The following is a 134,489-nucleotide window of genomic DNA, read 5'->3' as shown; positions in this document are numbered from 1 at the left end:
TACTGTCATGGATATTCATAGATCCTTCACCTAATGAAGAACTCGTGGGGCATCAACACCAGTAGTCACCAACTTTGAGCAGTAGACTTGCTACTTGTAAAGCCAGTGAGGAACTGGATAGACTGCTAATACAACTGACACTAATCAAAGGCCAAGCTGAGTGTTGATACGGCGCGGTCTCATATGATAGCTGACTCTCTTCAAGACTCTTCTCGGTCGCTATTATGTATCAGCTTCTGCTGTAGCATTGCCCATAGTGTCAACCTGACCGCAAAGTCTAAGCATAAACGCCATATTGCTTTCTGGACAAAACTTTCATTTTTGGGTCCGCCTCAGCTAAAACCTCGATTTCATATGATGTTAATAGGTTGATAGGCCAGTGCATCTCTCGGCAACGCCATCTCTTATCTGCGAAGTCCAACAGTTGCCTAGACCTTAGGGATGCTGGCTAAAATGTTCTTATGTTGAGCGATGTTCCCCGATCCGATACAGGTTGGGAATTGTTTGTGTTGGAACAGAGCTGATGCATAAAGAGTCTGAACAGCAGAACTCCATGCAGGCTGCTCGCCAATTCCCTCTTGCCAGTTAACCCCCCAAGGATACATTAGACTATTCTCGGGAAAGAAGAGAAAGAATGATGAGGGGCGTGTAGAGCGCGTCAATATAGTAGCCGGGCCAGCTTCGTCATGCAACAATGAGGTGGGCTTAGATTCAAGGATACAGACGGCTGACGAATGCTTGCTTTGGGCATTTGAATTCATTTCTAGGATTTCAATATTGACCCGTCTTAGCGATAGTGTTGGAGGACATAGAGTTGAAATGCCAAGCAAATCCTCTCACTTATTGGTCATCGCTCTCATTCAGGTCGCTAGCTTATCAGTCGCTTTGGTGTTAAAGAGCGCAAGTCCGCAAGTTCATATCATGGCTTGGACACATAAGCCGGAAATAGCAATAAGTTTAGATTCGCTGGGTAATTCCTCACACTGTTTCTTCTCGTTGTGGCCTTCAGCGAGGAAACAGGGGTGCAAACTGAGCTGATTTGTGCATATTCATTCGGTGAAGAAGACCGGGGATCTCGCGACAGCTCGTTTCTCATTCGCCGAGGTTGATGAACGCATCGGGGAGCCCGGAACGGCCCCACTACAGTCACATTGACGGACCGTTGATTAGCTCCCGACCCTAGGCAAGGACGTGGGTTGAATATCGAATGGGGAAACTGGGACGTCTTTGTGCATACCGAGCCTGCACAATCAACTTCTCTTGCACCAACAATGGGTCACCAGCTCGTGAAGATGTTGGCGCCGGCGGTACAAATGGCCCCCAAGTGTCTGGGTCCAACCGCCCACTCGCCGTACCCCTCTTCCTGGGCTTCTCTGCGTTCATCTCTCAGTCGTGCTGGAGAAAATTTCCGTCACATTCGATACCAGTGCCAAACTGTCGGCAATCTGAGTCTGCAATTGTTTCTTGGACCAAAGATCAACATGGCCGACTCGTCAAAGGCCCAACGTTCGCCAACGGGTTCACCTCCCGCGGAGAAGACGACGTCCCCTGAAAGATCCAAGACTGCATCCCCGAAGTCCAAGACTGCGTCTCCAGCGGCGCCCGGTTCACCCGAGGCTGTTGCTCCCCAAGTTGATAATAACATCGAAGTTGATAACACCACCGGTGTATGTTGAATACTTGGCGTCAATCCGTTCATTATCCATGTTCTAACATTGGCACCAGGATGCTGCCATTGTAACCGACGATCAATTGTAAGAAAGTTCAGTTTTACGCTGTGGTCCGAGGTTGATGTTTTAGATCGGCATACACTGCATCTGTTACTTCGAGTGTTCTTGACTATCCAACGGAGCATGGTCGACGATACCATGCGTTTCGCGCCGGAGGTAAGACTTCACAATCGAGACAGCTGACTTGGGATTACTGCTGACGCTAGAATAGCTTACTATGGCCCGAATGACGAGGTGGGAACCTTATTCTGGCCACTCACAATGTTCCCAATACATCAAAAATAGCTAACGAAATGCTAGAGAGAATTGGATCGCCTCGACTTTCTTTCTGCGCTTATTGTCAAGACCGTTGGAAAACTCTACTATGCACCTTTGGAGCCAGAAAAGACCAACCGAATTCTTGACATTGGCACCGGAACCGGGATCTGTCTGTAACTTTCCTGTCTCGGCTTTTTCAGATCTGAGACTGACATGATATGACACAGGGGCAATCGAAGTGGCGGAGTTCTTCCCTAACGCGGAGGTGAGCCATAACCAAGCCTACACGAGGGTCGAGTCTATGCTGACAGTGTGTGTGACAGATTATTGGAAACGACTTAAGTGCTACTCAGGAGACTTGGTATTTGAGTCCATCCCTTCAAGTCGCAATGAATCAGCCCACTGACCAATTATCAGGGTCCCGCCGAACGTCAAGTTCGAAGTCGACGATGTCGAGAGTCCGTGGGTTAGGAGATCATACGACTACATCTTCTGCCGCTCCATGGCAGGCGCTATTGCAGACTGGCCGAAATTAGTCAACAATATCTTTGCGTGAGTTTCTTCTGAGATAGCTATGGATGTAGTAGTCTCACACTTTCTGCAGAAATACCAACCCAGGAGGCTGGGCTGAATTTGAAGACTGGGACCTTCTGTACCGGTCGGATGACGGCTCATATAATGAGAAGCACCAGACGCATAAAATGCTGAACATGTTTTTTGACGCGTGTAAGATCATCGGTCGCGAGGCGCGGCCGGGTCCCCTGATTCCGCAATGGCTCGAGGACGCTGGCTTTGTCAACATCGTCCATCACAGATACCCGATACCCGTTGGACCGTGGGCTAGGGACCCCCACTACAAAGACATCGGGATGATGAACCTTCACCAAGTGCTCGATGGTCTCGAGGCCTTCAATCTGAGACTTTTCACCGGAGTTCTTGGCTGGACCGAGGCGGAGGTCCAGGTGCTTCTCGCACAGTGTCGCAAGGAATTGAAGACGGGGGCATTTCATGCATACATAAACTTGTGAGTCCTTCATCCAAACTGAACTAAGTGAACAATGCTGAAACAAGATATACCCAGCCACGTCGTGTATGCTCAGAAACCAAAGTCTGAAGCGGCAAAATAATGGACGCGCTACTTGCGGTCCGCATCTTTCCTTCGCATTGCGCTCTTCAATAGAAGTATTTAGCACCTTATAAGTTAAGCAAATGGTTAACATCTGATGGTTCAAACAATAGCACCTTTCCAGATACTTTCTCGTCAAGTTGCTAGTGTCCACCAGTGATGCGGGACACGGGCGCCGAATGGCTCTGCTTTCAGTCAACTCGCTGATATGCGCCGAATGAACGCACCAAATCTTCTCTTCCATTTAATGAGCTTCCGCGTCTGGCTTCAATGATCGTGGATGCCTTAGATGCCTGTATGACAACCACGTGATGTTCTTTATCCCATGTCAAGCAACATGTAGACTGTAGCCCTCGGACTGGAGAAATAGATCTGAAGAGGAAACAAGGCCCGCAGCCTGTGCTGATTTACGCAGTATGCATATGTCGAAGAATATTGGGGATGAATCGTCGGGCCAAATCCTATTGGAGGTTCGGTCCCACATTGGCAGACACTGATCACCTCCACACCCTGGACATTATGAGTACTGTGTGTTTAATTAGGAAAATGCTTCGTGCATCTGCATACTGGGCATGTACGCATCTTGCACCAACAGTAGGTCACCAGGCCTTGAGGAAATACTGGAAACCCACTGCAGGTCCTATTTATGTTGGCTGGATCCCTCTATTGATCCCCTCTTTCTAGCCTTTTCTTCCCACTTCTTGACGGGTTCTTCAAGTATTCACCGTTTTTCGAGACCTTTCCCACGACTATCGTTGTCGAGTCTTATCATTTAAGCAAAATATGGCTGACGCCCCCAAACCATCGCAATCGGTGGAGATAACTTCTCCATCGAAGGCTTCTCCTCCACAAGCAGAAGCAACCTTCTCTGCAGCGGAAGAAGCAGTCTCTTCGCCGAGAGCAGAACAGGCGACGGCAGACGCAGCATCCCCAAAGTCTTGGACCCTCCCTTCAAGGTCAAAGACCGCCTCACCCACTGTGCCAGGCTCTACCCCTGAAGGGCACGCGGCTCGCGATGAGGGTGGTGATACCGGGGCTCAGCAAACCCCGATTGAGGTCGATGAACAGGTTTGTCTCGCCCTTTCCCGAACGTTGATGCCTTTTCTCAAAGCACGTATAGGACAACGAAGACAATCCAATTCCAGATGATCAATTGTAAGGTTGTCCAGGAATTCTTGATTTCAACATGCGCTCATTGTGTAGATCTGTTTCCGCGTATACGAAATCGCTGAGCTCTAGCGTGGTCGATTACCCTACCGAGCATGGTCGCCGCTACCATGCCTTTCGCCACGGTGGTGAGTCGTACTGTTGTATGACTACTTCGTTGCTAATCACAACTCAGCATACTATGGTCCCAACGATGAGGTGATCCCATCTTTAGTCCTGTGCGCAGCATGTTAGCAGGCGAACTTTTCTAACACTAGCATTTACTGATAGGCCGAGCTCGACCGTCTTGACTTTCTGTCTGATTTCCTCATTAAAGTGATGGAGGGGAAGCTTTATCACGCTCCAATTGACTCCAATCGGGTCCATCGAATCCTGGATATTGGCACCGGAACCGGAATTTGTGGGTCAATCTCCCGCGTCCCTTCTAACCACCACTAACAACCCGAAGGGGCCGTTCAGATTGCCGATGAGTTTCCCAATGCTGAGGTACGCTGCACTCAAGAGCTTTTACTCTCCTGACACTAATACTTCTAGGTAATTGGAAACGATCTGAGCCCCGTTCAGATGGAATGGTGAGTTATCTTTGACGCCCATGTGTTTCTCAAGTCATGCTGAATGATTAGGGTTCCGCCTAATGTCAAATTCGAAGTTGATGACGTCGAGAGCCCTTGGATCGGGCCAAAGTATGACTTCATCTTCAGCCGTACTATGGCGGGAGCAATTGCAGACTGGCCTCAACTGGCGAAGAATGTCTTCGAGTAAGCAGCTAAATCAGCCGTCTTCTGAAGGCCGTTCTGCTAACCAACGAATTTTAGGAACACTAATCCAGGCGGTTGGGCTGAATTCCAAGACTGGGACATTGTCTATTATTGCGACGATGGCACTCTCACCGAAGATACTTACACTATGAAGATGGACAGAATGTTTCTTGAGGCTTGTCAGATGATAGGCCGGGACCCATGCCCTGGCCCTCAACTTGAGGGCTGGCTGAAAGACGCTGGATTCGTTAACATTCGCCACAAAATGTTCAAGATTCCGATAGGCACATGGCCGAAGGATGCGCGTCTGAAAGATCTTGGGCATATGAACGTGATCCAGATCATGGACGGGCTCGAAGCTTATAATATGAGGCTCTTTACCTCAGTCCTTGGGTGGACTCAAGTGGAGGCCCAGGTGCTCTTCGCCGAAGTGCGAAAAGAGATGATGTCTAACCGTTACCATGGCTATACGCAGTTGTAAGTACCCCTACACCTCGATCTATGCAGTAGGCTCCGGTGGGCTGATGTTGACTCGCTATAGCCATGTGGCTTATGGCCAAGTCCCCGAAGCCGAGGCGGAGTAAGAAGGCGTGAAGAGATAAAATGTCAGGACGGTTGCATGTATCTTGTCTTTCGAATTGAATCAATTCGCCATGCTGTGGAAGAAGACTGTCTGCGTACTTGTGTTGTTATTGATTAACAATTCAACCCCTTCATGCTCCACCGCAGGGTTGTGACGAGACTGAGAAAACTTTATTTATTTTAAGGGGCCCCCTGGGTCTCGAGAAGTAGTCTGGCTAACCCGCGCTCTCTGAACGGCTCAGATAATGACGTACGACTCAGGTTGCTCAGGTACACAACACAGATCAGCGCATTTCAGTTCCTGTCTTAGCACATCATCCCTGGCAAATACTTGAAAGCAGTATAATCCAAACCTTCGCTTTCGCAAAAGACCCAGCTACGCCGTGATGAGTAAACATAGCCTTTGAATGTTCAGTCACTGGCGTCGGCTACGCCGAAAGTGAGCATCAACATTTGGCCATACTAAAAAGCGTTCGAATTAAGTATAAAGTCACGTCGCCGAGATATCCCAGATTTGGAGAACGTCTTCTCAACTACCTCATCTCGAACTTAATCGCACCAAAACAAAAATGCAGCTGTCCAACCACATTATCGCCCTTGTTGCGGCTCTCTTTTGGGCGGCCACTGTCTCGGCTGACTGCAACTTCTACGACGGTGGTTGCCCCGCAAACACTTGTTTCCTGCGCGGAACGGACACGCAAGTTGTCTGCTGCGACAACGGAGATCCGGAGTGCTGAACGTTGTGTATGTCAAATCTCTGCATCTTCTAATGCCTCGTTGAGGGGGTATGATGCGAAGTCTTCAAGATGCTGACTTTGCCGAAGGCCCTATGAAGCCGAATGAGCTTAGTTGCAAGGAGTTGATTGAAGGGTTGCAGAATATCGACGGCGGAGACTCGATGGAGAATATATTTCAAGCCATCGCGATTGAGACTCTTCCTCAGTTTGGAGCAATTTATCTACGAATGATTTAACCCATTCCCTGTTGGTCTCGACAACGTCTTTGGTCGCGGGGATTTGTCCCGCCAGGTTTTGTTCATGGCCGGATTGTATCTACATAAGCGACGCGGCCATGTCGCCAAATTCATGCAAACATACAAGCAGCTTTCTCTCTTCGTCCCTTATTTTGTCTCCAGCCTTAAATCTCAGGGCACTTACTCGTATACGTGTCAACCTGGGCTTATTCGGACAATGCTTTCACTCAAGCTCTCCCTAAATCAGCCTTGTCTGGGCTAGTTGACCTGTAGAAATGCCAGAATTCACCTTCATTTTCTGGATAGATTTAATGACTTTGATAGATGTTTTAGTATACCAAAGATTGCCAAAATAATCGCAGTGCGTGGCTAAGAGCCTGTTATCAAATGCTGTTGATTTCTTTCAACGAGTCTAAGCAAATACTGTCTCATGTCTGCCTCCCGCGCCAGAGCACTACGCATGCAGTCACCACTAACCAGCATCCGGGGCATAACAGATCGACCGAAACTAAAATGCCGGACGAATGGAAAGTATGACACATGATATGAGCGAATCTTGACGGCGGTGAGATGAGTGTTCGCACTTGAGTTGACAGTGATGAAGGCGGAAGCTTCGATGTTGGAGTAATTATAATCAAGGCGGCAAGATTGCTGCGAAATTGTCCCAGAGTGTCCCCGAAATCTAAGCCAGCGCTCAAGGTGCAGGTGTGGCTGACACGGAGACAGGCAGGCTTGGCATGTGCCTTCAACTTGAAGTTCCAGTTTGGAGAACACGGCAAATCAAATAAACGGAGGACGCTTCCAATGCGATGGGTTAAGCAACTTATCTGCACTGAGAATCGAGACCACGCACGACCGGTTAGACATCAACAATCCCCAGTCGAAAGCTCCATGTTGAGCATTTTTTATCAGCTGATGTCGGGGTAGTTCGCCAGCATACACCAATAACGCCTTGAGAACCGGCAAGCCAGGGTTGCGGTTGCCTCACGATGCCTTGCCATTCAAGTCCGACGCCTCAAGCGTAAACGAAGGGGCTGTGTAATTTCCTTACGGGGAGAAATCTTCGAGTTGTCTCCTACTGGCTCGCTAATTCATCTTCAGCTTTTTGGTGTTTTCTACTGGTTGACAACGCGGGGCGCAGCTGAAATAAGTGCGCTGAGATTAGGCAAATAACCAGGGTCTACAGCAGGCTGCAGGACAGCGCGTCTTCGATGCAGCCCAGGTATCATGGTCTGCAACTAGCTTTTACCCCCTGCATATTGGCCTGAAAGGCACCGCGATGGGTGTTGCATGTCAAGCATATTAAATCCCCAGAAAAGGACATTCGGAGCGGGCTGGTAGATCTATTGTTAATTGACTGACTATACATTCAGGCACTTAAGTCCCCAAATGGCAGACCCTCTAAGCATTGCCGCCTCCATTGCAGGCCTACTGGCTGCAGCTGGAAAGGTCTACACCGTTGTATCCGGGTTCATCGACAGCACTGCAAATGCGCCACAGTCGGCAGCGGCAACACTGGAGGCCGTTGGGGAGATCAAGCTGGCATTGTCTTCCGTTCAGTCCATGATAGACTCGCTTCATCATCTTTCAGCATCTCGAAAAGGATTGATTCAACTAGAGCATCTCGCTATTATCATTACGAATGCAGTCTTTACCCTCTCAAAGCTTGAATCGCTCGTTTGCCAGAAGGATGGCTTCCGGTATCGGTTGCGATGGGTTTGGAACGAGAAGAGGGTCTTGAGTCTTTTACCTCGATTAGAGTCTCAAAAGGCGTCGCTAACGTTAATCGTCAGCGTTCTCCAAAGGCATCGTTCAATCAAATCTCTTTCCGTTTACATGACGAGGCTGACTATTTTGTAGCCACTCCAACGCTGAGGCGCTTCGCTGTTACGATGAGATGCTTGTCAAGATGGAGCAGGTCCTCGAGCAGAACAGAACTCTCGGCCAACATTTGCGGCTTATGGAAGACCGAGGTCCTTTAGATGTTCGATCCGTCAAGTTCATGGATGACGCAATGTCAATCATGTCCAGTCGCCGCTCACTACGCAGTATGACTTCGTTACCATTTTCAAGAGCCAGGCCATCGTCGTCCATGTCTTCGAGACAAGTTGATTTTGCAAGATGGGACTTTGAGATTGCTCTTCAAAGGTCGAGAGTGTACAGTCGTTCTCACTCGAATCAGTGCGACGTATCTTACACAACGTCAACTGCGCCCACAAATGCGTGGAGCATGCTCTCCGGTCTCAGTCTAAATGACATCTCAGTCGTTTCTGCCTTCCGCCTACCCATCACCCTTAATGACATACACTTGGTTGCCCCAGGGTCAACCTTCTCCGCCATGTTCATGGATCAAGCTCTTCCTGTACGCCCGCAGGGTAAGTTAAGGGGGGCTACAATCCAAAACACATCGTACCCGAGGCCTGCAATGGCTTGGAACCGACAGACTTCTATACGAAGTTTTATATCAACCTCCGTGGAGACTCCTGAGATCCCTGTAGTAAGAAGAGTGCCAAATATGGAGTCATCGAAAGTCTTGCCAAAAGTAAAGTGAGTTTAGATATCAACCTTGGGATGAGATTCGGCTCATTTTCATGCAGAGTGGTCGTGATAGGGGACTCGAACGCTTTGAAAAGCAAGATGATTCACACTTTCATGGGCGATGCCCCAGTTGCAGCACATGCAGACATCCCAAAGGGGTCTGATTGCTCGCGAAGCACTGTGAGGTATGTTTTTGGAATAATGAACTTTGCTTCCAGGAAGCAAGCTATTGCGACTTCAGCTGACGCTCATCAGATTGAATGACATTTATGTTGACCTCGAGCTTCACGATACGACTGGAGTGGAGGATTATTCTTCTCTCATGAATATGACATGTTCGGAAGCAGACGTCTTCCTATTTCTTTCGCGAAAATACTCCGATACCCAGTTTCAATCAGTCGGGGAACGTTGGGTACCGGAGATCTCTGGGATCTTTCCTGGTGTTCCATATATCATCGTCGGCACTCATGAAGGGCGTGATGAGAAAATTCGGGATGAAGATCTTGCCAAGTTTGCAGCATCCTCCGTTCGTGGAAGAAAATTGGCTGAAGCACTGGAGTCAGTCCGCTACGTGGATTGCGACGTGGGAGATGTACAAGCTGTTCAGGCCTTGATCGGTCAGGTGAGAATATCTCCCCTTTTTCGCATCGGTCAAATGATACCGGATTGCCAGATAACGCTAATCCACATGACAGACAGTGATAGCAGCAAAGAAGGTGAAGCTATCAGTACGCAAACCTGAAGTTCCAGTTCGGGCTGCTGAAGCCGTAGACGCCATAACTGAAGAAGATCCAACCATTGAGGAGACGCCACTAGATATCGAAGAGACTGGCCACCTGGTCTACGAATACGGAAGCCTTTTCCGGTTCCACAATGGTCGTTTGTTCCAACGAAACAACGAGCGGGGTTCTTGGGACGAAATCATTTGGACACAGCGGTGAAGAAAGGTTTATCAGGGCAAATTGATGAGAGATGAATCCGTCGAACGGATCATCTGTACTCTCAACTCGCCGTCAAACTCGAGTTATTTCACGAGACCTTCAAAACAACACGCTCTATCCCTTGATATCCAGGTCAACTTTCAGCAGCAGCATGACCGTTGATTGGCTTCTTCGATTTGTTTACTGGAGAGATATTTTTCAAGCAGGTATAATACGACAAGATTGCCCGCTAATCAGCAGAGAGTCGCGGTCGTCAAATGGGTGAAGTCAGATCTCCAGAACTCGATCACTGTCTATAACTACATTATCTGGACTCTGGAGTACTATATCTCAAAACATTAAGACAGAAACTGCGAGGATAAAAGTTCTATAGCAGTCTACAAACATTACAGCTGCTTCTTCAAAAGTGCTCTCCCATGCTTCTTAAAGGAACAGACCAGAAGATTACATCATGGTCTATCAGTCACCATGGTGCGGTTGCATTGCAGGACAAGAACTGCCTGATGGAACAAAACCTTTGGCTTGGGATGTGATTAGGACCGCGATGTGACAATCCCTCATTTCAGTTCCTGAACTTCCGCTCCTGCCGATAACTTATTTGGGGGGGTGCACAAGAGCCTTGGTTTCCACCGTCACCGGATTTCACCTGCCTCATTCCGCGAGAAAGTAGACGGAGAACGGCGGGCGCCGCAAGTGGACTAAGGCTTGCTCGTGAGACTTGACGGGCATCAATGAAGACCTGACATTCCAGCACTCTCTTATGCCAAGTTGATAGCCAACATGTCGAAACTGGGGGCATCTTTCCCTGCTCATCGATCCCCGAACAGGGGCTGAGGTCTTCGGCGACAGCCATAGGCCTCCTCGGACTTCAGCCGCTGCTACGAACTCAGGTACCCGGCACCAACGCCCGGAGCACCAGCCCGTCGTCATCGAGATCTCGATCGAGGGCTGCAAGAGTCCTGCGGGCTGCTCAGCTGGGAGGCGCTAATGCACCAATCGCAAATACCTCTGGCTGCCAAAGACAGAAACCACAAAAACCCAGGACAAGGCCGTTAGTCATTTGGGGACCCCTCGCAAGCATGGATCTCAGTTCAAGTGGGGGCCGGAAAGCAGCAAACCACCCATGAAAACCGACCTGTCGCAGAATCCAAGACCGAGGAAGGGGAACTGGAAAGTCTTTTCCCCCCCAGAACGCGACTCTCACGCACGCCCACCACGCCCACTCACACACCTGCAACATTCCCCGGATCCTATCTTCCTGCATACCCTAGTGGCGCTCCGTAGCCTCGTCCCTGGAGGCAGCGAGACTAACCTCCAAACGCAGTTGTAGTTTTCCCAATGTGTCGACCTGCAGATATCGGGGAGAGACATGCATGTACTGAGAATCCGGACAGCGCCCGTAAGCAAGCCCACATGCAAGACGGGGCATGAAGGGTTGTGCAGAGATATCACGCACGTCAAGGACGCCACAAGACACAGGTATCAAGCCTCATTTCCGTTTCCCCATCCGCACAGCCGTACGGCCTTATGAGATCGTCGTCTGAGATATCGAAGATCAACAAGGTATTCGGCGACACGTTTGAAAGTTCTCCATCCGCCTTCCGCCCTCCATCGTCACAAAGTCTTTCATGAAACTCCCCTTGAAGGCGTTTCTCAAACATTGCATTCTTCCCAGCATCAAGACGCGTGGTCAGCTCGCCCGAACCACGCCTAGCCCCCGTGGAAAACAATGGGAACAAGCCGGACAAGAGAACTAGTAGAACTTTGCAAGTGCCTCATCCGACACATGCCAGTCCATTTTGTCTCGACCCCGAATCTACTGAATCGTGGGTAGAGAATGTCAAGATAGACACACACATCAAACAGGCCAAGTCTAGCCCGTTATGAGAGCCAAGCCACCGAGAAACACACACACACACACACACACACACACACACACATTCAACGCTGGGCCTTTAGGCTCCCGCCCGCGCGATTTACCACGTCTCATTCCCCGATAGTGCCCGTTCCTCGGTCTGTCCAATCCGCGCCTGGCCCAGACAGGCCCGCAAAAGCCGTCCCGGCCGGCTCACCTCTAGTGTCTCAGTCCGTCTCCTTTCGACCCCTGCCACAGTGTGACTTCACCTGCACCACCCTTTCATCTCTGCCTTCTGGGCAATTTGAGCCTCCTCGACTTCACTGCACATGGTCCCAAGCACGTGGAACCTTTTCCGTCTAATCCTGCCTAAGGCTTCCCACCCATGGACAGCTCCGATCGGGAACGCACGCCAGATGAGACAGTGTGGTGTTGAGTTGCCCTCAGGGATTCACAACAACTCAAATCCCATTCCTCGGGGTTTCGTATCCTCGTCCCGGAAGCCTAGTGCCTACACAAACCCTCTCCTGTGCGTTTACGAAAGACACGAGTTCAGAGTCAACAATCTCACACGCCCCGGGCTCACGAAAAGCAATGTCTTCGGATTAGAGTTGCGTCCGTTCTCCCGGCCGCGCTACTCAGCTGAACCCGCCGCTAAGTACCAACACGCCCCCCCTTGTCCTCGCCCAACCATCACCACTATCGCTAACTTGTCATCGTGGACCCCGTCGCGACGCGTCGGGGACCGGCTCCACCAGATGCCAGGCACGACGCACGTCCGCGGGCCAGGGGCAAGGAAGGCCCAAGGACAAAGGCTAGACATGCATCCAAGACAATTGCCAGGTTCGGGGTCGATCGTCCCAAGATTGTGGGAAAAGGGTCACCAACAGACGCGTCCCCCGGGGGGTCGCTGGGCCCTGGCGCCCTCAAGCTCTTGGGAGGCGTTCAATGTTCACTGGCGTCTTCCCTCCAAATGGCGTAATCTACCCAGCCATGGTGGATGACCCTTCCCAGCTCACATCTCATATCCGTAAGAACCGCTGGCCACGCGAAGCGCAGATACGAAGACCAAGAAAAAAAAAAAACTGGCGATGTAAAACCATTCCTCTCAGAGGCTTCCACCCCGAGGCTAGCAGACAAGCGTGTGGAAAAACCAAACATGGGAGAGTTACTGAGTTCTCGACGCCGTCATGGCCATCGCCATGCTAACGAAGAACGCCTGGAGGGGTAAAAAAAAAACCCAATTATCGCAGCCTTTGTCAATTATCACAATCTCACAATTCAGTGAATATTTCCTCCGCGAGGGTTCTCCTTTGCATCTTCCCATTCGGAAGGTTTTGGGAAGAACTGGAGACTGAGTGGCGCTGTCAGCCAGGCCTTCTTCACCACGAGGGCTCACGGCGGGGAGCAGCTGAAGTGAGCCATGGCGCCAGCTCACTCACAATAGGCTGTTTGGAAATGTCTTTCTATCTCAATTGAGTCTTCATGGCTGGAATATGATGCCGTTGGTTGCCCGTATGTCGCTTGTTTCTCAGCCTAAGCTGACATGAAATGCCTTGATGAGCCCGGAGCCATCTTCGCTCTCTGGCTGGTTGCAAGTGACGTCAATCGGTAAATGAATTATGGAGTCGCGCGTGAGGAAGAGTTAGAATCCCATCTCGTTTGAATCTCCCTCTTGAAACAGAATATTGAGTCCTAACCAACACTAGGCAATGGCTAAGAGATGTTGCCGATGCCGATCGGGGACAAAATCGTCAATCAGGAGATCGCCTGGGAGACCCGATCGAGTGTACCATGTGCGTAATGTATTGCCTACCTTATGGGACCGGAGCGCGGAGCAGCCAGACTCCGGGACTAACCCCGAAGCCCATCCGCCTGGAGTAGCCGGCAACGGATGATCAATGTGTCTGTGAAATTCCATACCGTTGAGCTGTCAGGCGAAGAGCAACGCAGTCAAGTAAATGATCCATGTGAACAGAGGGCTCAATTCGCACAACTCTCCGCTGCGCTTCCCAAAACTGACGGTCTTCTTCATTCCCTCCAATCCCAGAGGTTTGATCCCGCCTGCTACCCCACCATCCAGGTCGGAGTCCGGGGTGCGGATGCGGCAGTCAACCCCGCATTCGCCGGCAGTCCCAGTTCCAGTACCAGGGCAAGGAAATATCCCGTGAATCCCGTCGACGCAGAGATTCATGAGAGTGGAATCAGTGGATGCGCCAAGCTATGTCGGCAGTACCAGGAAATTCAAGCCTTGGCTTTGGTGAAGATTCTGTCAATTATTCCGAACTTTGAATGACATCTAGACTGCAAAATGGGAACTTTGAGATATAGTCCACATAGATTCTTTAGCACAGCGTGAATGAGTGGTCGAATTTGAGTTGGATGATACGAGGAAGAGCTACCGAGCATATCGCGTCACTTGTGATTCTCCTGCCGTCTCCCCAACACCCGGGTTCCCCTGATTCGTGGTTTCGACAAATCCCCGCAACATGTGTGCCCCGTCTTCCGGTTCCCGACAGCACCCCCGGAGCCGCCAATCGCACACGAGAATTAGTGCTAGCTCAGATGTGACTGTGCTGTCGAATTGCCGCCGACAGGGACGTTAAATCAGGAGAGGGCATGATCATCGTTGCCCCAGGTAAATAAGCTGTCAGCCCCTGACATGTTAGATCTCTCGTGACCTCCCCTTCTGGGGTCTTTACGGAAGGTAGGTTACCTTTCTGAATGGGAGCTATGAAATCAGTGTAACCATTCGCGCGGATGAACGGGGTCTTCCACATGGATTGAATTGAAGCCGGCTGACGGGAAAATACATGAGTGATGGAGCTTGTTCTATTATCGTCAAGAAACTCAAAACAAATCATCGCACATCCGACCTTTGACATATGTATAAATATGATGGCCATCGATATCGTGTAATCGCCTACTCCAGCCCGAATCAGTTCATCTAATCTCTGCCCTAAGCCCGTCTCTGATCCCGCACCCGGCCCCACACTCCCAGTCCCGAGTCCCGTCACAATGAAGTTTTCCGCCATCCTCGCCCTCATGCCCCTTGCGGCCCTCGCCACGCCGACACCCACCGTCGAGAAGCGCGCGTCGACCTACTGCGGCCAGTGGGACTCCGCCGTTACCGGCACCTACACCGTCTACAACAACCTCTGGGGCATGTCCTCCGGCACCGGCAGCCAGTGCACCACCCTGACCGGCCTGTCCGGCAGCAACCTGGTCTGGTCTACCAAGTGGAGCTGGTCCGGCGGCCAGTACAACGTCAAGTCGTACGCCAACGCCGTCGTCAGCATCACCAAGAAGGCGTTGAGCTCCATCGGCAGCATCCCGTCGACCTGGAACTGGAGGTACGTGATCAAAATCCCCTTGCCATCCCCTAACCGTCGAAATGAGAGGAAAATGCTAACATGACAACACAAAGCTACTCCGGAAGCGGCCTCGTCGCCAACGTCGCCTACGACCTCTTCACCTCCTCCACGGCCTCCGGCTCCGCGCAGTACGAGATCATGATCTGGCTCGGCTCCCTCGGCGGCGCGGGCCCCATCTCCGCCACCGGCAGCACCATCGCCACCCCCACCGTCGCCGGCCGCACCTGGAACCTGTACAAGGGCACCAACGGCCAGATGACCGTCTTCAGCTTCGTCGCCCCCAGCAACGTCCAGAGCTTCAGCGGCGACCTCAAGGCCTTCGTCACCTACCTCATCAACAGCCAGGGCCTGCCCTCCTCCCAGATCCTGCAGAGCATCGGCGCCGGCACCGAGCCCTTCGTCGGCTCAAACGCCGTCTTCACCACCTCGGCGTACACTGCGGTCCTCAACTGAGTGAGTGTGAGTGTGGGCTTAGGTCAGCTCGCGAACGCTAGTGCGGATGAGCTGTCAGTTGGTTAGTTGTGGAGTTCTGCGCAAGCTGAGACAGACATGCGGATTTGGCATTAGTGTCTTTGAGAAGCTGGATCCCCTTCTTCTTTCCTGTTCATACTTATTCCAAAACAACGTATATATCACAAATGACCAAAATGCTTTGGGACTGAACCACCGTAAAGAGACGAGTCAGAAACAAAACGTTGCGAAAGAGACATTTGAACATTGAAAGCTGCTACCGCCAGTAATTTGGCGCTCGATAGTGTGCCACGCTCTGCTGAATAGAAACTTCGAGCTTTCCGGACCAAAAGGAATGCTGGAGAGGTCTGCTAACTCCAGCCATGCCTTCAACGGCCGCCTTCTTTGCTGCCTCGTATTCAGCCCTGCTCTCGAGCCGGAATTTCTTTATCGCCTCCAGAACATCCCGCATTCCGTGGAGTTCTGCGGGCTTCGGAGGCTTCAGCTCCGGTGGCATGACAATAGCGTCCCACGCGGCATGGAAGAGCAGTGCGCCCGGTGGAACCCCCGCCTTGATGTGGTCAGGTGTTGCGGGACCGACTCTGGTTCTGAGCACTGAGTGTTGTACTAACTTCATATACTCATTAACTGCGGCGGGAGCCGGCACACCGGGTCCAATCCAGACTTTTCGTTGGAAAGATTGCCCATGCCATGTATCGGGAAAGTCCATGTATTCACCCTCATACTCACTGAACGGAAAGAAAGTAAAGCGGCCCGTTGCCGGGTCAGCCAGGTGCATGGCAGTGGCCTCGACGTCTGCCGCTTGCTTTTTGGTGGCGTTTTGGGGGCGGGGCTGATGCAGCTCGTCGCTGAAAAAGCTGAAGCACTCGCCTCCGTCCAGAAGATCCCCGGCATCTAGGTCGTCTGATGTCGAGAACCCTGCGGAGTCCTCTGTTGATTCAGCCTCAAATTCGAGACGAAGATGGCGGACGCCGCGGAGCAGTGCAGGGCAACGCCGAGTGGAGGACATGGACACCGACAACGACGACGACGTCTCTTGTATTGCCCGCTCTTGTAAACCCAAAAGTTTTAGGAAATGCACCAAGATCTCAATTACAGGCCCATTTGACCGGCGGGGGATATTAGTCAAGGTAAGCGATGTCAGTCGGGGGTTCATATCTGGCTCAAACGCCTGAGAGAAGGCCATTTCGGACCTTTCCCGGACGGTGGTCTCCGCCAGCCAGTTGCACGCCATTTTTGAGAAGGCCTCTACCTCCAGTGTTGGTATCTGGGTAACAAGCGAATGGTGAACCCGAAGAGCCCTCAGATTGGACGAGAACACAGGTCGGAACACGTGCGAGCAACCCAAGACACCGGATAGCCGCACGTCCTTTGGCCATGGGAGCGACTGCCTCGCATCAGATCGCTGCACGGGTTGGAAGGCCAGGCCATCGCAAGACAGCTCTTCGAGCTGGCCTTGGGAGCTTCTGATCAACCTCTCAACGCCTGCAGAGGTGATATGCGTGTCTGAGATGTGCAGATGCGTGATCCCGGCGGGCGCAGTGCAGACGTCGAGATGCGGCACCTCGGCCCAAGCAGGTACCGGCCGATCCATACTTCCTGCGAGTGCGGCCTTAACGTGATCCGCGATGTCTCGCCTTAATGGCGCACTGCCATTGGGCCGGACTGCTTCGTCCTCCTGCAGGTCCCGAGTCGCATCGGCGGAGTACACTGGGGCATCGACGAAGTGTCGCTCCGGGTGTTTGAAGGTGCCGCTCCAGTCAGACTCATGGATAGAGACGAATCTGCCGTGGGAGTCATTACCGTGGCCGTCGGATGACAGTTTACCTTCCGCCATGAACCGGGACTGAGACCGTAACGAGGGACTATTGAAGCAAAATGCGACGAACTCGTCAATGATTGCATCGGTAATGTTGTTCTCACTGAGGTCTAAGCTCCACAGTCTGCCTTTGAAAGCTTGGAAAAGCTGCAAAGCAAGCCCGTCGTTGATCTCCCGACGTCTTGCTTTGAGGACCTTCAGATGGCACAGATGGCGACGTCCGTGAGCTGCCGCCAACAGCGGCTGCAGGGAGCCCGGAAGACCGGATGCATCAAGATAGACGAGGTGTTGGAGGACGTTGGAGGTGAAAAAAGCCGACGGCAGCTGTGCCTCGCAGTGCGCCATGCTCAGCACCAACAGCGGGGGCTTCGCCCCCGAATTTGGGGCCGCATTCAAAGTGGCCGGGTCGGCCTCGGTGTGACCGTCCAACAAAATACACCGAAGGTTTGGAAGTACTCTAGGTAATAAACGCAGGGTCTCTGGTATTGTCCTGTTGGTATTGTGGAAGTGGGCGGTGTCCTTGGCGAACACACGGAAGTCAAGGGTGGTGATGAGGGACAGGGTAGACTGTCTAATGTGCTGCACGCGATCGAAAGCAAAAGTGAGGTACCAGCTAAGGTCGTCGCTGGGATCCAGTCCCAATCGGCGGACGGCAACCAACGGGTCGTTCCAGAGGCGGGGAGCGAATATTGCATAAAAATGCCTGCTCACAGAGCAAAGGCTGGAGAAGTCCTTGTACTCAACGTATGGTGCGACAAGCTCAAGCCAGTCGAGCCTGCTGACAGCATCCTGGTACGATGGCAATTGGGTGTCTTGGGCCATTGTCGCCTGATGAAACAGCTTGTCGGCGGACGATGCGTTACAGCGGATGATCCTCCACTGGTTGATGATGGTGGGCGATGGCGGACGATGGCGGACGATGGCAAATGACGACGGACAGTGACGGATGGCGATAGAGACGACGATGGAGACGTCGACGAGGATGCGGCGACCTCGACTGCTGCTGCCATGCAGGAAATGCCCGCGAGCCGAACAGTACCTTACTGTGCAGCAAGAAAAAAAAGAAAGTGGCGCGAGAAACGCGGGTGGTGAAAGAAATGCGAATGATGCAGGTCTCGTTCCAGTGAGCGACGATGTGCCAGAATGACGACGAAATGGCGATTTAACCGAGGGGCCCCGCGTTTGTCGTTTGTCGTCTGTCGTCGGTGCTGTTGGGATGAGATGGTGGTGTTGGTGGTTCAAGTAAGCGCAGGCGATCGGACGATGAGACGAATTGACGAGGTGGTGGCACCGTCGCACGTGTCCAACGTGTGTTTGCCCAACGACAGTGACGGACGGACGCCGTTGCCAGTCGGATTGACAGATTGACAAGACAGACACAGTCCGGGCGCACCACACCTGTCTACGGACAGGTGAAGCAGGCAACGAGGCTTGCTGGGCCGCCCGATTGCTTCTGTCGCCTCATGTTGAGTGTTGGCTGCTGCTTGACGTCAGGCATCCCGGCCGAAGCTGAGGGCGTGAGGTGCATCTCCACGCGGTTCGTCCGTACGTATTGAATTGCTTTGCACACGAATAAACAATGTGACGGAAATGATGGGGAACAGGCTCCGTGGGGGCCAGGATGGGCTTGCCGCCGCTTCTGCTGGATTACATAATGACCGGAGGCTTGAACAGTTACGCCACATCCGCCAGCCTTCCCCGTTTGCTAGCAAGCCATTAGAGGTTGCCTAGACGCGATAATCAATAATCTCTTCCTTCAAATACAGTTGCCAGCTGAAACGGAATAAGAGAAGTGACACGAGCCGGGGTCGGGAGGCTGCTTCGGCGCTAATGGCGCCTCCGGGACCCACCGAGCCCCATATGACGGCTTCCCCGGACCAATCCACCCAAAGCTCCGCTACCCGTGTCGCCGGCCGAGCGCCGGCGCGTCCCACATCAGCGCACGGCGCACTCCTCGGCTTTGAAGCCTTGCTTTGGGGAAGGTTTGCGCTTCGGCCCCCCGTCAACTGTCAATCACATCAACACCGCACCTTAATTCATCCACTCATTCAGCTGGAACAAGCAATCGCCAAGCTTGTATACCCTGTTATGATGGCAATCATCACGACCGAGCGTAAGCAGATCATCGATGGCGGAATTCCGCTCACATCCATGCTCTCGATATTTTCCAAGACGATATCTTGCAGCCTAGTGTATAGCCACCATCTACGGATACAGCTAACATAAGCTGAATCTCGGTCTTGCCGTTCAACTCGTGCATTTGTTTGCTTTGCGGGTATGCAAAGTAAAGGCGACTGTTTTCTTTTCATATGGCGTGCCACCGTATGGCTCCGGCCGAGAACAACTGTTGTTTGAAGTAAATGAAAGACGCAGGAAACATCCGTAAAGAAACATCGAAACATGTTTGTTACGATCAGCAGCTCAATTAACAAATCCCCGACTGGTAGCATAACGTGATTGTCACCGTTGCAACCTAGGCCTCGGGAACGGTCACCCCTGCGTTCGAGGATGGGCAGCTGCAGCAGGCAAACCAGATGGCGCAGCTGCCCGCATTCGATCAGCTGCATCTCCTGCTGTGCGACGAAACGAACACAACAAAGCCATAACCTGAAACGTACACTCAATAGTTGCATCTCAGCAAAGAAAAAAATCCTCCGCCTGGTTGCATGCCGAGCTACCGGCCAAGATCGACGCCGTATGGGATCATCCATTCTTCAGAGTTCAATGAAGACTCAGATCCGAGCGTTGGTTAGATTGGAAGATGCTACATGATGGCCTGATTGTAAGTCGCCCAATCTTTCCATCATTTATGACTGATATTGACAGCTCAGATAAACAAGGAAACGAGATGCACACCAAACCTAATTTGGGGCTTACAAAGTGACAAGACCGAGATCGGCTATTACCAAGGACAGCGGTCACTTCGACGACCGATGTAGACAGACGACCAAAAAAGACTATGTAGAACTAGGCAGTGGTGAAATATCAGAAACAGAAAGACAAAAACTTCGCTCACAGCGCCAGAACCGCGACGACGTTTGGCGGTTACACGGCATCCACCCTCGGCCGCCGCCTTTCCCCCGATCACCAAACCCCTTCAAGACAAGCCAGACGGAGATTTTTCCAACTCTTCTCCGATATCCCATCTGTCCCCTAATTGCCGGCGTCTGCAGTCTGGCTTTTGCCCATCGCACCATCTCGCATTTTCGCCCCTGCCCCTGATGCACAACCCCCTGCCATGCCATCATCGTCGCCGTTCGGCCATCTCCCACCGAGCCCCTAGATTCCAGCGATATCGCCCCTGTCCCCTTCGCGCGCCCCTCTGGCTCCATCCGCCTCGTCCCGTGATCCAGCCCATCTTCCCCCATTCGTTGCTCACAGGGGGGCCCAAAAGGACCACGGAAGCTTTTCCCGAGCCCACATCGCTCACAAAAACGGCCCTGGACGGCCTGAACCGCGCCCGTTGAACGAACCCTTTCCGCCTCTGGATTAACATAATGGAGCACAGTCACAATCTGAGCGGAGATGAGATGAACGGCTCGGAACCTACCAGTACAGCTGTCCTCATATACAGGGACGTTCCATGGCAGTCGTCCCTCACGGCGTCTTCGCCGAATCTGAGACAGGCATGTCAACCGAACCAGCTTTTATTCCCATCCACCTTACGCGCGTGAGTGGAGCAGCCAGCACCCTAAACTCGCACGCTCGGTCGGGATCAGCACAGGGACCTGCCGAGATGAGCCTCGAGAGGAGGGTTCACCTCAGCTTAGTGCTCGTCGATAGGGCCCTCCAAGAATGCTACCGCGCAAGGCACGATGGGGAGGGGGGAGAGAGAATTAGTGATGCTACTTTGCAAAGGCAAAAGAAGGCCCAGATCGGGAACGCCTCGGTACTTGCGCCAATCATGGCCCCACTGCGATTTCCCAAACGGCCGAAGAGGGCATGCACGATGCAAGCTGAACCAAGATTGCGTCTGCGACCTGCGCGGCGTGCTGCGAACCTGCGTCGTTCTGCTTTTCCTCAACAAGCTGCAGACGGGACTAACGCACGAGAGAAATGACCAAACGTTTGATGTTTTTCGCTGTTTTGCTTCCAAATAATGTGCATTGAAATCTTTTGTGACTGCGATAGCGGAAGACCCGCTCATGCATGTGTCCTGTTTTGATTTCGGTTCTCAGCTATCTCTCTTCTTGCTGTCTCTTCATGGTGTAGCAATCTGTCTAATCTTCCACTCGTGCCTGCATCGCAAAAAAAGTGATCTTCGTATCCTCGCCAGTACAGAGTAGTACAGTGTATCAAGAGAGATCTCAGATGGGCAACATCATCATTCAGCTGTCATCTGCCGCCCCCTCCCGATCCATTTTTTCGCCGTTGACTTTCAGAATCCCGCCGCCACGGTAGACTAAGACAAACAAGTTGGCCTCTCCTCCCAGGAATTCGCGCCTTTGCACCACCCTAATCCGCAGTCCTCCTCTCCCACCTTCAATCTTTCTCACATCTTTTTTGTCTCCAATTCCGAACAAAGGTTTTTGTGTCTGATGATAAAAATATGTGTGTCTCGTCTTTTGTGTGTGTGGTTTTGTCGAGTAAATCGTAGAAAAGAATGCATGTAACGTCGTTGCGTAGTAGTAAAAAAGAACCGATGCCACCATAAAACCTCTGATAAAGCAAAAGCATCCTGCCTTCCAACTGACCCCCCCTTCCCAACTCTGAAACAATGTAAAATATGCAGACAATTTCCTTGACGAACGCCTCCCGCGGGAATCAAAAACTTGGTTTTGGTTGGTGCAACGGAACATGAAAAGTTATTACAGGTTAAGAATTTTTTGTGTGACTTTGTTGTTTAACAGTTTGTTGGTTGGTTGGTTGGTGCGGTCAAAGGCACCCGGGGCCCCCAACTCCCCCATGTCATGTCGTTGCAAGGATGGGGAGGAAGCACGCAGCGTGGCGTGCCAGGCGCAGCAGCCCTGTCTCGCAAAGGATAGCGAGGTTGAACGGCCGTAATTTTGCTGCCATCCCGCGTCTTGGCAGGTCCCCTCTCCTCTTTCTCGGCCGCAGCGCAAGCCCCCGGGCCTGCGTGTCTCACAGCCGCGCCAGGCGCACTCGACCTCAGTTCTTGCTGCTGGAGCTGGAGCTGGAGCTGGAGCTGCCGCTGCCGGTCTTGACGCGCTTGCGGCTCTTGCTCTGCAGGCACATCTCGTCGTAGAGCTTGGCGGCCTTCTCGTTGTACGGCGTCCTGCTGGACTTGCCCTGCTTGTGGAGGAGCAGGTGCGAGACGAAGTTGTCCCGGCGCTCCTTGAACACATGGTTGCAATTTGTTGCGGGACATGTGTAGAGCTCGACCTCCTTCTCGTGCGTACTGGTGAGATTGTTAGTTGGCTGTGTTTAAGGTCTCATGTGATGATGAACTCACGCCTTGAAGTGACGCTTGAGATGCTCCTTGCGCTTAAAGGTCTTGGTGCAGTCGGGGTAGGTGCAGCGTTCCCTCCTGGGCGCAACGTGGCGCACCTTCACCGAGCCGCAGTCGAGGACGGAGCCGTCCTGGTTGACCTGGATGGAACGCAGCTGCCTCAGCGCCTCCATGTCGTTCTGGTTCTTCTGCAGGGCCAGGGTCTTGCGCTGGACCTCGGCGAAGATCTGGCGGCGAGAGCCGTGGCTGTGGGCGCTGCGGTAGGCGGAGGCGGCGACGCTGGTGGGGGAGGAGCGGAGGGGTGACGGGGAGTGGGTGGTCTCGCGCTTGACGGCGCCCATGGCCTGGAGGGGGGAGGTGGAGGGCGTGGCATCGCTGCCGAACATCATGATGGGGCTCTCGCTGCTGCAGCTCCAGATGCTCTGGTGGACGTTGCTCGGCGTCGAGCTGGTGAGCTGGCGGTGCGGCGTGGGCATCACGAAGGGGGAGGAGTGGAGGTCTTGCGCGAGAGAGTATTGCGGCTCCTGGTGGTGGTGCTGCTGGTGGTTGTGGTGGTGCGGCGAGGACATGCCCGGTACGCAGTGGGAGTTGAGCGTGACGTGGAGCATGGTGTTGTAGTCGAGATGGTCCATGCTGCCGTAGCCGGCGCTCTGCCTCCTCGACGGCGTGAGGGGGATGGCGGACTGCGCATACTGCATGGGCATGCCCATCTCGACCTTGTCGGGCTTGGGGAAGTAGCTCTTGTCTGGTGTTGAGGCATGGTCGAAGCTGAAGGAGCTGTGGGCGGAGAAGGAGGAGTCGAAGTCGATGGTGGACTGCGATGATGAGCTCTGGTCGTGAGGTGTAGAGCGGCCGGAGCGGGGGGTGAAGGGCCCGTTGGGATCGTAGACGGACGAGGCGGCGGAGAAGCTTGGTGTTGTAGTGCCGACGGACATGGCACCGTCGAAGCCGAAGCTGGCCTCGGTGTGGAAGGAGTCCATGATACCATCCATGGAGTGGTCCTGCTCGTGCTGCCACATTTGCGACATCATTGTGCCTGTGATGTTGTAGAGTATGTGGTTGCTGGGCGGTTGTTGTTATTGCGCTCCGTTTGTGAAATTCGGTCGAGGGCGTGGTCGACTGAAGAGGGAGCGAGTTGGCGGGTGGAATAGATGATGAAGAATGATGGGATTATAGAAACGTTCCACAGACGAGCGGCTCGACCAAAGTTATATCGTGGAACGGAGGGCGACGGAGATGAAGATGACGCCCCTAAAGAGTGATGGGCAGGGCAATCCTCACAGAATGGGGAAATAGTGTCATCAATACACACCAGAGTTTAGAGACAGTGAGCCCCAGATAGGAATGTATCGAGGTCTGAGTACGTGATAGTGGGGATGGGAGGTGTGGAGTGTGAATTAAGGGCAGCAGCAGCAGCAGCAGCAGCAGCAGCAGCAGAGGCGTCGGCGGCGGCGTGGGAGGGGGGCGTGTAGACAGAAACGAAGATTGAGATGCAGGAGGGAGGCAAAAGAGGCTCCCCAAAGTCATGGAGAGGATCCACCGATCTAATGGGCGCAGATGGACGAGGGCCCAGAGCCTTAGCAGCGTGCGAGTGTTTCTTGAGCGGGATGGTCCAGTTCGGCCTGTCTGTTTCGTCGTCCCTGAGAAACAATGAGACGATCGCCCGGTCCATGAACGCGACCCAGTACATATATGTGTCAGTTTGAGAGGATAAGCTGAACCAGCACCAGGTACGGTGCCCCGGACGTTGGACGGGCTTTTTAGCTGGTGATCCAACACTCGGGCCAGCTTTGTTGGTCTTCTTCTCTTGTCCAGAAAACATGGCTATGCAGAGGAACCTGGGCAGCGATCAAGAGGCGAGAGAGAAAGTGAGAGAGACTCCGAATTAGGAGCCGACATGGGGACACAGCCAGGTCCCAAGTTTGGATGCTGGGAAAGGCTGGTGGTCCTTGTGTGGTGTACTGTATCCATTCGTCAAGGGCCCCCAAGCGGCCAGGCCAACCCGGTCTACTCTATCTTGGTTTGCATTTTGGGTGAGCAAACCCCTGGTCTGGGGGAGTAAGAGTGATCGAGTCGACATTGAGCCAGAGCAGGGGAGGGGGTTCGAACCCACGGCCGAGGGACTGCCAGGCAACTGGAGATTTTCTCACGGCCGCCCCCAGGGGAGAGGAGGTGAAAGAAGAAAGAGGACCTGCATGAACCGCTTTGGCTTGCACCTTGCTCGTGGATCTTGGATTGGTGAAGGGTGAGGGTGATGGGCGACAGGGGTCTGAACAATCCACTTCCTTGCGCTCGTCTTCTCCATCTCTCTTCCATCTCCAGATTTGGACGCCCGAACAGGCGAGACAGGCAGTAGACTCCTACTGGTGAGCACCCAACGAGCAGCAGGGAGGCAGGATGGCTCCATCGTCATATGTAAGAGTGAGAAGTGGGCACGAGAAACGCGTGCTCATAGTTCAAAACTACGTAGTGGATGACAGGTCGCGGTAAAACAGTCGCGTAGCGGGACAGACCAGCCAACTGCAGTGGCAGTGGTGGTGGTGGTGGTGGTGGGGTCGGAGACATTGGGCTTGACAGGCCAAAGGGGACCAGACGGCATGACAGCCGAGCGAGTGAGTGAGCAGGTGGGGAGACACATACACACACACACACACACACACACAGACGATAGAGAGAGAGAGAGAGAAAGAGAAAGGCGCCCGGGGATACGTACCGGGGCTCTTGCTGCCGTGCGTGCGTGTGTCTCGTCTGCCGCAGCGTCTGTCTCTGTCCTCTCTGCGTGTAAGAGTGCAGCTTGAATGTGTGTAACCTTGCGGAATGGAGACACGCCATGCCTGGAATGGAGGATTGATAACTTGATACGTACGGCGCTCAATGGGCCGACAGAGTCTTGTGCCAGCTGTGCTGTTGGTGTGAGACACGGGCACAGGCCGCGGTGCAAGCTTCGACACTTAGGCAGGCACAATCTGCCAGTGTGTGTGCCTCTTTTCTTTCCAGTTGCCTTCATTACCCAACGCGCGGATGAAATGTATGATGCATATGAGACACAGTGCAAAATGTGAGAAATGACGATGGCCATGAAGAGCTCGCCAAAAGCCTGGCAAGGGAAAAGCAAGAAACAGCAGGCCGGCGCTGGCACCCCGGTCGCTAGCTCTTCGCTAGCCAGGGAATAAGAGCCCACACAGTGAGAATGAGCAGCGAGCCAGCGACTGACGTAACTTAGGTATGCACATCTCGCTTGGATGGCATAGCCAAGTGGCTAATCCTCCCATCATAAAAAAGAGGCGCTGAGACAGGACGATGCAGACGAGAGATGTGCAAAAAGCAAATGTTGAGCAGTTCTGAAGAGACGGACGCGAAGCCAGAGGGGACTAGAACTGCGGGAAGACTGAACGAGTAAGAGCGTCCGGAATGTGTGAGCAGGCCAAGAGCCATTGGCAGTCATACAGAGGGAGGGGGAGGGGAATCAGGAGAGACGGATTGATAGTGTGGACTGTGGTGAGAGTTGGAAGTGACAGAGAGGCTGAGAAAAGCCCAGGGACTTGAGTCAGGGCCAACCGTTGCAACGCTCGTCCGAGTGAGTCTAGAGCGTTGCGTCGGGTTGGGTGAAGGAGCGGAAACTTTGTTGCGTGATTGAAAGAAAGAGTAGAGAGAGAGTGGGAACTCAATTGGGGGGAGGATTAAACGGCCAAACGGGCAAAACTGCAAGCGGACGAAACCCACACACCATCCAATTGGTAAGATCTGCGAATGATGCTTGCTGCTCATCACTCAATCTCATTGGCCTCGAACCCATGTGCAGCTCAGGCTTAGGTCATCGGGTCGCCCATTCAGAGCCTCGACAATGCGAGAGAGAGAGACTCGAGCTTGAGAGAGCAGATCCCGGCAGAGTGCGATGAACAAGGGTTGAAGGGCTCAAAAGGACGCTTGAAAGGAAAAGCGGGGACCGTTCGGGTCACCAAGTTTAGACACAGCTTCCCAGTCCCAATCCCAGTCCCGGTCCTGGTCCCGATCATGAATGATCACTGACAGGGGACCAGCCCACCACCACCACACCCTCTTCCGCACATCGCCCTCCTCGACCTCTGTCCTGCTCTCTTGCTCTTGCTCTCTCTCCTTCTCTGTGTTTCTGACGCAGACAGCCAAGGCCAACAGCATGGTGACCACACACACCACGCCCACGGATGTTGGCCCCCGGCCGAGACTGCTGCAGGTCGGATGCAGGTCAACAACCACTTGGGACGACCCATACATCGGCGGCCTTCGCCCTCAGCCTCCGATATGACGGGCTGCATCTCCGGGACCACTCCCAAAGACTAGACACGCAGGACACGATAACTCGTAGGAGCCAGGTCCGACACCAAGGGGCCGTGACGGTGGCTAGCGTCACCCCAAGCGTCCGCAATTCGCGTCTATCGGCGCGCTACTTGGCGCGCCCGCCCGGGGGGTCCGCTGCCAACTCTGTGTCTCTTTCTCTCTCTCACTTCTCTTTCGTCCGCTTGCTCCTCCTCTGCCTCTTGTCCCCTCCTCTCCACCACCATCACCACCCCAGGCCTGCAGTCAACTCACTCAGGCACACCAACATCCGTGCATTGCATCCAAGACTCGTCTAATCTTTCTGTATCACACCTGCAGCGTAGCATTCGGAGATTCACTTGAATCTCATCCCATGTCGATGCAGCCGTGGTTTTCCAAATAATTCTGGGCAAAATACTCAAACTGTGCAGCCTGCAGCGGCGTCATCGAGAAAGAGAGAAGGAAAGTGGTCGCTCGTTATCCACTCTTGTTCCTCGCTCCCCTGGTCGAGCTGCAGCATGTTCCCAGCCCATCCATGATCGACGACAAGCTGCCGAAGCCGAGACTCAGGCGGACAGGGGTCGACAAATCCCATCCCACTCCATCACCCCGTGAATGCATCGTCACGGCTCTCGAACAGGGCCGAGCTTCTTTCTCCCAGGCTGGCGAGAATGGCGGCATCCGGGATCCGCCTTCTCTCTAATCCATACCCTCGCTCGCTTGTGAGTGGCACGAGCCCGTGGAGAAAGGGACATAATCGCTCCCAGGAAACAGACGCCATTGTGAATAACCCCGGAATAGACTTCGCTCGTCGCCGGCTGAAGGGCGGGGCCACCACGGCTTTTCCCCTCCTCTCCCCACTGCCCCTCCTCCTCCATCAATGGGAGCCCGGGCCGGCCTTCGTGCCTGGTGCTGGCTTATGCTCCCTGACCTCTTGTCCAAGATTCCCCGGTCAGATGATAACCGGGCCTTTCGTGATAGATCCGATCAACGCCCGCAGTGGCATTTGACAGGATGTCCGTTTTGGGACGAACTCGCTCACGGCCTTTGTTCATCCCGCAACATCCCCGGAGAGAAACCCAACGGTCGACGATCATCGCCTCTTGCTTCATAGCCAAGGCTGTGGCACTGACAGAGCTCAGCCGTTGCTCCCGCGTCCTGGATTAGATTGTGCGGTAGCCCAGGCACGCCCATCAAAAGCGCGTGGCCCTGGGACCTGAACGTTGTCCAAACCCCGAACCAAGGTGCCACCACACGCATTTCTCAAATTCATGATTCAACCCCATCGCGCCCCAATCTTAGTGCCATTTCCCGCCCTGTCCCTGGGAAAGAGGCACGTCGAACGCCGTAGCAGCAGGCGGAAAAAGCAGGCCACACACAACCTTCGGCCGTTAGGCCACCACCGAGAACTGACACAGCACTACCTCCGCGACTCCATATTACCGTGAACACACTTGAAAGTGAGCCTGCGGCCTCGGCTTTCGCCGCCAATGGTGCCTCCCCGGGGCCAGACGCCAGTTCGCTCCACAGACCTCCGGGTGCCTGGGGGCGAACCGGCGCGGAAATGCTCCTTTTCTCGCGCACACCATCCATCCATCATCATATTCTTACTTTTTCCTGTAAACTTGGCGCACACGCGAGAGGAATGCTGGGCGTCGTCCACGTCTGTTGATCCAACACCCTCAAACACGCGCGTGGGAGAGCCTCTGTCTCTTGCTTTTCCCCTCCTCTCTCTCTGCACTTCCAGGTTTTTCGTGCTTCGCCACAACGGCCACGAGGAACGCACAACTCTCGCGCGAACGACTCACTTTCGCGGTCTCACCATCTGTGATCCCGCGTAACCGCGTTCCTTGAGGTACCTGGGAGGACGCCTGTCTCTTGTCCAGACGCCTGGCCTTTTTCATGTGGTGTACCTCTCTCTTTCTGGTCCTCTTTCTCCGCCGTACGACTGCTAGTCCGTCTCTTCCTTCGCTCGCCTGTCGAAAGCCTCCACCGGCCATTGTTGCTAGATTTGATTCAATCAGATCTCTGTACGACCGCGCATGCGATTCAGATTTAAAACTAGAGCTTATCATCGCCTCCTCTCTCGAGGCCCCTGCGAACATCCTCCCGAAAGGGGGAACAGCAAATCATCCGCCGTCTGTTCGCTAGCCCATACCTCACCAGCATCTGTCACGCACCCGCCAACCTGGGACGGTGAGAGGACAATGCGCACTTTCCTTTAGACCACAATGAAGGATTGTGATAGCTCACATCTGTCATGTAAGCAAATGCCCGATGTCGACTGCTCGGCACCGGCACCGCTTGGACCGTAGCCTCGATTCGGCTGGGATTGTCTCTAATCGGGCCTCTGAGTGGCCCAATATTGATTGCATCCTTGCAGCAGGCCAAATCTTGCCCCCTGGCAGGATGTGTGGGTGGAAGGGCTGTTTCTGCAGAGCGCCGCCGCCGCCCCGGCTGGTCTCTCCTAACCCTGGTCCAATGATGATGATGTACTGTAGATGTCGGAGACAGCAAATAGTTCGTCCACGATTCTCCGGGTCAGGCAGATCAAGGGGTTCTCTGGATTCTCATTCTGCAGTCTTGGAGAAACTCCGCATTCGCCGTGATGGGAAAGTCGCGATTGAGGGGTTTTCAGACCTCCCCTCGTCAGCGGTCTCTCAGCGCCATGTTCGGTGCAACGGCCCAGTAAAGTCGGATGATTTTGGGACCTCCTCCGTCTTGTGGCTTGGAAGCTTGCACCGGGAATAGATGCTCGAGATGTTGTCTTGCTGATGAAGCCACCACAAGTCCCTGAAAGAGGGGTTCAAGGGGTTCAAGGGGTTCTCGTCGAGCCAGCACGGCAAGAACGATCCCTTCGCTGGTACCTGGGCTCTGACGAACATCAGGAATGTTATCGGCCGCGTTTCTCCACTGACAGGAGGCCGTCGTTCGACTTCCGTTTATCCCGCGGACACCAGCCTGCCGCCGCGATTCTGGCACATGTCTACCGGTTCTCCACCCGTGGTCGGAAGGTCTGTTGAAGTCGTCTCGAGAAGCTAGGAGCAACTCAATTATCTCCAATGGGCCGAATGCCCTTTCTTGGCGCCTGAGTCGGTCCAAAGTTTCTATGTGTTTGTGTCTCCATGTCTTGCTGCCCCTTTGCACATGTTTACTCGCGAAAACTGGCCCCATAAGTTCGGTCTAGTGAACCTTGGTCCGTCCTCGCCGGTGGCTAGGTCGAGTGTGTCGTTCCATCTTCATTCAATATTGCTTTTGTCTGGGACTAGACCGCGCTCACGATATTCTAGAAGGGAACCACCAGGTTAGCACGAGAGAAGAGATCGCCGATGAAGGGCAACGCCGGCGAGGCCTGGCTGAGATGGAGAGTAAGGCTTTTTTTCTTTCTTGAATCGATGCTGCATCTTACTCGACTGCCTCCTCATTCTGAGCCATAACCTCATTGTCCATGTCGTCCAACACCTCCTGCATCTCCTCCTCCGTAGCATCAAGTCCGTCAGAGCTCATAAGCTTATTGTCCTTATCCTCGGCTGTAGTTGAGTTAGCAATCGGCGTCCTCTCTTCAGAGTCTGTGAACTTACTCTTAGCCTCCACAATGAGGTTCTCCTGAACCTCAACGTCTGTGAGGGTTGTTCCATCTCCGATGACACATCTCTTGCCCAAAATGCATCTTGTGAGCTTGCAGTTCTTGCCGACTTGGGCTCCTTCCATCAGCAGACACTGCAGGAGCTTCGCGCCCTCGTTCAACTGGCAGCCGGCGCCAATGACAGACTCCTTGATAGAGACCTTCTCCTCAACTGTGACGTTCTCGGCGATGAGACAGTCGGCTTTGGTGATAGTCGTGCGACCCTTGACTCCCTCTGGATAGGCCACCTTCTTGGCGTGAGCGAAAGGTGATGCGGCGTCAACACCAGTCTCTTCCACTGACGGCAGCTTTGCAAGATGCAGAGAGACGTTCAGGAGAAGCTTGGAGGTGTCGACACGTCGGACCAGCGGTGCATCCGCTTGAGAGGGGTGAATGTAGGCGAGGATCGGGGGCACTGTGAGGTCGCTGTGAGTGTTTCCAGAAGCGTGGTCATTGCCGTCCGTCTTCTTGCCGTCGTCGCCGCCGGGGATTGTGCGGAGCTCCTCCGGGTCGTCGCCCTGGGGTGATGTCGTACTCTCCTGGACGGAGTCCTCATCGTCGTCCTCTTCGTCTTTGCGAAGCACCTCGTCCAGTTGCAGCTTCTCAACGAGACCAGTCTGCCAACCAGCCTTTGCCCACCAGCCAATGACGTCCTCTCCAAAGTTCTCCAAGCGCTCATTCTTCTCCACGAAGTCCATCACCCATCTCGGGAGGATGTAAAGGTGAGCGTCCCTGTGCGTGGTGAGCATACGTATCCTGGGATGGCTTCTCATCAGGCCGTGACGAATAGGAAGTCCCTTCTTCTCCTCGGTCAAGTCCTTCAAGGTGTCTGTAGGCATAGAGTAGACAAGGTTCGACAGATGCGGCAGCAAAGATCCTTTTGGCGGTGCAACAGCGGAGGCAGCAGAAGGCGTAACGGCGACAAAGTCGGTCTCCTCCTTCTTGACAGCGAGGGCTGTCTTTGTCTCGTACCATACTCCGAGGCCGCCACTGAAGGTACTGGAGCTGTTACCAGAGAACTTGGGTGCGCCGAGGAGGTCGGACATGCTAGCTCCCTTGACCATCCATGCCTGCAGCAGCTTCTCACCGGCAACTTCGCAAATGAGATCGCATGGAAGAATGACAAAGTCAGAGGTAACAAGTTGCTTCACCTCGGGCAAACGGAGGATCTCGGCAGTACCGGTGGTCTGGTCGAGGTCCTTGGGCGCCAGGATGTCTGGCCTAGGGAGGGGCAGTGCCGTCAAGTGAGGGTTTGTGTTCAAGGCGGTAGTGATGGCCTTCTCTGCTGAGGCGGGGCAGATGAGTGTGATATCTGGAAAAGGTCAGCCTCGTGCGGGTAGGAGCGGATGGCGGGGTAAGGCTGAGATCACGCTCAGGCGATGACCAGCCGAGACAACTCACTTGTAATTCCCATGCGGTAGCAAAAGTCAATGGGATACCAGACCATGGGGCGGTTGGCAATGGGCAGCAGCGCCTTGGGGTTTTCATCGGGGTTGGAAGTGAACGTCGGGAACGAAGATCCGGGGCCGCAAAGCACCAAGGCTTGGAGCCCTGGTGAGGGCATCGACACAGCGTGGGGCATCTTGAGATGCAATGGTGGGGTGTTTGCGTCTGCTTCGAGGGGTCCTCGGAGATCCTTCCGAGCACTGAAGCGAATAAAAGAGGGATTGCCGAATGTGCGCTAGAAATAGCAGACTCGGATGGTGTTGTTATGGGTTGTATGCGCCGTGTTTGCGACGTCAATGCCAGGGCCGACTCAGTGACTATTTTTTGATAATCGGCCGCTGGAAGGCGTCATCGACCAAAACTCCGACTGTGACTGTGAGTGGGAGGCACGGGCTCTGCGGACCCACTTTCACGTCCTGATCCGGCGCGTCATGGTGGAGAAGCTGCACGTGACTAGCTTGAGGACGGAAAACGGCGCATCCTCGGCCCGGCAGGTGTCGCGCTGTCAGCTGCCCAGAGCCTGTCAGCTTGTTTTGGCCCGGCAACCAATGGCAGCCAGAATCAACCTCGGGATCCCCCTGGGGCCTTAGCTCCTCGTCATCCAGTGTGTCCCCATCCATATCCCCATTCATCCATCCCATGTTGATGCGCACCCCAAGCCCAGCCACCCAAGCTCGCGAACAAGTGGGCGATTTCCAGCCCACCTCCTCGTTGCGATTTTCTGTCGTTTGACACCATCCGTTTGCCATTACGATCACGGGCGGCTCATTGAAGCATTAATCTTTGGCGATTCACCTGCGGCAACCTCCAAATCCACACCGTCTGTTCGAAGCGCCCAATTGCCGCCAGTAGCTCCCGAAAGCTCGAAATCCACTACCGATCTCTAAAGAATATACGTCAACTTGGGCCCCGCGCCCTGGTGCAATGGTCACGCCAATCTAAATGTCGTGGAACGATCAACACTCTCGGCGTCGCGGGGTATGGAGCCATTGGGTGCCGCTCGCAGTCACTGTGACTGTCGCAACCGTTGGTCTCGCAGCCTGGGTCTGGAGCCAGCGCAAGGATGAGGACGAGAATCCCGAGACCGACCACGTCAGAGACCTCGACTACGATGCCGCCGACTTTGGCGGCAATACTGCCTACGATTCCTCCAGAGGACCGAAGCCGCCATCAAGCAATGTTGGGGCCGAGACCTACGGCACCACGGGCGATGCGTCCCGGGATGCCGATGTCAGCGCAGAGACGTGGGGGGCGCGCATGTCGGGCGCATTGAGACGCACTCCCAGCCCGCAGCAATTCTTCGAGTCCGCCGGCAAGACTGTGACGGCTGGTGTTGCTGCAGCAGGTGCTGTCGCTGGACGCGCGCTGGCAGCTATCCGCGAGGAAGATAAGAACGCCTACGCCGACCACGAGACGTGGTCTGAGGAAGCCGATGCCCGCAAGGAGCGATCCTCCGCTCCGAGGGAGCCTGGGAAGCGAAGGAGGACTGTTGCGATTGTGGTGTCTGCAGACAGCCATGGTGACGACTTTGATGACGATGGATTCCATGAGCATGCCGTAAGGGACTCCTTCTGAACCAAGCCATCATTCTTCATTGCTGACCTTGCTGTAGTCAATTCTGTCGCACATTCCACGCTACACTGACTTCTCTAGCATTAAGCTCTTCGTCTTGATCTACGCCCCTGGTCTCAAGGAGACCGCAGGTGAACCTTCGAGTAACCGCCCGCCACCTTCGCTGAGCTCGTCCTTCTCTAACATTTCCCACCACCAAGCCCAAACTCCTGGAGACGAGTCAGCAAAGAGCCCTCTGATGAACGCCTCTGCCACAAGCCCTGCATTCAATGCTGTCTACTCCCAGGCCTTGGCTCTGGTTGAGAAGGAGACCATGGTGCTGCCTTTTACCACGGCCAATGGACACACTCACATTTTACGCCACTTGCAGCCCGAGATCGTGTATCTCCAGGAGTCTTTGGCGGGCGAGAACGGCCAAATGGTGTCCAGCCTCCAGACTTGGCTGCGTCACGACATCGTTCTGGTTGTGGGTGCCGACAACGGGCACGGTGGTCTTGCCGACAGCGAGTCGGAAGCGGAGAGGCCAGAAGAAAAGTGGTGGCAGCGGCCGGACCGGGTCGGCCGGGGCCGAGGCGTCGTGGTCGTTGATGGGATGCGGGTCCACGATGACTGGGCACGCCGCGTCCAGGGACGGGAGTAAATATTGCCTCCGCTGTACAAAAAGCGCTTTCACGTGGAGCGAAAGCCGTATGATGGGAGGCTACAAAGGGCAGGAAGGGTTTGGAAATGTGTGTTTTTATTTGGATTGGTATATACCACGATATCATGTGACGTTTATCATGAGAGCAGATAGTCATCGTAATCGACCGTTGAGGTTGCGACTCGCCGGGGTTTCTTTTCTCAAGAGTGTTTGCGTGTGCATTGAAAGACCTCGGACTTAAGTTGAAATTAAATTCAAGTTTGTTCTTCTGGTTTCGAAAGTCTGGATTCTGCCCGTCAGTTCGTCTGCTTTACTTCTAGACATGGCTCTGCAGGTTCCACGTCCCCAGAAAGTCGGTTCAACCGTGCACGCACTGTACTCCTACGGTGGGTCTGCATCCGGGGTTTTGCCTGAGGCTTTGGCCTGCCTGCGGCCTGGGGCCTGCCTCCAGCATCCAGCAGCGTCCAGTCGAGTTCCACGTCCTGTCCTCCACGCTTTGCACCCCCCGTCTCGGAGATGCGGCGGTTCCTCCTTTGGCGATAGAGCCTCTTTCGCGGAAGCCTGACTACATCCCAACCCCACACGCATCGAACCCATCAACCTGAACAAGAGTGCATCTCTTTTTGGCCTCATTTCTCAATCCTTAACTTTTATTTTTCACATACGAGCAGGTTTGGCGACCCTTGCGACCCTCTCGCGACCCGGATCACCCTTCTCCACGCCGACGTCACCCGATTTGTCCAACGCGACCACGCACCACGATCGCCCATCCATCAACCTCCGACCCCCATCCATCGCGATCGACGAACCCCATCCCAGCTTCAAATGAGTACTTCTTGATACGACCTGTGCATCATACAATAGCAACATATCGACAGTCGCGACACTTCTCAGCCTCGTTGCGGTCCGGTAGCCGCCCCATCCGGCAATATGGCGCCGGTCGTGACGGCAATCCAGCCGCCGGCTGTCGCGTCCAAAATCAAACGTCCAGTACCCCCTGGCATCCAGACCAACGGAGCAAGCTCCATCAAGTCATCGCCCTCTCCATCGATGTCTACCAAGAAACCACCAAATTCCGCGAAGATGAATGGTGCGAATCCACAATCTGCGCGACCCGCCAACCGCGTGCGCCGCGAACAGTCGGCCCAGGGCGGTCGCAACTCTAGGAACAGTGCAGGGCTGCGCTCAGCCTCGCTCGCCGCCGACATGGCTGCGGCCCAAGCCGTTGAGCCGCCACCTTATGGTATGTACACTTGAGGTGGGCATCATGACGCGTTGCTCGTGCTAATGTCATCGACACAGTGGTCACGCCCGAGTACATCCTCAAGAAATACGCCGGCAATCCTCCATCCCTTGTCGTACACATGCATCAGAACCACTTCCGGTTCGACCAACAAGACGGAATTTTCCAGTATAAGTCGCCTATGCAGATTTTCCTACAACACCTGCGGTTGCGCACAGTTCCTCACGACCTCCTCGAATACTTCACACAGTGGGGTGTGCCCTTCTACGAGGGGTGCCTAATCGTCCAGGTACATGACCATAAGTCGGTAGCCCAGTCCAAGGATGTTGTGCGCCCGACTTCTGCCTCGAGCAATAAAGTAGTCCCCTCATCTATTCACAACCATAACCCATACATTGTACCATCGCCGTACGTCCCGTACCCCAAGGAGTCTCTCGGAGCTCAGCCTGAGCTCGCCCACCAAGAGCATGAGGATACGAAGCACAAGACAGCGGAGGAAAAAGACAAGGAGAGCATGCCAGCGCCCAGTCTGCCGGGGGAAGGTCAAAAGAGCAAAAGCCCTCCAAAGGCCAAGATCTTCACCGTTGTCCTGCATCCAACTGCGGAGAGTCTCCAGGCTGATCTCCTGATCAAGGCTGCGACTCCTCGCGGAGCGGCCGATGGACGTGGGAGTATAGATGCTAACGGCGCTCCCCCTGCAACACCCATCACCATGGTTCCTCCCACTCCTACGGCGGGAGCCATGCCGCCTCCGGCCAAGAAGCAGAAACGTGAGAGGATGGAGTTGGACGCCAGTAACATCTACCTAGCCGAATCTCAGATCCTGCTAGCGACCAATGCTCCTCTCTTTTTGGAGCCGACAAGGGATGTGGAAGAAACAATCGCTCTGCTCGATGCTCTAACCCACCCAAAGCACTCAGATTCTCCTCCCCAGCCAAAGACGAGGAAGCGGACCGTGGCCGAGATGGCTGCCGACGAGGCTGCCGCCGCGGATCAAGAGAAGTACATGCTTACTCTGGACGAGCGCACGTTTACTGCCGCCAACGGAGCACAGAGTGGGTCAAACGGCGCCGACAAAGAAGGCCCTGCTGTCGTCACCACCTTCGAGCCCAGATTCGAGCGGTTCAAGGTCATTGCTGAGATCAAGAGGGAGCACGATGAGAGGAAAGAACAAGAGAAGGCCAAGGCCGCAGAGAACGAGCGCAAGCTCGCTCAAGAGAAACAGAAGCAGATGCAGGAGCAACAGGCTGCTATCACTGCTCAACGCCAAGCTGAGGCCGAAAAGCTGCGGCGTGAGCACATCATGGCTCAGGAGCTCAAAGCTCGTCAAGAGCAGCAGCAAAGAGAACAGCAGCGACGAACCTTGGCGGCTCAGGCTGCTGCGCAGAGTCAGGCCCAGAGCCAGAATGCTGCACCGCCCCAACCCCAGCCAACACCAACAACCATGCCAAATGGCACTGCAGGAGCTGTGCCCAGCGGTATTCCAGCGCAGACCCAGGCCCGCTTTACTCAAGCATCTCAACCTCCCGTTTCTTCACCAGTCATCCGTCAAGGCACACCTCACAGCATGTCGTCGCCCATGCCTGGCGGTGTACCGATGCAGCAGTCCAATTCGAACATGGCCAACAGCCCTCCTCGGCCGCCTTCGGCAGTTCAAGGCCACCCCCCGAACGTCGGAGGTGTTCCTATGTCTCACAGCATGTCTGCCCGCGTCAGCCAGCAAAGCCATCCCAACGGTACGCCCCGCATGCCACAAGGAACCCCGAGTATGCAGGCAACGCCAGTGCCGCGACCTGCTGTTGCTGCCACGCCTCGCATGGGACAAGCCAGTCCTCCTCCGAACATGATGCAATCAAACTCTCAAATGGGCCAACCTATGATGAACGTGGGCACACCTGGATCCATGTCGAACCAGATGCATAACCCCAACCTGATCGCAGCTCAAGTAGCCCAACAGCAACGTGCTATTCAGCAACAGCAACTGCAAGCCGCTATGCAGAGTGGCATGGGCAACATGATGAATGGCATGAACCCGCAACAGATGACGCCCCAGCAGCAGCAATTCATGCAGCAGCAGATGCACCAGCGCATGCTTCTGCAGCAGCAACAGCAACAGCAGCAGCAACAGCAACAGCAACACCAGCAGCAGCAACATCAACAACGCGGTAACATGGGTAACATGATGACGCAGCAGCTAGCGGCCCAGTATGCTCAACAACTTAACCGCATGGGAGGCAACCACATGGGCGGCGGCCAAATGACGCCACAAATGCAGGCTCAGCTACAGGCTCAGCTCCAAGCGCAGATGGGCAATCCCATGCAGCGGCAGATGGGTGGCCAGGGTATGATGAACGTGAATGGGCAGAATATTAGCATGCAGCAAGCACAAGCGATGATGCAGTTGCAGCAGCAGCAGCAAGCGATGGGCGGCAATAGCGCTCTCACGAACCAAGTGAAGATGCAGGGAATGGCCATCTACAACAAGCAAATCGCCAACCTTGCTGCCAAGTATGGCGGGAGCGTGGAAAACATTCCGCCTGCCGAGATGGAGAACTTTAAGCGGCAATGCATGTTGGAGGCCAAGAACCAGATAAGTAACGTTCTTGCACAACGCAGGGCGCAGCAGGTGATGATGCAGCAACAGCAGCAACAACACCAGCAACAGCAACAGCACCAGCAAATGCAGCAGATGCAGGGGATGGGCGGGATGATGGGACCTCACGGAATGTAGATTCTGTGACAACAGCCATGAAGCAAGCGTCCTGATTACTCAGAGTCAAGGGCGGAGGGAGAGAACAGCGGAGAGCCATGTTAAGAGCGTCTTTTTATTTCGGCGTCTAAGGGACTAGGGGAGGGTTTGGCTGGTTTCGATCTTGCATGATCTTATATACCCCTACGAAGGCGCATCTACCTTATCCTTCAAGGTGCGGTCAGGGACGGACGTCTATTGAATTAGGGGGCTGACGCAAACAAACGGCATATGCATACGCCAGAGCGATTCGGGACTCTGAGAGCGAGTTAATATGTTACTGTGTATATCAGTTCAGTCATCAGTGAATTGGAGTCCAATTCAGAAACGAAAAATTCAGTCAACGACTTGAGATGAGCTTGGTGTGTGGAAACCATTCAATCCAACATTGCGTTCCATGTATGTGGTTGTGTCTTATGTTGATGGGTTTCTGGACCCAACTCCGGGCCAGGACTCTTCCACATAATGAACGTGAAGCCGCCCAGGATGGGAGGGTCAGTGCATGCACTCATCCACAGCATCACGTGCATTGCATCGCTTAATCTTCGGCATGACGTGGGAGAGACCCGATGATGCAACCCGCTAATGCCGCTAAGGTGCAGGAAACGGTCAGGTTCCACGGTCCACGGCCCAGGTCCAACAGCATCCAAAGTGGAAGGTGCCGCGCCGGGTCATTCATCCACTGTCACTGACTGACTGCTCTGGCCTTTAAGCCACATGAACCATTCCGTGACCTCGAGCTTCCACCACCACTGTGCTGCCTGTTAAGCTCAACACCACATTCATTAGTAGCAGTAACATCTTCTTGTTCTCTTTTTTGGGCCTGGCCGATACTTTCTGCAACCTTGTCGAGCTCCAGCTTTGCCTGCGCCCTTCCCCCTTCCATCCGCTGCCATCCCGATCCACCCGCACGCAACCCCCAGACCATTCCGCCGAACTTCATCGAAGCTCAGACATCGACAACAGCGACCCTTCGGCCGGTCCTCCCGTTATGCATTACCCTCGACCGCAAGCAGCTCTTCTGCTAGCCTGCCTCTTCTCCTCGCCGGCATTGGCGGCCACCATCGACTGCGAACACATCCGCGTAGACGATGTCTCCTTCAACCTGAAGGCCCTGGGAGGCCCGCACAGCGTCGTGACTAGTCGCTGGCACCCGCCAACATTCACGAACACGTCCTACACCGTCGACATCTGCAAGCCTCTGAAGCGGAAAGGGGACGTCAAGAAGGACGAGCAATGCCCCAACGGCACGCGAGGTACGCTGCCTGCCTGCTCCTTCACCTAGCCAGGAGATTTGATCGATTACTAACACCGCGGAAAAATAGTCTGTGCCATTGAGCGCACCGTCCACCCGGGCAACGACAAGGACAAGGACGAGGTCGAGAAGGTGATTCCGATCGCCGGCGAGCTGCAAGACGTGGGCGGCAAGCCCCTCGACGCCAAGGTCGAGCGTCTCAAGTCCAGCGACTCCAACTCGGACGCGAAGAAGGAAGGTCTCCGGCTCATCCTGAACGGCGGCTCCTACCCCTTGACCAGAAGCGGCAGGAAACAGAAGGCCATCATCGAGTTCATCTGCGATCGCGAGAAGACGGGTCTCGAGGGAGAAGTCACCTCGGAAGATCAGTACGATACTGCCACGAAACTGCGCGCACGTGACGACAATGACGACAAGGACAAGGACAAGGACGGCGATGGGCCATCGCCCGACGAGAAGCAGATTATGGGAAACGGCACTGCCTTAATCTGGGACAGCTACGGTCCTGCCGAGGGAGATTTTGACGTCTTGAGAATGACTTGGCATACGAAGTACGCCTGTGAAGACGCGCGCGACAAGCCTGATGAGAACGGTGACGCGAGCAGCCACTGGGGTTTCTTTACTTGGTTTGTCGTCTTGTGAGTCCATCCTTTTTTCCAAGTTTACCTTCACCAGCTAATATTTTCTGTGCAGGGCTTTCCTCGGTACCGCCGCATACCTCATCTTCGGCTCCTGGCTGAACTACAATCGATACGGTGCTAGAGGCTGGGATCTACTGCCTCACGGAGACACGATCAGGGACATCCCGTACTTGGTGAAGGACTGGACACGCAGTGTCCTCAACACGGTGAACGGCAGCGGCAGCCGTGGCGGTTACAGTGCCGTCTAAATGCGCTCTTTTCACGGGGAGTTGGCATGAGCATGGAAGTGTACATTTACAGTGTAAACGGGGTTAGTGACTGAGGTTTCCTAGGTGCATGGTTTCGCGGGTCTGGTTGCGACCTGGAGTTGGGCTGGTTTAGCCCCTGGGGCTCGTCGCATTAGCTGGTTCGTCCAAGAGAGTACTCTTTGATCCAATCCGTCATGTCCCAATCTCTGGTGCTTTTTGTGCCTATGGGCATTGCCAAATGCTTGCACAGCGGCTGAAAGCCCGGTAAGTGGTAGATCGACTTCTCGTACCAAGTACTTGTGGGGCGTGTCTTTTTGAATTTCTCCAGAAATCCCCCGCGCCTAGCCGTAATCTACCTTCCAAGTAACAAGTAAGCAATCAACGAACCCCTGGTCCCCGTCATCTCAGACTAACGATTCCTCAGAATGGATTCCTTGGGCAAATCCGGTGTTATACCGCTTCCGAGCGATGAAGAACTGACCTCGTCACCACCGCCATTCAGTCCACCTCCCCTCCCTCAACTCACGGACTTCCCGCAGACAATCCCAGACTCCTGCCTCTCGCTCTCCATCCCTCTCCTGAGCGCCCTACACGCGCTCCTCCCCCCAGCGCCGACCCTCACTCTCTCCATCGGCAGCGGCACAGGCCTCGTCGAGGCTCTTCTCCAGTCCCTCCCGGACGCCGCGCCTCTCAACCTCGTGAGCGTCGAGGTCGCGCCCAGCCCGAATAAGTACCACCACCCGCACCGCACCGTGCCCGGGACCTGGGCTGTGGAAGGCCTGGCGAGAGAGGCGGCGGCGTGGATGTTTGTGTATCCGAAGCAGGTGGCGCTGGTGAGGGAGTATATGCGGCTGTTTGTCGAGGGGCCTGGGCCGGAGGTTGTGGTTTATGTCGGGCCGCGGATGGACTGGGGAGATTTTGGGGGCGCGCTGGAGGGTGGTGAAAGACAGGTTGAGGTTTGGGGGGAGGAGGGGATGGAGGAGGTTGGGGGGCGCGGGTGGGAGGTTGTTGCGGTCGTGAGGAGGACGGGGAGGTGAGTTGCGTTATTTGGAGATGTCGATGTTGGCTGTGAGGGGCGATTCCGGAGGGGGTTGCGGTCAGCTTCCCATGAAGCCCTGGAGATGCTTGCGAAGGGCTCGCATGTCGGGCATAAGTCGGAAGGATCGCAAGTCACGGCAAGTCTTGCCGGCCTCTTTTGGGCGGGCTGCAACACTTGGCGAGAACACCTCAGACGATGGCTACGCCAGACTGTGCATGTCTCGCGGCAGGAAGTGGGTGCTGCCAGGCTTCGTCGTATTCGGGTTCTTCATTTACTAATCATCTCAATAGGGTCATCACCGCGAATGCCATGGGGGTGATAATCGACATGCCAGATGCCTTCCGCATTGTGGATCTGTTTGAATCCGAACGCCTGGAATTGAGCAACGGTGTATTCTGTCTGACGAAAACATCGCGAACTTGCACCACACTCCTGTCCGAAAACTTCGCATCAGGACTTTCAGGCCTCCAGACAAGACTCGTGATATCATGTGGTCTAGATTTTATATACTAGTATGGCTACACAAGTGCTAAGCTATGCCAATGTTTTAGAAACGCAGCCACCCCACTCAACACCCTGCCTCCCGTCCATCGCCATCGCCATCTTCACCAGCCAACTCAAGCGTCTCCATCCTTCACCCTGGCGAATCCTCGCCCAACGAACGGAGGGGGGACTTTTGCTGGATTCACCATCTCCATTACGAACACACTACTATGCAACCTCGGCACATATGCACAAAAGTCACGGCAGGTATTTATATATACATGGTCGAAACAGAAACGCAAGCCTCCGAGGTCAACTCTGAGAAGGCTCGTAGCCAGCTTACGCGCCGGCGGCCGGGGCGGCCATCATGGAGGCGGCGAACGTCGCGGCCTCGTCGGCGTCGTTGCCGTAGGTGAGATGAGCCCGGCGGATTTGGTTGCCGCCCTCGCAGATGTTGTCGCCATTGTGGCAGATGACCTTGGTCCTGGAAGCGTCGACGCCCTGCACGGCCTGGCCGTTGACTATTCGAACCATCAGTATTGAATTTTCTGAAGTTTTTTCACTCGAGAACTTACGTGGGTCGCCAAAAATGACCACGCCAGCAACCTTGGCCGTCATCTCCGCCGGCATCATCGCCGCGCCGTTGTGCACGAGCTGGCCGCCTTGCGAGTAGCCAGACATGATGACGGCCGAGTTGGGGCAGTTGGTGATCGCCTGCTGCGTCAGGGTGGCCATCTCCTGGGAGCCGTTGGCGTCGCCGCCGGCGAGGAAGCCGGGCACGTCGGCGGGGTACTCGATGCCCTGGACCTCGAGGTTGCCCCCGACCTGGGCGGAGAGCGCCTGGAAGAAGGGCGGGCCGGCGATGGTGCCCACGTTGCCGCGCTCCGTGGTGCCGCGGGCGAAGACGACGATCATGTTGGCGCATGCGCCGCCCTGCAGGCCGTTTTGCGTGTTGCCCGAGAAGTCGGCCTGGCGCTTGGTGATGGGGGTGGAGGTCGCCGTGCCCAGCAAGGCGAGAAGGGCTGCTGATGTCGTGAGATGCATCGTGAAGTGAGTGTGGTGGTGGGAGATGATGAAGGATTGACGATGGTTGCAGAGATTAAATTACTAGGCGATGGAAGGAAAGGCTTAACTTTGAGATATCACTGGTCAGGCACGGGAAGATGAGATGGGCGGCGGCGTTGGATTCTTATACCGGAGATGCGGAAGACAAGCTTGGCCTTGACATTTTCACTTTCCACGTTTGCACGCAAGCCGCACCGATATGGACCAGCCTCCGGATGGACAGGCCGCCGTGACGGGCAGCGAGGGAGGGAAGAATAAGCTTCTTTCGTTCGCTTATTGCGGTGTGTGTGATGTCGTCTGCTCCAGGGCAGCTTCAGGTACCGCAACCTCATCCCAATAGGGAAAGGAGGGCGGATCAGAGGCAGGGACCTCACGTGGGATCAGCCTGATGGCGACACTGGACGGGAACAGGGGAACAGGGTTGCCTCATGTTCAAGACGAAAGGACTCTCGGGGAGTGTTGGTCGAGTAGTTTGCTCTTCTCGCGCGCGAGTCCTCGTTGGTTGGAAGAAGATAGGGCCGGGACATGTGGACCCTTGGAAGCTTGATCTGCCCTGCTGGGCGGGCTCGAGGCTGATCGAGAGAGTGAGGATGAGCGGCATCGGGGCCGGAAGAACAGACGGGGCTGGATGCGATTGGGCGTGGCCGTTTCATGGGTGTGGCCGGTCTGGTGTGTGTGTAGCCATGGGGTTTGAGCAACTCGAAACATCGGGCGGGCTGTGCGTCGAGGGCCACCGGGGACGAGGGGCGGATGGGAGGCGCACCGAGTGCTTCCAAGCTTTTCAAGAGTGTACCAGCCTAGTTTTGGTGGGCTGAAGAGTTGGGGAGGTCTTGCTGCCCACAACATGGGACGGCGTGCAGATTTCGCGCTGGTGAACCAATGTGGAAGTCCTCCGCCGCAGCGGATTGGCAGGTTCTCTATTCCTCTGACAGCGCTTTGTTCCCTCGTCGGTCTGATGTTTTCCCACAATGTCGGCATGTCGTCTCGAGTCCGACCCAAGGTTGGTGTTAATTGCGCTCACTTCGCAACGTTCGGAATTCCCGACGGTGCGAAGGTTGACGTGCATCATGCCTCTTGGCTCTCGGCAGCTGGGCGCGGGAGGCCATGTACGTATGGCGTGCGCCGTCGGATTTTTGGAGGCCCGTCGAGTGTGCTTAACATCATCTCGAGTTTTCTTCAGGCGGTGTGACGGATGTTGTAGGGATGGACTTGTCCGGAGTCTGGTGAGGGGAAGATGCGTGCAACGATGACTAAAGGGGTAGATTGTGATCTCACTTCGGTACCGATACGCTGGCTCGGCATGTTGTCAGGGAGGAAGTGCGATTAGGTTGGAGGCGATTGGGAAGGGAGTTGACTCGCGGTGACAGCCAGATGACACCGGGGAGTCGCCGAGGGGGTTTGAGTTGGGAGAGTCATTGGCTTGCTTTCTGTGTGAACTAGTCGAGACAGAACGTTGAGGTTATCCCCAAGGAAGACAATGTGGTTCTTGTCACGCCTTGATGGCAGAGAAACCGTTGCACGACGATTCTGAGGTGCAGCCACTGTGGAATGTGTCGTCACCCCAATGACGGCTGCAAACGGGATTGCGTTGAAAGAAGCTTGCGGGATTCGCGCTGCCAAGGGAAACATCCGGAAGATCGGCCCCCGCATCGACGCCACGGGGCACGGGAGCTTAAGTTTGGCCCACCTTTCGGTTGATATCACGTTAACTTTTCTGCCCATGTTTCTAACGGTCCGTTTGTGCCTGGATCCTCTTTGACATGCGTTTTAGCCCTGAGCGTTGGACACCTGTTTTCCTAAGCCGAAAGACGCGGCTGACCGATGATTATCAAGAAACAATGCTCATATCAGAGATATCGCGGGCCTCGTAGTGGTCTAAGCTAGATCACGAGCTCGGGGACAGGGGAATTTGCCAGTTATTGCTGCCGTGAATGTGGATTATGAAATCTTCCATTGTGCCTGAAGCCATTGTTTGACCTCGGCTGGCAATACGTCCGCCGGGTGTCAAACATTTGAAAATTGATAGATAAAGAACAACAACCGAGAAAGCATCCTTAGCTAGCTCTCAACTCCAGATCCTCAAACGAAACCTTCGACACAACGATGCTCCACACTCTCGCCGTGTGGTTAAGCATCCAGGTTCTCAACGGTTCTCGATTGCCCTCTACGCTAGCTTTGAAGCCCTCAGACAGTCGTATTGGTTTCGCCGACAGTACCAACCAGTTCCCATGCCTCGGGGCCAATTTTGTCAGCGGTATGTTTGAGCTCAGCTCTGGTGATTATACCATTACGATTGAAGTCCAAAATCACAATGATCTTCTCAACGTGTCCGTGTGTCCATTCATGATGGATATCTGTGATATCCACGTTGCAAAACACGCGGTCCCGATCGTATGTGATGTTTGTGCACCGAGTTTTTTTCTGTATTCCGAGAAGAAGCCCGCAATCTCTAAGGGGGTGTGAAATTTTCGACTGGTGCCATCTAAATTGACGATGATCCACATTCTTTCGTGATCACAGAGGTGCAAAAAGTCCTCCGCGTCGTGGTCTTGAATGACACGAATCAGGAAGAGCCTGGCGAGAAGAGCATAGAGGGGGCCTGTGCGATGTCCAACGTAGTCTTGGGCTTCAGGATCATTGCTCCATGAGGGAACCAGGTTCTTCAACCTGATCATCTCCTGTATCTGCGTTGGAGAGGGATTTGGCGCGGATGTGGCTGATCCTCCAAAGATAAGGGCGAGTTGACGCATCTGTTCTGCTCCAGCACCATGACCTACCGGCCTTGGCGTTGACGAAGCAACAAAAAACCCATCAAGGATTTCGAAGTCCGTCGGCTCAGGGAAGGGATTGTCCCAAGTGGACTCAGGTGTTTCTGCTCGGGGGATTGGCGAGGGCATTGTGCGATTGTTGGTCCCTTAGTAGACTTGCGGCATTAAGTTGTGAGTCGAGCGAATGTAGCAACAGAAATCAGAACTTTTTGATCGAAATCTGGATGCTAGAAGGTATCAGATAAGCAGCTGAAATTTTGATATGCTGTTAAAAGTTGGAGGAGATTGGATCATTAGTTGGCGACAGCATGCTTTATTTCAAGTAGCAAGTGGATGGGACAACGTCAAATACCGCTATCAAGCTGGCTTTGACAAAAGTTTCGTTCTTTGACCAAAAGCCTGTCGATGAAGTTTCTCCTTGCATCCTGAATGAACAGCATCCTAAGATTACAGCACCACTGAATGGCAGATTCGGCTTGTGATGAACCAAGTGTAACATGAAGCCGTCCGCACTCAATCGCCTGGCGCACAATGTACACCTTCAAGGGACTTCTCCGGCGATTGTGCTTTGCTAAAAATCTTTTACTGCAGTAAATGCGCTATATGGCCAGGGGCTAAGATTTTTTTCTGATTTATGGCCGCCCATGGTGCCGTCAAGAGATGTTTTTGATGTCCGACACTCCCTTACCGCCCAACATCGTTAAGCTTGAATCGGTATCGGACTAAATGGAGACGATATCGTCAAATTTATCACGGCATCGGGTCTGTGTGGTGAAGATCTTGCGCTGTGCAGGCCAAAAATAGGATCCTTGAGCCTCCACTGATTGAGGTGCATCTCCTGACTTCGGCAAGGACCTGAACATCAACAACACATTCTGCACCAACATGCAAGCACACCCGGGTTCTGCGGTTGCTCTGTGGATACGAGAAATGTGAGCGTGCGAATGGGATCGACGGACTGGGGCTGTTGGGACGCCTGCATGTTCATCACATCCAGAATGATCCGCGACGGGTACTGGCCAAGACGAGGGGGCCGGACGAGGCAGCGGGCTCCAACACACAAGCGCGAGTGTGACAAAAACCTTCCCCCTCCCATGCCCTCAATCTATTTCTTTGGACTTCGGTTTTGTTTCGTTTTTCATCCTTCTTACCGGGTTTGGTTTACCTGCACGAAGAGCGCAATCCCATTGAAGTGCTGATTACTATGTCTCAGCCTCAAGACAAGCACGAAGCTCAGCTAGCTGCTGACGAGGGCGTACGGTTGAAACCTCGAATACTTTTTTTGAGTTGCTAATGAATTGCAGGATGATCCCCGCTCGGAAATCGGAAGCGTGAGGGTTTATTCTAGGGGTCAAGCGCATTTACCCATGACTTGCTAATTGCCAAACCACCAGAGTATTGCTTCCTCAAAAACAAGTCTTCGCGACTCTATAATCGATTATCGCATTGAAAACGGCCGAACATACCATCGTTACAAAGAGGGCAGTGAGTGGCTACTGATACATGAGTAATTAGTGTGTTTTTTGACAAGCTCCGTTAGAATACAATCTCCCGAATGACGACCAGGAAAACAGCAGGCTTGGTGAGCTTTAACGCCATGGCTCGCGACGTAGAACTGAGTTGATGCTTACTCCAGAACCACACCAGATTCAAATCATCAGCTGTGGTTGATCACTCTTGATAACAAACTCGGTGTTGCCCCGCCCTGCGAAAAAGACTCGACAGTCGGCCGAGTGCTTGATGTCGGCACTGGCACAGGCATCTGGGCCATTGACTTCGGAGACGAACATCCGGAAGCTGACGTGAGTAGTCAAATACTTGTTTCTTCTGCGTCTTTGAGAGCGATGAATGCATGATTGACTTTTCATTGCAGGTCTACGGAAACGACCTATCCGCCGTTCAGACTACTCTGTGAGGAAACATTTCATACCCAGGATCGTGAGAGTGCTAATAGCTCTGTACAGCGTACCGCCAAACGTCAAGTTTGAAGTTGATGACATCGAAGACGAGTGGACATACTCTCGTCCATTTGAGTACATCCATAGCCGGCTCATGACTTCCAGTCTCAGTGACTGGCCCGTGTTCCTGAGGCGTTGTTTTGAGTGAGTCATTCCACGTTTACCTTCATCAATGTGAGGGTGATATTTCCATTTTCTTATCATGCCCAAGCGCTAACAAAGAGGTGGCCTTGAAGTAATCTGGAGCCTGGCGGTTACCTCGAATTAAAAGAAACCGACATCATTCCACGATCTGACGATGACACCCTCAATCCCGCGCATGCGATCATGAAATGGGCTAATCTCCTTCTGCAGGCGTCAATCAAGCTTGGGCGGCCCTACATGGAGATCCCAACTTTGAAGCAGCTCATGATAGACGCAGGCTTCGAGGATGTCACAATGCACGTCTATAAGTGGCCTACTAATGGGTGGCCTAAGGACTCGAGACATAGGGAGATTGGCATATGGAACTACGAAAATACAATGATGGGCTTAGAAGGCTACACGATGGCCCCGTTAACGCGCGCTCTGGATTGGACGCCAGCAGAGGTTGACGTCTTCCTCACTGATGTGCGCAAGGACCTCAAGGATCGAAGCATTCATGCCTACTGGCCCCAGTAAGTCTTACATCTACATGTTACCAGAAGGGGCTGTCTTCTGATCATTTCACTAGGTACGCCATCATCGGTCGCAAGCCGCGAAAGATGGAGGCGTCAGCAATTGCCTGAGGGCCGTCATTACCACAACTTGTCTACACCCAGCCGCATTTTGATCAGGCCTCAATTGAAGTCCGTATCTCAAATTTCTTGGCAAAGGAATTGTGCCACTGGCATAATCAACTTAAATTTTGCAAAACTTCCTTCCGCGGATGCGGCGGAAACCAGTCGGGATCATGACCCCTGCGCTCGCTTGTGAAGCATTTGCCCTTCTCGGTGGACATGTCATTACTGACAAACATATCTTGATGGGCATTGGTTATGACGAATATGCAACGTCGCACCTGCTCCAATTCTCTCTTTTCTCATTCGTGCGCAGCTCTTCATGTCCACAAAACTGGCTGCATAACATGGGTGTTTATGCACGTTGGTGCAGAAGACCAGTCGGCCAAGAGGAGGGGCCCGGTCGTACAAAAACCGCAATGTTCTCCCCGCCCCTACCTACCGTTGCATTTTTCTTGCATACTTTCTCTTGTTTCCTCTAGAACTACTCCTTGCGCGTGGTTCGATTGAAACGTTGATCACCATGGCCCACCCCCAGAACGACTTTGAAGTCCAGGTTACTGCTGATGAGCCTGATGAGCAGGTAATGAGCGCATTTGCAGTTGCAACCCGTTGTAGGCCCTATTCTGACTTGGCATACAGCAGGATGACAGCCACTCAGATATCGAAAGTGTAAGCCTATATATCATTTGGCACTGGAACAAAAATTGGGCCCTGGAGCTTACTGAGACTACCAGGTCATTGCCTCATCCACAACCAGCCTTCGCGAATCCGTGCAGGACTACCTTGTGGAGAATGGGCGCACCTATCATCGGTACAAGGAAGGCAGTATGTTCATAATTCTGCGGTAACGATGTCTTCTAATATGGTCAGAATACAATTTGCCCAACGATGAGAGAGAGAATGACAGAACAGGTCAGACTATTCCATTCACCTCCGTTGGCGTAATTGACCGAAGCACAGACATGATCCATGCCCTGTGGCTTCTCACGCTTGAAGATAGGCTTGGGCTCGCTCCTCCATGTGATCTTGAGACCAAGGTCGGCCGAGTTCTCGACGTTGGCACAGGCACGGGAATATGGGCAATCAACTTCGCAGACGACCACCCAGAATCTGAGGTAGTCTCTGTCTTTTATACATCCGATGCCTTACATGAGACACATTTATCATGATATCTAACATTGAACAGGTTCTTGGAAACGATCTTTCGCCGATTCAGCCAGGCGAGTCAGTGATTTGGACCTGGGCACGCCTTACATTCGCTACTGGACTAACTTCGCATGCGCAGTGTGCCGCCCAATGTGCGGTTCGAGGTCGATGATATCGATGATGAATGGACATTTTCACAGCCATTCGATTACATCCACAGTCGAGTTATGACCTCAAGTATTGCCGACTGGCCTCAATACCTAAAGAAGTGCTTCGAGTAAGACAATGACTTTGTGTTTCAGAGTTTGGCTTCTGCGGGTATAAGTTGACTTGAGATAACGCAGCAATCTCAAACCCGGCGGTTATCTCGAGCTTCAGGAAGGCGATCTCTTCCCCACATCGGACGATGGGACTCTTTCAAAGGAAAGTTCATTGATGAAGTGGGCGGACCTCTTGTACGATGCTTCAGTCAAATTCGGCCGCCCATTTGTGCAAGTCCCTTCACTAAGGCAAGCTATGATTGACGCTGGCTTTGAGGACGTCACCATGAGCACTTATAAGTGGCCATCTAATAGCTGGCCGAGGGATGTTCATTTTAAGGAGCTCGGGATGTGGCAGAGGGAGCAAATGCTCAGCGGGCTAGAGGGGTTCAGCTTAGCTCCTTTGACACGTGCCCATGAATGGACACCCACGGAAGTAAGCGTCTTTCTCATCGACGTTCGAAAGGATATCAACGACAGAAATATTCACGCATACTGGCCGGTGTGAGTCACCCCATATCACCAAATGCAGAGGCTTCGGATGGTTTCAACTGACACACTTAGGTACTTCCTCGTTGGTCGGAAGCCGTTGAACAGCTAAAACGCTTCCAATACAGAGGTTCCATCCAGATCTTGCTCACCCGCGCAAGTTGGTGGACCACCGCATGTCGAAAGAAACCGACATCTTGAACAAAAACGCACGTGAGGACTGTCAATCGGAAGTCTTATTGCATGGTTTAGACGTTAAAGCAAGAGTCGGACAACGGATGAAACGTGCAACGAGGAGTCGAGAACTACATAGACCATCAGCCACCCAGGATTTGGGGGGCTCTGTGAATATTCACATGGATTTGTTGGCCCTCTCTATCCAGACACCCGGGAATAATCAGAAGTGCTCGGGAGCCCCATCCACAAGCGGCTCGTTATGTGTGGGCGGCGTGATAACGTGGGTCAAGAATCGACTGCATTCCAGCCGGGGCTTTGATCCCACATCCGCGCCGCTCGGCTTCTTATCCTAATGCAGGGAAACATGTCACCCAGAGGCAGGCTGGACCCAATTTTGGCGGTGATAGAGATATGAGATGTTTGTCTGCTTGTTTTCTCTCTTTCTATTCGTGAATAATGCAACCGATCCACAAAAGGTGGCCTTGTCACGAACATTTTATGCACGTCGGTGCAGGATACAGAACGCATGTGGTTGCCAGCCAAGGAGAGGGGGGAGGCGGGGGTGAAGGCCGGCTCCGTGAGACACCCGGGGTATTTGAATTGTGTCGTATCTCCCATCGACCCAGAACCCTGGGACTGTTTCCTCTTGCTCAGCATTTTCCCTCGGCAACCAACACGGTTTCAAAATTTTGTTGATAAATCGCGCGTCATGTATCAAGCTCCGGAGAGTAACGAAGTCCAGGTCGCGATCGACGACGTGGTATGCGCGCTTCATTCAGGATTTGAAGTTCAATCTAACATTGGCATAGCCTGGCGATGATGATTCCCGATCGGAAATTGGAAGTGTAAGCTCGGTCCTCTCGCCACCCTTCTCATCTCAGACTTCATGAATAGTCTGCAACGCTTGATGGGCATCGGACCTAACACACTGAATAACAGAGCGTGGCTTCTTCAACCACCAGTCTTCGGCCTTCACTTCGGGATTATCGTGAGGAAAATGGCCGGACGTACCACCAATACAAGGACGGCAGTGCGTGATCTGTGCCGCTTGAGACTATGGCTCTCTAACCACCACACTAGAATACAACCTTCCAAATGACGACAGAGAGCTGGATAGGCAGGGTGCGTGGCGGTGTCTGTGTTATTCACAATCCACTAATTGAGAACCAAGATCTGGAGCACCAGTTATGGCTTCTTACCCTGGACGACAGGCTCGGTCTTGCCCCGCCGTGCCAGCCGAACGCCAAGGTCGGTAGAGTACTCGATGTCGGAACAGGAACAGGAATCTGGGCTCTGAACTACGGTGACGAACACCCAGAGGCTGAGGTAATGTTGCTCAATATTCTTCCCACATCACGCCATGAGACTCTTACATTATTTCCGGCCTTAGGTCTATGGAAATGATCTTTCTCCGGTTCAGCCCGGCCAGTAAGTACCACCAGCACAGACTGCTAGGAGTGCCTACGTCCTGTTCAGAGCTAATGTTCCGGGTGTAGCGTGCCGCCTAATGTCAGATTCGAGGTTGACGATGTAGAAGACGAGTGGACCTTTTCTCGCCCATTCACGTACATCCATAGCAGAGTAATGACCTCCAGCATCAGCGATTGGCGCCTCTATCTGCGTCGCTGCTTTGAGTAAGTCTATTGCTGAAGTTCAAAATCCAAGTTTCGCAGCGATACTAAACACGTATAACCTAGCAACCTCGAGCCTGGTGGCTGGCTTGAACTTCAGGAGCTCGACTGCGTCCCGCGCTCCGATGACGGAACCCTCACTACGGAAAGCCCCCTGAATAAATGGGCTGATCTTCTTGTTGAGGCATCTGAAAAGCTCGGACGTCCTTACGTCCGAATTCCCCCGCTCAAGGATCTCATGGCTGAAATCGGGTTCGAGGAAGTGGTCATCTACATGAACAAGTGGCCCACGAATAGCTGGCCTAAGGATTTGAAGTTCAAAGAGCTGGGAATGTGGCAAAACCAGAGCATGATGGAAGGGCTCGAGGGATTTACCATGGCGCCTTTCACGCGCGCGCTGGAGTGGAAGAAGGACGAGGTCAACGTTTTCCTCATTGATGTCCGCAAGGAGATCAACAACAGGGAAGTTCACGCGTACTGGCCTATGTGAGTATTGAGGCGCTGTGATTAGCAGAGAAAGGCCCCTGCTAACAAGCATAATCTAGATACTTCATCATGGGTCGCAAGCCTTTGAAGGAGCAGACGCCGGCTCCGGCCTAAGGGGACATCGGAATATCTGGCAATAGAGGCCAGCAGGCAGCGTATATTGAGAAGCATCAAAAGCCGATACAGATTGAGCGAATTTGATAGGGTACATAGAGCTCAACATCAGGAGTTAGCCTCGAGGAAATCACTGAGATAGCCACAACTGCCGACTATTACTAAGGATAGTTCCGAGGTGCTCTTACTGTTTTTTCCCCTAAGCGAAAACCCCTACTGGGTGGGCTCGAAATTTCCTCAACATTACTTGGAAATAGTTATGTTCGCGTCATGTTTAACAGACGAGCTAATTACAGTAACAAAGCATCTAGAATGGAGACTAGATCAGGTGAATTGACATCAAACGGCTGTCACATCAAGTGTGTCGCTGCAGGAACCTGCCATCGCAGATTCTCTAGACGTCCTGGTCAACGTCGCTGAAAGCGCCCTCCTTACAGTCCCAGCTTTGTGTTTGATGTGCCTCATGCGCATCCGCTTGAACCTGAGTGTGGCGATCCAATTATTCATAAACAAATAACCGAACACCATGACGACACCTGCTGCAATAATCAGAGGTCCGAGGATTGAGAAGACAGTAAATCCGTATGATGCCCTTTGGAAAGCATCATTATTCTCAAGTATCTTTGTGCTAAGCCCGACCTGCATAGCAGCCAAAACGACAACTAGGTAAGTGGTCGAGCTGGCCATCCATGTTAAGTTGCCCTCGAAGAACGGGCCGTACTGGTTTCAGTAAGATCGGTAGGCGCGTAGTGGGGTCTTCCATAGGTAGTTAAGCTTGTTCAGACGGTTCAAGCGCAGCTCGCCGTAGTGGAAACGCGGATCAATATCGCAGTGGATGTTTTCCTTGTCTAGCAGCTCTTTGACGAACTTCCGCCATGGCGACCAGTTGACCTCTTGGGCGAGCAGGTGCTTCTCGTGAGCGCTGATGAAATCGTTCTCATGAGAAACGAGCGCTGCGTAAGAAAAGAGAAAGCCGAGAGCTCGCTGTCTTCAAAGCCTGCAGCTACATGACTCCTGATCGACGTAATGAATGCCTCTATGAGGGCCTGACTTGCTTGCAAGACAGGTGGTCCTGCCAGAACCGAGGCTCCATGAGGAATTGTGGTATAGGTTTGATCCAGATTCTTGACTTGCTCCAAACGAGATGCATATCCATCTGCTCAGTGGCTTGTATTTGGCATCCAACCAAGTTCTGGTAGTGCAATGGTCGCGGGGGCAACGGTCTGCGGGCAAGCCACAACCAATCATGAACATCAGGTAGACGCTTGAGGTTGAGCTATCTATTGATACACTCGAGCATAGTTGTTTCGGAAGCACTTAGATCGATTAGGTTCTCGTGTGCGTCCCGGTAAGCTGCAGGTAGCAATGAAGCATAGGTATCGTCAATGTCTAGTTTATCGATGCCTCTGTCTGTATCGCTCAGTATAGAGATGTGGAATGGGCTCGGCTGTTGATATTCAATCAGAGTTCGAGTTTCCACAGCATCTAAACGGTTCGTCTACCCGACCCCCGCGCGTCATCTCGACGTCTCCGTTTTGATCGCTCATAATGATAGGCTAAATCCCGTTGGGTTTCCAAACATTGGACTTATAACGGTGAAAATCGTAGAAACATGAAATAAGTTCTTCTAAAGCTTAAGGGGTGACGCGTTCTTTTTACTTGTCTTACTTGATCGATTTAGCGGCCAGTATGGATGTTATTGTTGCAATTGCTACGCAAATCAACTGGATCAGGTGGTCTGGAACACCCAACCAAAAAGATCAAGTATGTCACTTTCTGCATTTTGTAAAATGTCTGCCTGGGGAAGTCCTGCCTGATTGCGGCAAAGCCTTTTCTTCTGCACCTATTTTTGAACGCCTGGCCAAAGCCTTGCTTACTTCTCGGACTCGCGATCCTTGCAGCTGACCGACAGTTCACACTAGCATCACCCTCTGGCCTGTAGAAAAGAGGGAACAACACACCATCATTTCAAGTGACTTAACATGTCGTTTTTCCAGTTAAATCTCTGCTGAGGGGCTGTTTTCACGACATCAGAACCTCCCACATTTGACCTACTTAAGGAGGTTGGACTTCAAAAAAGCCACGGATGATTTGAAACAGCTTCCTTGTGACTGCTAGACATATTCGATTGTTGTTTCAATTAACAAATACTTCCGTCCTTTAGCTGAGCCTCGTCCAACCCGTTCCCCAAAGAGGGTGTCAATGCAGGATTGCAAGCCCAAGCACGATGACCCCAGCCGAGACGCAGAAACAGAAACAGAATGCGGAGATTCAGAATGCGGCTTTGGCCGTTAGCATCATCACTGGCTGGCTGGGTTTCTTTGCCTACCTATACAAAATTCATCGCTCGCGAAAATCCAGAAAAGTGGTCGAGGAACTCGACATGACCGACCTCACCCGATACGACATTCAGTCTGCCTTGGATCCTAAGAAGACCTTCAAGACAATCAACAAGACGTGGGAAGACCATCTCAAGAAGAAGGCAGCAGAGCGACTGGCGGAAGAGAACAGCACTGCCGATGGCGAACCTGTATGGCTGTCGCTATGGGCCTTCAAGGGCGAGCTACGACACTGGCTGCTTCTTGCGCACCGCTACAAGTATGAACTGAGGAGAGAGCGGCGGCCTAATCCGGCCTCTGAAGAAGAACTTGGTAACGGTCGACCTTCTGCCACGGAAGAGACACCAGAGACCGAAGGCCTCGTTGAACCTATCGAAGATGTCACCAATACATCCGGCTTCGGCAAGTTTTACGAAGCCGCTACCCGTCAGTACTCGAACTACGCATCAGATATAGAGCAGCGGGATAAATCGATTGGGACTCGGGCAAAACCTGAAGTCCAAACCAAAGGCGGCCTCGTCATCATGGTGCTCATTGGGTGGACGAACAAGACAAAGGACCAAGTTGACGAGGCATTCCGGCAGGTCGAGAGGGATTTTGGAGATTACCATCTAACACGCAACAACTGCCAGCACTTTGTGCGGAACCTAGCCGACCTCATCGTTACTAAGTCATCGCAGGATTGGGATTGGTTTCGAAAGATGTCCTTCAAACGTTACGAGGAGTACGTGGGCCCGCAGACTTTGGGGACCCCTGGAGGGCTTTCTCGGTTGTTGTTGGATAAGCTGGAAGCTTTGAGGGACAGCGGGACCATTACTGACCCTGTTGCCTTGAGGGTACTGGATGGTCACATAGAAGCACTCAAGCTGTACCTGATGACTCTGCGGCTGGAAGTCAGCAATATATGCATTGCCAATGCATGGAGAGGAGGACAGATTGTTGCTGCGGACCAAACTTTGCTCATGACTTAACTTGGATCGCTTTGAATTGGTACTATTCGCGCGGAGGAATTAGGGAAAGGGGGTCTACGTTAGCTTCTTTGTATTTCACATTCGTGGACGGAGGCTTGGTTCATGGACATTTCATCTATTGGGACCACAACACACTAACATGCTTTGTTGTGCTGCATAACTGCCAGCTCCCTCCTCATTCCCCTCTCTTGAAAACGAACGCTTCGCTGCTAGCGTACGTGGAATCTACGTCTAATGTTCATAAAGTTTTGAACGCCGGCATAAAAAGAATTTTAATTACATGGGAATCAAAGACTCATCGCATAAAAAGAGCCTCTTTCATGAGCGGGTAACAGCAATAGCCTCCTCCAAAATGTCAAGACCCTGCTGGATCTCCTTCTCGGTGATGGTCAAAGGGGGCACGAAACGGAGGGTGTTGGTGCCGGCGGTGATGATGAGCAGACCGCGCTCGCGGGCGGCCTTGACGATGGGCGTGGGGTCCTGGGTGAGCTGCAGGCCGAGGATGAGGCCGCGGCCGCGGACCTCCTGGATGAGCTCGGGGAAGCGCTCGCGGAGGGCGTCGAAGCGGGTCTTGAAGATGGCGGCCTTGGCGGTGACGCCCTTCTGCAGGGCGGGGTCGGCGAGGCGGGAGACGATGTTGTGGGCCAGGCGGCAGGCGAGGGGGTTGCCGCCGAAGGTGGTTCCGTGGTCGCCGACCTTGATCTTGTCGGCGACGTTCTTGTTAACGACGGTGGCGCCGATGGGGAAGCCGTTGCCGAGGGCCTTGGCGGTGGTGATGATGTCCGGGTGGGCCTCCTTGGGCAGGTGGGTGTGCGCCCAGAAGGTGCCGGTGCGGGAGAGGCCGCACTGGATCTCGTCGTAGATGAGGACGGCGCCGACCTCGCGGCAGCGCTTGGCGAGGGCGACGAGGAACTCGTCGGAGGCGGGGGTGACGCCGCCCTCGCCCTGGATCGGCTCGACGATAACTCCGCAGGTCTTCTCGGTGACGGTGGCGTTGATGGCCGAGACGTCGTTGAACTTGCCGAGCTTGAAGCCGGGCAGCATCGGGGCGAAGGGCTCCTGGTACTTGGGGTTGTGGGTGGCGGACAAGCTGCCCATGGTGCGGCCGTGGAAGGCGTTGTTGAAGGAGACGACATCGAACTTGTCGCTGCCGGGGTTGGAGACCTTGGCGGCCTTGCGGGCGAACTTGATGGCGGCCTCGTTGGCCTCGGAGCCGGAGTTGCAGACGAAGACGGAGTTAGCGTCGTGCATGGCGCCGGCCTCGAGGGTCTTCTCGACGAGAAGCTTGGAGAGGGCGCCGGTCCAGGGGTTATAGTAGAGGTTGGAGGCGTGCATGAGAGTGCTACCCTGGTACGTGACGGGCTGTGTCAGTGACTTGCGCAAAATGACTCAACCATGGCTCGGAGTTACCACCTACCTGCTCGGTCATGAGCTTCGTGATCTCGGGGTCGCAGTGGCCCAGGGCGTTGACGGCGATACCAGCGGTGAAGTCGAGGTATTGCCTGTTCTCGACGTCCCAGAGGACAGAGCCCTGGCCCTTCACGAACACCGGGGGCGGGCGGGCGTAGGTGGCCACCATGTAAGGCGCATGTTCGCGGACGAGAGCGGCGCTGGGGGAGTCTTCGGTGGGATCGGGGTTCGGGACGGAGGCTTCCTTCTGTGAAGTATTGTCAGTCCAAACCCCCCATGGAAAAACATCGTGACTCCGTCTCGGAGGAGGACGACTTACGCTGATGCTCTCGGGGATGCTGGAGGCGGCGGCGGTCGCAGAAGAGAGCGCACGGGCGTTGAACCGCGAAGAGACGGCCAGGAGCGGCTGGCACTTGGCCAATTGAAGTCGCAGAGGAGCACGGAACGCCATTATGGTGAGTTGGAGGGCAGACTCGACTCCGTGGGAAAACAGAGGTGTTGTTGGAGGAGGAGAGCAGTGATAAAATTTGGGCCGGTTCGCGCATGGATCGACGGGGTTAACAGAAAAGCAGCAGCGAGTGACTCGACAATCGGCTTATCGATAACGCCCTTGCGCCTCCGACGTTTGGCACGTTTTGGAGGGGCAGCGCTCCACTAGTGACTTCGGTCCGGCGGGTACTCCGTTTTTAGCGCTTCCCGGGGACGCCCGCTCCGATCTCGGGCCCAAGCGCTCAATCTTTCGGATGAACCCCACGTTCGTTTATCCATGCTATCACATAATAGACATGTGCTTACGGATACAAGTGTTTGAGAAGTTTCAGTTACGTCAGTTAAACGTAGGACTATTTACACAACTTCATAACTCCTGCTCAATTGGCCTCGAGCAGAGTCTCGTCAATGATGCGCTTGGCCAACCAGTCACATCTACCCCGAGCAATAGTCGGATCGATGCCCCTAGCAACATGCGTTGAGTTATTAGCTTCACCCAAAACAAGAAGGTTGCCCTTGGCACCGTATGGCTCGAAACCAATTACATTCGGTGCAGTCGGCACTCCGCTCGTGACAAAGCTAGCGATCCAAGACTGAAGAACCCTTGAAACCGCAACGTCAACGCCTGTAGTAGGTGGGAAGGGAGCTCCAGCTGGGTCAATCGCTTCACCACGATAGAAAGTGAAACCAAGATCTTGACCGTGGACACCGGGTGAGGCTGCAAACTGATAGTTGTACGTAGCATTCCCCAAGCCACGCGATGTGAAGGGCTGGTTGCAGGTGAAGCAAAACTCCCCAAAGCTCTGGTAGGCCCGCTCGAAGTTGTCGGTGTAGCCTTGAGACCCATCGAAAATGGGAGGATACACCTCTTCCTCCAGGGCGGTAGCGCTGTCGTTGCTGATGCCGGCAACAAGAGTGCGCACGTACTCGGAGTAGGCCTCGGTGGTGTTGATTCTAGGGTCGCCAAAGAGGATACCTTCGTTGGCGTTGGTGCCAATCAGTGCACGAACGTGGTCGAACTCGCCGCTAAGCAACATTCGCGCAGGCTCCTCGGGAACAAAGACACCATCGACGGCTGGGTGGAAAGCGCCTTGGTACAGCTGGCGGGTGACAATGTTGTTGACGGCGATGAGGACGTCCGACGGCAACTTGCGCAATGCTTCGAATGAAGAGACATTTGCAGCGCTCAGCACGGTCTGGACGACATCCTCGAGTGCTGCACTGGACCGCGCCGGAACGAAGCCGGTGGACTGAGTGATGATCTGCTGGAAAGGGGCCGGACCTTGCTCACCACCAAAGGCCGTCAACTGGTGAATGATGGACCCGCCGCCTGCACTCTCGCCCATTACCGTCACGCGGTCTGGAGACCCACCGAAGAGATGGATGTTCTCTTTGACGAATTCCAGGGCCAACCTTTGGTCGTATAAGCCCGCATTAGGGGTTCCCTCGGCCTCTACTGTAGGGCCACCCAAGAAACCAAAGGCTCCGAGCTGGTTATAAATGTCAGCATGAGGTGGATTTGCGAAACCGAAGTGGGCCGAGAAATATGCCAACAAGGGTATGGCCATGGCAAAGATAGCACGCCATGGCAATAGAACAAAAAGAGAACCCACTGACCCTGTAGTTCATAGCAACGAAGATGAAGCCATCATCGCCAAGGCCCTCACTGGCTTGCAGTAAGCCGCTTGGATTATGCAGCCCCAATCCGGTCTTTTCTCCAATCAGGTACCCTCCGCCATAGATCCAGACCAACACCGGTGCCCCGGCGCCAGATCCGCGATTGTCATAGATCTTCTTCGGCACGATAACATCAAGAAACAAGCAGTCCTCTGAGATGCGAGGGTCGGCGGGCGGTTCAGTCTGGTTGGCAGCCTACTGTTGCAACTCTGCGAGGTCAAGCACCGTACCGCTGATGTAGGAGAGGATCCACTGTGTCACCGCCGTATCGTTGAAAAGAGTGAAGGGCTGAGGGCAAACGGCGCCGACCGAGCCATTATTAACAACGTAACTGGTGTTAGAAACTTTGACGGGCACAGGAGCTCGGAATCGGAGGTCGCCTACGGGCGGTTCGGCGAAGCGGATGTTCGAGAAGTTGTAGGTGCCTGCGTCGGCCTATGAGGTTCACCGAGTTAGCATCATTGTAATGCAAAACCAAGTTTGAAAGGTGCAGGGAGGCTTACATCATAGCTGATAGCTTGGTGGCGTTCCTAGAACGAAAGGCTAACATCAGTAGCTGCGAGTTAAACAGCCCATCACCACATGCTCCAACTCACATGAGGCAAGTCGACAATCGGTAAGTCTGGTGTCTGAGTGCCGTTTCTGCCATCATTGCACACGGCTCTCGATTGAACTCCTCGAAGAAGAAGTGCGAGAGCTACTGGGGAGAACTTCATAATGAGTGAGCGTGTGATCAAATGAAAGTACGTTGGATGTGATCTGCTCGCAGGCTCTGCAGCGTCAACTAATACCGCCCATCGGCCAATATTTATAAGATATCCGCCTCCCTAAATTGATCGCCATCAAAACTCTCAACGGCTGCCTGCCAAGCAACTCTGACATCTTTCCCGAATTTTGCTGCCGATGTAGTCGTCTTGCCGAACCCTGCTGCCGACAGAGCGGGTCTGGCCAATCTGATGTCCCGGCGTGGCCGGCATCACGATTCACAAAAGCCTGCATGGGCCCGACGGGATGGTTCTTCACCCTCAAATGGCTTGGCAGGACCCATGACTCCGGGAATAAGAAGGAAATGAGAAATGCGACGCTTAGAAGCGTGGAACTGTAATATCGCCATATTAATGTTCTAGCATGATTTGGCTAGCGTTCCGTCCTCAAAGATGATTCCTAGTCATGACAGCTGCAGCTTGCTGACAAAAGCTCGAGCCAACCGCGGGGATTACCCATCGGCGCGGCCAAGGGACGGTCCGTGGAGGTGACTTTTCACAGAGGCCCATGAAGTTTTCTATTTCTAAGCTTGAGCATCATTTCGGGATCGGTGTTTTCTTGTGACGAATGTCGGACCCAATGAGCGATAGTTCCGTTTTCGCCAAGACGACAAGCCTTCGATATTGAGCTTTTGCCCCGGGCGTCGGAGATGCTCATGCCCAGTCAATTATCCACTTCGGCCGAATGACGGCCCAGCCCCCTTAGAATTCATTCGATATCTTGCTGCAAGGAGCGTACTCGCCACGATGTTTGCGCAGTGTCTGTAGGGTGTGTCTCATTCAAGCAGCCCTTATGAGCGATCTAGGTACGCGGCACAGTTGATCACCATATGCCCAGCCGAATTTTCCTTTCATCATTTCTTCGACTCAGGTACCTGCCCATAAACCACATGACTGTATGCGGAATTAGTTAACGTCTTCTACAATGAGAAAGCAAAACTCACTAAACCATGTAAGCATGGAAGGCGTTATTCCGAATCTCATTGCGCACGTGCGCGAACAAGACCTGCGCCTCCGCCACAGTCCATCCCAAGACGCCGGTATACAACCTTAGGTTATAGGCCTCCAGCCCATCGAGAGCCTGAATCATGTTCATATGCCCGAGGTCCCTGAGATACGGGTCCTTTGGCCACATACCGAGTGGACACTTGATCTGCTTGTGGTGGATGTTTACGAACCCAGCCTCTCGCATCAACGGTTCCAGCAGGGGCCCGGGCTGCGGCTCGCGGCCTACCTTCCTAGAGCCCTCCATGAACATCTTGATCATCTTCATGGAGTAATGGTCGTCGGTGATGGATCCATCGTCAGACTTGAAGAGAAGATCCCAGTCCTGGAACTCGACCCAGCCACCGGGGTGAGTATTTCTAGATCAAGAATCAAGGTTAGTGCTGTTCGTGCAGATTTCATGATGCGGTTATATACTTGAAGGTGTTCTTCACGAGCCTGGGCCAGTCTGCGATTGCCCCTGCCATGAATCGGCAGTAGATGAAGTCGTAGTTGGGCGCCACCCAGGGGCTCTCCACGTCATCGACCTCGAATTTGACGTTCGGCGGGACCCTGGCTCCCGTCAATACACGCACTGATGTCATGAGTCAATATCATGATAAGGACGCACCATTCACTTTGAACAGGACTCAGGTCGTTTCCAATGACCTGCAAGGTATTTAGATTCGTTCCACTTGCCGTTACAGACTTGTGCGCGGCTAACCTCGGCGTCCGGAAACAAATCCGCAATCTCTATAGCCCCTTCAGCAGGTTAGCCAATGACAAGGGCAACATGAGAAGATTTTCACTAACAGATACCAGTTCCAGTTCCAATGTCCAGAATTCGGTGCACCTTGCCTTGTTCCAGAGGAGCGTGGTGCAGCTGGTTCTGGGTCAACTTGGTCAGGAAGCTAGCATTAAAGTCTAAGCGGTCGAGTTCGTCCTGTTCGTTTTGTTAGTCTTCAACGCTTGAAATCTTGGAAAAACGTGAGTAAGTTGTTACCGCATCGTTGGGCCCATAGTATGCTTGATTTGTCTCAGCGTCAATCCTTTTCCAGCCAAAAATTGGACCTCGAATCATCACTTACTGCCATGGCGGAAAGCGTGATAGCGTCGCCCATTCTCGGTGGGGTAGTCGTAGACGCTTGACGTGACGGATGTGGTATATCCGGAAATTGACCTGCGGAGTCAGCAGAGTTAATGGTTGAAGACACTCTTCTTACAGCTGTTCATCCGTAACGGAATCACGGTCGGCGATCTAGATACGTAGTCAGAAAGATTGATCGACTCTCTAGACGAGCCAATACATCATCACTTACACCTTCGTCGACTTCAATCTCGGCTTGCTGGGTCGCAGTTTCGATCGTTTGCCCTCGGATTTCGGCCTCAGGTGAGCCTGCCGATCTTGGCGAAGCAGTCTTGGACTTTGGAGGAGTAGCTTCAGCCCTTGGCGAGGGGGCTTTCGCCGTTGAAGGTGCTTCTGGAGACCTTGGAGCCTGTGACGAGTCCACCATTCTGTATGCAATTAGTCCGCAACCTCGGTCGACAGAGACCCAGAACTGTAGGCGCGAAGTTTGGCGGGATAAAATGTAACCTGCGTCAGAATTATCAGGAGAAAAGAAAGAAGCCCAGATTTGAAAAGAGGGGAGTAACGGAGGGGCTGATGGGTTCAAATCAGGAAGGCCGTTACAAATGACAGACGACGGATACTGTGGGTTCAACGTGCTCTTTGCAGACCGGTGACCGGCTGTTGGTGCAAGATGCGCGTTGTGCATGCCCAGCACGCGGATATGCAAGTGCGTTTTCTCATGTCGACACAACGCCCTCGTATCATCCAGGATCAAGCACTAATCAGCAGTTGCCAGTCTTCCGATGGTGGGTCCGTTGCTGATGTTCAGCGGCCCGACGCCAATAGGGTTCGACCCGTGCCGCTACCCCAGCCTTCTTCGAAGAACACCACCTGCATACATCAGGCCAGTTTCCGGGCCTAGTGCCTCTTCAGATCCATTGGCAGCGGCGAAGGGGGCAACAGTGCGAGGACTTTCACAAAATGTCTGCATTAATGTGCATTTCTTGCAGTTCTTGGAAATATGACAAAATATAATGGGGCCAATCCGCATGAGCAAAAAAGAAAAATTCATGGCGTCTAGCGATAGACTCGGCCACAGGAACTAAGATGACCTAGCCAAATGTCAGTCGCAGTCGGGTTTCATTACAGCAAACTCCTCTTTCTATCGGTTTCAAAGTGCAGGAGTTACTTGCTATAATTCTTGACAGCACTGGGCCGTGTGTGTCAGCTTACCGCAGTCAATATTGACAGTTTACGCTTTTGATTGAACCCAGATAATCGTCATGCGGCACCTAGCAAACTCCATGTACGTCTGGTGAGTCTACCGTAAGCCTGTATGCTGCCGTCGACATTATAAAAGACACTCACGGCTTCACTAGGGCGTAGAACGGTCAAACTGACAAATCAGTAGAAAGTTACATCCTTTGATACTTAGCTGTGCACACATGCTCGTCGCACCAGACGAGTATGCACTTGGCTGCTACTGCATACAAATAGTTGCAGTTCCACTACTATATGTGTGCTGTCTCTTCTGTCAAGTCAAGCCTCAGCAGATGAATGCCTGCATGTGGCTCCCAGTGGAACTCTGAAAGAACGATAATCATCAATGCTATAGAATAGAGTTTATCGCGTAGTACTAGAAGAAATATCTGAACGATGTAAATCGAGGTTACTATCCCCTTAATCTTTTATTGGTCCGCCTGTCTCACTACCATTACTAAAAGACCTGTCCAGCCAGAATCGTAATATGCTGAGCTTATACAACGTGGATCCTATGCAAACCCAGCTAGCGAAGCCTTGAATGTTGTGTATTGAAATTGACATATAGAAAGGTCGAGTTTTAGACTAATCCTGCTCCCTTTCTCAGAGCCTGCAAGGTCAACGACTTGGCATTCGACATATAACCCACAGGTGCTGTGGAGGTCAGTTCATGTCTCCGTCCCGCGGCCATCACAAAGCAGGGCTTAGCAATGCACTTGATGTCCTCCAACGGATTCCCTACGAATGCGAAGCCTGGCTCAATCTTACCACATTCAGTATCTAAATTGCACTCTTTTGCCGCAACTGTTGTTGCTGCAGCGATGATCTCCCGCGGAGTATACCCTGCGTCTGCTAAGACGGTAAGCCCATCTGCGTAACGCTCAAAAGGACAAAATCCGATACCAGCATCCGTCCCAACTATGATCCTAACGCCCGATTCCCGCAGCAACGAAAGATTTGAGACAACGTCATGTCGACTGTCCCAAGGGCAGAAATAGTCCGACTCGACACATGCAGTGTTCATCTATAGCAAAGTCAGTCCTATCGCCGTGCGTCTAGTACAAGAGAGATTATGATTTACCATAGGGTAAACAGCAATGTCGTACTCCACTAGAATTTCGAGCGACCGCCCTGTCGAAAACAGCCTTGTCGTCTGATGATATCCATGCGCAATGCTCTATTGAATTGAAGCAAGCGTTGACAGCTCTCTCGATACCCTCTGTACCAGTCGCATGCGTTGTCACAGGCAGTCCGGCCTTTTTGGCTTCATCGGCAATAGCATCCATCTCAGCCTGGGAGAAACGAGCCGTCGACGGATGTGAACCTGCCGTCATGAACCCACCAGTCGCCATGACCTTTATCACGTCTGCCCCTTCAGCGACTCGCTTGCGGACCTCTGCGCGGACGCCTTCTACATCCTCGCAAACACCTCCCATGATGTGAGCATGGCCTCCCGCCACTGCCAAGGGAGCGTTGGCGCACTGTGGTCTTGGACCTAGTATTGTGCCATCCTTGATCATCTCGCGGATTGCGATTGCCGTCATTCCTCGGGCCCCCAAGTCGCGAGCCGTCGTCACTCCAGCATCAAGGAATTTCGCAGCGTTTCTCTGCATCAAAGGCAAAAGCTCCTCGTCAGGCAGATTGACATCGGTACCTCACTGATATTAGTCCCACTAGGATCCATTTGAAGATGTACCTTGGCCATTTACTTAGTCAAACTGCAAACCTGGATGTGACAGGTACATGCATGACAGTCGAAAAGACCAGGCATCAATGTGACATCGCCCAGGTTGGTGACTGGCAGATCTTGCCATTTTGCCTTGATGCTATCCCATGGACCGACATCTTCGATTCGGTTACCATTGATGACGACGGCCCCATCGTCTATCAGCTCTGCGAAGCTTTGACGGAGAAGACGAGAAAACCGTATGATTGAAGGCATGACTGCGCTGATCGGGCGCGATAAGCGATGTCAACAGTACCAGTCTTCCACAACTTCCTAACATAACTTTAACCTTCTTGTACACCCAATAATGACTCGACTTCTTGTCCTCGGCGCTTGGAATTTCCGACTCGGACTTGTGCAAATCTACGTCATGCGAACTAGTCAGCGCTCCTGCGGCACAATATGCCAAGGTCGGGGCGGATCTCATCCGTTAGCGTTGCACTTTTTTCAATTATCCGGCACGACACAAATTGCCGATCTCTATGATAGTGAAGAGCTAAGTCTCGGCCGGGTCTCCTCCGACATCGTTGCTTACTACGTGCGTCACGCCAGCTGGAACGGCACATGAACAGACTGGCTTTTACATTTGGGTGTTAAAGCTTTCCATCACTCGTCAGCGGAAATCTTGAGATCTATTCTGGGTGGTTTTAACAAATATCGGGATGGCACGTTGTACAAGCGGGCCGAGATCCGAGCCGTTATTAACTTGTTTGTCGGACGGCTAGGATAGATGGCTGCGGCCAATATCATAGCAGTCCTAACAAGGCTCATCAGATACTGGTATGGAGTCTATGGACATCACCACCCAGCTTGTTATGTACGGCATTGGAAGTCATGCGCAATCGAACCCCAACAGTTTCGGTCCTTGGAGATGTATTAGAGTTGTCCTTGGATCCTGGATAATATTCATGTCCGTCTTCTCTCTGTGTGTCTTAGGAGCCCCAAATGAAGTCCGTTGATTCACAAATGAGGCAAAACGCATGGCCCCTGCTCGAGTCCTCAGCAACCAAACGAGTTCGGAAAGAAGGCACCAAAATTGGCGATGGGACCAACTTTGCACTACTTTGATTGACCCTCTGACGTACTTCTTCTTCTTTATAGTTATCGTAAATCTTTTTCACAACGGAGACACCCCGTCTTTTTGGTAACGTGGTTTTTGTTTCCGTTGGATTCACTCCTTTGGAGACGTATGTTGTCCAATCCCAATCTGCCTGAGCAAGTGTCATGACTTGTGCCCTTACGCTATCAAACAGTCATGCTTATGGTTGTATCAATGATTCCTGCCTTCGTGGGTATGTTGGCTCTAGGCCTATTGCCTAACGATGGACTGCTTTGGACACGATAGGGTCTCTATCTTATGACTGGAACCGGGCGTCTACCGGGACTTTTGATCTGGACTCTTTTTCCATCCAGCTTCGCTGACAGAGCTAAGAAGTGGGTCACCGGGACCGTCACGTCCATCGCCTCCTGGATCGGAAACGCCATAGGGTCACACACAAATCAAGCTCCATGGGCACCCGCATACGTCCCAGCTATGATTGTTTGTGGCGTAATGTATGATTTGAGGTGTGTCTTGTTTATCGCTTGGGGGTTTTACTGCAAGTCGATCATGTCTGAGAATTCTGGTAACTACCTTACTTGAATTCGTTTAGATGTATTCGAGAATCAGCGCAGGGATGCTGTTGTTCCGGAAATGGAGCTATCACTGCAGGAGTCTTCTCGACAAGGTCAAATTCAAGACGAATCAGATGTCACTGACCGGGAGAATGTGTCTTCCAGATATAGCATGTAGCCTGACATGGCGCACTTGCTCAGACACAAGAACTCCCGTGAGAGCAATGTTGGCTGTCTTAGATTAGGATCTGACGACCGCAAGCCTTCTCCGAGGGCGCACAACATTTCCATGACGATTCCATTCTTAATGTCTCAAGAACCTCAATCTTCGTTTCTTACTCAAATGCCATCATTTGGCATGGGGCCTAAAACCTGTATTAGACGATATCATCTACGTTGTCTCGCTCTGCAATAGAAGACCAGCATCTGCGGTTGTGACGTTGGGCCTAGAACGTTTCTTAATCGTCGCGTTGAAGGAGGATCTTATCATTTCATTATCAGGAGTTCAAGACATCGGCCGTTTCAACCTTAAGAAAGGCAGATGGGGCCCAATGTGACGTGGAGCCGGCGCAGCTCATGTCATCGTGCCCACTACCCCCTCGCCAAGCCAACCGGCTTGCGCTCTTCCATAGAACATCAGACCATCTGCAGACTTGAATTGGAGCCGTTGCCACAAGTCTTTGTCTGGAAACTTTCACCTGATGTTTTCATTTCTCCATGACGCTGGCAAATCCTGGGCTCTTTACTCGATATCCCGTTTGCGCTTAATACCGCATATTTCAAACGATCCATCCTCAGGAAATTGTCACTGGGTCCGCTGGTGTTGTGCTCGCCGCACAGATGCTCGGAATGTGGGAGCGTGGTATCCCACTCAACATCTAGCGTACCAAAGTCGATTTCCGCCCGATGTTGAACTAAAAGCGGGCAACAGCGGAAGGAGGCAGGATCATCAAGGGTCTTTGCCGATGGTAATGTGACGTGGACACGCGGCTGTTGACGGCGGCAGAATTACATGAGTGCGCGTCTGTTCAGTGTGATTTCTCCGACTCGGGGGATTTTTAACATCCCTGTATCCGAACCCCATTTGCACCCTGTGGCTCTTCACTGTCGGATAGGACCTCACTGCCTTTCAGGGGTAATTGTGGACGCAAGTGCCCATTGACGTGGTTGAACAGTTTGCGCCAACAATGCAATCAACGGGCAGTCTTTTCGACAGAATGAATTGGTATCATATAGCTATTTAATGCGTGATTTTCTGAGCCAGGTCCCTACCAAGCCTCGCGGGGATGTTGCGGGCGTTGCTCAACAAATTGACTAGTCCTATCATCGATGGTGACCTGGATCTCGTTCGAAACCACAATGCCATTCGGCGGCTTGCTTCCAGGTATTGGCGAGACTGAGCTGGTCGACGTCTTGATGTCCTGCATTTTGACATCATTCATGATTCGTTCCTCGCTTTCGGTAAATGAAATGTTGGCGGTGATGGGGTTCGCACTTGATTGACCAGTGCGGCGATCGCGACTCCGTTGAGAGTTGCCGTATTGTCCATTCCCGCCACCAATGGTTTGGAATCCGCTCGGTGTCTTATAGGCCTTCTTGGATGAGCGCAGCATGCTGGGCCAGAGGGGCTTGAGCCAGGTCCGGATAAGAGGGAAGATCATTGGGAGGTTAGTCGTGACGACGGCCACGAATGTTTCTCGGGTTCCCCATGTTCCTGCAAGTTGGGCTCCATTGACGGGATCCTGCCCAAATATGTCAGTCGCTATTAGATAGAGGCGTATGTTAACAACTCACAACCAGGACAAAGATGCTCTTCAATGTCGCACAGACCAAGACGAAGATACCGGCGCCAAGGACGATTGTCGAAGCAATCTTCTTGATAAGTCTGAGGGTAGACTCCCAAAGTAGCGGGATTGGAATAAGAATAAGGTATATGTCAGTCGAAACGTTTGCCGCGAACGATGTCCAGATGATCGGCAAGGAAATGGCAGCCTGGCAAGAGTCTAGGGATACCGTTAGCATAAAATGCACCAGCAAAGCTGGGATATAGGCGACTTACTGCCGGGATCCGGGCTGATCTGCCAGTACTTGTCGAACGGTATGCATGCGAGAAAGACGGCAAGTATGGATGCCATAAAGGTTCCGATGACCAGTCCAAAGCCTATCCAGATGCGCAGCCGATAGCGGCGACCAAGACCTTCCTAAGCTATGGTTAACTAACCGTTCGCCAGGCTTGAATGTCATCAAACATGGGGGGATTGACGACTTACAGTAAGTCTCAGATAAAAGAACAGCATCGACAGCTTCAATAGCAGAAGCAGGGCGGAGTAGGTTGTCCATCCCGCGACCTGGATCTTGGACCCGATGACCCTGTATCACACGAGGTTAGCGCCTGCCATCATGTTCCAGTCAGACGAGACAAACCTAAGCGTAAACTCGGGATCACTGGTAGACAATGCCGTTCGTTCATCATCCGTCATGCCATTGTTGGCCAGACCATGCGCGATGTTGCCCACCTCGTACGCCAAGGTCGACTGGATGGTGTAGAAGATCTGGATAGATTGGGATCAGCGATAAGCTTTTCGCGTAGTGGGATCGTCGAGGACCACGTTGTTGACATACAGCGGCACCGAATGCAAGGTAGTCATCGGCTCGGAAATTTCGGAAGCCAACGGCCTTTGCTCGGGCGAACATTCGGAGAAACGTCACAACCATACCAACGCCGTAGAGCGTCCAAGCCTCGATCGTCATCCGGCGAGCTGCTTCGGCAGCAGCCTGTGCGGCGGCCAGCGCCGCCGGGTCGAGGGTAGCATCACTCGATGACATTTCGGCTTGAGGGTTGGTGTCAATGTCCGTCGAGCGAGCAAACGGGGTGGGGAAGTCGGCGAAGATTGCGGAAACAGTCAGGACGGACTGCACGAGGTCCTTGGGAAACCCATTGTACAAATATATAAGGCGGTTCACACCGGGTGAGGGCAGAAACAGGACAAAACATCTCAATGTTTGACTCAAGGCCCTTGATCCCGCACTACTGCACCGGATGTGCGAGAGGATCGATCATTGGAAACCGAGAAACAGGCTTCAACGCGGAACTTGGGAATGCAGAGTTACAGCAGCTGCGACGTTCCACGATAGAGGTAAACTTCTTCACTATGTGCAAGGCGACCTGTGGTATGGGCTCAGTTTTCGCCAGGGCCCTGATAGCCTTGGTTTCCTGCATGGTCCCATCTCCGAGCTACGACCCTGTGAACCAGAATTTGTGTCAGGGGTATTGGAACACTAGCAGAACAAACGCAAGTGACAGACGTGATGGATTATGCAGCTAAGCTAGAAGGGTCCTTGAAGCCCATGAACATGTTCGTCCCCATCGGACAATGGCCGATTCCGGTGAGCAGTGCGTGCTTTGCTACCTGAACGGTGAGTGCGTACAAGGACGTTGCACTGCTTCCTCTAGCTTCGTTCGGCGACGAGCCGATAAACCTCGGAACATCATCTCCATCTGATATCCTCGTTGTGACAACCATATGACCGGCCAAGCAACGAAAAATAACTTGAAGGGCCCAGCACTTGAGAAATGGATGTTACTCCACTTCTTCCAACATCTCTCTCTGGTAACAAGCTCTTCAGTGGGGATGTGATCACATATCTAACCTGCATATCACATTCAAGTCTGAGGCCTCACCTTAACTCCACTACGTTCACCATAGGGCACGCTGGACAAGCCAATTTCGAGGGTTGAAGGAGGAATATCTCCACCATGCCAAGCTGCTAGATCAGGATGATGAGAACTGAGCCCTGTTGACCCCTGACTCGCCTGGCGTACGACGCGCACAAATCCCCTGACCCCTGGTGGGGGTCCGAGCGGCAACGGCTGTGCTTCCCCGGCGTCGAGCATCTCCACTACAATACTTTTCTTTACGATAAGGTAATACGGATACTTCGGGGGATGTGCTGAGGGGGCGGAGACAAAAGGGGGTCTTCGCCAGTCGTGAGAGTGATCAGGGTCGGCAACTCGAGCGAACCGATGTTCGGCTCCCCTAAGACTCACCATTCAAATCCTCTCGGCGAAATGACCTGATAAAAGCACTATATCGGAGGTTTTGGTTGAAATAGTTCCACGGAACACAAGAGTTACACGGAAGACAAGAATGCGCAAGGGTTCGAGGCTATGTTTGACAGGTCTATGCGGCCCGAAAGGTAAAAAATGGTCCGGCACTTGGGCGGCGCAGACTGTAAAGCAGCGTCGTCTGGTCTGGTGTGTTTCCCTTCACTCCGCGTCTAGACCGGACGTCTAAAGCTTTTCTCATCGATCCCCTGCCTTACGAATCGTTAGCTTCCAACGTCGAGTCCAACATGAGACCACGAGACCATGCGCCCAAAACATTCCACAACTGAAGAAACCCTTTGTCCTTTGATACCGAGAAGCGCCGCGGCTGTGGCGTTCGTCATTCGCCTGGTGCCGCATTGCCGAGACTTTTAGCAGCCGTTGAGGCGTCGGAAGTCGGACTTTGAGAGGGAGGAAGAAGAGGAGGGGCAAGAAGTGGAGCACGCGGTCTTCATCTCTCCGGGTTGCGTAGCATTGCATAGTGGCACAATCGCCCTGGGTAGCATCCGGAAGTTTTGGTCATGGCCGAAGAACTTGGCATCAGCACTCTGCAAGCTTTTGGGTTTTGTGAACCACCCCAACTGCACAGGTCTCCCATGGTACGGGCCGCAGGATTTGCGAGGAGGCATCCGAGGCTTTTACAACACTGGGAGTTGATGGAACGATGTCCCGCTTCTCGAGGTAACGTCAGCGTTGGGGTCCGCCGCGGTGCTGGTGCTGATTGGAAGGGTTCTAAATGAATGCAACCGACTTACAAATTGATGCAAGGGAGGGACACGTGGACCAGGACTAGGACAATCGAGGCCTTTCAGGTTGCCAGTGTCTCGCAACTTTCAACAAGTCAAAACGACGAGCCTGACCAGCTGGTGTTTAACGCCGACGGATTATCGCTTCATCAGGATCGCGCATAAACTTGGGTTCTAAGCCCCAGGATCGACCGACTAAACCTGCAGATATCGACGTGGGTTCACAGGGCCTTTTGCCTCTTTTGCCCCGAAATCTGTGCTGACCGGGCGGCGCAGAAGCAAGGCCGCATGCATGCCAATGCAGGGTAGGGGAGCCACTTTGTACATGGGACCGAAATTAAGAATGCAAGCAGCGTTGCGACGGAGGAACTTGGCTTACCCGCGACTGCTACCACATCATGACATGGATGGCGAAATAAATACTAATCGCGGCGCTGTGTCTTCACAGGTTCTTGCTTGCGCGGTACGCTCAACCACCGGAAGGGCCTGTCACTGTCAGTCGCTACAGATACCACCACACTCTCTTTGTCTCAAATCCTGCGATCGGGTTACACTTGAGCCGACACCTCGGGACCAGTTGCATCCTTGGTGAACAAGATTTTTTTATCTTGGACCAATATCCGTCGTTTCTGACCTCTCTCTCCCCCTGCCGTCATTATGTATCGATTCAAGATGGAGGTGCTCACAGCCGTGGCTGCATGGGCGATCGCCTCATCCTGCGCGAATATCCCCGTCGCCCGTCAGTTTCTCGGAGGCATCTGCGCGAGAGACACCGTGGAGCTGGGTAACAAGCTCTCGGACACCGCCAAGATCTATGAGCCGGGCTCGGCCGACTTCACCAACGCGACCATCCGGTGGTCTAACCTCAACGCGCCGACCGTTAGCTTGGTCGTCGTCCCCGGAACGGAGAACGATGTTGCTGAGACAGTATGTTCCGGTCTTCCACATTGCTTGATGCAATCGACGAACTTTGAGCGAATGGCTAATGATTCCATCTAGATCAAATTTGCCAATGAGAAGAGCTTGCCCTTCCTTGCATACAACGGCGTGCATGGTGCTATCACCACTCTCGGCAAGATGCAGAATGGTATCGAGATTTATCTCAACCAGCTGAGCGGCGTTGAGGTCTCTGAGGATGGCCAGTCCGCAAAGATTGCCGGTGGAACCCGCTCCAAGCTTGTCACTGACACTCTCTGGGAGGCCGGAAAGCAGACTGGTAAGTAAAATACCGAAGATTAACTCTATCTCTATCTTACTGACATGCTTCTCAGTCACTGGTACTTGCGAGTGTGTCAGTACGCTCGGACCTGCCCTTGGAGGTGGTCATGGCTGGCTGCAGGGTCACCACGGTCTTGTTGCCGATCAGTTCCTCTCCATGAACATCGTTCTGGCTAACGGAACCCTGGTCACCATCGATGAGAGCTCTGACCTCTGGTGGGCTGTCAAGGGTGCCGGCCACAACTTTGGCATCGTCACCTCAGTCAACGTTAAGGTCTATGACATTGAACACAGCAACTGGGCCGTTGAGACTCTCATCTTCAGTGGAGACAAGGTTGAGCAGGTCTACCAGGCTGCCAACGACCACCTCTTGAAGAACGGAACCCAGTCTGCTGATGTCGTCAACTGGTCCTACTGGCTGAACAACCCCGACGCCGATGCTGAGAACGTGAGTTACATCCATTTCACGTACATGGATAACACAGACTGACTGATATGATAGCCCATCATCTTGTTCTGGATTATCCAGGAGGGTGTCGATGTTGTCGACTCCACCTACACCCAGCCCTTCCTCGATATCGGCCCCATCTCTGCCACGCCCACCGCCGGAACCTACCTCGACCTCGCTACCTGGACCGGAATCGACCTTGATGCCATCCCTTGCCAGAAGGCCGGCCTCAACAACCCCCGTTTCCCCATCTACGTTGAGTCCTACAACGTCACCGCTCAGCGCCAGGCCTACGACCTGTTCGCGGCTAACGTCAAGAGCGACTCTCCCTTCTACAACTCCCTCTTCATGTTCGAGGGGTACTCTAACGAGGGTGTCAAGGCCGTCGACAGCGACTCAACTGCCTTTGCCTTTCGTGAGGACAACCTTCTCTTCGCCCCTCTCATCACCTACACCCCTAACGGCACTGCCCTGGACCAGCAGGCTGCTGACCTTGGCAACCAGCTGCGTCAGATCATCCACGAGGGTAGCGGCCGCGAGCAGATTCACGTCTACCTCAACTATGCTTTCGGTGATGAGACGACCTCTGAATGGTACGGTGCCGACCAGTGGCGCCAGGATCGTCTCAAGTCTCTCAAGTCCAAGTATGACCCTGAGGGCAAGTTTAGCTTCTATGGCCCTATTGCCTAAGTGCAATAGGCCTTGAAGTTAGTCGTAAGGGAAGATAGGAAAAGAAAGATAGCGTTGTAGAATGATGCACATTGAATATGAATAGACAGCATGTGTTCATGACAATCCGTTTTCCCAATGTAATGCGTGTCTTCACATGACTGCACCTCTGAGATAATGGCTAGGGGTACGAGGTGGCTTCGCGCCCACGGCTCTTTTGAGTCACTATTATTTTCAATCTGAAGACTTTTAAAGGCATTGAATTACTAGCTGGGCTAGTCCCTAAGTCTGGGCGTTATTTGTGCTTGTGGCCCCGGCAGGTTCCAGGATCCGGATCCTTCGGGCAGAACGCCAGTCAGCATGTCGGCGCCGGCGTCTGACAAATGTGCCCGCTTGTTAATTGACTCGGCGCCGAACCCTATGATCTTTGTAACGTCGGTCTCTCCTCGATCCGAAAAAAAGAAGAAAAAAAAAAGAAGAAAAGCAGATATAAAAGCTAGGTTAGATATGGTGGTGCCTATTGACCTGAATCGTCTCTGAGCATTTTCTAACCATTATTTACCATACCGGAAGTTTATTTTTTCTGAATAAATCAAAGCCAAGTTCTACTCACAAAGTCTCATCTCACAATGGCTGATCATCCCCCCCGCCGACGCATCGTCCTGTCCAACCTGCCACTCGAGCCTAGTGGATCAGCCACCCAGGCCGAACCTGCAATTGAAGTTTTGACAGAGCAGTTGCAGACTGAGGAGATGTTTGGAGGCCTACTTCGCAGAACACCTGTGGGAACTGTCTCTGCTGTTCCCACTAATTTTGATGGATCGTAAGCTAGACGAAGCTTAAAGGAGCTGTATTGAGCTATGCTGATTTGGAGAAGGGGGCTTCCCAAGATTGAAGCTGCTCCTGGAAGTGGAGTGGTCTTTCCCGGTGGTCTTAACGTTTACTTCTTTGATCTCGCGCCTGGAGGCACAACTCCCATGGTGAGTTACTAGGGGTTAGGCTGAGAGACCATGGGTCCATGACCTAACGAATCGGTAGCATCGCACTCCCTCGGTTGACTACGTCGTTGTTAACGAAGGAACACCAACTCTTATTACTCCAAAGACGGCGTTCAGCGTGGAGAATGGCAGGGGGACCTGGGAAGAAGTTGTTGAGACTACCCTCCGCCCTGGAGATGTTGCCGTTCAGCGAGGAGCGATGCATGTGTAAGCTGGCCAGCCCCTTTTCGCAGACCATTGTGCAGCGAACGCTGAGATAGGCTCTAACAAATGCATCGTCTAGTTGGGCCAATCGTTCGGACACCTGGGTTCGTATGGTTGGTGTTGTTGTCGACGCAAAACCATCTCAGATTGAGGTTGGCGGAAATGTGATGCAGTTGGGTGAGAGATGGCTTCAATGAGTCTTGAGTACCTAAGTGTGCAAGGGTGTAGTGTGATCAACGTTGATTGAACCCGAAGAATGACCTCCGTTTTAACCAGCCGTATAGGTGGCACAGGGACTGGTAGTAATAGCCTGTAGTGCTGGTTTTAAAGTCTTTGTCTATAAACGTACTGTCTGTAGAAGTCATGGTCATTATTGCACGTAGTGAATAATTCCCTGTGGGTGTCTTATGCACTAAGATGTTTGCTGCAATAAAAGCTGAAGTAACGTTGTTACGCCGAGGGTTGCATTGGTTTATCATGTCTACCGCAGGTATATTGAGAGTGAGCAATCAGTTAATTTAAACATTTATGAAGTGCTATGTTATGACCTAAGTGCTATTACTAACGAGTAGCCATTGGTGCCACGGAATCTCGACCTGTACTATTTCACATGAACTATCCTGCGTTGAGAACGTAGGAACCTGTTAGTGACAGCTTTCCGTATCTTTTCAAATACTCAGATCTCTATACCATAAAATGAGATCTTTATTTCAGTATCAATCGTAACCTATAATCTAATGGAATGATATACTATACAAATGCAAATGACAGTTGTAAAAATAGACGGGTATAGAAACAAATGGAAAGTTTCTGGCAAAATTGCGCATCTTAGAACCTGGGAAATACCCAGCCCAGCATGGCCTGTTCTTTGATTGTCTCCAGAAGCTATTTATTCTTCCCCTTTGTTCTTTGAGTTTTTAATTCTATTTTAATGCTTTTAGGAACGCGCGGACCCCAGGGGCTGCCTCTCAGCCCGTCATTATTGGCTGAGCTCGTTTGCATCCTACCGACGTCCTTTCAACGGGCTCTTCACGCAACGCATGCCCGGCTAAATGCATTTGTTTGCAACTCCGAAACAGGATTACGTGATTGCTAGACAGTGTGATGTTGTACGTATAAATAGAAGACGTGTGGTGTCTCCTTGGGACTCACTCTCCTGCGGAGCACCACCAACAACCATTATCCAGGCCATTTACTGCGCCATACGAAAGGTTCTGGCTGGTGACAAGGAACTCACCATTAGCAGATATCTTCCTTCTAAGGGCTCTAGCAAGAATCATACCGTTTTGACGACCACAAGTAGCGGCACGCTGCGTTTGCTACTCTGCATGGACTTTTGAACAACCCCTCATCTCAGCCCGCAACGAAATCCAACATGGCTAGATGGAGCAAAGCCCCCGACGATGCGTTAGTACCCTGATCTTCAACATGAAATCAGAGACTTTGTGTGCTCATAACGGACATACCCAAGTGATTGCTGACTGACTGTATCACTAGTAAGGCTGCCTTCGACATAGGAAGCACCAGTACGCGAGCTTGCGTTGAGTGTCCAGCGAGAGGATGTTGCATCGAGGTCGAAAACAAGGACATATCCAAGGCATCATCCCATAAACACGACCCGGGAGACTACGCGTCGACAGGATACCCGTTTGATGACGATAACGAGGAAGTCTACTTGGGCGAAAAGACTGACCCCGACCGATTGGCGATATCTCTCAAGTATGCCTTCTACATCTTGGCGGATGCCTCCGATGAGCTTGTGGGCCAATATGCTCTTGTCAAACCACTGCTAAAGCGCATGAATGAGGAGGGCTTTCGCAAGAAACTCCGCCGAGGTCTGATTGCCCTATTCTCAAAGATCTGGAAGCAGATTGAGAAGCATTGTAAAGTAGAGCGGCTCAGGATCACTACCATTGTTCTTTCCATTCCGGCACAATGGACGGATAGCAGCTGCAAGTTCACCGAAGTCTACGAGGATATCATGCGCGAAGTTATTGGGGCGGGCTCCAGTGACATGGAGTTCTGTTTCGTTACCGAGACAGAGGCGTTGGCCCATTACCTGCTTAAGGATCACATCGAAGAGCTTCGCCGCCATGGACACCGCGGTGAACATAGCGCCTTTTTGTTCCTTGACTTTGGCGGTCACAATATGGTGAGCTGCATGCTTTATCCCGCATGCAACACAGCTGTTCAAAATGAGACTGACTTCGAGTTTGAAGAACGGTTGCATATTCAATGTTGTCTATGGTGATGACCATGACGCAAGCTTCTACAGGGTTGGAGAGGCTTTTGGTGAGCTCCCCGCACCCAATAAAGCGAGTTATACCAGGAATTAACCACATAGACTTAGGCGCGGGAGGTGGAAGCGAGCAATGGTCTTACGACGTCAGCGAGTTGTGCATCGAGCGGACTGAACGCCGAACGGGTCGGCGCATGACAGCCGAGAAGAAGCAAGAGCTTATCGACAAGTTCGACAGGTTCAAGGATAGGCTAGGCCCCGGTTGTGACGACGAAAAGCCTTTCGAATTCGAGGGAACGATCGTTTCGCCCGAGGAGATAAGACGCCTTTTCGAGAAGGCGCACGAAAAGATCCTCGAGCTGGCAAAACGTCACATCGCAGCTCTCTCCAAGTTCAAGATAACCGACAACACCGTGGTCGTTGCTGGTGGAACAGCAAAGCATGCCGGCATCAAGCAGCGTCTCCGAGACATGTGTCTGAAGAAAGGTGTGGCAGAGCCGGTATTTGTCAACGTTGACCTCTGCGTGCGTTACGAGTAAGTATCTCATGAGCTCCTAAACTCCATGGACTTGTTCAGCGCTGATGTGGTTCAAAGCTCAGTCAAAATCGCTAAAGGGGCTGCCTATTCGGCCTCGACAAAGATCAGCATTGACGACTTCTTGCGACAGGGCGCTGCGTTTGGCATACAGCGGAAGGCTGTAGGGACCGGACCAGGCTCTGGCAAGAAAAATTACTGGGAAGACACTGCAGAGGTGCTCTTCAGCAAGGTATGCAGAACTATCTTTACCCTCTATTCTGTATTGTCTAACCCTCTTCAAGGACAAGAAAGACGCTCTCGACCTTAACTTTGCGACTGGCTGTGACGAGTTCAAGATCATCTGCGACCCCTTCTTTGGGCGCACTGGCTCATCTCGACTGTTTTATGACAGATGCTACGATGTTATGTACATTGGCAAGCTGAAGAGAGGTGGCTCTAGGATTACGATGTTCTTGGAGAAGCGAGATGGCAAAGATTTCGCTGTACTCAAATCTGAGTGGGCGCACGTCAGAACTAAGGGTATGAAGGAGTGGGTTAGCCCAGGCTTTACATCCCGCCCACTACCGCTGAGCTTTGACTTTGGGCCCAGCTGCTTCTTTCTGGATGATGAGGAGCTCGACTTCGAACGACTCTTGGCGGGAGGCACCAAGATCGGCATAGCCGCCAGAACGCGTGCCAGCTTGACGCGGCAAGATGGCAGCATAAAGACTTCACCTCGTTCAACCCCAAATGTGGAGGGTTCTCACCATATGGCACCTATCGACGATGAAGTCTTGAGTTCAGCAGAAATACGTAACGTGGACGATGATTCTGCGGCACCCAACCTGTCGCAACAAAATGCTCGACCGGAGTACTCAGCTGCCTCTTTCGAGTTACATCCTGCCCGGCAGTCTCCCACTGATTTGGCGACCCCGCAGCCAGCACCAGTGGCTGAAATGGTGATTGATATTCAGAACGAGAATCCGTATCAACAGGAAGTGACGACCTTACAATCGGCACCGGTGGCTCAAATGATGATCGATGCCCAGGGCAACACTCCCTGTGTCAGCAGGAGCACAGAGCATCAAGCCCAGTTGTCACAGCCTTCCCTGAGCCCACCGGCGAAGCGACCCTCTTCGGAGCCAGGCGTGACCCTCCGTTCTGGTCGACAGTTTACGAGTGCAAGAGATGCTAAGAGGCAGAGAAGGTATGAACAACACAAGCAGAGAGGCGTCTCTGACACGGAATCCTCTGATGCAGAATCCTCCGGGGCAGAATCTTCCGACTATTACTCTGCAACTTCGGACGAGGAGTAAAATGTTTGAGCTCAATGATGTGTAGAGAGGATAGGATGTAAAGTGGAATCATTTGGTCATCTATAGAATTAGGGCCGTCCATAGAACGTGAAGCAGACTGAATGCATCTTGTACTTCATCAGGTAGTGGTATTTGATCTCCGCTGTGGATGAAACCTATGCAAGGCAGTATGACGTGAAAATGTTTGCTCCAACTGTCAGTGGCAGTTGGGTCTTGACCTACTATAGTCTGAACCAACCTACACGCATGATTAGCAGCATGTTTGCTGAAACCACAGCCTGCGGTGTCGCTATCGCCTGAGTACAAGAAGATTTTGGCCCTTGATGATTGGAAGTATCAAAGAAAATCACATGACATATATCCCCAAATTAAGCGTGAGAAAAAAGGACGTCTCAGCGTAAGGGAAAGCTGAAGGAGATGGCTGGGATGGCTGAGCTGGGCTGAACGGGGTGGCTGCGCCAGCTGACCTGCCTAAGCTTTGATGTTAAGGACAAACTTCGCGACTGCTCGGGAATGAGTGAAATATTCGCAGCGATTCACGGCGACTTCATGTCGCATGCCATAGTATCAATTACTGTACATTGAGAGATTGTGTTTCCATGTCATTAAGTGGATACGCATTTGCTCTTATACGTCCTCTATCTGAAGTTTTCCTGGTATGCATCTTCCTCGAGCTCCTCGAAGAGGTCCTGGTTGTGCTTTCTTGCCCATTCCAGTCTAACGTATCTGCCTTTTCGATCCCTCACAACTGTTTCCATTTCCAACACGACGCAGTCAGATATGATAATAAACCAAAACGCTAGACTGACGTACCTTGTTGAGCGTATCTGCGAACCATGTCTTCCTCGTCATTGAAGGGAACTTGGCACTCTCTCAGATGTTCGACAGCCCGCGATTGACCCAAGGGGTGCCGGACAAAGACCGGGCTTGGGCAGTTGCCGGGGCATCGGATGATGTAGAGAGCTGTCCTTTTATTCAACGTGTAAGAGAAAACCCACCCCCTCTTGTCTTTCATAACATTCTCCCTTTTGATATGTGGCTGCGACGTCAGGTGTAGGGGTTTGGACCATTTCAGCTCTATATCCGGCACAAGTAGCCGAACGTTGGTGTCCTTGCAGCCTGTGGTATCGAAATGCGATATTCTGTGAGTTGCTAAAGAAGGTTCCACTGGCTCTGGGGTTGATAAGAGCGTCGGTACGCGTTTGGAGTATGTTCGGATTATTATTCTCTTTCTCGGTTGGGATTCCGGTGGGTTCGACTCCGTCTCTGTTTCCGTTTCCTGTTAATGATGTCAGTTATCACTGCAAGAAGTAGCAAGAGTCGAACAGAGCCGTCCATACCACTTCTGACGCTTGTCTTATGAGTAGTGTATCTGGTGTACCCTCCATGATATCCATTTCATCATGTTTTGCAGGAGGAGAATCTTCCAGCGTGCCTATGTCGAGTGCTTGAGGCGGTAGATCGTCAGCCAAATTTGATTTCGGAATATAAGAGACAACCATATCCCCAATAGGAGCCATGAAAGTACTGCCATCTGAGATTTCGTATTGCGTCAGAGGCCCGAGTATGTTGCATGTTGGGCTTCCCTTTTGGTAAGCTTGGTCCAAAAGTTTGGACTGTGCAGCCTCTAGCTCAACGCAAGCTTCCTTGAAGGTATCAATTAGATTGCGGATGTTGCTTTTGAATTTTTCGTGCGCATCGTTGAAGCTGTTGACGTTATGCGTAAGCTGGTCTTTGATCCTTTCGAGGATACGTCTGTCTACCTCTGTGCATGGAGTAAGTGCTTCGTTGGGACCGACGGGATGCATCGCGACGAGGTTATTGAAAATGAAAGTGATTTGGACGAAAGATTTGCGGCCCGACACGTGCGGGAAAGCTGAAGGCTAGGTACACGTGTGGGAGGGCTTGACGGTGGGCGATGCCACCTTCTTTTGATGGTTTCAAGGGAGTGGCGGCTTTGACTTGGGTAGGTGAACCGATGCATATCGCCTTAAACGGGAAGAAGGTCCTGTTCTGACCGCCAGTTTGCTGGCTAGGGTCATCGATCCTGGCGATTGACTGGTTAGGCTGGTTGCTGCAGGTGACGAGTGTGATCTGTCGCCTCGGATCAAGCAGAAGCTCACAGCCTCATTGGTAGGTCCTGGACAAAGCGCCTTTCGGGAGCCATAGACAGGGGTTCATGTGGAAGACATGATGATGAATTATGGTATATGTTCCTGGTCTCCAAGCCTACGCCTCCATGATCCTTGTCTTGCAGCGCCTTGGTCACACGTCTTGTTGGTGCTGGGTCTGTTGGCGGTGTTTTCTCCCCTGCAGACGAATCAGCGCTTCTGCCATCCAATCATTTCACAGAAAAGTTTTACACTGTGCTCAAAGGTGATGCGATGTACTCGAGACTCCGGACATGGTCTTCATCTAGATTTGCCTCAAGCTGGTTTTAGTTACTCTTCACTTGGACAGTGGAGGCACCACATCACAGGAACCCGTCTCCAGACCCTCCCCATCTACATTCCTGCTGCCTTAAATGTTGCCCACTGCCACTCGCAATTTTTCCGTGTGTAATACGCTCTGATCATGCTTCATTAAACGATATCATCCTTTCCGGCTTCAACTATTTCATCCCCAAGCTCATCTAACAAGAGCACACGATATCATTTTGTGTGCAAACCTGCCAGTTAACGAAGGTCTTCAGCAACATGAACGAACTTCCTGAGCTGGACGACGCGTAAGTCAAGTCCTGAGACTGTATTTGATTCCTAGTGTTTCCACTAACACTGCCTATGTGAAGCGTTCTCGGCCTGGACTTGGGTAGCACAAGCACGCGAGCTACCGTGCGATGCCCGAAGAGAAACCTCGAATTTGACGTGCGAAACAAAAGATCAAGAATCAAGTGGTGTTACAAATATACAAAAGGCGAATTTTCTTCCTCTGGATACCCCTTTGAACCGGGCAAAGCGGTGTATTTGGGCGAAAAAGGTGATCCCGACCGTCACGAGATCTCCCTGAAATACGCCTTTTACATTCTGGTAGACGAGGCAGATCACGGAAAAGACAGGCTTTTCGAGCAGTACGCGGTGGCCAACCCCCTGAGGCAGTGCAGGGATGATGTCGGCTTTCGTCAAAGACTTCGGAGAGGCCTTGTCGAACTATTCTCAGCTGTTCGAGATATGGCTCGGGAACAATGCAGGTCCCAAGGTCTGAGGATTACCTCGATCGGCCTGTCCGTTCCTTCACAGTGGACTATCGAGTTTGAGGACGTCTATCGAGATATTATTGCCGAGGTCTTTGACGAGTTTACCAGACCCAATGAGCAAATATGGTTTCACACGGAAACCGAAGCCCTTGCCCACTACCTCCTTCGAAATCACCTCAGACAACTTTTAGGTGAACAGACGTTTCTTGAACTGGAACAAAATAGATCGGCTCACAAGCCGCTCCTGTTCCTTGATTTTGGGGGGCACAATATGGTGAGTGCCTTCCTCCCCGGAATATCTGTAACATATAAGTTGAGACTAACTATAAGCGTGTAGAATGGATGTATGTTCAATGTTGTATGCGCTGGAGAAGACACTGCCAGCTTCTACAGCATGACCGAACCATTCGGTGAGAAAGTCGCCTCATATAGTGCTAATGACACGGTGGGGATTGCCCAGTGACTAATGCAAGCCAGGTGCTGGAGGTGGAAGCGAGCATTGGGCATACTACATGTGTGAGTTGTTTGTGCGCAATTTGCGCCGCATTCATGGGCAACGCCTAAAGCGGTCCGCGATCGCAAAATATCTTGACTGTTTCCATTCGAACAAAGATGACTTGGGCCCTCTTGAACCAGACGAGACCCAAGATCTTCCCGGAGACCTTCGTTCCATTCAGCTTCTGCCTGAAGATATCAATAGGTCCTTCGAAATGGGAACCAAAAGGGTGTTCGAAGAAGCCGAGATACAGATCAAGAGCCTTGCACTGATCAAAAACGCATCGCCCCAAGTCATTGTGTCAGGCGGGACTTCTATGCACAGAGCTGTGGTAAAGGAGCTCAACGGAATTTGCGCGAGAAATGGCGTCCAACAGCCCACATACGTCTGGGACTCAGAAGGACCGATGTCCAATTACGTGTGAGGGAACCAGAACCCAAATGCCGAAGCTTTCGCGCTGACAGCCCCCAGCTCCGGTAATATCGCAAAGGGAGTTGCATACGCAACTTGCAATCTTTCAACCATTCATGAATTCATTCAACAAGGCGCAGGATTCGGTTTACAAAGGAAGCAAGTTCCAACTCGGGGGGAGCCAGAGTCGGCTGAGGGGTGGGAAGATGACGCCCCGCCTATCTTCAGCCTCGTAAGAATTTGCGCCTAGGGAATTGCGATTTAGTTGATATCGACTGACCATTGCCCAAGACCAGCCCAGAACCTCTCGAAATCCGTGCTACCGGCAACGACAAGTTCCGAATCATCTGTGATCCCCATTTCGACATGAAAGGAGTGGAAAAGCAGGAAAGAATGCAATTCGACCGATGCTACGACATCAAGGATTTGGGAAAGCTAATGAATGGCATATGGTGGTTCGAGATGTTCCTCACAACGAACCGCAAACAACCAGCTATCGCCCTCAAAATAAGACGAGAGAAGTATTCCGGCCAGAGATACCCGGGCGGGGGTCAATTCCGAAAGGGGCCCAAGGATCTGAACGCACCTGGGGGAGACAAGAAGAAGGAAATCATTCTCCCACTATACTTTGATGGTGGCAAGAATTGTTTCCTTTTGGAAGAGACCTTCGACGTTTCCTCTTTAAATTTGGGTTCTAATCTTAAGCCCGCAAGAAATCCAAGAAAAGACTTGCAACGGCTGGCTGGCGACAAAGATTTCATGGGAACGCGGCGTTCGGCGAGACAGGCTGAGAAAGTCGAACATGCAGCCACATCACAATCGAGCAGTGCAAGCGACCAGATCACTTCGACGAAAATCAACGATATTCCAAACCCTACCTTTGCGGACTTATCAGTTACGGATGCAGGTTGGTCCCTGCCAACTTCTAGCTCGCGATTTGCTCCACTGGAGGGGCCAGTGGCCCCAGAAGCTGTGATGGCACCCGCAGCTGCACCAACATCCATCCCAACGCCACCATTAGCCCAAGGCGACTTCACTTGCAAGCAACTTCATGTCCAGGACACTATACCCTATAGACACGGAACACCCAAACATTGTCGAGCGGTATCAAATGACGCATCTGAATCGTCCAGGAGGGTCTACAATCCGACGTCCAAAGATGTTCAGTCGAAAAGGTTCAAGCCGACCATTGAGCCAGCTCGTCGAAAGGAGATTATTGTCGATGATTCCAGCAGCATGGAATCTGACACAGAGGATGATTGCAGCCCTTGACATTTTGCATGTGGTTATTGTGTATCCGTAGTTTTGCCCCTCAATAAGGTTGGGCACTTCGAACTCAATTTGATACACTCTGATGCGAAGCTACATATTTAAGGCTTGATAAATTGCCCTTGTTCGTGAAGCAGGCGACAAAGAATCCTAACGCCCTCAGCCACGCTATCAGCTTGGGGGATTGGGAGTCTCTCAAGTTCCGAAACCTAAGGTAGGTACCTTGTCGCTGAAATGAAGCTAGACATACATACGAACATGGCTCTCATCTCCGGGGTCGCATCCAAAAACATCTGGGGGGTTAAAAAATGATATAATAAAAAAAAGGAAAAAAAAAGGACTTGTAGTTAGTACGTTGAAGATGCTGTACAGTGCAGAAATTGGCATTTGACACGGGGTAGCAAGGCAGCCTTCACAAGATGGTTCGCCTACGCGCCGCCTTGCCAACGGAGTTCATAACCAATTTGGTTGCGGCCAAAAATGCGACCCGTCCAACAGCTCAGCTCAGCTCATCCAACCCCGGCAAGATGTCGTTATGTCCCTCTCATCATTGGCCATCAGCCGTCGCGAATGCACGGTACGTTTGAGACCAGGGAGATGTACACAGCCAACAGCTATTATTGCATGGTCCATGACTCGAGCTGGCAGTGCTCCAGGGATCACAAGTTGACACCATCATCAAACCGTTCCCACTGCGGTCTTTGGCGTGACGTGAACAAGTAGATATACTTTGGTAGGTCGATAGACTTGAGATCCGAAGTTAATATCTGTACCGTGATGATCTCCATGAATGTATCGATGACTTCGGCCTGAACAACCTTCCTTGGAATCATCACCCTCGATGTTCTCGTGATCCTTCAAGCGAGAGTTGATGGGACAAATACACCTCATCATTTGGACATGATTTACCAGACCGGACCACATCCGCGAATGCAACTATGCCTACCTGGAAGGCCGCCCCTGGAAAATTCCAGCCGTAAAGCATTGAGTTATCGTCTTGCAAGATCATGTATCTGTGTGCAGCTATCTTGTGCCCATGCTTAGTGTGCTCAGCTTGATCTCCTCCCTCCTCCCGCTTCTGGAGGTAGGCGCCAGAGGACTCTGCTCGCGCCTTTTCACAATGGTACAAGACACGACAGACGCTATGAAATGTAATCAGTTTTGTGACTCATTTCTGCAAAGTGACTGTTTTAAAAGTGGCAAATTAGAAAGTCGAAAGATTCAGTAGGGCCATAGTCCGACTCGTGAAGGGTGCGGTGACTGCTTGGGCGGGGAAAATCAATTCGCATGTTGAAGGGCTCCTCAGTGTAATTCTGCTGGTGATTATTTTCTGTGACGATGATGTGGGGCGCGCTCGAGGTGCGATACAATGGCTGCTTCCCATGCTGTGGGGTGATTGAGCGCGGCAGATAGGTCGTGGAAGACCTCTGCACCTTGTATTCTAATAAGAAACGAATGACATCTGGATCTCAACGCCATGAAAAGACTCTGGTGGCTTCTGATGTTCACCCTGAAGGATTGGGTAGTCACAAAGATGCCACCTCCGGCAGCTGACTGTCCTGTTGACGAGAGCTTTCTTACTCGCCAACGAGGTAGTTTCGTTCAACTGAAAAAATACTTGCAAAGGAAGAAAGTGTAGCTCTGGGAGCCACTAAAGTTTGATGCATTTCTCTGGAAGTCGGGGTCTTTCTCCACCTTGTACCAAGTGAAAGCTTGGCATTTGCATATCAGCGAATCTCATCGATATTTATCGAGGCGCGCATCCGATTTCCTTTATAAAGTCTTAAACAGCCAGGCTGCATAATGGGCGTAGATCAGGGCCGACGGCTGACCACCAGCCTCCATGATCAGGGCTAGACTCATTCCACGTGTGACACCTAATAGGTCACGCTCTGATATCACTGGGAACATCGATGGACTTAATTTCGATTATATGTATGAAATCCTTTCGACCCTGCGGACAAAATGAGAAGTTTCGCATCCTTGGCTGCGGCAGATTATTGATCAAAGCCTGAGCCAGGGCGGGCATGGTTTAAGTGAACTGGAGATGTAATAATGACCTCCCATGAGGATCCTCTGGCGTATACATAAATGAAGTGACGATTTGGAAAGCAGTTTTGAAGCGAAATATCACGATATTGCACTCGACTGGTGTTGTAAAGCTGTTTCCTACGGTACTTGGTTGGCTGAGAGGGCTTTCGGAGTTGGCCCGCGAGAACATCTGGCCACCGAGGCCGACCGAGAGGAGCCTCGGTGTGGAGTCAGCAGACCGAAGGCTTCGGTCTAAGACGGTGTTGTGGTCTGAGACGGTCTAGACCTACCAAAGCGCCCGGCTACTGCCGCGTTATCAAGCTATCTGCGGCATGACGTCAATGTTCCCTGTCAACCTACCAAATTCAAGGCATCAGAAAGGCTGGATTGCGCGCTGTTTCGGCGCCAGTCCCAACAGATTGGAGGTTGCTGGTTGGCACGGCACGGAATCCTGTTGGCGTCGCGCCATTTCCATGTTCCAGGAGCTTTCTGCGGTTTCTGTGTCGCAGATACGCATGTGCTTCTCACCTGAGCCGCCATCGCGCGAGCGCCGGAATGCCAGCCCGGGGCGATTTGATTTGCTCGTTCTTTGCTTGTCACCACGTCAACCTGCAGTGTGGAAGAACATGGGGAAACAGCCACGACGCGACGCCTCGTAAGATTTCGTAGCTCACTAGGAGGAAAGGACGTGCGTTTTGTTTCTAGCGGTCGTCAATGCCCTTTCCCTGCAGCGGTGAAGGAAGCTTTATGTAGAGGAAAGCGCCTCCTTCTCGCAAGCGCCATGTTCCAACCTGCTCTCCCCTCCTTCAACCCCTCTGGACCTCCTATGTGATCGACACGGTTTACCCCTCACCACCTCGCCGACCCCTCACCAGCTCTCAACACCGTCGCCCACGACGCCGAACATCGCCAAGATGGGAGAACAAGAACCGACCCCCGAGAACCACACGATGATGCAGGGCTTTGAGTGGTATGTCCCTGCTGATCAGAAGCACTGGGTGCGACTGGAGAAGCACGTACCGCAGCTCAAAGCCTGGGGCGTCGACAACATTTGGATCCCGCCAGCGTAAGCCTCCGATTGAGTGCGCGATTGAGCGATCATCAGCTTACGTTAAACACAGGTGCAAGGGCTCATCGAAGACCGGAAATGGTTACGATATCTACGATCTGTATGTCGCGCTCAATTGGAGCAATTGGGCTACAACGCTGACCAGAAAAGGTACGACCTGGGCGAGTTCGACCAGAAGGGATCCGTCGCAACGAAATGGGGAACCAAGGAGGAGCTCCTGAAGCTCGCGCACACAGCCAAGGACAATGGTGTCGGTATCTACTGGGATGCTGTCCTGAACCACAAGTTCGCAGCCGATCGCAAGGAGAAGTGCCTCGCCCAGGAGGTGGACCAGGAAGACCGCACCAAGTTCGTCAGTGACAAGTATGAGATCGACGCCTGGGTTGGCTACGACTTCCCCGGTCGCAAGGGCAAGTACAGTGACATGAAGTATCACTGGTACCACTTCAGCGGTGTCGACTACAACGCGAGGAACGAGAAGACGGCCATCTACAAGATTATGGGTGACAAGGGTGACCAGCAGTGGGCCGAGTCCGTCGACGATGAGAAGGGCAACTAGTAAGGGCAAACGTCGCTGCCATCAATTACCCCCGAAGCTGACTGAATATTTCTAGCGATTTCCTCATGGGTTCAGATCTCGACTACGACCACCCCGAGGTCGTCAAAGACGTCCTCAACTGGGGCAAATGGTTGGCAAAGGAGGTGCCTCTCAAAGGCATCAGGTTCGACGCAATCAAGCACTATAGTGAGGACTTCTTGCGCCAATTCATCACCGAGCTGGACAAGGAGTACGGTGAGGGATGGTTCTTTGTCGGCGAGTTCTGGAAAGATAGCCTTGACGACATGAGTGAGTATCTGGCTCGTATGGGCCGCCGGTTCACCCTTTTCGACGCGCCCTTGGTATACAACTTCAGCGAGATCAGCAAGGGCAACGGAGCGGATATGAGGAAGGTGTTTGACGATACGTTGGTGCAGAAGGAACCCATCAACGCCGTGGTAAGTTCATCTTCAGCCGATTCTGGTGGCATCATCTGACAGAAGTAGACCCTCGTCATGAACCACGACACCCAACCTTACCAAGCCCTCGAAGCACCCATCGAGGGCTGGTTCAAGCCGATTGCGTACGCCCTTATTCTCCTCCGCACCTCCGGCTACCCTTGCGTCTGGTACGGTGACCTCTACGGCATCAAGGGAGAGCACCCCTTCCCGCCATCATGCGGCGGCGCTCTGTCGAAGCTTATCCTTGCCAGAAAGCTCTATGCCTACGGTGAGCAGGCCGACTACTTTGACTATGCCACGTGTCTCGGCTGGGTCAAGTACGGAACCTGGGACCGTCCCTACGGCTGCGCGGTCGTTGTCAGCAATGCCGGGCCCGGCTCCAAGCGGATGCACGTCGGCGAGATGCACGCTGGAGAGGTTTGGACCGATGTCCTCGGATGGAACGACCGTGAGGTCACCATTGGCGATGATGGCTTCGGCGAGTTCGTATGCTCTGGCACTTCAGTGAGCATCTTCGTCAACAAGGATGCAGATGGCAGAGACAAGTTTACGAAGGAATTGTGAGTACCGTCACCCCTTCCCTTGGCCTATGGATACCTAACTAACGTCTGATAGCGACTCCAACATTTACGAGGAATGAGTTGTTAGTAGATGATGAAGAGGCTTGTAAATCCCCAATGGTTCATGATTTCCCTTTGGCTAGGTCCTGCTGGATAAGACCTGCATCGTGTGGTTTGATGACCTGGTACCTAATGGTGACATGGTCGGCAGTCATAGAGCTTCCTAGAATTCCGTATTTTTATGGAACAAGTCTAATGCTAAAATTTGGTTCGATGGGACTTTCAAAATCGCCTTTAAATCGACGCGTGTCCACTTGGGTGATTATCAATCGGAACACTGAAGCATGAGCTCGGCAGAGATCATGCCCCGCCATTTTCCACATGAGGGGCTGGAATGGGACGGACCAGGGCGCCATCGCCGGTCTCGCCCGTGCGATTGAGCATCTCAAGAGCTCCACTTTGGTCACCTTGGTGTATTTTCTCCACTTGGAGAAGCGAAGCGGATTGACGGCTAAGTAGCTGTATGCGGCTAGAATCCAGCATGCTCTGCAGCACCTCTACCGCCTAGCCGTTTCTAGTCTGACAATTGGAGCTGCATGTCAACCTGCCTAAACTTGCCGGGCCGGGCATGTGTATCCTTGAAGTGACATTCGCATTCACATTCTGGAAGTGGATAACTGCATACGCATTGTCCTTCTGGATATGGGGAATTATGCTCAGGTCTCTCTCGTTAAGATACGTGAAAAGCACGAGTCGTGTCAACGACTCAGCCGTGATTAAGGCAAGCTTCCCTCTGCCCAGGTGGGGTTTATCCTTCTTCTTAACACCGATATCATTTAGCCCGTTCGCCGATGAATCACAGACTTCCATCAGTCCGAGGGTTGATTGTTCACTTGCTAGATATGGCCAGTGTGCGAGATATCCATACCTTGACCCGATTCCACCCGGGCCGGTGGACAAAACCTCAGACAAGAAGGGTGCACCCAGCGATCCCCGCATCGTGACGCTTAGCTTATCGCCGATTTGTGCTCCGGGCCCCCACGTCATTAACCCCGCCGGCGGCCGTGGGCCGCAGCTATCAGGTGCGGAGAAGCCATCCGGCCGGTATGCCCACCCGGTGTGTGGTGTTTCATAGGCTTCCTGAATTTCCTCTTTGTCATCGCAACCGAGCAGACTGGATTATTCATTGATCATTGAGCCTTCATAAACCCCTCACTGCGCACTCGAGTTTCCATCCATTTTTGGGAATTATTAATCATCTTCTCTTTTCTTCACTTCAAAACCGTGATACCCTTTTCTCAGCACTACGACCTCTTATCAAACTACCCCGCAGAGCCGCGAAACCCATCCCTCACTAGGAACGCAGCTGAACACAACCGTCAACATGGCCGACCTCTCCGTTCAGCTTCAGGCCCCGAACGGCGTCAAGTGGACGCAGCCCACCGGTCTCTTCATCAACAACGAATTTGTCAAGTCCTCTACCGGCGAGACAATCGACACGATAGACCCCGCGTAAGCTTCACCCCTCATCTCTCGAGATACGAAAACAAAATATCTGACACATGCTGCAGGACCGAAGAGAAGATTGCCGCCGTCCAGGCCGCATCAGCTGATGATGTCGACAAGGCCGTGAAGGCTGCCTACGCCGCGCTGAGGCACGAGTCCTGGAAGGGCATCTCGGCGACGGACCGCGGAGCTTTGATGTACAAGTTCGCCGATCTCATCGAGCAGAACAAGGAGGTTCTCGCCGCCATTGACGCGTGGGACAACGGTAAGCTCAAGACATCGACAACCTGTGTCCGATGGACGAAGAAACTGAGTACCTCGCAGGCAAGACGTACGCAGATGCCCTCGACGGCGATCTGTCAGAGTGCGTCACCGTCATCCGCTACTACGCCGGCTGGGCCGACAAGACCTTCGGCCAGACCATCAACACGACCCCGGCCAAGTTCGCCTACACAATCCGCCAGCCCATCGGCGTCGTCGCCCAGGTCATCCCGTGGAACTACCCCCTCGCCATGGCTACTTGGAAGCTCGGCCCCGCCCTCGCCTGCGGAAACACCGTGGTCCTCAAAGCCGCCGAGCAAACCCCCCTCAGCATCCTGTTCCTCGGCACCCTGATCAAGGAGGCCGGCTTCCCTCCCGGCGTCGTCAACTTCGTCAACGGCCTCGGCCGCGTAGCTGGCAGCGCGCTGGTGGGCCACCCGCTCGTCGACAAGGTCGCCTTCACCGGCAGCACGGCGACCGCGCGCGCCATCATGGGCGAGGCCGCCAAGACGCTGAAGAACATCACCCTCGAAACCGGCGGCAAGTCGCCGCTGCTGGTCTTCGACGACGCGGACATCGAGCAGGCCGTGCGGTGGTCGCACATGGGCATCATGTCGAACCAGGGCCAGATCTGCACGGCGACGTCGCGCATCATCGTGCAGGCGTCCATCTACGACGATTTCATCAAGCGCTTCGTCGAGACGCTCAAGGCCGTCAGCAAGGTCGGCAGCCAGTGGGACAAGGACACCTACCAGGGCCCGCAGGTGAGCAAGGTGCAGTACGAGAAGGTGCTCGAGTACATCGACATCGGCAAGGCGGAGGGCGCGAACCTCGCGGCGGGCGGCACGCCGCTGAGCATCGGGGGCAAGGGCAAGGGCTTCTTCGTGGCGCCGACGGTGTTTACGAACGTGACGACCAAGATGCGTGTGTGGGGCGAGGAGATCTTCGGCCCTGTGGTGGTGATTGCGAGCTTCAAGGACGAGGAGGATGCGGTGGGCCTGGCGAACAGCACGCAGTACGGCCTGGGCGCGGCGGTGTTCACGCAGAATGTTGAGCGCGCGCACCGCGTGGCGTCGGAGATTGAGGCCGGCATGGTGTGGATTAACAGCACGCAGGACAGCGATCCCCGCGTGCCGTTTGGTGGTGTGAAGCAGAGCGGTATCGGAAGGGAACTGGGCGAGGCGGGATTGGAGGCGTACTCCCAGATCAAGTCTGTTCACGTCAACATGGGTACTAAGCTGTAAAGGGGTTTGAAGTGAGTGCTTGATCAACGATTTTGATACTTAATGAAGAAAATTGAAAGTTATGTGAACCGGATTGAGTGACAAAGTTGCGGGTGTTGATGAGTGTAAGGAGGCGGTCATGTGTCAACGCTTTAGGTACGCATAAGGCTCACTTCTGTGACACATGGTCTCATCATCCATACGATAAGTGACCAAGGTGACGATGAGGGTTTGAATTCTCACTGATCTCGTCGTCTATGGAAATAGCACCAGGTCGTAATGCCCGGGAAGCAGTTGCACCCTCTTTCCAGCCGCCTTTCTCGGCCCTTCGGTCCCCTGCCTAGTAATCTCGACTGCACTCTCATCTCTCGGCAGCAGCAGTGTAGCCTTCGTACTCGTCGGAACAGTAACCTTCATCCGCACATCGTCGCCCTCACGCTTGAACGTGACCTCAATCATGCCATAGGGACACTCAAACGTGCCTTCTACCAGGTTGAACTCCGACCTGAGCGGCGGCTTCACAGTCCACGTCCTGTACGCGTCGTCCTCGACCTTGACTCCCAGCACGGCCTCGTAGAACCACTCGTAGATCGTCCCCAGCATGTCGTGGCACTTGCTGCGGCATGCGTCTTGCCAGAACTCGTTGAGCGTGGTCTCGCCGCGCCGCAGGAAGCGCATGTATGAAGGGTGCTTCTCCTGGCGGGCCATCGCCATGACGATGTCGGGTCTGTCGACGTCCGTGAAGGTGTTCCAGAGCCACTTGAGGCCGATCTCGCCGGCGCGGATTCTGCAGTCCGAGACGTCGTCTACGAAGGCCTTCTGGACGTCTGAGATGTGCTCCTCGGGGACGAGACCGAACTGCAGCGCCATTGCTTGGGCAATCATGGTGCGGTCGTGAGTGTCTGGTTTGTCGAGGGAGGTGTAGAAGGCGTAAGGATGCTCCTTCTTGTCGGCGATGAGTAGGTGCTGGTTGTACACGTTGTAGATCCTATCGGCCCACTCCTTATACCGCCTCTCATCTTCGACGTAGCCCAGTTCTCGGGCCATCAACTCAACGTTGCGAAGGCACCGGTAGTAAATCGCAGTCTCGATGTTAGCTTGGTGGTTTCCGAACGCAATGTCCCGGCCCCAATCTCCGAGACCGTGCTCAATGAGCCCTCCATGTCGCTCCTTCGTGTGCAGATACTCCATGTACCGAACACAAGGTTGATACATCTTCTGGAACATGTGCGTGGACCCGTAGTACTTCTTCAGAATCTCGGGAATCAGCGCGATAGCTCCGCCCCAGGTGATGGTGTCGTGCAGCGGGCCGCACATGTACCTAATTTCAGGGGCCATCGTGGGCACCAAGCCGTTATACTCCTGCGTGTCGAAGATGTCGTCGAGAATCTTGGAGTGGAGGGCTTCAATGTCGCGGATGTACTGCGTGGCCGGCGCGAGGAGATGCGTCACCTCAAGCCATCCAAACTTCTCAATCTGCGGGCAGTCGGTGTGGTAGCTAAAGAGGTTGCTGACGAAGGACCAATAGCACATGTTGATGAGCGCGTTGGCGTCGTCGACGTCCGTCTTCATGGTACCGAGACGACGGGCTGCGGAGGAGACATGCCGGCCGACGACGGAATGGATGACGGGAAGCCCCTCGCCCTCGTTCAGTGACACGCCCTCGACCTGGATGTATCGGGCACTCGTGAAGCTGAAGTCGGGCTCCCAGACCTCAATGCTTCCGATACCAGCCAGAGTGACCTTGGAGTAGACCTTGGTCTCAAACTCCTTGAACAGAGGGTCGGGCATCAATACTCTGCCCGTCTCATCAACGCTCTCGGAGTACCGCACGATCACCTCAGCCCCTGCTGGTCCGCTGACTTCGATGCGGACCATGGTCGAGGCATTCTGGCCCAGGTCAAAGGCCACAACACCAGGCTCCAAACTCTTCTTCGAGACCGGTTCAAATGTCTCGTGCAGCGTGACCGGCGGCTGGCTCTGGTATTTGAGCTTTCCTCGCGGCCCAGTCACGGGCGTCGCTGCCTTCCACTCCGCGTCATCGAAGCCAGGCGCATCCCAACCGGCCGGGTAACTCCGGAAATCCTTGTTCTCCGAGGCGTAGATGTTCGCCAGTGTGGTCGCGCTCTTTCTCGTCTTCCAGTCCGGGCCGGTGATGATCGTCTCCCTACTACCGTCCTCGTAGAAGAGATGCAGCTCCGCAAAGAAGCAGAGCTCGTTGCCGTACCGGACGTACGTGTTGTCCTCGTACATTGGCCAGAAGAAGCGGTCGCCCTGGTCGCCTGCGTAAAACCCGTTACCAACATGAGCGCCGAGCACGTTTTCTCCCTGGTTCAGGAAGCTGCTCAAGTCGTAGGCGACGAATTGGACTGTGCGGTGGTAGTTCGTCCAGCCCGGGTCCAGGACGTGGTTTGAGGCCGGGTTGCCGTTGCAGGAGAGGTTGAAGTGGCCCAGGCCCGAGGCGAAGGCGACGGCTCGTGAAGGTTTGCGTTCGAGACGGAGCGACTTGCGGAGGTAGAAGGGCTTGTCGCTGCTGTCGCCGATCCAGACGCCCTTCCAACGGTTGGGCTCGTCTTCGAACCATGCGCGGAAGATCAGGCTCGTGTGGGGCATCTGCAAACGAGCTGATGTTAGTATACAAGTTCATTGTAGTCGTTGCTGGGCTGGGCTTACGTAGGTCTGGTTCATGCTGTAGGGAGGCAGAAGCCTGCTCGATCTGGGGTACGCTGTGAAGAACTCATTCACGCCACTGGATGAAGGCTGGCCATCCTGATCCCAAACGGTAACCTTCCAGTAGTGGAAGCTAGCCGACTTGAAGCCGCCATCTGGCTTGCAGAGAATGTTTCGCTGAGCATTGCTCTCAACCTTGTCAGAATCCCACAGAATGTCTGAATGCGAGGATTGATCAAGCGCTTGTTGGCTCAGGGCTACCACCACCCGGTACGCGGTCTGTGAAGCATGCTCGAAGTCGGAGTGAAGAGTCCAGTAGAATCGGATCTCGTCTGTGTCAATGCCCAGGGTCTCATGAAAGGCATGGATCCCGCAACGCGTTACTTCCATGGTGAATGACCAGGGGTGTTGGAGGCCAGGGCGATATGTTACCGTCAATAACGACCTGGGCAAGCGAGACAATTCACAGCCGTCCAAGCGGCTCAAGTATTGGTGCTCGGCCTAGTGCGTATACGGTTTGTACGGAAGTCTCGCAATGTTTCGGACAAGTTCCGCAGACAGACAGTTCACGATGTGTAAAAAGAGCAAGGCCAGGCGAGGGCTTCAAGTCATCAATGTCCCGAGAGGACCGAGTTTCGGTGCTTTGTTATCTCGAAAAGGTGGCTCTGGCGGGGGCTGAAACATACCACTACCGTTGTTGGTTCCCCATTCACCTGGGTCGCATTGCGCCGAGAGTGGACAAGGTCTTGGAGAGCCGGTGGGTTGGATTATCGCAATTCGGTACTCGGAGGCTTGACTTTGAGTCCGCTATCTGGCCGAGCACAGGTGACGGGTGGGGTTTGTGAGTGTGTCATCGAATGGGAGGCGGGATTCTCGCCGCGTTGTTGACAAGTTTGGTCCTAGCGTGATGTTTGGCGGAGATCCCGGGGTGAGACCGGGTTATCCGGGGCAGTCACCACCATATATTCAATCTACTCAGCTCACCGGCTCTTCACGATTGAATCGTCCCTCTTTCGGGCTTGCAAAGAGTACCGAATAGCGAGTTGAGCCAAACCAACAAGACTCTTCCGCATATTTTAAAAATGTACTCTGCCCGTTCTAGAAACCCCACCGTCCCGGACTCGGCCCCTCGTAAACTCCACATACCGCTGCACAGGACCGGAAGAGCTTACAGAATGAGTACAATACGAAATCTTCTAGTACCGTAATCACGGTAGGCATTGGCAGTAGCATAGCATCCAGTTCGGTAATGTCGGGGTAAAGATACAGCTTAGTATGGGGTGGTTGTGGGGGAGGTTTGCCCCCAGATTCTGGAGGTTGTAAGATCAGGGGAGGATCGGCCGAGTACAAGAAGAGAGCCCCACCTGATGGGATGACACCTTGATCTGGGCTTGTACGCGGGCGAAGAGTCTATTTGTCTCTACAGCTAGTGCAATTTCCTGAAATCTCTTCATCCTTAGAAGTTGTATTTGAACCTTCGTCTGATCGCGAGACTTTTTGGGCTTCTGCACTTCATCTTATCCCAACATTGTCGAGCCGACTCCAGGTATCCCTACTGCGAACACCATGGGGCGTCTCACCACTGTATTTTCGGCCGTCTTCTTGGCTATAGGAGGTTTCCTATTTGGCTATGATTCCGGTATCATCACGTCCACGATCGCGCTTGACACGTTCAAAGAGTACTTCAGCGACCCGTCAGACACCGTCACTGGCGGCATCGTGTCGGCCTTCCAAGGAGGCGCGATTCTCGGCACCATCATAAACATGATGTTCGCGAACTGGATGGGCCGCCGAAACACCATCTTCGTCGGTTCCGTGGTGTCGTGCATCGGCTCCGCGCTGCAGGCAGGCTCCGTGAACATGACTATGCTCATCATCGGCCGCTTCCTGGGAGGCGCAGCCGTGGGACAGCTCACCTCGACGATTCCGATGTACGCCTCTGAGTTGTCCGAGGCGAGGTACCGTGGTGTTCTCTCCGGACTGTTGCAGTGGATGTTGAGTTGGGGTTTCTTTGTCGCCCAGTGGCTGGGATACGGCTGCTCCTTCAACCACACCGCGTTCTCTTGTCAGTGCCTGGTCAGACCCCAACACGTTTTGAAAACACTGCTAACCTTCTGACAGGGAGATTCCCCCTTGCTTTCCAATGCGTCCCCGGAATCATTCTCATTTCCGGCGTGTACTTCTTGCAAGAATCCCCTCGATGGCTCATGGAGAGAGATCGTCATGAAGAAGCCCGCGCGTCCCTGAACAAACTCCGAAGCGGCCTCGACGAAGAAACAATTGACCTTGAGTTCCGGGAGATCCGCGACGTCATTCTTGCTGACAGAGCTGTCGGCGATGTCTCGTGGAAGTCCATCATCACCAAGCCGTCATGGCGCAAGCGTCTTCTCTTGGGCTGTGGAATTCAAGCTTTTGGTCCCCTCAGGTAAGAAAATCCTTTTGAGGAGCTCAGCTCAATAGGTAGACGCATGCTGACACGGATCTTAGTGGAATTAACGTTATCAATTATTACGGCCCCCGCATCTATGAGATCCTCGGCATCGAAACTCAAGAATCCTTGATGATCATCGGCATCAGCGGTGCCCTTTCGATCGTTTACTGCACCATCGGCCTGTGGCTCCTCGACCGCGTCGGCAGAGTCAAGCCACTGATCGTTTCCGCCGCCGGCCTTGGTGCATCTCTGCTAGTTAACGCAGTCCAAGCCCAATACATCAACGAGAACAACGCGAACCAGCTCCGCAGCATGGTCGCCATGAACTTCGTCTTCAACATGTTCTATACTCCGCTCGGCATCATCAGCTGGGTCTACCCGGCCGAAATCTTCCCCGTCGAGGTCAGAGCCCTCGGAAACGCCATCACGACCTTCACCAACTGGACCGTCAACCTTGTCTTTGCCCAGTTCTCGCCGCAGGCCCTGACAACCATCGGCTTCAGGTACTTTTACGTGTTCTTCGTCTTCAACCTGATTGCCATGCTGTGCTACATCTTCTTCTTCCCCGAGACGAAGGGTAGGACCCTGGAGCAAATGGATGAGCTGTTCGGTGACCAGCTTGTGCCCCACGCCATGCAGGATTCGGAGGGAGCTGCTGCGGCTGTCTCCAAGGACGAGAAGTTGGTGGAGCAGCTTGATCGTGTTTGAGCTGCATCTTGGCATGTTCACAACGGAAAGATACAAAGAATTATGTGTACTCGTTATTAGTCGGAGGAACAACACGATTTCAATAATAATAACTCCGTCATTGCGCCGATCGCGGCGTATCCCAATACTGCATGTCCCCAAATGAGATGTCGGAATTTTTCATCATCATCCCGAGCCTCCATCTCCCGAGGCCCGGCCAGAAGTTCGCCTCCTTTGCATCCTCTTCTTGTCTCATGTCAAACCAGCCAACCTCCGTCTTTGAGCTTGAAATTGTTGGAAAGAACTTGCACCATCGGTCGGTACCGACGAGCTCCCCCTGGCTGCCATTGCCCTCTGGCAAAGGAGGCTGTACGAGGGTCAAGTCAACTCCGAGGTACTTGACCAGCGACGTCGTCAGTGGAAAGCTCGGTAAGTAGTTGACCGGCTTGTACACAGTACGGAAAAAAGGCTTCTTGTCGGCCACTGCCTCCGCAACGTCGCCCGTGGTATCGTGTGGGAAGATCTTGATCTCTGTACCACCACCAGCCACTTCGTTGAACTCAAAACGAGCAAGATGCTTTGGGATGCTCCAATCTATATCGGCTTAGTATCCACACTCTGTTAGCTAGCAAAAGAAAGATCCCACCTTTGCGACCATTCCAGCATGTCGTCTTCTGTGACACGTAGATACGAGTGATTCGCGTGTTCCGCTTCTCCTTCCGCTTATTATTTTCCTCTACCTGATAAGAGTACTCTCCAGTTGATAAGATGAACTCATCGTAAGGACCCACGGGGCTAAAAGCGTATCTATGGATCTGGATGGTGCCGATCCCTCCCTGTGGCGATCCTGAGTCCGAGGCGCGCGCGAAAGATGACTGGGCCTCAAGTGGGGAAAATGCAATGTCTGTTGGAAGCTCCTTCGCCTGCGATGATGGAATCCAGAACATGAAGAAGTAGGACGTCCCTTTCAAGTCCCAGGGGGGAGGAACGTGCTGGATGGGCTCTTTCATCCCGTCCATGCTAGGGGAAGTGTCCGAAGTAGATCGAAGGTGAGGTGGAAAGAACGTCCGCCAAACTGCGAAATGAGCATTAAGTAAAGGCGGTTTCGCCGAGGTTCGACGGAGAGGCACTTCTCAGCCGTAGCGTTCTTTGATTTGTGGCGTCCAGTGACATTGAAAGAATTCAAGACATTGGCTTGGCCCAGTAGGCTAACACACACACCTTGTGATGTTCTTAGCACCTAGGCGTACAGATCCTTGGCGGGGCTGACCACCACAACAATCACCGCACTGCGTGAACCAACGGAAATTGAAGTTCTTCAAATTTTCCAGCCTCATTAGCTTGCATTGGGCCTGAACTTTGTCAACCCAAAGTCTCCCGTTCCACCTGTTCCGGTTCGCTCGATTAATCCATTACTGGGAAGTCGCCAAAATGATGACCATAGGCAGGCTAGGACCACTGGAGACATGACATTGATATATATTTGGCTGCTTTGAAGGTGAAAAATGATTGTTGGTAGTCCCTAGAAGTTACATGCAATCCTTGCGTAAGGTAATCTAGGAACGAATTCCCACCAGGCGAAAGCTACTTCAAGATGTGACCATAGACACTTTTACCACATCCTCTAGCTTCAGTTTCCCAAACGCAGGCCCAAGATAGAGACAAAAGGCAACATTGGATATGGCTCTCAGAAACAGTGATTTCGATATGAAGACAGATCGTTTCATCCAAGCATCCTCATCGCCCGATTCAACGGATGAAGAGTCCGGAAGTCGAAGCAGGCCGTGGCTCAAGTACGTAGCGGCTTCCTTGACAGCTTTTGACTTGGCTGAGATAGGATTCAGGTTCAGCTCCAGAGTGTCATCGTCCACCTCCTTCACCGTTCGTTGCCGTATCCATTTCGCGACATCGTTGGCATTGCATACCGGTTGCTCCTCGTCTTCATTGGGGTTTCCATTGCCTCTTGATTCCCCCTCGGTTTGTTCATCTGCAATGTAGTTTCGTAGTATGTGCTTCTCGAATTGGGAAGCCGAACGATCGTTGAATGAAACTAAAGCCACTTGATCAATCTCACCGATCCCCGGTCCGAGATACCATCGAAGATTGAAGAGTATTTCCTCCCGAGTACGGAACTGTAACACGTGTCCAAACGTTTGCTGAATTGCCGCCTGAGATATATCTTTAGTCTCAAGAAGGGCGTCGTATCCAGCTCTCAAAGCTGTAAGCGCAACCTGCAGGCTAAAAGGGCTGTCGAGGGCCTTTCGTTGGGAAAATTCATGGCTTGAAATATTCGCCATCGGCGGCAAAAGCATCATCCAGCCGTTACCGAATATGTTCCCTCCGATGTCTGCATGGGCAGGCTGCTCGTCAGGATGGTTCAAGTGATGATTCGCAATGAAGTGCGCGTGGTTCATATGGAAGCCATCTTCTGCAACTTTTGGTGCCTCCGCGTACTTCCTCCCCTGCCACTTAGTTGGTGCATCAGCCTCGAGGCCTCTCAGATCATGCTGCATCATTTCGTCGTTCAAGTCGCCCGACGGCATTTCTTTCTGTGGAGCACTGATAAAGTCTCCCGATGCATCTCGTCGCGGTATATCAGGCGGTGGCACTCCACCATCATAGCTGAGGATAGTGCGAATGCTCTGCATTGAGTGCCGCAGTTTATCAATCAACTCTGTGTCCCTTCGAGCCCATGATGACTCTACCACACTTTCGGCGAAGCTAGAGAATGTTGACACAACATGGTCGATCATTCCCTCGAGCTGCTCAACCTCTTTTTGTCTTTCCTTTTCTGTAGCCTTTTGTCGAAGGCGAAAGGTATTCTGGGCAATGCGGTTCCTTTCACGGCGACTCTATCCAGACTAGTCTCGGAAGGCTTTCTTTCAGGTGGAGGCCGATGTAGCAAACTTACATTCAGCTGCATGCTCTTCGATGGCTCTTTCCGTGGGCGGCCTCGCCTTCCTGTTTGAGAGTGGTGTGCAGAGATAGTGTTCTTTTCGCTGTCCATCTCACTCATTGAGCGCATTGAACTACAAAGGTACTATGTCAGATTGTGCTCAGCATGGTCCTTGGACAGGCTAATCGGAGTCTGGGATTCCACAGTCAACGTGCCAACGTATCATGGTTGGTTTATGTAAGATACGTGTACTCTGATTGCGGAAATGACAAGTTTAGGGCGTGAGCTGATGACAAATGCCTCTTACCAAAGCCGCACAGGACCGTCATATCGAAGTCGATTTTGCGATTAGTAAACAAACGTTTGCAAAGTCAGACCTGGGGCACAAACGGTAAAATTATATAATGAGAGCCGAGGCTTATTTGAACGCAAAAATGCACAGAAATTTGTATTGCTTTCTTGAGTGGGGCTGTTCACAAATCAAGATATCATCCATGGGTGTAGACGTCGATGTCTCCTTGGCGGCCTGCTACTCTACACATCTACCCTTTTCAAGGTAATTCGAGCTTTCATTCACTGTGGTGCGATTCCTCTTGACTTCAACCACTCTATCATGGTCTCTGCGATCTCCTTGGGCTTTTCGGACGGGAGGAAGTGACCGCATTCAAAGACTTCAGTGGTGAAGTCCGAGAAATAAGCGCGCAATTCTGGGTTGTCAAAGATTGCCGGAGGACAAACGGGATCCCTCGAGCCGCCCATATGCAAGAAAGGTACGCGGATATTGTCGGCATCGGCCGCGAGGCTCTTCTCCACCTCCATATGTACGTTCTCCACTAGGGCGCGGTACCACATCAAGGGCGATGTAAATCCGGCGCCCTGAAAGTTATCCCTGGCGGCATTCATAGCTGCGGGGTCATTGGCATACGACTGCAGCTTTCTCCGTTTGTCAGCAGAGAGCCAGTTGACAAGACCATTTCGTCGGCCAAAGGTCTCATTCATGGCGTTGTTCTCTCCGTGCCCAGCAGCATAGAAACTCTCGGGACGGCCGGACAACAGACTCGGTGCGTCGGAACTGGCGAAAAACTTGTAATAGTATTTGACTGGCCATCCCAGTTGTTGTTCAAATCTTTCGGCCTCCACGTCGATGTTGATTGGCGTTCTTGCCACGTGTTCGTAATTGTATGCCCCCACGACGAGAGCATTGACGCGCTCAGGGTGCCACAAGTACATCCGGTGTGCCATGAAAGCACCCCAGTCATGCCCAACGGAAACGAAGTTCACGACACCCTCGTCATCAAGTATCTCTATGATGTCGTTCGCCATAGCGCTGGAATTGAAGAATGAGACGTCCCACGGCTTGGACGTGCCAGCATACCCGAGCAAATCTGGTATCATGAGCCGGAAGCCAGCTGCAACGAGAATTGTAACAACTGGCGCCCATACAGCGGCTGAATCGGGGAACCCATGGAAGAGAACGAGAACGGGGTCTGTAGTGGATTCGTTCAGGCTAGGTGATATGTAGTAATTGTACTGCAAAGAGCGCGAGTTGATCAATTGCTTCTGAATGAGAGTGTCCATGTTGACTTGAAGTCCTAATAACGTCGGATAGGTAGTTGAAGTGAGAGATTGAGATGTTTCACTAGCTGGCACGCCGCCTTTTGTATGAAGCTAGCATGCTGAATAACATTTTGTTCGGGTATTGAGTGAATTGTCAACGTCCCCGTGTGGTGATGGAACACTTGTCCGCGCTTCGTCATTTTCTCGGCACGACCCGACAGTTTCACGCTCCTCATCAACGATTTGATCTTGAAATAGAATAACTATGCTCCATGATGATTAGTAAATGTTAAAGCAATTATGCCGAATTATATAATTCAGCCATATGTACTCCTTTGCTTACCCAACCACCGGGTCGACCGCCAAGTGATCGTACTGAAATATGGAGCGCGGTAGTTGTCCACATTCAGCCTTTCCGGTAAATTTGAATTGCCTACCATATGAGAGAAGTTAGATTGCCAGACAGCATAAGCTGGCTTGAGACTTGCAGAGATGGCAGACAACAATGAGCGCAAGAGTGCGACAACGAGGCCTCATGAAAATCATAGTGAATCAGTCAATAAAGCTGATGGAAAATGGCGCAAAGCTGCTGCTTCGGCCTGCATCATTCTATGCCAATTCATTCAGGTATGAGCATTACCTACTGACAGCTCTCTCGTGGGCATTAGAGCTGAATTTCAACAGACGATTCCCCTGGGCGCAGGCATCAACGGCGGTCTCAACATGGCTAAGGAGCTCGGCGTGTCACCCGCTTTTGCCATATGGATCATAGCATCTTATCCGTACGTGTTTACATGACCGGCCACCCAAACAAATAATTGAGAGCTGACCTATAGGCACAGCCTTACTCAAGGAACGTTTGTTCTCATGGGAGGGCGTGTTGGTGCAGTCTACGGTCACAAGAAGACTGCTGCCGCTGGTGGCGTACTCTGGGTAATTTTCCATCTCATATCCGGCTTCATGCGCAGCATCATATCGTTGTGTATCATGCGTGCACTAAGCGGCATAGGGGCTGCGTTCGTTTTTCCAAATGCCGTTGCACTCCTCACAATAACAAATCCGCCAGGAAAGGCTCGCAACATCGCGGTTGGGCTGTTCGGAGCCATGGCACCGATTGGTGCTGCGGGTGGGAGTGTGTTCCCCGGTTTGTTTGGCCAACTGACCCAATGGTGGTGGCTGTTTTTCTTTTTGTGAGTTTGGATCTTCACGACGTGAAGTGAAATGCGGATCTCTAATCAAGGGTAAAATAGGGCTATCCTGGGATGTGTTATCTTTGGTCTCTTTATCATAATTGTACCTGCTGAGCCCTCATTGATGGATCCTCTGGGAAGAGTCGACTACATTGGAGCATACCTAGGCGTATCCGGCCTGATCCTCTTCAACTTCGTGTGGACGTAAGTCAACTCTCTCTCCCCAAGTCCGTATTGAGATCTCACACTCGAGAACAGTCAATCGGCTCTTGTCGGCTGGTCCGTCCCATACGTCTATGCACTTCTCATTGCGTCGATTCTCCATGTGGCTGGCTTTGTTATCTGGGAGATTAGATTCGCAGCCGAGCCCATCATGCCAATGAATATTTGGAGGTCGCCATCGTTTAGCATGATGATTGTGTCATCTTTTGTGTCTTTCATGGGATTTGGCATGCTCATTTGGTATTTGACTGCATGGCAGGCCGAATTGCGAGGCTACACAATGCTTCTTAACGCCGCCACGTATACTCCCTTGGCAGTAGGTGGTGCAGGGGCGGCACTCTTGAGCGCAAAAGTAGTGCGACACTTGGCTGCCCAATATATTTTGGCCATCGGTTCCACGGCGACACTCGTGTCCCTTCTCCTCGTGGCAACAATGCCAGTACAGCAAACCTACTGGGCTCAGGCATTTCCTGCAATTCTTCTCGGGTCGCTGGGGCCAGATTTCGTCTTCACAGCGTCTCAACTCATCGCCAGTGGGACAGTCCGGCGGGATCAACAGGGGCTTGCAGGATCTCTCATTGGGACCATTCTATCGTACGGGTTAGCAACTGGGTTGGGCTTTGCTGGCACGGTGGAACATTATACAAACAACAGTGGCAAAGACCTGGCTCGAGGGTATAGAAATGGCCTCTACCTTGGCATCGGGATGGCTGGGGTTGCCATAGTACTGTCTCTGGCGTTTGTCAGAATACCAAGAGATCGTCGGGAGGGCTGGGGTGAAGAACAGATGGGAGCTGAGATCGACTTACCCAGGGCTGAACCTTGACCTGTGCGACCAAAGCATACAAAGGAAGTGGCAATCAAGGAGCCTTTTCGACTCAAGAATTGGTTGTCTTTACATAGTAACCCGATCACAATGCAACAACTCACATTTGGGCCACTCTCTGCATGATCCAAGTTTGACAGTGATGCGAAGTGTTATAAAACTGAGTAGGATGCCTCCTTTCTAGCATAATCGTACAACAACGGTGCTTTACGCAGTGATTAACACTTCCCTTCCAAGTTTCGGGCATTACAAGAACAGAATGCAAGCCTCATACGAGCCTAGATAGAGTCCACAACCCAATGCTGATGCCAAGAAACTCAGTGTGCCGCCTCTAAACAAGCCGTGAATGCCCTCCTTCCGAAAAATGCCATTCGCCACATCCAGAGGACCGAGGCGCGGCCGAGACCGGATCGTATTTGGCAATCTCGCTCTCTGGTCTGCCGTCGGGCTTTGATGGATTTGCTGGTGACTGGGCACTGTGTTCCCAGCAGCAAGCCTCATTCGAGTCTTCACAACGTCAACGGGCACGAAGAGCGTGCATGCAAAGCCGCCGGCAAGAGCTCCACTGAATGTGCTCACGGCTACTTGGCGAGATGCGCTGGCTTCAAGTCGCTGGCGCGGAACCTCTCCAAGAAACCTTTCTCTTAGCAACTCATAGAGACAGAAGCTTAGGCTAGTTGCGGGCAGGTGACTTGCCGCCAAAGCAGTATACCCGGCCCATAGCCTCCCCGGATTTCTAGCGAAATGTTTTACAGCGAGAAGCGTTGGGGACTGCCGTGAGTTGACAGGCTTAAGGGCATCGCCTCCATGCATCTGCGCATTCTGCTTTAACACCTCGGCAGGGTTGATGATGGCACAGCTCACGAGGTCTGCTACCGCGCTACTAAGTCCATGGAGGATGGGAAGAGGAATGCCGGAAAGATACCCTGCCGACTTCGCGTCTTGAGTAACTGTCTTTAGTCTTTCATATATCGTGAAAAACGCCGCTGATGAAGGTATCCCAGTGATTATCGTAGGTCCGAACCCCTGGTAGAGTCCGCGAAAAAATGTCCGATTAAACGAGCCATTGACTGTCTTGTACTGCGTCTTGTAGACTGGGGATTGCATGCGGGTAATAAGGGTATCCAGTGGATGCAACAAGACGTCAACGCTTATTGCGGCGCATGCCGCTGCCTGGGCTAGAGTTAACCCACTATTCGTAAAGTAGCAATGTTGGATAGGGATGTTGGATACTTGCGAAACTTTCAGGTCATGACTAGACGACATACCGACTCCATGAAAAAAGGCAACGTGATTTGGCCATGTCCAGCGGCTAAATCATTGAGTTATATGTGCGGCAATTGAGAAGGCAGTGCCTGACGTGTTTGATAACAGTGCCCGAGTGCACCCGAGCACTCTTTTAGTTAAGCGATGTCGGCCCCCGAGAGTTCCGCCATCCGCATCGAGCTTGTACAAACATTAAATCTCTTGAAAATGCTCATATTGCTTTCTACAGTAAGTAGTTGACTATAATCGCAAAATGCGACTACAATCGAAATAAGTATATACAACCGGAATAAGTAGATACAGTCGAAAGAAGTAGATACAATGGAGATAAGTAGATACAGTGGAAGCAAGTAGATACAATCGAAATAAATGTCTGAAACCAGTGCAAACACGAGGAAAACTGTGTTTCGCGCGCGTGAACAGGTCTCGGCTGCACGTCAGCCCATCATCTGCAATGTCGTTTCTGCGCAATTCCTGAATTGGCTGAGCGAAAAGGGGATTCGTCTTAGTACACGACCGGCCAGCCGCTGCTGTAGCGGATGAGGTTGAGGCCGAGCTGCGCAGTGCCAGCATCGTTGTAGTAGTGGTAGACCAGGACATCGGCGTCGTTGTCGGTGAACACGGCGTTGTGGCCGGGTCCGTGAACGGAGCCGTGGCTGGACATGACGCGAGTGCCTCCGCCCTGCATCATCTGCTTGCCGCTCTTGTCAACGTAGGGGCCAGTGACGCTGGTAGAGCGGCCGACCATGATGCGGTAGGTACTGTCAGCGCCCTTGCAGCACCGGTCGAACGAGACCCAGAGGTAGTAGTAGTTGCCATTGCGGGTAATGAAGGGCGCTTCGATAGCATTCTCAGAGTTGTCGGGGCGGGTAGCGATCGAAATGATGTTGCTGTTCTTGAGCTTGCCGGTACTGCTAGACAGCTCCACCATCTTAAGGCCGCCGAAGAATGAGCCGAAAGACATCCACCACCTGCCCTCGGCATCGATGATCAGGTTGGGGTCGATGGCATTGTACCCGCTGTTCGCCGTGGACTCGATAACAAGACCTTGGTTGGTCCACGAGCCGGATGCACCAGTGGTACTCGTAGCGAGGAAGATGGCTGACTTGCTGGTTCCGAAGCTCGAGGCGGAATAGTAGAGGAAGTATTTGCCGTTGTGGTACGACAGATCAGGCGCCCAGAGGTTCTTCTCGCCGTTGGTGTACTTGGTTGTCCATGAGGCACCGTTGGGGAAAGCAGCGCCGGCGTCCTTCCAGTTGGTCCGGTCGGTGGACGTCTTCAGTCCCACGCCGTCGGCCGTGAATGCGGCCAGATATGTGCCACTCGGAGTTTTGGTTATTGTCGGGTCGTGGATGAAAGTATCACCGGAGACGGGGCCAGGGGCGACGTTCTGTCTTGGCTCCAAGGTCAAGGCCGAGGTGGCAACTGCCAGCAGGCCGACGACGGCGAGTCGGGGTGAGAAGAACATTGCAAAGTTCTTCCGATTGTTGATTAGATGTGTCCTGGAGTTCCTTGGGTTCCTTGGGCAGGGGTAGGAGAAATCGCAGTGCAGAGCAAGAATCTCGGGAAGAAATCGCAGGTTGACAACGACCCCTTTATACAACCGTTTCAGTGTGTCTTTTCCCTCCCCTTCTCGCGAGGCGACAATTGCTTCTGGCCAACAGCGACCTCCTTTCGAGGGGCCTCGGGACGGGTCATGCCTTGGAACAATAAGTTCAACGACTGAACCTACCTGCAATTACGGACTAAGGGCCCTTGTTTCATCCAACGCAAGATTGGCTCAGAGGCGGATCCCATGCAGGTCTAAGTCGGAAACGCTCCGAATGGGCCAAGGAACAGAGTTGACCTCGCGAGGCTCCCAGTCCTCGCAAACAACTGGTGGAAAACTTTGGGGGAGTGGCCGTTGATAGGTGCGGTAGCAACAGCATGCCTGTTCGCCGAGACACCCTGCAGGAAGAGCAGGGTATCAGTAGCATGCGACCTAGCCTAAGCCCTCGTGATTTCCGCTTCGGATTTAACACTCAATGTCTGCAAGGATAACCTACTAGCCGCCCAGCTAGGCGGTATTACAGGAAAAAGGAAAACAAGTCAAGCCAAGGCCACATCAGACGAGGGCAGGTGGTAACCTGCATGCGAGTGCCGGTTCCTTCGTGCAGACGAAGACTACTTCACACTAGCAGACCCAAGGCGGCGAGATGCTATCTCATGTTGTTCCGTAATAGATCGACCAGACTGGGTTCCTCGGGGATTTTAAGCACGCGCCCTAATGTTAGCGAGGCATCAACAACCTTGGAGGGGTCTGAGGAAGCACGTTAGAACCGTTTACAATGGATAAGCGCTGCAGCCCGTAGAATATGCGTTAACCTCGGACTACCAGGTAAACCCGACTACGATTCTGAAGGTAAAGTTGTCTCTGCTAGAGTGCCCAGATCTGGGCCTTAATCTAGATGGGGCACCCACGTGGCAAGGATCTTAACAACCGTGCAGGAAAATGACCGAGCCATCAATATGGCCCCACTAAATAGGAAGAAGGTTACATGCAAGTAGCTAGGGGGCACCCGTATTCGGACACCTCCGCGGCCGCCCCCTGTCCAGAACCGGTCGGTTCGGGGCATTCAGGGGCCGGGGGGCTGGTGATTTTCTGCCCATGTCCACCAATGGATTTCCCTGGGTCCAGTCCCGAAGCTGGTCCCGAAGTGCCTCAGAATGCATGCAAGGGATCAGGAGAGGTCTTCAACGCAACGGTACTTAATATCAAGATGGATATGACTTTGATTGGATCCAGGTAGCTAGTACTGAGTTTCCAACACGCTGGATGTACCGGCAGACGCGGAGAAAGGCAGGGCGCGGTCGCAAGCACAGTCTTCACCGCTGGGTTGCGGGTCGTTGCTACCGAGTACTAGTAACCGGAATGAAGTCGTACAAATGAGATCGCGGACGTCCCGGGGCAGGCTCAAGAAGAGGCAGCCTGAGAATGGCGCCGTGGCCCATGGCGGTTGCTGCCCTGCCTGAGACCGGGTACTTAGTGAACATGTACGTGAGAAAGGTGTGGTTTGTCACTGGTATCTGGCACCGCAGCCTTATGAATGTCACCAAGGTGCCGGTAGACTGTTATGCCACGCAGTTACATAAGCTGCAATCGGTATTCGGGCCGGTAGATTCCATATTATTGAATTCTAAGCGAATCATATCTTGTAGGGTGCTTCTTTTCTCCATGATAGGTTTTGCCAGAGAGTGCCGAGACCTCTGCTAGTGCAACATACAAGGTAGGTACACAATTGTAATACATGGATACAGAGGCCATGCGCGCATGAACGAACACAAACCAGACATCAATCACGTGGCAGCTTTCGATCCCATCTCATGCTCCCTACGAGCAAGTTCCGAATGATTTTTGACTGTTCAAAGATCAGTACTAGTTCTCAGATGTATCAGGAAATGGGGAATAACTTACCATCCAGATCCGCAATGAGCAGTCGTCTTGCCACAGTAATTCGAAGCGCTACAGCAATCTCCGAAGGTCGAGCCCTTACACGTCTTGCCGTTTGTTGAGCAGGCACCGTCAGTCGAGATGGCCGCTGAACCACTACTACATGTCCCAAATGCAGACTGGCAGCCCGCACCGCAGTGATCAGTTGACTTGCCACAGTAGCCACTAGAAGAGCAGCAGTCTCCGTAAGTTGATCCCTTGCAAATTCTTCCATTCTTACCACAAGCTCCATCAGTAGATACTGCGCCCGAGCCAGTGTTGCATGTACCGAACGAGCCCTGGCAGCCTGTTCCACAGTGGTCACTGGTGCCTCCACAGTACCCAGATGAGCTGCAACAATCACCGAAAGCTGATCCCTTGCAGGTCTTGCCGTTCTTCCCGCAAGACCCATCCGTGGAAATGCTTCCGGAACCACTGTTGCACGTACCAAACGAGGCCTGGCAACCTGAGCCACAGTGATCGCTCGTACCGCCACAATAGCCCGAGGAACTGCAACAGTCGCCGAATGTTGACCCTTTGCATGTTCTCCCATTTTTACCACAAGAACCATCGGTGGAAATGCTGCCAGAGCCAGCATTACAAGTGCCGAACGAAGTTTGACAGCCTGTTCCACAATGATCGCTGGAGCTGCCACAGAAGCCTGAAGATGAGCAGCAGTCACCAAACCCGGAACCCTTGCATATCTTGCCATTCTTGCCACAAGTACCGTCTGTGGAGATGGTGCCAGCAGAGGCATCGCAGGTTCCAAAGTCCAGTTGACATCCAACAGAACAGTGGCTGGTGGATGAGCCACAGAATCCCGAGGAACTACAACAGTCCCCAAAGCCAGACCCCTTGCATGTCTTGCCATTCTTTCCACAGGTGCCATCCGTCGAGACGTTACTCGAGGAGGCATCGCAAGTGCCAAAGGTCGACTGACAGCCCGGGCCGCAATGGGTTTTCGTGCCTCCGCAGAATCCGCTAGGTGAGCAGCACTCGCCAAACGAAGACCCTTTGCATGTCTTCCCATTGTTACCACAAGAGCCGTCGGTTGATACGTTGTCGTTGCCAGCAGTGCAGGTACCGAATCCGCTCTGGCACCCACTGCCGCAATGCCCCGTTTCAGAACCGCAAAAGCCTGAGCTGGAACAGCAGGTTCCGAAAGTTGAGTTCTTGCATGTCTTCCCATTGCTTCCGCATTTCCCATCAGTGGATACGTCGCTAGGTGGCGTTGAGCCTTCGCTGGTGGTGCAGTTGCCGAAGCCGGTCTGGCAGCCAGCACTGCAATGGGCCTGCTCGCTACCACACCAGCCGCCCTCGCTGCAGCAGGAGCCAAAGGCAGATCCTAGACAAGTCTTGCCGTTGGAGCCGCATCTCCCGTCGGTACTGATGTTGTCCGCAATGACCGTGCAGTTACCAAACTTGTTCTGACAACCGGCTCCGCAGTGACTGGTACTGTCACCGCACCAGTTGCCACTGCTGCAGCAAGAACCGAAGGTTGAGCCGGCACAAGTAAACTGATTCGTTCCACTGCATGAGCCGTCCGGAGATGCACTGCCAGGCCCTGGTGCTGGAGTTGTTGGAACCGTTGAAGTTGTTGGCGGAGGAGCAGCGCTGTTGCAGTTGCCATAAAGAGGTTGGCTAAAGAGTTCTCACTGTCAGTATAATGCGCAGTGCAGATATAGAATCAATCCTGAATAGGGCGAGGACTGACCAGCCGTCTCCGCAGGCGATTTTGGATCGGCCACAGATGTCGTCAGCAGAACAACACGCACCCCACGTGGGAGTGCAAACTCGTCCGCCACTGGATGGGCCGCAAGATCCGTCCTCAGTTTCCACTCCGGTCTGCCACGGTGGCAGAACATCCGTAGTAGACGTCGTAGACTGGGCAAATGAAAGAGCTGGCAACAGCCAGAGAAGAACAAACTGCTTCATCGCTAATAATGAATGAGCGCAATGAACGAGATAGTTGTGTCATTGAACACCATGATGACGAGCAGCTGAGGTGAGAGGATATATAGTGTAGTACATCAACACAACTACACATAACAACACTCTCTGTCTGTCACAGTGTGATAGAGCCAACCGCGGCAGCTCGTGACTTCAGGAGTTCAATTAGTGTCCTCGATTCAATAGTTGAGGGGCTCTCCCACGCAGCCCAATGTAAGAATCGGGTCATACCGAAAATCCTTCAACCACAGTAACCTTCCTAATATGGCAAAGTCTTGTCGGACTCATTGAACTTCTAAATAAAGTGTGTTCTAGGCAGGAACATTCTGCACGTTGTGCCGTAGCGTTGGCCCTACAAAGAAGCATAATAACCCTGGTTATCCTCGGACTCGAGCCCCGCTTGTGTGGTTGCAGAGGAATATAGCTAGCCCCGAAGCTGAAAAGCTTTAAGTAACGTCGACTGCCTAATGAAGCAACACACTACTGGAAATCAATATTAAGTTCCACTCGCATTCCGAGCGCGCAAATCAGAAGCGTGCCGAAATCTGTCAGGTAAGGTGCGGCCAACAGTCCACGCGATCGAGAACCGCCTGCACTTAGTGGGGGGAGAAGATTGCCCTTGCCCATGTTGTCTCTGAGTCGCACTACAATGACCAGCCCGAATTTCGGCTTGTTGAGGGGTTGCATTTCAGGTCATTCAACCAGTCCCTTTCAGCGCTAGCCTAGGCATCCATCCGAAGGACATTTGCCAAGATTTTCCCGAACATCTAGACTTAGAAGTCTTTGACAAGAGTCGAGATATTTCGACTGCATTCTCGATTTGCCGCCTGTTAGCTTCGGCGAGAGTCGGCCTGATCCTTCAATTCAGGGATCAATACGAGATGCGTCTGATGACCTTTCTAAATTTGAAGCTGGTGAAATCTAGGGCTTGGGGTCCGCGGCAAAACTCATGACCGAGTTCGATGCCTTGTGAAATGCGCTCGGGTTGGATCAAGATCCGTAACCCGAGAACCAGTATAAGTATGTTCCGCCCCGTGGTAGTGTCACTGTGCAGTGACACGAAGTGACACGAGCAAGGGCGTCAACCAGGCATTCTGTATAGCTGTCAAACATGCAGTCACGAACCAGCCGGCTGGTAGCCTTGGCTATCGGCTCGTTTGTCTTTGTCTGTATCTTGACTCTCAACTACGGTACCTCTGCCTATCGTCGAACCAACCAGTACCCTACCCAGCTTAACAACGCAAAACGCGCATCTGAAGAACAATGTGAGTGGCATGATGAACACAGGCCTTTCGCCATCATTGCTTTGCAGCTAACAATTCGCAGCATGGATTGACACCATCAAGCTCAGTCCCGCTCACCAGAACCCAGCCAAGGCACCTCACGTTGCTACTCCAGAGGACGTGGAGTTTGATTCATTGCTCGAGTCTAGTGCAAACTTGACTTCAAGGCAGCCACATAGCCTTGAGCGCCGTGCCGACGGACCGTTGTATTGCACAGATGGTCCTTGTGTTGACGGAAGGTAACAGTTCTGATGTATCTCTTGACGGCGCGTGCTGACTGGGATAGCTGCTGTGGGCCCAAGAACATCTGTGGCTACGGGCCAGACTTTTGCGGTACAGGGTGCCAGAGTCAATGCAATGCGACCGCAATGTGTGGCGAGTTTAGTGAGAATGCCGAGATGCCATGTGGCATGAAATTGTGCTGTAGTGCAACCGGATGGTGGTAAGTCCCTCTCGAATTCAAAGTTCCCGGACTCAGAAGCGATACTGACGGCTATTTAGCGGAAGTAAGTTGAACGGTTCAAACGCTTGCACCCGTGCTAACCGGTGCAGCCACCGACGTCTACTGCCACAATGCCGATCCTCTTCACGGAACACTGCCATGCCAGGCTGGTTATGGCTCTTGCGCAATCACCGGCTCCCCCTCCTGTGCACAGGGCAGTGGAAGCTCCAAAGGAAGAACCATCGGATACTACCAGTCATGGAATGCTAGGACCCGACTCTGCAACAGGGTCACGCCGAAGCAGCTTGACACGAACGGCTACACCCATCTCTTCTTTTCGTTCGCTTTCATTGACCCAGCCGCGTTCACCATAGCTACGGCTCACCCTGACGATGTTCTGCTGATGAAAGAGTTTACGGACCTCTCCAAAGACGGAAAGCTGCAGACTTGGATCGCCATCGGAGGCTTTGACATGAGCAATCCGGAAGCCGCAACGCACAAGACTTGGTAAGGATGAGGTATGCCGTAGCCTGGTCGTTTTTAACGTTGTATAGGAGTGAGATGGTGGCATCCAAAGAGAACAGAGCTGCTTTCATTGCTTCTGTCAAGACCTACATGGATACACACGGGTTCCAAGGAGTTGACCTGGACTGGGAGTACCCTGGCGCACCTGAACGAGGCGGCAACAAGCTTGCTGATACCAGAAATCTCGCCCTTCTGGTCAAAGAGATGCGAGCTGCGTACGGCACCGCCTATGGCATCAGTCTTACGTTAGCTCCTGACTACTGGTATCTGAGGTGAGGATTCAAGATTTACGTACTCGGTTGGCGTTCCAAGTTCGCTAACAGTGGCATCTAGGTGGTTTGATGCAAAGGCAATGGAGCCTTACGTCGACTTTTTTGGCTTCATGGCATATGGTACGTCCTTTTTGAAGAAGCTCGAGGTCAATGGATTACTGACGTTGGACAGATCTGCACGGCTCTTGGGACGCCGATGTCCTGGCTCTTGGCAAGAAGGTTCGAGGCCAAGCGGATATACAGGAGATTTCCAAGAATACCGTGCCTCTTTGGTTCGACGGCCTGAATCCCGCAAAGCTCAACTTCGGTCTTGCTATGTACGGCCGCGGCTACACGCTTGCAGACCCTTCCTGCAGCGATCTTCTCTGCCCGTTTTCGGGCCCAAGCAACCCAGCGCCATGCACTAACTTCGAAGGTGTTATGTCCTTGGTCGAGATTGAGCAGCTGATCAAGAGGCGCAACATCAAGCCAAAGTATCTTGCCGACTCGATGATGAAGCAGATTACTTGGGACGACCAGTGGATTGGATACGATGACGAGGAGACATTTGCAGCAAAGAGGGCCTTTGCTGATGGTCTTTGTTTTGGTGGCACCATGATTTGGTCTATTGACTTCCAAGTTCCTGGCTCAGGAGGGCAAGTATTTCAGAATCTCCTCCATTCAATCAGTCTAACCATTTGCAGGCCAGATGATGATCCAGAAGTTGTTTTTCTGGCCCCCGAAGTGTATTCCGGCACTCCCGCTCAATGCACAGGACCTTGTCAGCTGGTGTTGCCCCCGAGAGCACTACCGTCCACCACCACCATCACAATCCCATCCTACACGACATCTGTCGTGATCGCGCCAGATCTTACGACGACCCTTACGATTCAGATTCCGCCCATTGTAACACAGTCGATGGATTACTATAATGTCAACGTCACCTCTGGCCAAGCTGATTCCAGCACAATCGTACCTCTGCCCAGCATCAGCATCGAGCCTGTTGTCACGACCTTCACTCTTCCAGGAGGTCTGACTCAGGTTAGGACCCTCGTGATCCCTCCTTGGCCCTCTGTAACAGAAGGTCCTCCCGCTCAATGGACTTCAAAGGATCCAAGCCAGGGGCAATCAGGCTTCCCCATCATCACAGTCCCGCCAGCGGGACCACCCATAATAACCGAACTCCCTTCCACAAGCAAGACACCGTTCACATGGGACACTGATGATAATTCTGAGCCCACAGGTACATGGCCCGAGGTGATTTCGGTCGTACCGGTCGAGACCGACGTGCCCGACAACGGTGAAGATGACGACGGCGAAGGCCCCAAGCACAAGAGCACGTGTAAAGTTTGGTTTTTCTGGGTCAGTCCTCGATCTTTCACCTTATCTTACTCTAATAAGTCTTCTAACACATCATTCTGACACAGATATGCGTTACGTGGGATGATCTCGACATACATATCGGTGGTTTGGAATGGATCATTCCGCCCGGTATCTGGGGACCGTGAGTGCAGCACCGTGTCCAAGCCAAAGGCCCATTGTCTTCTAACCTGTCATCTGCAGAGGCCCCCCGCCTCCATTGAGGTTCCCACCCAACATCAACATCATCGGCCCGCTTCCCCCTTGGCCTAAGATCACGTAAGCCCCCTCCCCTACTGGTATTGATGATTGAATTGCTGATTAGGTATGATTGGGAATAGTGTTCATCCCGGTGGGAGTATCGAGGCTCCGCCAAAGCCCGCCTCTTGCACGCCCGCGGAAGCTTCGCTCTGCATTACAACCAGCTCCTTCGCTACGTCTGTGTCCGCTGGCACAACGAAGACCACAGCCACGCAGGTCAAATCTCGATGTGCTACAATTACAGGCTGCAATCTCCAAGACGTTGAAGCTACGAAGACAGCGAATGCCTGCAAGCTTACGCGCAGAGCCATGCAGCTCCCGGATCTTCCAGAGGCGACTCGCACACCGGAGAAGCGACTTCTTGTGAAGCGTTCCGAGCCGGATTGGTGCAACGAGCAAGACGGGACCGATGGTTTCCTTCTTTTGACGGCGCCGTTTTCATCCACAAGTCGAGCCATTGTCGAAGGCGTCCTCGAGCGACGTAATGCAGCTCTCGAGAAAAAGAAAATGAAGACAGGCTTTGAGATAATTCAAGCGAAACAAATGGGCTTCACCGCATTCATTCACGTTACCAACCTAGGTCCTCTGGCCTTTGACTACTTCAATTCTGACGAAATTAACGAGGTACGTCGGCGAAACCATGTCGCACTAATGGTTGCAATGCACTCACTAACTTCTATACCCCAGGTTGGGCGTGCTTATAGAATGCCGTCTGCGACCTCGTCAACGGGCAAGCGAGATGAGTTTGAAGACTTGGAAGATGGAAGCTTTGCAGCAATCCAAGAGCGGCGACCTTCGAGTCACAACATCACACTAGCACCTGTCCAGCTCGCGTCAGGTACCTCCAAAACAAAGAGATTCGAAGGCAACGACGCTTACTGGCATCTGTCTCAAATTTCCTGGCCACCCAACAGATACTGGTTCCAAAAGAATGGCGAGCACAATCCAGATGATGCCAAGTATACCTACCAATTCGCTTCGAGCGAAGGTGAGGGCCAAACGATCTACATCATCGAAGGCGGGTGGAGGGGACATGTTGCAGCGGTAAGTATCTCGAGACTGGGAATCAAATGGAAAGAATCTCTACACTTCATTTCTTTTAACCCTTTGTCACCTCCAAGCATACTTACTGCCAAATGCAGGACTTCATAAAGCAAGCAGAACCTCTCACCGTGGGTAGTTGGCGTCCGGCGCGCGAGCCCAGCACCTTCGAAACCGAGCATGGGCATCTGGTAGCAAACTATGCCGTTGGCTCCAAAGTGGGCATTGCGAGAAAAGCCAACCTCGTGTTTGTGCCACGCGGACCTCCAGGATTACGTGCAGAGGGCTTCTTGGAAGCTCTTACGCTCATCTGTAACGACTTCACAGATGAAGACACAGAAGAAGAGAAGCGAAAGCCGAAACCTAGGAACTCAGGCGTGGTGAATGTGTCCGGTGGCTTTGCGAAGGATAGGAGGGATCCTCTCACCCAGTATATTGGTAAGTGGCGAGATGTTTCATCAGAAACTGCCAAAGCTCTAATCAACATTCCGTGAAAAAGACACCAGCTAACACCTTGGTAGTTATGCTGATGAAGAGCATGGAACGCAGCTACGGAATTACCTTTGTTGTTGCCGCTGGAAATCAAGGCCAAGATGACCCTACAACTGTCCCAGGAATCTTAGTCAAGGAGCTGGACGGGGCCTTTCTTGTTGGCTACCTCAATAATGCAGGCTGGTGGGTTGACAGCAACGCGGGCGACACATGGGCCCCAGGTGAGGAGCTACCTCTTCCTCCAGACGAAGTATTTGTGTCGCCGCAATTCTCAGAAGGCACCGCTACTGGATCATCATTTGGTAAGTCGCGAGCATTGTCATTGTCAAAGCTCATGGCCGCTTGCTTACCTTTTGCTCATTTTTGCAGCCGCTCCGCTGGTTGCAGGTCTCGTCGCCTACATAAGAGGAATGCATCTCAACCTGCCCGAACTGGGGGAGGATCCCAAATCCATCAAAGCCATCATCCAGCAAGTGTCACGACCTCTCCCTCTCACAGAAGATGAAGAAAATTTGGAACAGAAAGAGAAGATGGTCTGGAACCTTGCCGATCCATTCGAACAGTGTGGCAGCTCTGGAAAGAGAGGGCTTTCCAGTCGACAGGCAGCCTGCCCAATTCCCAACTTGCCCGGGGGTGGAAACAATCCTGCGCCCCAAGGTCCTCGCGTCACGTACAAGCCGGGCCCGCCGGCGCCTCTCTGCACGGCAAACTGCGGCCATCTCTGCTCTGGATATTACTGCAGTCCAAACCCAACTGGCACGCCACCAGACTTTGCTCCACCATGGGAAACCTCGCGCCCGACCAACACCAGGCCAGCTGAGAGTGGCGGATTCGGAGGTGGGTTGACCAACCTGCCGACATTGACACCGGCACCGACAGCAGCGCCTCCTGGGCAAGTATGTCTGTCGTCAACAACTGCCACGCTGTGCAACGGAGGACCCCGAGGCGGTGTTTGCGTGACTTCGACGTCCTGCGCCAGCTTTGGCACGACTACCTCGAGCATATTCCATCTACCCGACCTCCCAACACTCGGCCCAGCCCCGAGCCCGTCGGGCGGCACGTGTATCAAGAGCGAGACTTGGACCATCACCGGCGGCCCTCACGGTGAAGCCACCATCACAACTGCTGGATGTGCGACGTGGCAGGTCCCAGGTCCAACGCCTGCGCCAGCGCCACCAGCGCCGCCAGCTCCCGCACCGAAACCACGTTGCATGGCCGCTCACGTCTACATGAGCAACTGCGCGTTCCAGCCGGACAGCGTCAATGTCCAGATTTGGGAGAACGGCGTGGAAGTCTGCCGGACGGGCGGCGGGAAACACTGGGCAAGCGACCAGACCGTCTTCGAGCTCGAGTGCGACAACGGCGCCAAGGCCGTTGTCAAGAACAACGCGAGGTCTTTTGAGTATACTGCGGCAGACGGCTGGAAGCCTGAAATTTTCAGCGTCGACTACAGCTACGAATCCACAGTGTGCTATCAAATTGAAAACAAGACAATCAAGGGCTCGGATATGGAGAGTACTTGGGGCGGTGGTAACTGCGGCCTGTGCAAGGCACCCTCAATGTGTGGGCTTTACACCTGCAAGAAAAACGACGTTAGCTGTAGCTCCTAGTGCTCCGTAGCTTAAATGAAACCTTCCACTCTTTTGTCATCCACACGTCATCGCTACGGCCCATGCACTGGTTTATGAACATGTATGGAGAGTTGTGCCAGACAGCCTGATATAGATGCTCTCGCTGGTAAAGAAATGGAGCAGACACTGCCACTTTCCACTTTGAAAGCATTGAAAATTATTTGACTTTGTAGCTTGGAGTCCAAGTCCATGGTAACGGTCCTGCGGTGTCTTCGCTTTCGAGATGGATGTACCGCTACTGTATGCAATGTAACTTGTGGTCTTAACTGGCAATCTGTGCCGGCTTAACAAACAACCGTCAGACTTGACCCTTACTGACACCTTTCCCATCATCCAATAATGTGCAGATAAGGCGACATGGCTGTGTGAATAACATTTGTTGGCGAGCTCGGCATACCCCACCTTCTGCTGGGCAATACGTCTCTGACCAAATCATGGGATCTCCAATCAAAGAGCAACTCGGCTTTCATTGGCGTGATAGCCCGATTGGCTTCTTGGCATCGGGAAAGAACTCTTCCAATTCAAAACCCCTCTTCAAATCCCTTGGTCATCGTGCATATTTCGAATTAGGGGAGAATATTCACCCTTCGCTTGCTCCAAAAGCTGGGGAAGAGAGGTGTGGATGTCTGGGGTAAGATCTGGGGTAGCACGTCAAAACAGAGTGGATAAACCCACTTCATGTTCATATTAAGCCCACCCGGAGACAGCCTTCTTCGATTATAGGCGGGTTTCTGAGACACATTTGTCATTTCTTCAGTCTGATAGCCCGCTTGTATCGCACGCGATTGAAGTCAGCGACAATGGTCAACATCTTCAAGCGACCCAAGGATGACTCCGCCAACCCCGCGCCGGCGGAGGTCTACAACTGGAGGATCTATGGCCTGGCGGCTTCCGCAGCCATGGGGTCGGCGATGTTTGGATACGATTCTGCGTTCATAGGAGGCACTATGTCGCTTCCATCCTTTCAGAGTCGATTCGGTCTCGATTCATCGACAGGCACCGACCTTGCTGCGCTCAAAGCCAACATCGTCAGCACATTTCAGGGCGGTTGCTTCTTTGGTGTCTTGTTGTGCTACTACTTGGTTGAGCGGCTGGGCCGTCGCTGGGTTCTGATCGGTTGCGGCGCGCTCTTCGACCTTGGCGCGATCTTACAGCTCGTTGCCAGCGGTAATCTGGCCCTCATTTACGCTGGCCGCGTTCTGACAGGTTGGTCACGATGCGATCCCAAGTCATTGCGGTAGCTGACGCATTAAACTAATTACAGGCCTTGCCGTTGGTTCTTCGTCTATGATCATTCCGGTGTACATCTCCGAGTCTGGCCCCCCTGCGATTCGCGGGCGCCTTATCGGAGTATTCGAAATCTTCTTGCAATTCTCTCAGATCATCGGCTTCTGGGTGAATTACGGAGTCAACATACATATTTCAGGAAGCTCTGACACCCAGTGGCATGTGCCATTCGCACTGCAGATTATCCCTGGCAGCCTTCTGTCCATCTGCATGTTTCTTCAGCCCGAGTCTCCTCGCTGGCTTCTGAACGCTGGCCGCACTGATCAAGCGCGAAGGGTTCTGCAACGCCTGCGAAAGCTACCTGCCGACCATCCATATCTGAACTGGGAGATCAACACAGTTCTACAACAGATCGAGGAGGAGACTGCGATGGGCGCAAATAGGGGTCTGTTGGAGAAGCTACGGGAGATCAAGCTCCCGACAAACAGACGCCGTCTTCTGTTGGGCATCGCTCTAATGTTCATCCAAAACATGTAGGTGATCTTCTTCGTGTCATTGTGTTATCTTATTAGAGCACTAACTTCAGCCATTTTAGGTCTGGCATCAACGCTCTCAACTATTATTCACCCTCGATCTTCCAATCCATCGGCTTTACTGGCACTAGCGTGGGTCTTTTGGCTACCGGCATTTTCGGCATTGTCAAAGCATTTGCTACGATGCTTTACATGATATGGGGCGTCGACGCCCTCGGCCGCCGGCAATCCCTTATGATCGGCTCGACCGGCGCCGCGATTGCCCTGTTCTATCTCGGGGCATACGCGAAGCTGTCTGGATCTTTCGAGGCCGGTCAGTTGTCTGCAGGCGATAGGACACCTGGCGCTTATGTCGCTATCGTAATGATCTACATATTCGCCGTTTTCTATGCCATCTCATGGAACGGCATTCCTTGGATCTTCTGGTACATCCTCTCTGACCCTTTTAAGTTCGCGCCCTGCTAACCTTGACCCACAGCGCTGAGATTTTCCCCATGGGTATCCGCTCAATCTGCCTGGTCTTCACAACTTGTGCTCAGTGGCTTGGCCAGTTCACAATTGTCTACTCGACACCGTACATGATGACGGACATCACGTATGGGACGTTCCTGTTATTCGCCTGCTCTGTGGTGTTTGGATTTGTCTTCACCTTCCTCCTCATTCCAGAGACTAAGGGCATCTCTCTTGAAGACATGGACGTACTGTTCACCCGCAAGGGCATGCCTCGCACTTGGCGTCGACAGACTGAGGAGATTATCAACCAGCGTCGGGCGGATGGCCATGCTGATGCTTTGGGACGTGACGAGAAGGAGATTGCAGCGTCTCACCATGAAGCTTAGGGTTTTATATGGCTCATAGGATGTTGAACAATCCCAGCGGGAGCTTTGCCAGCTTCTCGGGCACCTGAGCCACCGCATGCCTGGATATGTTTGGCAACTGGAAGTCATAAGATCTTGCGCTCTCAGTTGCAGTTCAATTGATCTCTTTCTTGGATCGATCACAGAAATTCAACGCTTGGCCCTGAAAACTTCCACTGCAATTGTGAGAACCACGCATTAATCCCTCGTTTTTGCTAGGACATGAGTCGAGCTATGTTATGTAGATCTCGTTAGCCGCTAGTATTAATGTCAGTTGGCTTTGTCAAGACATGATAGCGGATCTCAATGTGACGGCTATTTTCTTTGCCGGCTGTAAGAGACAGGACGGAAGCTATTCCCGGGTTGTGGACGGCGTTGACATCACCCGATGAGCTTTCTCCGAATTTGAACGGCATTAGGACCAACAAAACGCGGGGAAAGGTCTATTCAAAGATCAATACTGCCAAAGTACACGATCACCACCTATGAAGAAGCGCATAGGTATTGGCCTTTTCCACAACCACACTATCAACTTTGCACACGTATTCACCACCGTCATGGCGGACATCATTTTCGATAATCACAACCATGATCCGCGTCGACAAACCTTCATCATACCCCTAACTTATTCAGACATAGCTCTTGGTGCTGCTGATATTCCCCGCATCAGCCATGGTGGTGACATTTGGGAAATGAGAGTCGATCTCCTGAGCCCCTCTCGTGAGCCTCTGGGTACCACGAACTTGCCGCCACTGAGCTACGTCCAAGCTCAGATAAAACTCCTTCGATCTCTGTCTGGCATGCCTATTCTCTTTACTATTCTCACAGCGCCTCAAGGGGGCAAGTTTCCTCCGGACGCCGAGAACGAGGCTCTGGCGTTGATGCTCATGGCTGTGGAAGAGCAGTGCAAATACATTGATGTTGAGATCGAATGGTCTCCTGAAATGATCAACGCTGTCGTTGAGAAGAAAGGAAGCTCGAAGATCATCGCCTCGTTCCATGATTGGACTGGTGATATACGATGGACGAGTGACCTCCTACAGGAGAAGTATGCCACAGCGGACGCTTTCGGAGGTAAACACACCTAAATCGTCAGCTCCATAAAAAGCCTTAGCTGCTAATCCGGACTCCATAGATATCATGAAGCTCAGCATTTTCTCCGCAGATGTCTATGATTGCCACGAGCTTGCTCTATTCGAAAGAAGTCATTCTTCACAAAACCCTAAGCCTCTCCTTGCCGTGGGCATGGGGCAGTATGGCCAGCTTTCGAGGATTCTTTCGCCGATATCACTTGTAACACACGAGCTCCTTCCCGCCCCATCTGCTCCCGGTCAACTCACCCTGGCGGAGTTGAATTGCGGGAGACAGCTGATGGGCCTTCTTCCGAGGCAATAATTCTGGGCCGCGCGAATCTGGTTGCACCTTTGCTCTTGTATAGGTCAGATGTCACAGACGCTTCTCGTCAAAGTACATATGGGAAGGACCCTTCTTGAGAGCTGACATTTCTAATGATCTGACAATGTTTCATCAAGAGAATCGGGCAGATCATGACTTAAGCCCGATTATCTCAATTAATGCTACTGTATTGTCGGACGGGATTCGGAATTACAGAGACGTAAGCGCCACTGCCTGTGCGATGGGTACCAGCTGCTGATCGCTCTTATGCCCTCGACCACATTGTATGCCAAATCAGGAATAGCCTCATTCCGGCTGACATCGCGGCCGTTTCCCAAAAGGGTATACAAACTGGTCGGCGGAGATATGGCAAGGCTTTAATGGAAGATGGTGCAGTCTTTTCAAGTCCATTCGTCAAGATGAATACCAATCGCTCTTGATTTCCGATTGATTTCCAAGGCATCTTTGACAGCCCTTGAGGTATAAGTATTCACGCCCAAGCCCCTCGTCTTCGAGTCATCACTACCAACACACAGCTTCCAACAAAATCATTCTGTTCCTCAGTTTATCATACCGTTGAATCGAAAAGCCAACACGTTTCAATATGACGGGCTCTAAGGATCTCCCTCCCTCAACAGCCTCCTTTGGCAGCGTCTTTTTTCACAATCAATTCTGCGCCAAGCCCCAGTGGCCAGCTCCGAACACCAGCCTTTCAGGCCAAACGGCCATTATTACCGGCGGCAATGCTGGACTTGGCTACGAAGCAGCCATTCAGTTGCTTGACTTGAAGCTGTCGCATTTGATCCTCGCCGTCCGGTCCCTCGAAAGGGGAGAGGACGCAGCAGCCAAACTCCGCAAGCAGCATCCTAGCGCCACCATCGACGTATGGCAACTCGACATGAACTCGTATGACTCCATCCAAGCATTTGCCCGTCGATCTGAAAGCCATCTACCTCGAATCGACATCGTCATTCTCAATGCCGGCATTATGAAGATGTCCTTCTCCAAGAATCCGAGCACCGGGCATGAGGAGACACTGCAGGTCAACTACTTGTCCACAGTGTTGCTCGCCGTCCTTCTACTGCCCGTCCTGAAGGCTAAGCGTAAGCCCGACAGCGACCCTGCGCACCTAACCATCGTCAACGCTGCATTGACGCTCGCCGCAAGCTTCCCCAACAGGGATGCCAAACCCCTGCTACCGTCCTTTGACGACCCCAAGACATTCAGCTCCGAAACATACAACTCGTCCAAGCTTCTAGCTCACATGTTCCTGTGGAAGCTTGCCGAAATTGTTTCTGCCGACGACGTTATCGTCAACCTGTCAGATCCAGCCTGGTGCAGGGGCACTGCCTTAGGCCGAGATGCACCCGGCTTCCTGAGGTGGGGTCTTTGGGCCTTTGGGGCAACGGGTAGAACCCCGAGGGTCGGCGCTTCTTGCTTTGTTGATGCTGTGGTGAATAAGGGGAAAGAATCCCATGGATGCTTTCTGATGAGCTGGAATATTCATCCGTAAGTTGACACAGCCTACCCTCGTCGGCTGCTTAGATTGCTTACACGTTTTAGATTTGCTGCCTTCCTTTACACACAAGAAGGCAAGAATGTCACAGAACGGCTATGGATTGAAACGATGGATGAGTTGGAGTTTGCCGGTGCTCGTGGTATATTAAAGTCGGTGTAGGGCAAGCCCGCCTTGCGGCCTCATGCAGGTGGGAAACCAAAACCAAGCTTTTGTTGCGGTCGATTAGAATCATGTTCAGCATTCATTTTGTTCAGGTATCGCAATCCATTGTGCCTATCTAGTTCCGGACTAACGAGTGACGCTCTTTCCCTTCCTTTGTATTTCAATCATACTTGGTGTATGAATAGAAACGGGGCGGCTTGAGATCCCATTCTCTAACACTCGTTCCGCACCCTAGTCCTGGTATCTGTTCATTTTTGCTGTTGCTTGAACCCTATTCTGAGGTTTGTTTCTCAGAATCACAGATCAAGCCAGGACTTATAACCGATCTTCTCCAGCCTCTCCAAACGTTGGCGTAAATTGGCAAGTCGCTGAGCGGCGGAAATCTGCCGAGCATCTCGTCCTCTGCCACACTCAGTCTCTGCGCCACCATCTCATTGTCGTGATGCGAGCGCTGTAATCTCCATGACACTCTGTTTATCTTCAGGTATTTCAAGCTCGGCAACGTGATAGCGATCCTCCGAGCGTTTGCCTCCCACGTTGGATAGTCGCATGGGTGGGCAAAGTTCTCCCAATGGTCTGCCATGTAGCTGACGATCATCAAGTTTTCGATCGTGACCATTCCGTCGAGAAGTAGAAGTAACTCTGGCATGTTCAGGTCTGCACTTCCGACGAAAAGACGCATGCTTTGGACCCATGTGCATTCTCCCGGCCGATGAGGGTTCGTAAGGCTTAGATGATTGGAATCACCTACTCCTAGCCTGCCCGGGAACCCGAAACATTCACTCAAGACGTCGGGCACAATGGGAGAGTCAGCATGAATCCAATGAATCGGTCGTAAGACCGACGCCAAGTCGCTTGCTGTGAAGCTGTCCAACGGGTTTTCAGCTCTCTTCCGGGCTCGCGCGCGGGAAACAGCTTCGAAGAGCTCGGCACCGGCCTCCCAGTAGTCAACTCCATCATTGCAGAGGGTAAGTTGGTCTTTGAAGGGCGTCTCTGCCACTTGGATGAGCCATTCCATGATGTCGCCGTCCATGTTGTCGAACGAGAATTTGCGGAGCCGTGGCATTGTGTCGTACGTGATGGATCTGTATGGCATCGACAGCATTCTTAGGTGAGGCGGAGCCACCATCGATTCGTCAGGGTACCGGTGATTGTTGAAAATGCGAAGTTCTTCGAGCACCTCCAGATCGGTGAGGGATTTGATGTATCCGATGCTTGGCTGGGTGTGAACGACAAAGCCGATATCGTTGTGGAGCGTCAGCTTGCGAAGCTTGAGGGGCGGTTTCCCTAGCGCTTTGTAGTCGCTGCTTAGGCTGATCAAGAAATCACTCCAGTTGCAGTAGGCTTCCAAATCCCAGGTGATACTTCTGCATATCGGAGATCGCATTGACAGGCTCAGTTCCTCCACCTGCGGTTTCGACGACAGTATTCCAGCTATCCACTCCGACCACAACGCACTCCACCTGATGCCCATCATATGCAGGGTAGTGAGGTTCGAGAACTCCGGAAATCGCATGACGCCAACTACATCCTGGACACGCTGGCCAATGCCTCCTCGGTGAGGGGCATGAGGGAATGCCTGCTCGAGTGAGAGAGATTGCAGCATTGGGCAGGAGCTATGGAGGCAATCGAGCGTCTCCGCCGAAACGAAGTATTCCTCCAGGCGTTCACACGAAGCACGTGACTGTGCAGAGAAAGTGAATTGGCGTAGATCGGGGCACCGCTTCACGATCTGGCAGATTGCTCCGTTGAGTATGGGGCCGTATCTGGCGGCGGCTTCTGTTCGGGTGTAGTTCAGCTGGTCCATCTGCAGGAGCGACAGCTTTCGTGTGTATCGAAGGCTTGGGCTGTTTAGAAGGGCTTCGAAGTTTTCTGAGTCGGGTTCGATGCAATGAATGTGGGTATGTTTGACGACAAGATGCTCATAGAGAGATTGGGAAAAGACAGCGTTGAACATCCTGTTGACCAGACACAGCGAGTGAAGATGGTGCCTGTCGTGGATCTAGAATAAAGTTAGTGATCGAAGGGGATATGTACCAGTCGTCTACTCACGTATGGCTCGAGCAGACTCAGAAGGTCGTCGTTCCCCATAAACTCCCTCATGCGCTCACAGCCCGGATTCCACGCCGGTGTCGGAAGACCAGGGCTCGAGGCCATGTTTCTCATTCGCGAAGGGGGCAGATCTGAGGCAGGCGTGGGCAACTAGAGCGTTGCGAAGATGGAGACTGCAAAGACTTCCAAGGAAAAAAGGTTTTCGAAGGCTGGTTCAGGTGGGCAATAGATGTTGCTGCCGATGTTGGAGTGGCAGATGAAGGTGATGCTGCTGAGAAGATCGTTTTGAGGCGCACCTTATGTTTTGAATGACTGATGAAAAATTAGGCGGAGACTTCTATTGGCTCTGAGGGCCATTCACTGGCCAAAATGCAACTCACCTTCTCACTTGGACTTTCACCCAAATGGGAAAGAGCCCTCTATTGGGCCCTCCGTAGGGGCATAGAAACTGCTTCAAATTGCCCACCCCGCGTCTTTCATATAATTATCGCCATAGAAAGGTCTAGCCAACGCGTCAAATGTGTTGTCTTTCTCCTCTAGGCTGGTGATTTGTCAACCCGAAGCCTCTCTAGTCAAAGAAACCCACACTGATATTGTACCTCGAAGAATCGCGGGAGCCCTAGAAACCGCAAGTGCGCGTGATCAGACGACAAAAGGTGAAAGAAACTGGACAGCTGAAGTTCTCACTCGCGCTTACCTTGAGTTACTCCTACCTTCCTTCTTGAAGTTTGCTTCTCGCCAAGACTTCTAACTCTTCCATATTCACCTCACGAGGTCAAGATATTTCAAGGGCTCTCCCATCCACCACTCTCTCCCACACACAACACCACGTCAGTGAATATCGCATACATCACGATGGACGCCGACAACTCGCTCTTCGGCTCGCCTGAGCCTTCGAAGATAGCTTTGCCCGGTAATCTGCAAGGCGACATTCCTCGGAGCGTCCCCCAGACCGTTGCGCCTCAAGATGTCCTTCTGAACGCGAGCCTCCCGTCTGGCCAGGCATCCACTCCATCTGCTCCGTCTTCCAGCCCGTTCGGTCGTTCTCAGACTGTCGCTTCGTCTCCGAGTCCAGCTCCCTCTCCCGCCTCCACCGCCACCGCTGTTGCCGCTTCCGGATCCGCCAGCCCCGAGGGCCAGCGAAAGTGTACCAAGTGCAAGAAGGACTTCCCCTCCTCGTCTTTCTTCAGCAGACGCTCCATGGGCAACGTCGAGTACTTCGCCCACTGCGATGATTGCCGTGCGAAGCGAAGAAAGTCCGCCGCTGCTACCAAGGCCCGGAAGGACGCTGAGAAGAAGGCGGAGAAGGACAAGCAACACGCCGACCAGGAAGAGCAACAGCGACAGAAAGATCATGAGTCGTTCCAGCAAGGTACAGAGCATCGCGACGCACAGCGAGAGAAGCTTGCGTCCCAGCACCGAGAGCTGCAGGAGCTTGAGCAGCACCGTCTTGACAAGATCGACTACTACCACCACCACTCGATGAGCCGTTTCGAGCCGCAGAAGTACGATGGCCTGGATTACGACGGCATGAATTTCGAGGACGACATGGAGGCCCTCGCCAAGAATTCGCCCTCTCCTTATGTATCGCCCAGCGCCTTCTTGCCTTCCGAGAGCGACTTCGAGCCCAAGCTTTCTCCCAATGACATCGGCTCTGGAACCGCGCTCCAGCATGGCAATACTGACTTCGGTTCTATCGACCACAACGTTGCCATACCTCACACCGCCGGCCACAACAGCGTCGACAACAACTCACTCAAACCTCCTGCCGCCGTCACTGACTTGTTCGTCGACCCCCTTCCCGCCGCCGAGGGAGCAACCGGCGAAATCCCTCGAGGTCAGCTGCTCGACTACGACCACTTCGAGCAGACTACCACCGTGGTCATGAAGACCCGCATGTCGGACGACATCCACAAGATGCGCGCCGATTACGAGCGCCGCAAATTCAACGACGCGCGCCACAAGTGCCCGTTCCTGCTCACGCAAGACGACAAGGAGATCGACCGACTTTGGAAGAGAAGAGAGGCGGCCATCACCCTGGACCTGATGGTCGTTCCAATCCCCGAGCCGCAGCCTATCTTTGGTCAGTCGTACGAGGATGGCTCCCACCGCAACGTCGCCGGCGCCTACGACTTCCCCATGCATTGAATTTGAGACTTTGGGATGGCTTGCTTGCTTGTATGTATGATAAGGGCGGACACGGATTGGCTTGGTTTCTGTATGTTGCTCTGAGACAGAGAAGGAAGGGCATGAATGACCCTGGAAACGATGTCAACTAGATTGGAATCCTACTTTACTTGAGTGTTGCCAGCTTCCACTGAGACGCGTCGTGATGTTCATGTCGACGCTGAAGATGACGCGTTTGTTTGCCATGGTGAAGACATTCTCTGCTCCGCAAAGGAGTGGTGACCGTGCAGAGAAATCATGCCAACCAATCGCAAATCCATCCATCAGCTCATTTCAAGCCATACCTCCGGCTCATGCTGACTGAGTTAGCTGGCAGGGAACAGAGGTTGAACATCGAGAATCAACGTCATTCAATGAGTGAGTACGTACTCCGGAGTTACGTGCCTCCAGCCCGAACAGGTGTGGCCAATTCGAGCCGTTTATCTGTCCCCACTCCACACGTGAGATCGCGAAGCGCACAGGCCAGCGCGAAAAGGACCCACCGAAAGACAAAAAAAAAAACAGTATCTCTTCAACGCGAAATTTTCTGAGCCTCAGTTTTTCTCTCTTCTCCATCACCCGTTCTGAGAGCGCACGCTGCCCTCAGAGCGTCAAGCCGGGTCGGTAAGTCACCAAGAAATTTCATTCCATCTCGCAGCACGCCTCCCTTTACATGATTAAATGTTCCACCTTATTCGCAGTTTCCACGCAAGACGTCACTCGAGCCTTTGAGACGTACGATGAGCGCATAACCTTCCTTGGATGTATGACCTACAGGGTTGTTTTGTATCTTTTTTGACGGAGTCAGACTTGGCTTGGAACAGTCGCTAACGATCCAACCAGATGTGCGTATCGAAAGAGATGTAGGTGCATTGGCTCGGCCTCGGGAAGGAGACAGCTAAGACGTCGCGACTTGCGGCGTCGAGATTGGGAACCCGCGCCTCATCGTCATTCTGTCGTTTACGGGCTGCGAGCCTCGCTTGCCCATGCAAATAGTTAGAGAGACCATGAATAGAACTGCCTCGGAATGCCATCATTGCCCCCTTTCAGTGAAGTTATTGCTCCGTTGGCCGATTGTGGTTGGATTGGATGAGTGTCGCCCGTTATGTCATTGCGGCGACTAACCTGCGAAGGACGAAGACCAGTCACTGCAATCGACACTTGAAGTCTGAGACGCAGAGGTTCTCCCTCCAGCCACTGGTTGCATCAGTTTGCGGGCTGCGAAGAAGCATACTTGCGCGACAGCATACACCAAGTGGAATGCACTTGAAGCCGGGAAACCACGGCTAGATCGATCGTTCCAAGGCACACACACGCAAGGCAGGAGTCGGGTTTCCCGCCTGCGTTGTTTCAAGTAAAGGAATCATGATTTCCGGTAGACTGTCGCCCTGCTTGGCAAGAGGGCTGGGGGGCATGCGAGTCTGAGACATTTGGAGGAATGAGCATCACGGTGGCTGGGCAACTGGTTCGCCGGTCAGTGGCGAGCTCATGGGCCAAAATATAAATGAGCCCTGCCTTCCCTTAAGGTCGTCTGCAATATTCTTCAATCCCACTCATCCTGCAGATTTTATTTTGCCCCTGCTATCCCTCATGCCATTTCTCTTGACCACGAATCACTGAACGATGGGCGACTTTCTGTACAACCGTACGCAGAAGGAGAACGAGGTGATGGCCATCATTGGCTACACTTTTGAAGACCGTGACCGCTTGTGGGAGGCCCTCCAAGGGAAGGGGTCCCTAGTGACCCACATTGGTGGTCTCCCAGTGCATGAGAAAAACAGAATGTTGGCTTTGATCGGTGACAAGATTGTCGGCTTGGTCATCATCCGCGACGAATACCGCGCCGGCCGCACTAAAGGTACCGCAAAGCAAATCTACAACGCCGACGTGCCTCAGCAAGCTAATAGTCAGTAGGTCAAGCCACCATGCGCGTCTCTGAGCTCGCCTGCGATTCACGGCTCGAAGCTCTTTGCGACAACATTGGTCTAACGCAATGGATCAATGTCAGTCCTTTCCATGGCGGACTTGTCTCCAACGACAATAAATCCGCAACTGTTGAAGCCCTCGTCGGGGCTGTTTTCGAGGAGGCGGGCGAAGCCGCCGCGAAAAGGGTGATGCAAAACATGGGCATCATCGAGCCTACTACCACTGAGCCTGTCTGAAGTGTCTTGGCCACACGGTAACGTACCAAACCCTCCCCCAACCAATGGCTATACTGCGCCTGTGTCGGTGGGAGAGCATTCGTCGGTGCTTAAGCGTCGTTGAAGTCTCTTTCACCGGTCAACGCAGGAGCATATTAACGGACTAGTACTGCCCTGACCAGAGGGAACCCGGGAAACCCTGCCAAAAGGCATCCGGCGTCCAATACGGTTGTGCTCTACCGCTTCCGCCCACTCCCTTCAGCCCACTCACCGGTCGAGGGAGGGATTTTGAGGCAAGCTGGGGCTTTGCCTGAGTGTTGACATCCCTCGGACCGGACGCTTCGAAGAATGTGTGGAATCTGCAGAGCACGCCCGTCGTTGGACATCGGATGCCTTTTGGCGGGTGTTCCGGGGTTCTCTCTGGCCGTGGGCCTTTTTGCAGGGTAGGCGGGAGCCCCGGCCTTCCTACCTGGGCAACCTGAAGCTGTGGGCCGTGAATAAGGAAAGCTGGTGATTCTCATTGAGGTCTTCAGGTTCTAATTCATGGATAGAACGGGTCGAAAATTGTGGGAAGCATGCTTGCTGGTGCATTTCAGGTGCATGGGATATTGATGGGATGGATGGAGAAGTTTGGGAGTGAAGATGAGTCCAGACGCTCGCTGCAAATCTTGAACTCTTTGGGGAGATGTTTTCCCGCACGGTTGGCTCGCACACGAAGGCCTTCATACCTTTCTGTTTGATTGAAACTGTTGCATCTCAAAGGTTGCCACGGTGGTCTTTCATTTTGTTCTGTTTCAACAACAGACGTATTCTTTATCACAATAAACTTATTTCGAGCTGGGCGAGGCTCTTCAAGAAGCAGAACATACATGACTTGCCTCTCCTGTGAAGATGACAAAGCCCTGGCGCATTCTTCAAGGTTAACAACTGGGACCATGGAGTAAATATTTGATGAGTGCAGACTTCATGTGAAGTCTCGTGTCGCATGCTATGTTAGCTTCCAAAAGGGTCACTTCAGGTCTCAGGAATATCTCCAAAAACATGAATAACCTAGGGGGGCACCAATCGCGGCTTATGAAACCATACTGACTGTATTCTGTCTCTATTCTGTACTATATATCGTCTCGTCAATTACATTTTCAATAATCTGTCATCTCTATCATTCCCGCTACATATGATTTTGTATATGCCACCTACTTAAGCCCAGACCTTATAGAACTTTATCCTATGTGGTGAACGGCCATGCCTATTAACGGTCAACTAGCATGTCTCCTTGGTTATTCGAAGAGGCTATGGGGGTGTTTAATGTAAGGTGTTAGGCGAGAGGAATTCGCTGTATCCGGTTCCCTAACATAGAGTGGATGTGGTTGGTAGGGTGCATGACGCCGGAAGACCAAAATTGGGCATTGACATGGGTCTCAAATAGGCAAGTGGAATGGCCGAACCCGGTCAGCGTAGGGAGCGATGGTCCCCTGAGTCGATTGATTCTTATTTAAACCGCCCATTCCATCCTCATTACCGTCGTCGTCGTTGTCATATAAGTAGCGCCAGACTCCCTCGTGGCTTTTTCATGCATGGATTCAACGAAGATACCCATCACAGCGCCGCCTGGCACCGACATCATCTATGACCCTTCTTACATCACTGAAAATACAACTCTCCCCCGGTCCGAGGAATTTGAACTGCGGAAGCCCCAGGGGTGCCCCGAAAATGAGCTTCTCGTCTGGCCCTTCCCCGGGCCACTGAGCGACATACGAGTCTTGGATCCCACGGCATCTCCTCAGGAGACCTACGCGAAGAGGCAACCATTTGTTTTTCCTGGCGCCGATGGAGTCTCGCAAACCTTTCATCCAATCGCCTCATTGCCCGCCTGCTACCCCCTCGTTTCTGGCCTTACTGTCGAGGTTGACCACCTGAAAGAGTTTGAATCTGTGTGCCACAGAATCTCCGAACAGCACGAGTTCGAGCTAGACGAAGACGGAAACGAGGTCAGCGAATATTGCATCGACGAAGAATGTCAAGACCACCCCTGGCGATATTATCAAAATCCGCCAAAGCTACATGTCGACGCCAAGCAGAAACCGTTCGTCACGTTGGGTGAGGTGGTAGTGGCAGTTCACGAATGGCTTCATACACTTCACGACGATATCATTCTCGCCGAGTCGGCAACGTTTGGGGATGCGTGGGGTCAGCAATGGCCGCCATTCATACCGCGAGACACAATGTTCTGGATCGACGGGTGCGCGGCGAGTGGGTACGTGACTTTGACTCAACAGGGTCCCAATGGAAGTGGAAACGGGCACGATAGAGATAAATATTGGGAGGAACGGTTGGGGCGGATGGCACAGAAGCGGAAGCGACTGATGGACGAGGCTGGGTTTACTACAACTACGGATTAGTCTCGTTGAATGATTGTATCCTAGATGTGACAAGCTTGGTAACCCTTTCGTAATGACTAGATGGAAAGTAACTCAAAGACATTTGCCTTGGAGGTTGGACGCTTCAGGCTCTCAAGGTGTTAGGGAACTATACTGTAAAAAACCAGCAAGGTGAAAGCCACAAGAGTGTATAATCCACCACAGCCGTCTTCACTCTTCGAGCTGGAGATATTTCTTCTGCTGGATGCCTATTCTCCGTCGATTTCACGGCTGGCCATCAGTGATCCGGGGAAACGTGCCCCCAAATAACTTAGTGTTTTGATAGAAGGGGGCTTCGAACTGAGAGACAAAGCCATCAAGTTATACCCACAAACTGTGTTTTTTCATTGTTCTAAGCTACTCACACTTCGTTGATTGCAATTCCAGTAATCCGTCGTTTCCATCATTTCCACACGAAAACTCGTACTTGACTACTACTCAAGCCCAGACCTTGCGGAACTTCTCATCAAACTCCTGCTGCAAGAGTCTAAATGCCCAGTATACCTTCACCAAACCTGTTCCATCATCTTCATCCCAGCTAGGAGGGTCCCTAGAAGACTCTTTCGTGCTGCCATTCATGTCAGAGGAGTCGTTAGCGTCGTTATTAGAATTATTGCTATCCATCTAAGACTCTAGAACTAGGCTTCAAACTATCTATAGATATCTATATAGGTATATACCTATATAATCTATAGG

At 52.8% G+C, this 134,489-nt stretch overlaps 39 protein-coding genes and 1 pseudogene across 40 annotated transcripts; 24 read left to right on the top strand and 16 right to left on the bottom strand.

Annotated features, from left to right (window-relative positions):
* Positions 1-1,481: 1,481 nt before the first annotated feature.
* On the top strand, positions 1,482-5,623 carry GCG54_00003642 (Secondary metabolism regulator LAE1; the record flags this gene model as incomplete). The annotated part of the gene is given in 17 exon segments (XM_045403712.1): positions 1,482-1,667; positions 1,726-1,754; positions 1,769-1,886; positions 2,031-2,157; positions 2,216-2,253; positions 2,312-2,349; positions 2,406-2,540; positions 2,593-3,012; positions 4,014-4,228; positions 4,284-4,409; positions 4,457-4,479; positions 4,552-4,681; positions 4,730-4,767; positions 4,816-4,853; positions 4,905-5,039; positions 5,097-5,516; positions 5,581-5,623. 17 exon segments carry the CDS (start codon positions 1,482-1,484, stop codon positions 5,621-5,623), a joined length of 2,259 nt encoding a protein of 752 aa, XP_045271052.1.
* A 2,360-nt stretch (positions 5,624-7,983) lies between these two features.
* Positions 7,984-10,073, top strand: GCG54_00003641 (uncharacterized protein; the record flags this gene model as incomplete). Its single annotated transcript, XM_045403711.1, has 4 exons — positions 7,984-8,294; positions 8,455-8,969; positions 9,351-9,754; positions 9,828-10,073. The coding sequence occupies 4 exons, from the start codon at positions 7,984-7,986 to the stop codon at positions 10,071-10,073; spliced, it is 1,476 nt and encodes a 491-aa protein (XP_045271051.1).
* Positions 10,074-14,946: 4,873 nt separating this feature from the next.
* On the top strand, positions 14,947-15,755 carry GCG54_00003640 (Endoglucanase cel12C; the record flags this gene model as incomplete). The annotated part of the gene is made up of 2 exons (XM_045403710.1): positions 14,947-15,281; positions 15,356-15,755. The coding sequence occupies 2 exons, from the start codon at positions 14,947-14,949 to the stop codon at positions 15,753-15,755; spliced, it is 735 nt and encodes a 244-aa protein (XP_045271050.1).
* Positions 15,756-16,029: 274 nt separating this feature from the next.
* On the bottom strand, positions 16,030-18,414 carry GCG54_00003639 (uncharacterized protein; the record flags this gene model as incomplete). The annotated part of the gene is made up of 1 exon (XM_045403709.1): positions 16,030-18,414. The coding sequence occupies one exon, from the start codon at positions 18,412-18,414 to the stop codon at positions 16,030-16,032; it is 2,385 nt and encodes a 794-aa protein (XP_045271049.1).
* A 4,287-nt stretch (positions 18,415-22,701) lies between these two features.
* Positions 22,702-24,033, bottom strand: GCG54_00003638 (uncharacterized protein; the record flags this gene model as incomplete). Its single annotated transcript, XM_045403708.1, has 2 exons — positions 22,702-22,951; positions 23,006-24,033. The coding sequence occupies 2 exons, from the start codon at positions 24,031-24,033 to the stop codon at positions 22,702-22,704; spliced, it is 1,278 nt and encodes a 425-aa protein (XP_045271048.1).
* Positions 24,034-30,584: 6,551 nt separating this feature from the next.
* Positions 30,585-32,505, bottom strand: GCG54_00003637 (Translation initiation factor eIF-2B subunit gamma; the record flags this gene model as incomplete). Its single annotated transcript, XM_045403707.1, has 4 exons — positions 30,585-30,654; positions 30,708-30,828; positions 30,880-32,235; positions 32,325-32,505. The coding sequence occupies 4 exons, from the start codon at positions 32,503-32,505 to the stop codon at positions 30,585-30,587; spliced, it is 1,728 nt and encodes a 575-aa protein (XP_045271047.1).
* Positions 32,506-33,311: 806 nt separating this feature from the next.
* Positions 33,312-34,581, top strand: GCG54_00003636 (uncharacterized protein; the record flags this gene model as incomplete). The annotated part of the gene is made up of 2 exons (XM_045403706.1): positions 33,312-33,926; positions 33,982-34,581. The coding sequence occupies 2 exons, from the start codon at positions 33,312-33,314 to the stop codon at positions 34,579-34,581; spliced, it is 1,215 nt and encodes a 404-aa protein (XP_045271046.1).
* Positions 34,582-35,511: 930 nt separating this feature from the next.
* On the top strand, positions 35,512-38,555 carry GCG54_00003635 (SAGA complex subunit spt20; the record flags this gene model as incomplete). The annotated part of the gene is made up of 2 exons (XM_045403705.1): positions 35,512-35,824; positions 35,884-38,555. 2 exons carry the CDS (start codon positions 35,512-35,514, stop codon positions 38,553-38,555), a joined length of 2,985 nt encoding a protein of 994 aa, XP_045271045.1.
* A 1,009-nt stretch (positions 38,556-39,564) lies between these two features.
* GCG54_00003634 (Autophagy-related protein 27) lies at positions 39,565-40,717 on the top strand (the record flags this gene model as incomplete). The annotated part of the gene is made up of 3 exons (XM_045403704.1): positions 39,565-39,829; positions 39,899-40,466; positions 40,522-40,717. The coding sequence occupies 3 exons, from the start codon at positions 39,565-39,567 to the stop codon at positions 40,715-40,717; spliced, it is 1,029 nt and encodes a 342-aa protein (XP_045271044.1).
* Positions 40,718-41,142: 425 nt separating this feature from the next.
* Positions 41,143-41,754, top strand: GCG54_00003633 (uncharacterized protein; the record flags this gene model as incomplete). Its single annotated transcript, XM_045403703.1, has 1 exon — positions 41,143-41,754. One exon carries the CDS (start codon positions 41,143-41,145, stop codon positions 41,752-41,754), a length of 612 nt encoding a protein of 203 aa, XP_045271043.1.
* An 824-nt stretch (positions 41,755-42,578) lies between these two features.
* On the bottom strand, positions 42,579-43,283 carry GCG54_00003632 (Cutinase; the record flags this gene model as incomplete). Its single annotated transcript, XM_045403702.1, has 2 exons — positions 42,579-42,760; positions 42,815-43,283. The coding sequence occupies 2 exons, from the start codon at positions 43,281-43,283 to the stop codon at positions 42,579-42,581; spliced, it is 651 nt and encodes a 216-aa protein (XP_045271042.1).
* A 3,993-nt stretch (positions 43,284-47,276) lies between these two features.
* Positions 47,277-53,094, top strand: GCG54_00003631 (N-methyltransferase tcpN; the record flags this gene model as incomplete). The annotated part of the gene is made up of 20 exons (XM_045403701.1): positions 47,277-47,327; positions 47,467-47,557; positions 47,613-47,654; positions 47,720-47,874; positions 47,946-47,983; positions 48,037-48,174; positions 48,267-48,686; positions 49,549-49,616; positions 49,662-49,906; positions 49,978-50,015; positions 50,077-50,214; positions 50,282-50,699; positions 51,673-51,708; positions 51,803-51,893; positions 51,944-51,985; positions 52,035-52,189; positions 52,254-52,291; positions 52,360-52,497; positions 52,561-52,980; positions 53,040-53,094. The coding sequence occupies 20 exons, from the start codon at positions 47,277-47,279 to the stop codon at positions 53,092-53,094; spliced, it is 2,817 nt and encodes a 938-aa protein (XP_045271041.1).
* A 2,227-nt stretch (positions 53,095-55,321) lies between these two features.
* GCG54_00003629 (uncharacterized protein) lies at positions 55,322-56,404 on the top strand (the record flags this gene model as incomplete). Its single annotated transcript, XM_045403700.1, has 1 exon — positions 55,322-56,404. One exon carries the CDS (start codon positions 55,322-55,324, stop codon positions 56,402-56,404), a length of 1,083 nt encoding a protein of 360 aa, XP_045271040.1.
* Positions 56,405-56,722: 318 nt separating this feature from the next.
* Positions 56,723-58,265, bottom strand: GCG54_00003628 (Acetylornithine aminotransferase; the record flags this gene model as incomplete). The annotated part of the gene is made up of 2 exons (XM_045403699.1): positions 56,723-57,766; positions 57,822-58,265. 2 exons carry the CDS (start codon positions 58,263-58,265, stop codon positions 56,723-56,725), a joined length of 1,488 nt encoding a protein of 495 aa, XP_045271039.1.
* A 418-nt stretch (positions 58,266-58,683) lies between these two features.
* On the bottom strand, positions 58,684-60,696 carry GCG54_00003627 (Carboxylesterase patB; the record flags this gene model as incomplete). The annotated part of the gene is made up of 4 exons (XM_045403698.1): positions 58,684-59,793; positions 59,921-60,175; positions 60,206-60,415; positions 60,577-60,696. 4 exons carry the CDS (start codon positions 60,694-60,696, stop codon positions 58,684-58,686), a joined length of 1,695 nt encoding a protein of 564 aa, XP_045271038.1.
* Positions 60,697-61,598: 902 nt separating this feature from the next.
* On the bottom strand, positions 61,599-63,242 carry GCG54_00003626 (Secondary metabolism regulator LAE1; the record flags this gene model as incomplete). Its single annotated transcript, XM_045403697.1, has 10 exons — positions 61,599-61,638; positions 61,689-62,108; positions 62,167-62,301; positions 62,360-62,397; positions 62,453-62,490; positions 62,542-62,671; positions 62,732-62,754; positions 62,817-62,908; positions 62,952-62,986; positions 63,048-63,242. The coding sequence occupies 10 exons, from the start codon at positions 63,240-63,242 to the stop codon at positions 61,599-61,601; spliced, it is 1,146 nt and encodes a 381-aa protein (XP_045271037.1).
* A 1,395-nt stretch (positions 63,243-64,637) lies between these two features.
* Positions 64,638-65,999, bottom strand: GCG54_00003625 (uncharacterized protein; the record flags this gene model as incomplete). The annotated part of the gene is made up of 3 exons (XM_045403696.1): positions 64,638-65,081; positions 65,164-65,711; positions 65,801-65,999. 3 exons carry the CDS (start codon positions 65,997-65,999, stop codon positions 64,638-64,640), a joined length of 1,191 nt encoding a protein of 396 aa, XP_045271036.1.
* Positions 66,000-67,038: 1,039 nt separating this feature from the next.
* GCG54_00003624 (uncharacterized protein) lies at positions 67,039-67,575 on the top strand (the record flags this gene model as incomplete). The annotated part of the gene is made up of 3 exons (XM_045403695.1): positions 67,039-67,071; positions 67,129-67,408; positions 67,436-67,575. 3 exons carry the CDS (start codon positions 67,039-67,041, stop codon positions 67,573-67,575), a joined length of 453 nt encoding a protein of 150 aa, XP_045271035.1.
* Positions 67,576-68,665: 1,090 nt separating this feature from the next.
* On the bottom strand, positions 68,666-70,223 carry GCG54_00003623 (uncharacterized protein; the record flags this gene model as incomplete). The annotated part of the gene is made up of 6 exons (XM_045403694.1): positions 68,666-69,139; positions 69,192-69,400; positions 69,457-69,598; positions 69,668-69,767; positions 69,822-69,949; positions 70,020-70,223. The coding sequence occupies 6 exons, from the start codon at positions 70,221-70,223 to the stop codon at positions 68,666-68,668; spliced, it is 1,257 nt and encodes a 418-aa protein (XP_045271034.1).
* A 2,682-nt stretch (positions 70,224-72,905) lies between these two features.
* On the top strand, positions 72,906-74,604 carry GCG54_00003622 (FAD-linked oxidoreductase afoF; the record flags this gene model as incomplete). The annotated part of the gene is made up of 4 exons (XM_045403693.1): positions 72,906-73,175; positions 73,248-73,464; positions 73,520-73,914; positions 73,969-74,604. 4 exons carry the CDS (start codon positions 72,906-72,908, stop codon positions 74,602-74,604), a joined length of 1,518 nt encoding a protein of 505 aa, XP_045271033.1.
* A 608-nt stretch (positions 74,605-75,212) lies between these two features.
* GCG54_00003621 (uncharacterized protein) lies at positions 75,213-75,982 on the top strand (the record flags this gene model as incomplete). Its single annotated transcript, XM_045403692.1, has 4 exons — positions 75,213-75,406; positions 75,461-75,563; positions 75,622-75,788; positions 75,865-75,982. 4 exons carry the CDS (start codon positions 75,213-75,215, stop codon positions 75,980-75,982), a joined length of 582 nt encoding a protein of 193 aa, XP_045271032.1.
* A 1,178-nt stretch (positions 75,983-77,160) lies between these two features.
* GCG54_00003620 (uncharacterized protein) lies at positions 77,161-84,602 on the top strand (the record flags this gene model as incomplete). Its single annotated transcript, XM_045403691.1, has 7 exons — positions 77,161-77,192; positions 77,283-77,937; positions 78,005-78,077; positions 78,136-78,559; positions 78,620-78,791; positions 78,844-79,095; positions 84,249-84,602. Coding segments are annotated over 7 exons (1,962 nt in total), but the record flags the coding sequence as incomplete, so codon positions are not given.
* A 3,395-nt stretch (positions 84,603-87,997) lies between these two features.
* GCG54_00003619 (Alpha-amylase) lies at positions 87,998-89,965 on the top strand (the record flags this gene model as incomplete). Its single annotated transcript, XM_045403690.1, has 6 exons — positions 87,998-88,323; positions 88,379-88,426; positions 88,477-88,884; positions 88,941-89,322; positions 89,371-89,885; positions 89,941-89,965. Coding segments are annotated over 6 exons (1,704 nt in total), but the record flags the coding sequence as incomplete, so codon positions are not given.
* Positions 89,966-91,269: 1,304 nt separating this feature from the next.
* On the top strand, positions 91,270-92,896 carry GCG54_00003618 (putative aldehyde dehydrogenase-like protein; the record flags this gene model as incomplete). Its single annotated transcript, XM_045403689.1, is given in 3 exon segments — positions 91,270-91,397; positions 91,457-91,656; positions 91,668-92,896. 3 exon segments carry the CDS (start codon positions 91,270-91,272, stop codon positions 92,894-92,896), a joined length of 1,557 nt encoding a protein of 518 aa, XP_045271029.1.
* Positions 92,897-93,130: 234 nt separating this feature from the next.
* GCG54_00003617 (uncharacterized protein) lies at positions 93,131-95,935 on the bottom strand (the record flags this gene model as incomplete). The annotated part of the gene is made up of 2 exons (XM_045403688.1): positions 93,131-95,488; positions 95,549-95,935. The coding sequence occupies 2 exons, from the start codon at positions 95,933-95,935 to the stop codon at positions 93,131-93,133; spliced, it is 2,745 nt and encodes a 914-aa protein (XP_045271028.1).
* A 1,176-nt stretch (positions 95,936-97,111) lies between these two features.
* Positions 97,112-98,684, top strand: GCG54_00003616 (High-affinity glucose transporter; the record flags this gene model as incomplete). The annotated part of the gene is made up of 3 exons (XM_045403687.1): positions 97,112-97,610; positions 97,667-97,970; positions 98,033-98,684. 3 exons carry the CDS (start codon positions 97,112-97,114, stop codon positions 98,682-98,684), a joined length of 1,455 nt encoding a protein of 484 aa, XP_045271027.1.
* Positions 98,685-98,781: 97 nt separating this feature from the next.
* Positions 98,782-99,682, bottom strand: GCG54_00003615 (uncharacterized protein; the record flags this gene model as incomplete). The annotated part of the gene is made up of 2 exons (XM_045403686.1): positions 98,782-99,257; positions 99,310-99,682. 2 exons carry the CDS (start codon positions 99,680-99,682, stop codon positions 98,782-98,784), a joined length of 849 nt encoding a protein of 282 aa, XP_045271026.1.
* Positions 99,683-102,132: 2,450 nt separating this feature from the next.
* On the bottom strand, positions 102,133-103,137 carry GCG54_00003614 (Bifunctional epoxide hydrolase 2; the record flags this gene model as incomplete). Its single annotated transcript, XM_045403685.1, has 1 exon — positions 102,133-103,137. The coding sequence occupies one exon, from the start codon at positions 103,135-103,137 to the stop codon at positions 102,133-102,135; it is 1,005 nt and encodes a 334-aa protein (XP_045271025.1).
* Positions 103,138-103,608: 471 nt separating this feature from the next.
* On the top strand, positions 103,609-105,354 carry GCG54_00003613 (putative MFS-type transporter; the record flags this gene model as incomplete). Its single annotated transcript, XM_045403684.1, has 5 exons — positions 103,609-103,743; positions 103,801-103,898; positions 103,959-104,306; positions 104,367-104,510; positions 104,565-105,354. The coding sequence occupies 5 exons, from the start codon at positions 103,609-103,611 to the stop codon at positions 105,352-105,354; spliced, it is 1,515 nt and encodes a 504-aa protein (XP_045271024.1).
* Positions 105,355-105,600: 246 nt separating this feature from the next.
* Positions 105,601-106,461, bottom strand: GCG54_00003612 (putative mitochondrial carrier; the record flags this gene model as incomplete). The annotated part of the gene is made up of 3 exons (XM_045403683.1): positions 105,601-105,753; positions 105,832-106,237; positions 106,280-106,461. The coding sequence occupies 3 exons, from the start codon at positions 106,459-106,461 to the stop codon at positions 105,601-105,603; spliced, it is 741 nt and encodes a 246-aa protein (XP_045271023.1).
* Positions 106,462-107,125: 664 nt separating this feature from the next.
* Positions 107,126-108,088, bottom strand: GCG54_00003611 (Extracellular endo-alpha-(1->5)-L-arabinanase 1; the record flags this gene model as incomplete). The annotated part of the gene is made up of 1 exon (XM_045403682.1): positions 107,126-108,088. One exon carries the CDS (start codon positions 108,086-108,088, stop codon positions 107,126-107,128), a length of 963 nt encoding a protein of 320 aa, XP_045271022.1.
* Positions 108,089-109,956: 1,868 nt separating this feature from the next.
* Positions 109,957-112,024, bottom strand: GCG54_00003610 (uncharacterized protein; the record flags this gene model as incomplete). Its single annotated transcript, XM_045403681.1, is given in 4 exon segments — positions 109,957-109,990; positions 110,075-111,568; positions 111,582-111,730; positions 111,800-112,024. The coding sequence occupies 4 exon segments, from the start codon at positions 112,022-112,024 to the stop codon at positions 109,957-109,959; spliced, it is 1,902 nt and encodes a 633-aa protein (XP_045271021.1).
* Positions 112,025-113,150: 1,126 nt separating this feature from the next.
* GCG54_00003609 (Chitotriosidase-1) lies at positions 113,151-119,303 on the top strand (the record flags this gene model as incomplete). The annotated part of the gene is made up of 13 exons (XM_045403680.1): positions 113,151-113,304; positions 113,366-113,470; positions 113,875-114,271; positions 114,319-114,561; positions 114,623-114,681; positions 114,734-115,902; positions 115,968-116,044; positions 116,104-116,178; positions 116,241-116,784; positions 116,848-117,204; positions 117,303-117,639; positions 117,723-117,995; positions 118,063-119,303. The coding sequence occupies 13 exons, from the start codon at positions 113,151-113,153 to the stop codon at positions 119,301-119,303; spliced, it is 5,031 nt and encodes a 1,676-aa protein (XP_045271020.1).
* Positions 119,304-120,124: 821 nt separating this feature from the next.
* GCG54_00003608 (putative quinate permease) lies at positions 120,125-121,923 on the top strand (the record flags this gene model as incomplete). Its single annotated transcript, XM_045403679.1, has 4 exons — positions 120,125-120,530; positions 120,589-121,084; positions 121,147-121,533; positions 121,563-121,923. 4 exons carry the CDS (start codon positions 120,125-120,127, stop codon positions 121,921-121,923), a joined length of 1,650 nt encoding a protein of 549 aa, XP_045271019.1.
* Positions 121,924-122,498: 575 nt separating this feature from the next.
* On the top strand, positions 122,499-123,336 carry GCG54_00003607 (Pentafunctional AROM polypeptide; the record flags this gene model as incomplete). The annotated part of the gene is made up of 2 exons (XM_045403678.1): positions 122,499-123,015; positions 123,077-123,336. The coding sequence occupies 2 exons, from the start codon at positions 122,499-122,501 to the stop codon at positions 123,334-123,336; spliced, it is 777 nt and encodes a 258-aa protein (XP_045271018.1).
* A 604-nt stretch (positions 123,337-123,940) lies between these two features.
* GCG54_00003606 (Short chain dehydrogenase yanD) lies at positions 123,941-125,014 on the top strand (the record flags this gene model as incomplete). The annotated part of the gene is made up of 2 exons (XM_045403677.1): positions 123,941-124,845; positions 124,900-125,014. 2 exons carry the CDS (start codon positions 123,941-123,943, stop codon positions 125,012-125,014), a joined length of 1,020 nt encoding a protein of 339 aa, XP_045271017.1.
* Positions 125,015-125,288: 274 nt separating this feature from the next.
* GCG54_00003605 (uncharacterized protein) lies at positions 125,289-127,174 on the bottom strand (the record flags this gene model as incomplete). The annotated part of the gene is made up of 2 exons (XM_045403676.1): positions 125,289-127,019; positions 127,070-127,174. The coding sequence occupies 2 exons, from the start codon at positions 127,172-127,174 to the stop codon at positions 125,289-125,291; spliced, it is 1,836 nt and encodes a 611-aa protein (XP_045271016.1).
* A 750-nt stretch (positions 127,175-127,924) lies between these two features.
* On the top strand, positions 127,925-129,217 carry GCG54_00003604 (uncharacterized protein; the record flags this gene model as incomplete). Its single annotated transcript, XM_045403675.1, has 1 exon — positions 127,925-129,217. The coding sequence occupies one exon, from the start codon at positions 127,925-127,927 to the stop codon at positions 129,215-129,217; it is 1,293 nt and encodes a 430-aa protein (XP_045271015.1).
* A 1,641-nt stretch (positions 129,218-130,858) lies between these two features.
* Positions 130,859-131,397, top strand: GCG54_00003603 (annotated as a pseudogene). Its single transcript has one exon. A coding segment is annotated over exon 1 (539 nt).
* Positions 131,398-132,950: 1,553 nt separating this feature from the next.
* On the top strand, positions 132,951-133,628 carry GCG54_00003602 (uncharacterized protein; the record flags this gene model as incomplete). The annotated part of the gene is made up of 1 exon (XM_045403674.1): positions 132,951-133,628. A coding segment is annotated over one exon (678 nt), but the record flags the coding sequence as incomplete, so codon positions are not given.
* Between the last annotated feature and the right edge of the window lie 861 nt (positions 133,629-134,489).

Source organism: Colletotrichum gloeosporioides (assembly GCF_011800055.1).
Source record: "Colletotrichum gloeosporioides strain Lc1 chromosome Unknown consensus_5, whole genome shotgun sequence".
NCBI classification, from domain to species: Eukaryota; Fungi; Ascomycota; class Sordariomycetes; order Glomerellales; family Glomerellaceae; genus Colletotrichum; species Colletotrichum gloeosporioides.
This window is presented reverse-complemented; position numbering and strand designations above follow the sequence as displayed.